A 106,780-nucleotide genomic window follows, 5' to 3' on the forward strand; every position below is an offset into this window, starting at 1 on the left:
CTTTGACGTTATAGACAAGGAAACAGGAACTCTGGGGGCTCAAGGAATCTGTCTGCTCAGAATGCTAAGAAGGGCAAAACCAGGATCTGGGGAATTCCCTGGTGGTCCAGTAGCTGGGGCTCCACGCTTTCACTGCAGTGGCCTGAGTTCAATCCCTGGTCAGGGAACTAAGATCCCACAAGCTGGGCAGAGTGGCCAAAAAAAAAAGAAACAAAAAACAAAAAACAGAAACTGAAGCAAGACCCCTAGCTCCAGGCAGGGACACCAACCCAATGCCATGTGACCCCTGACACAGATGGAGGGAAACCTGGGAGCCTCTGAGCAGGTGACAGATGGGCTGGTCCAGAGGGGCACATGCCTGCACAGCTGATGCCCCTGGGCTTAGAGTCTGGCTCTCAGGTGGGCAGGCCGCTAGGGAGTTCAGAGGCCCCTAACGATGGGTGGGTGGAAGGATAGAGGGACCCAGAGATGCTGCCAAAGCAGAAGCTGAACATGCCTGGGGGGCAGGGGCACTAGGACAGACACCAATGCGGGGAGTGCTCAGGGGTCAGGAAGATGAGGTGGTACTAGAGTTTCAGCCGGGAAAGCAGAAAGAAGTCAGAACTTTCCAGCAGGGAAGCCTGGCTACTGAAATGGGCACTCTTTCCTCTACCAGGGTGTGCAGCTTGGAAGGAGTCTCACAGAATCCACAGTGGCTGGACCACCCTAAGGTGACAGGTGTGGCCAGACTCCCCTCAAGTCAAAGTACTTATGTGGAAGAGCTCCAGGGGGCCAGCCGAGGGGAGATATCAAGCTAGTCCTTTAAAATGCAGGGTTGGTGTACCCCAGAGGCTGGGTGTAAGTTTGAAGGATTCTCCTAAATAGAGATGGGGTTCCCCTCACTTTTGCCTCTTCACCTGAGGAAAGGAATCAAGCAGAGAAGGCCCAAGGATGGAACCCTAGGGAATATCTAGTTTTAGGGGGCCATGAGCAGGGGAGGCGGTGCAGACCTCAGAGGGCTTCAGGGGAGCAGGAGTACAGCCTGTCAGAGAAGCAGCTGCGAGGAGGTCTCCGTGGGAAGGGCTGTCGAAGGGACAGCTCAGCAGTGAGCGGGTGAGCGGGGTGGCCTGCTCTTTTGGGAAACTTGGCCAGGGAGGATGGAGGCTGGGCTATCACTCGAGACTCCATCATTTATTTTAAACAGGGGAGAAGCTCAGCTGATGACAGTGCCCCAACGGAGAGTGGAATGCATTTAAATTCAGTTGTGGAAAACATTTACACACACCAGGCTCCAGATCTGCTAGAGGGGGTTTCTCACCACTGCCTGGCTGGGGGGGTCCAGGACAGTGGTTTTCCAGGTTTAGTCAGAGGACCGTATGCATCATAACCACTCGGGAGCTTGTTAAAAAATGCAGATCCCTGGGCCCCACCCTGGACTTAGCAGTTCAGTAAGTCGCTCAGTTTGAGAACCCACTAGGGCTATAAGGCTCAGAACATCGCCAGCTCAGCAGGTGACAACACACAGATGACAACACTCAGCTGGGGACTAGCTCTCACCCCTTTCCGGCATTCTATCCACAGGAGTCTCAGGACTCGCATGTGCCGCCTCAGACCTCTCGCCCTCCACCGGGACTCTCCCACCCTCTCGGCCCATCTGGTTAGCGGCCAGAACCCCAGCTGCCCCCTTTGTTCAAGGACAGGATGTGCAGAAGGTCCCCAGCGCCCAGGTAGAGTCAGAGTCATGCAGCCAACCCCCAAACTTCACAAGGAGAAGGCCCCCTGCCAGGCACCCCTCAAGATGCTTCTGGCCCCACCTGCACCAAGTCCCTCCCTGAGAAGGGACTGACCTATTTGACTCAGACACAAAGGCCTGGCAACAGGGCCTGAGGACTCTGTGGCTAAGAAGAAAGAAGAGCAGAAAGTGTCTCCATCCCCTTTGGTCATTGTCCCCTCTGCCACCCCTACAACCTCACAAAGTATGTGTGTGGGGGGTCTCCAAGCCAAACATGAAGTATATCCCCTCTACAAGGCTGAATCAGCTCCCAGAGGAACAGGGCTTGGGCTCTGGAGTCAAATGGTTTGGACTAGGATCCCATCTCTGTTCCTTTATAGCTGTGCACTCTCAGGCAAATCACTTAACCTCTCTGAGCATCTACCAAATGGGCCTGACAGTAAATTCTGCTGTGGTCCTGTACCACCAGGACCTCTGACTGACTGGTGACCTGAGGCTCCAACACAGACAGCTGGGTCACACCCCTAAATCTTCCAGGGCTACATTTCACACCACAGCCCAAAGACCAAGAAGGCTAGAGGCTGTGCCAGGCTGGAGAAAGGGCAAATTGCAGGACCTACACCATCCGTGCCCCATGAAAAAACCACAGGCCTTCTCAGCATCAGAGGCACAAACAGGTCTTCACAGGAGCATGAAAACATTTCCCCCCCTTCCCACAGCAGAAGAGCGGTCAGCACTGCCAGCAGAGCCCAGATCAGCAGCCCTAAGGCTCTTTTCCTCTGGTCTGGGCAGTGGTCAGAGAACGCACTGCAGGTGCAGACATGGGTGGGTTTCGTGTTTTGTGTGTGTGCGCGCGCGTGCGCGTGAACCTCTCCAGGCTCACAGGGATGTCTGGGAGATTCTGCCTGTTCTGTACCTGCTGGCCAGCACGCACAGCCTGCCTGGCTGACTCCGCCTTTGTTACTAATCTGCAGCTCTCAGCCTAACCTGCTCCCCCCCCACCAACCCCCAAAAGAGGCCTCTTCCAGGCTCTGGGCCTTCTGCCATCTCCTCCCAAAGCCACTTGTACCTGCTCCAGAGCCTAGAGGGGTGACAAGTGCTTCCCAGGCAACAAAAGCCTCTCCCGGGAGAACAGACATCCTCGAAGGCTCCTGATACACCCTTCTTCTGTGCACAGGGTTTCAGCCTGCCCCACCACCGCCTCGTGCTGGGTATGAATTACAGCCGGCGGCTTTTGGGCAGATGGTCAGCAAAAGGGCCCTGCCCACCCATCCTTCACTTCAGGAGATCAGTTACACCCTCTCCCTCTAGCACTCTGGGAGGAAACTGAGGCGACGCACAGAGGACCTGACTTGGTCAAGGTCACCCTACCCTGGGTCTCCTGGGTGTTTCAGGCAATGACGCCAGCCTCCTTGGGTTCCAATACTGTGTGACCCTGGGCAAGTTATTTAGCCTGCCTGAGCCTGATTTCCTCTCAGATAATGGTAGCGCCCAGGTCCGGGCTGTCCTGAGGCTTAAAGGAAATAATATGCATATGATACCTAGCACTCTGCCAGGCACTTGCTCAACACTGAGCCATTATTATCATGATTCCAGCCTTTCTTTCTGCCCCTCTCTCCACTCCAGCCACACCGGCCTCAACGCCCGGCTGCCCCCAACATCCCAGGCACTGGCTTGTTTCCTCGCTTCCACCGGGTCTTCGCTCAAGTCAACTTCTCAAGGACCCCCCTAGCCGCCTGGTGGATGTCCGTCCAACGCTTTTGTCTTCACCTTTACACTCATCCGACAAACTGGACATTCTACTGATTCACCCGCCGACCTCTCTCGCCCTGGAGCACAAGCCCTGTGGGAGCAGCGCTTCTGCACCCCTTTCCACCCCGGGGTGCCGGCGCTGGCGTGAACGAAGGGTTTCTAGCGCGTCTCCCCGGCTGAGGGTGCGCCTGGGAGCCTGGCTCAGGGGCCAGATTTCGCCCCGGGGGCCGCCAGGACGGGTAGAAGCAAGTGGAGCAGCGTGCGCGGGGGCCGCGGACTGGGATGGGTGGTGGGAACCTGGGCTCCGGGGGAGCGGCGCCGGGGACAAAGGACGGCCCTACCTGCGCAAGGGGTGCGGGCACCTCCCCCAGGGCGGCTCCGGCGCGCGCCCGCGAGATCACGTCCGGGGCGCGCCGGCCGGAAGGAGGCCCCGAACAGGGCGGGAGGGGCGGGGCGAGCGACAAGGCCACGCCCCTCCGGTCGCGTGCCCGCTGCGGGGGCGGAGCCAGTCGGGTCGGGGCGCCCCGCACTTCCGCTCTCCCCCTCCCTCAGGCTTATTCATATTCATGAGGCCGTGAGGGGCGGGGCCAGGGTCCCCCGCGGCGCCCTGCCCCCAGGCTGCGGATCCCGCCTCGGCGGAGGCTTCGGCCCCAGTGGGGCGCCCCCGGCTTCCGCCTCGGGGAGGGAGTTTCCACTTGGTCACAACTCAAAAATGTGTCGCTCCTGCTCCTCCGCCCCCTCGTCCCGGCCCTGCGGGGGGGTCTCCTCCCTCGGAAGGCAGCGGGGCGGGGTCAGGGGAGGGGCGGCTCCTCCTTCCTGGGGCAGGTCCATAGGGATGGGGCTGACCCTTGCCTCCCTTCTTCCCTCCAAGTTAGCTCCTGTAATAATTCTCATTCTATAAACATAATAATAATTCTAATTTATTGAGCGGTTACTCTGTGCCAGGCATCCTGTATGTTTTATGAACTACCTATTTTAACCTTCCCAACAGTCCAACTCAGCTAAGTACAATATTGTCAGAACCAGAAGCTCAGAAAATTGAATGACACCCCCCACCACCCAGCCGGCCTTGGGCTTTTCCCGGAAAGATTGGTACCCTTAGGTTGGAGGGGCAGGTGCTTGGCACCCTCGTCTTGCAGGAATTGGGCTTACCTAAGGCACTCCTGGCTGGCTCGGCGTGTCTGAGGCGTTGGATCTGAAAGCCTCATTCAAGGGAGAAGCTACCGACTGAGGGAAACCAAAGCATGAGGGCAGGACAGGCTGCACAATTTGCCGGACCCAGTGCAAAATGCAAATGCACTAGGTCAGTTTTTTTACAGTGTGTTCAGAAATGATTAAGAATCTCAAGATGAAAAATAAATTAATTAATTAATTAATTAAAAAAAAAAGAATCTCAAGATGGTGAGGGCAGAACATTCAGCGAAGCATGAGCCCTGCTAAGTGTCAGGCTTCTGCAATGGCACAGGTGAACGTCCTTGAAGCTGGCCCTGATTAAGGAGCCAGGGGCTCTTCTAGGGGCTAAGAAGCCAGCATGGCCGCCCCCACCTCTGATATCTCCACCCGCTGCCTGGGCCCCCCAGCCCAGGAGCCTCACTGCAGGGTGGCATCCAGAGCTCAGTCTTCAGAACTCCAAAAGCTGAGCACATCAGGCCCTCTAGGGGTCAGGTGAGTCCCCACCGGGAGATTGTGTCTTAAACTCAAATGACCCTGCTGGCCCTTGGGGCTGTGCCTCCTGGGCATTCTCAGCCAGGGGCCCTGCTGGCAGGTGGGCTGTGTCATACATGCTGGGCCCAGCATGGCCCTCAGTTCTGACTCAAAGCCCTTCTTTCTCGTTGGAGCAGGGAGTGAGGAACAGTCAGGGCTGTTTACCAGAATAAACACCCCACCCATAGTTAGCCCCAGCCCTGCAGCCATGGCAAGCTAGCGCCAACAAGGAGAGAGCTCCCCAGGCTGCCTGCTCAAGGTTAATAAGTCACCCTGATCTCACTCCTGCCATCACTCCATCCTTGTGCCTGGGCCCCCACTTACAGTGGGTTACAGGCTTCGTTAATAACAATAATAGCTACCATTCGCTGTACTCTTTCTCCCCTCCAGGCACTGGTGGGAGCCCTTTGTGTGCCCTATCAGTGGGACCTCACATAGACCCATAACAGGCATGAGGATCACCATTACACAGACAGGGAAACTGAGTGATCCAATGACTTGGCTCAGGTCAAGGGCTAGAGTTTGAGGTTTGCTGCCATTCATCTATCCTGGTTCCTTTCACCTCTCCTGCATCTGTAACATAGGTCTTCAGGCTCACTTTTCTATGTTGTCTTGTATTATTCACTTCCAGCCCCTCGAATAAATTAAAGGCTCTGGAAAGACAGGAACCGTACTTATACAGCTGAGTTTCTGCTGGACCTTGCATCATGTGTTAATTGAAGAACTGTTTACTAAGCACCCATGTTGTGCAGGACACCCTGCTTGCAGTGGGCAGGTACGTTTGTGTGAATGAGTGAGCCATGTCCCTTCTGAATACTGACAGGTAAGGAGTCCCCACCAGACTGAGAGATCTCCTTGAAGACCTGGATGGGTTTTCGAGCCCAGCACACAATAGGTCCTCAATAAATGTTGCTGAATGAACACATGGTAACATTCAACAGCATCTGTTGAATGAATGGGAACCTAGGAGATGTTCAATAAATGTTTATTGGGAATTCCCTGGCGGTCCAGTGGTTAGGACTTGGTGCTTTCACTGCTGGGGCCCAGATTTGATCCCCGTTTGGGGAACTAAGTTCCCACAAGCCACATAGAGTGGCCAAAAAAACCACAAATGTTTATTGATGAAAGATTAGGGGACCAGATTCAGCCCCCAAATATATTAGCAATTATCTTAGCTCAGGCTGCTATAACAAAATACCACAGGCTGGGTGGCTTAAACAACACATTAGGGACTTCCCTGATGGCACAGTGGTTGGGAATCTGCCTGCTAATACAGGGGACATGAGTTCGGTCCCTGGTCCAGGGGGATACCACATGCTGCGGAGTGACTAAACCCATGTGCCACAACTGCTGAGCCTGCGCTCTAGAGCCTGCGAGCCACAACTACTTAGCCTGTGTGCTGCAATTACTGAAGTCTGCGTGCCTACAGGCGGTGCTCTGCAACAAGAGAAGCCACTGCAACAAGAAGCCCGTGTACCACAACCAAGAGTAGCCCGGCTCGCCGCAACTAGAGAAAGCCCCACGCACAACAATGAAGACCCAACACAGACAAAAAAAATTAAATAAGTAAATAAAATTATCTTTAAAAAACAAACAACAACAACAACAACAACAAAACCCACGTTATTCCTCACAGTTCTGAAGGCTGAAAGTCCAAGATCAAAGTGCTGACAGATTCAGTTCCTGGTGAGGACTGTCTTCCTTGCTTGCAGACAGCCACCTTCTTGCTGTGTCCTCACATGGAAGAGAGAGGGAGAGGAAGAGGGACGGAGGAAGGGAGGGAGGGAGAGAAAGAGAGACACACACACACACACATCATGGGGACCCTACCCTCATGACCTTATTCAAACCTACTTATGGGACTTCCCTGGTGGCACAGTGGCTAAGAATCCACCTGCCAATGCAGGGGACACGGGTTCAAGACCTGGGCCAGGAAGATCCCACAGGCCGTGGAGCAACTAAGCCCATGCACCACAACTACTGAGCCTGTGCTCTAGAGCCCACGAGCCACAGCTATTGAGCCTGTGTGCCACAACTACAAAGCCTACGAGCCTAGAGCCTGTGCTCTGCAATAAGAGAAGCCACAGCACTGAGAAGCCCACGTACCACAGCAAAGGGTGCCCCTGTTCTCCGCAACTAGAGAAAGCCCACGTGCAGCAATGGAAACCCAATGCAGCCAATAAATAAATAAATTTATATTAAAAAAAACCTAATTACCTCCCAAAGGCCCCATGTGCAAATATTATCACACTGCGGGGTGGGGGTGGGGTTGTAGAACTTCAACATATGAATTTGGAGAAGGACACAAACATTCAGTCTATAACAGCAATATTTATGAAGCATTTACTATATGCCAGGCCCTGGACAGGATCCTGTTGGGGGAGTGACAAAGCAGATAATGCCTTCCTATTCTTCGCGGAACTTATGCTTTAATAGAGGAGATGGTCCATAACATGTGGAAAGGGAGCAGGTAGCAAAGGATGGGTACTCAGTATAAGGACTCTTGGAGGGAGGAAACCTAGTGTCATACTGGGGGAAGAGGACATCCCTCTTCCCCCACCTTTCACTGAGAAGGAGGAAGCCATGCCTGGCCTGACTACTACAGCAGGTGCTGCCTCCCAGAAAAGCACACCGTGAAAAACTCTCTCAGAGGCTGACTCTCTGAATGCCCTGTACCCCTATCTGGCCACTTATTTGATCCCAGAGAGGTAATGGGTTATAACACAAGCTTGACTGAGACTGCAATTTGGTCTATGCCTCCTACTAGCTTCTAAGACCTTGGCCAAGTTACTTATTCTCTGCCTCAGTTTCTTTCTCTGCAAAATGGGAATAATAATATTAGGACCCACACTCAGGGTTGTTGTGAATATAATGAAAGTAAAGCATCTCATACAGAGAAAGAACTGGTCTGACTGAGAATCGGGAGGTTTCTGGTTGGGTCAACTGCACCAAGACAATATATATGGGGTTCCTCATTCTTGTTGGATTTGCAGGTGCCAAATTTAGGGGTTTATTTGCAGCTAAGGGGGCCCCAGCTGGGTCCTGGAATTGAAAAGTGGTGGGTCAGGCTTGATACCTGGTAGTGACCACTAATGTGTATTGAGAATGTATCTCATTTAATATTCACAACAACCTCAGTAAAGAGACACTATTATTCATTATCCAAACATGGGAACCTAAAGTCAGAGTTCTCACTGGGAGCAACATGCTTGTTCATGAAAAGAAACGGGAGCAGAAAAGCAAATAACAAAGGCCCTTGCGGGTTATGGCTTCTTATGGTCAGGTCCCCTCCTGGTGCGCAGACATTTGTATTTCACTTGAATCATTTGGGGCTGAACTGTGAGACCCAGGAGGGCAAGGATGGAGGGGGTTGTTCACTCTGTCTCCACAGTGCCTGGCATCCTGTAAGCATTCCATAAGCATTTTTTTAAATTTAATTTTATTTATTTGTTTTCGGCTGCGTTGGCTCTCCTTTGCTGTGCGCCGGCTTTCTCTAGTTGTGGCAAGCGGGGGCTACTCTCCATTGTGGTGGGCGGGCTTCTCATTGTGGTGGCCTCTCTTGTTGCAGAGCACAGGCTCTAGGTACGCGGGCTCAGTAGTTGTGGCGCACAGGCTTAGTCGCTCCGTGGCATGTGGGATCTTCCTGGACTCGTGTCCCCTGCATTGGCAGGCGGATTCTTAGACACTGCGCCACCAGGGAGGTCCTCATAAGCATTTTTAACACATATAAAACTAGACCCTTGCGTACCTTTTCCCCATACACCTGCATTCTCTTGGGGCTGGAGCCCAGCGCGGCTAACGGGACGAAGTGAGGCCCAGGCCGCAGGGCCGCGCTGAGGGCTGAATCGAGGCGATCCGGGACGCCGGGAGGGGGCGCTCTGCGGCCCTCGGTCTCCGCCCCTCACCACGCATTGGCTGGTCGGCTGACCCAGAGAGTCGGCCCTTAACAGCCCCCTCCTAGAAGGCGCTAGGTCCCGAAGCTGGCCTTCCCCCAGGTCCATCTGCCAGCTAATGTTTAACCCGGCCTCACTCCACATTATCCACAGGAGAGAAACTGGGGTGGCGTGGGAGCTGGGGAGGTCACCTCCAAATCGCCGCCTTCCCGGCCTACAAGCCTTTCATGTATCACCCAATAGTCCATGAGCACATATTCTGTCTATTCATGCAACAGTAATGAATACCTATTACGTGTCCAATCATGCAACCTACTAAGTATTCATTTGCCCGAAATATAATGAGCATCTACTTTGTGTCCACATAACAGCTCACAGCACCTATTATGTGTCCATTCATGCAACAGTCATGAGCACTATTATATGTACATTCACTTAAGATGGAATGAGCACCTACTCTGTGTCCATCCGAGAAGCATGTCCTGAGCACCTACTATGTGCCAAGCACTGTGCCAGGCACTGAGGATGCTGCGTGATGAAGACCCACTTGTCTCAGGCTCTGGTGGGGCACCGCAGCATCAACTACACGAGTGAAGGCAAAATTACACCCGTTGTCAGATGCCTCGCCTACGGAGGATGCTTTTCTTCTCCTGGACTCCTCAAGGCCAACTGGCAGGGTTGGCCAACAGCAGGAGGATTGTTTATGAACCAAGATCTGCCACCAGACAGCAAGAAGATAATAGGGTGGGGACTTTAGGTTGGCCCAAACAAAACACACAAGAATGCGAGTCTGGGGTTCAACCTCAGGAGGTAGAAATCCACTTAGCCAGGTGCGGGTACCGGGCTTTCTCACTCGCGTATACCCACTCCTTCCACTTCCTAACCGCCCGCACCAAGCTGGGCGCTGAGGGTCAGGCTCCCGAGGCCAGGCGCAATCAAGGACCCCCGCCGCTCTAGGGCTGAAGATGCAGATAGTCCCAAATGCTGGGACCAAGGCTGCGGTGAGTTCTCCTCCTTACTCCTGCGTGAGGGAAACTGAGGCCGAGGGCAAGGCAAGGACCAGCTCGACTTCGGACGGGAAGGAGGGGCTGAGGCCCGCCTCGGACCCTGACTTGCGCCGCCCCGAATCCGCAGCCGGGGCCTCTGCCTGCCGGGCGCTGCCCGCGCGTTCCTGGAACTGGGCTGGGCGGAGAAACCAGGGCCTGCGGAGAGGCATTCCTGCCGCCCTCCCCGCCGCCCGGGCCGCGGGGGGCCTGGCCAAGGTGACCCCGTGGGAGGGAGGCAAGGGGCCCCCGCCCCCTCGGCCGCCGCGACCTCCTCTATCTTCCCGGTCTTCGGGGCTTTTCCTCTGGGCCCGCACGCCCTCCCTCCGGTCCTTCTCCGCGCGCCGCCCCCTCTCCGGGCTTCCCCGAGGGCGGGACGTCCCTCCCCGCCGCCACCCCCAGGCCATCTCCTAGGCCGTGTCCTAGCGCTGCCCTCGGACCGGGGGCGGGGCCGCGGGGGGGGGGTACCCGAGGATGGGGCCGAGGAGGACGCGAGCGGCTCGGCCGCAGCCCGGCGCCCCCTCCCTCCCGGTGCCCGCTCCCCCGGCCGCGCCGCCCTCCCTTCCTCCCCTCCCCCGGCCCAGCGCCGGCTCCCGGCCGCCCCCTCCCCCAGACGCGCACGCCCCGCCTGGCAGCTGGCGCCCCGGGCCTGGGGCCGCGGCAGCGAGAGGGGTTTGCTGGGAGGGCGGGAGGGAGGGAAGCAGCGGGGGAGGGAGGCGGGAGGGAGGCCGCCCCCCGCGCCCCTCCTCCTCCCCCTCCTCCGTCGCCCGTCGGTCCCTCCTCCCGCCGCCTCCCTCCTCCCTCCCTCTCTAAGACATCCCCGCACGGCCCGGCCGCCGCGGCCACCTTCCCTGCCGGAGCTGCAGATGTGGCGGAGCGGCCGGGCGCCGGGCGGCCGTGCCAGGGGAGCCCGCGCCCCGTGAGCCTCGCGCCCCGGCCCCCGCCCGCCCGGCCCCCTCCCCCGCTCGCTCCCCCGCCGCCCCCCGACCGCCGGAGCCCGCAGCTGGGAGCCCCACCGCCCCCGCCGCCGAGGTAGGAAGCCCCCGGGCATCGCGCCGTGGGGACAGGGACAGGCGGGGGGTCTGGCCTGTCGCGCGGGGGCTGCGGGACCCGAGGGTCGCCTCCCCCTCCCTTGTCCGCGCCTCGCCCCGGGCCATTGTGAGCCCTCGCCGGGGCCCCTGCGCTCGCTCCCTTGCTTGCTGGCTTGCGCGCTCCCTCCCTCGCAGGCTCCCCGGCCCCGTCCCTCCGTCTCTCTGTCTTTCTCCTCCCTCCTTACCTCCCTCTGTCCAGAGGCCGGGCCGAGTCGCGGCCGAGCCCGAGGCGGGAGTAAACTTCGGCGGGGAAGTTGGGCGGTCACAGTGGGGGCGCGCTGCGGGGTGAGAGGGGCCTCCCCCCGGAGCCCCGGCACGAAGTTGTCTGGGGTTGCCGGGCAGCCACCCCTTGACACGGCGGGGCTGTTTCTAGGACGGGGGCTGAAAGGTGTCTCCTCCCTGGTCCAGGAAAGTCTCCCCCTGCTGCCCCTGGCTGGCCCAGACCTTCCTTGGGCCAGGGGAGGGAGGAGTCCCCGGGGAGTCAGGACTGGGAGCTGACGTCCTGTCCAGCACTTGTTCCTCCCCTGCTTCTGGGTGCAAGCAGAAGGGTCTGGCAGAGTGGGGAGGGAAAGGGTTTCAAACCCGCCTGAGGGAGGGTCTGCAGGGGGTGGGAGCAGGGGGCAAGGCAGGTGCATCCCCAAGGAGGGAGATGCCTGTGCCCTGCTTCCCCGCAGGCCCCCTGGGATAGGGCTGGAATCCAGGCTGGCACCTGGAGGCCTTGGCACACTGCCCTGCCCAGCCGGGTACTCAGGCCACAGCAGGGCAGCATGCCGCCTGTCTGCCTGTCCAGGAGGGCTGCCTGGTCGGCCACCCGGCGCATTGATGGTTGCAGGGAGCTGCCCAGCCCTGCCCTGGGGCCTGGGAAGCGGGAAGGGATCCTGGGAGGAGCCCTGGGCCCCCAGCCATCACAGCCCAGGATCTTGGCTCTGAAGGAAACGCTTGACACTGAGGGGGCAGCCAGGCCAGCTGGGGACCTGGCCAAGGCCTGGGCTCCCATGGTTCTTGGTCTGGGCCAGGGACAGGGCCTGAGCTGTGGTCCTTGGAGGCAGCCATCTGAAGGTCCTACATGCCTGGTCCTGGCATCCTGGAGGGAAGGTGGGGATTAACCAGCAGCTACGGAAGACAGGCCTAGGGAAGGGGAAACTGGCCCCTTCAGTGTGCCCACCTGCCCAGCCCTCCCCAATCCCCGCACCAGTGCCACAGTGCCACAGCTGTTCCAGCCCAGCTCACATCCCTCTCCACTACCTCAGTGCCTCCCCTCTGCTCCTCCTTCTCCCCTCTGGGCCCAGGCTGGGCCTCCCAGCTGGCCCTGGCCTGCACTGGGGGAGGGGCTGCACCTGGGGGCCCTTCCCAGGACACCCCTTTATGAGCTCCAGCCCAGCTCATTTCATAGCCCAGCCCAGCTTGGCTTGTCCCTGTCTGCAGTCAGCCAAGCAGGAGGCAATGCCAGGGGCTTGGGCACCGTTTATGGGGGTTGAAGACCCCTTGGAAGCGGCCCTGTTTTCCTTAGCCCCTTCCCCTCCTCCTCCTTTCTGGAGCTGCCATTAGCGCTGACCCTCTGACCCCTATGCCTGCCCGCCCTTCCCTGTCTGTGACCTTTGACCTTTGATGTTAAATCCCTCCAGCTGGGGCTCTTCGGCCCCTGAGTGACCCTGGTGCAGGACCCCTGGGGGACCTCTCCCTGCTCCTGGCTCTCTACACAGGGACACCTGCCAGTCTCTCCCTCACTGATGGGGAGGTGCCCCAGGAAGCCAGACAGTGAGTCACCCCATTTCCAGGCACCACTGCTTTTGGGGTCAGTGGCTTTGGGGGATTCGCTGGCGCTGGGTCACAGCCTGGAGGGTGAGTGGGAAAAGCCCCTGGCCTGGGAGTCTGATGTCCTGGATTCGACTTGGCGGCGCCACCAACTCCCAAGGGTCTTTGGGCCAGGCTCTTCCCCCTTCTGGGTCTCAGTTTCCTCATCTGTAAAACCAAGAGGTCAGACAAGGTGAGCTTCCTGAACTGCAGAGTCCATGAGAAGACCTGTGGGTGGGGGTACTGAGAAGGGGCTAAGGCCAACAAAAGCCAACTCTCAATTATCCGTGGGTGGAGCCAGTATGAATAACCAAATGCCACAGACATCCAGAAACCTCATTTTAAACAATCGTGTGAACTGAGTCCCCCCCAAAGCTTTTGTTGTTTCTGAAAAGCCCAGCTGCAAATGGGTAGCCACAATGATGTCTTCTCCTGCCTGGGCTCCGCTCCTTGCTGGGAGTGCCTGCCCGCGGAGGGCGACAGGCTGAACTGGCCTGGGGAGGACAGAGTCCTGCCAGGGCCCCTCCCTGGGGCTTGTTGCAGGGCCTGAACCCCTCTCAGCCCCCACCATGTGGACCTCTCTCCCTTCTCCCCTCCTTTCCTGGACTGGCCTTGGCCCAGGTGGTGGGAGTGTCATCTGCCACCTACTCCTCCCAGGGTCTGAGCTGCGGTATAGAAGGAAGAATGTGTTTTCCTGACAACATTTTCCCATGTGCATTTCCATTTACCCCAACTCGCCTGGAATCTGAATTTCCCACTTGGGTGAGGGTGCGGGGATGGGTGACAGGCAGAGGTTGGGGCAATCCCAGGATGAGAGAGGGTGGCGACAGCTGTGGCTGGGGGACCAGATGTGGGGCCAAGGCGTGCAGTTGAGCACTCTGGGAGGCATTTGGGGTGGGGCCCCTGGTGCTGAGAAGCCTGGGGTGGGGGGGGTGGGGGTGAGGGCTGCTCCTGGCTCTCTCCAGTACAGGATGCCTCCCCAGGTTCTCGTGTCCCAGGCGGAGCTGAAGAGGCCCCTCACCCAAGTGGGAAATTTGGATTGCAGTGGGGAGGCCCTGAGCTGGGTGGAATGGGGCAGTGGGGGGTAGGTCTGCCTTTTTTCTAGGCTTTGAAAAGCCTTCTCTTATTAGAGTTTATTGTCATTTTATATTTCACACAGATGACTGAGGCCAGAGGGGTGACCCCTGGAAGGTACTGGGTGGTCCTCCCTTCACCTCGATAAGCACCCTTCTCAGAGGTGGGGGACATCCCTGGCTGGTGAGGTGGTCTCTGGGGCCAGCCAAAAGAGGTGAATCTACCCCCAACCCAAACTGCCTCCCCTCCCAGGGCTTGTGAAAGGGTCCTAGAGGTGGGCCGCAGCCCAGACATGAGTCTGGGGGTTCACTTCTCTGAGAATGCCAGGGCCTGGCAGGGGTGGGATACCCAGCCTTGCCATAGCCTGCCGCCAGCCCTGGGTGGGAGAGACCACAGCTTTTGCAAGGCCCTTGGGACACATCTGCCCCAGTGGTTTCCGAGGTGGCTGCCTCAGCCCCACCCTGGGGGCGGGGACTCTGCACTCTCACCCAGGACCTCTAGTGTTTTGCTGATCAGCCAGGGTTGGGGTGCCCCTGACACCTGGACATGAAGGATTTGCTGAGTGGGTAGGGGGTGTCTTATGCAGGGGCATGGTCTGGAGTAGACCCAGGTGTCTCTCCAGGCTCCAACTTAGCCCTATAAACCCTGCTGTCTCTCCAACTAATAAAAATGCCAGCTTTGCTCCCGGGTGTGGGGCTTGGGGTAGGGAGTGAAGTGGGATTGAGCAGCAGGGGAGGACTGCCTCTAATAGCTCCCTGAGAAAATCAACAGGATGCCTTCCAGTGGCCATCACAGGCATTGACATCTGTCACCTGAAATCGCTACAGTAGCCTCGAGAGAGAGACCCATTGATCCCTATTTGACAAACGAGGAAACTGAGGCACAGGATAGAAGAGGGCCGGTTGGCTTCTGGGCCTCAGTTCCTGGATCTGCTATGGCTCAGGAGGATGGGAGTGGGGTCTGGTGGCCAGTTTCCCAGCCTGGCGTGAGAGGGGAGCCCACTCTTGAGGGAAGCCCGAGCTAGCCCTAGCAGCTGTGTGCTCTGGGCCCTGAGCCTCCATCCTTTCCCTGGCACTGATCCTACTGGCCTCAGCTCCAGACTTCTCCACAGGGGAGGCAAGGCCTGGCCCAGGTCTGCAGGGGTCCCTGGTCCTCTTTCCCATTCCAGCTCTGGGGCTGTGGGACCCTCCCAGGGAGCTCCGGGAGCCTCCACACAGCCAGCCCCCAGGGAGCCCCAGAGGTCTGACTTGCCTCCTTCCTGGGACATGTCTCTTCAAGTTCCCTCAGGCCAGGCAGGGTAGAGGCCCTGGCTCTGGGCATCTTGGGGGGCAGGGAGCTCTGGCTCTCCACCCCCTCCCCCTCTCAGGTGGGATGGAGGGTCTAGTTAATTGGTAGGCAGGTTAGGAGGGGCCTGGGGGGCACAGAGGTGGGAGGTGATTCCAGTGGGGGAGAACTTCCCACCTGCTTCAGATGTCCCTGGTGGAGGATGGACAGTGGGGGCTGAGAATCTTCCAGGGCCATAACAGGGTCGGGGGGTGGCTGGTGCTTCCTCAGGTCCTTTGTCATCATTGCCAGAGAGGCCAAGTAGTACCCTCCACAGGGAGGGCCTGACATGCGCATGTGTGACATGCACGTGTACACATACCCCCGTTATGGCAGATGGCTGACTGCGGAAGGACTCAGACCCAGCCCCTGGCCCCCTCCTTTAGTCATGGCCGAGGGTGGGTGGGAACCTGCTGAGGCCCCAGGAGAGTGCTGAGCTGCTTGAGTCAGCCCTGGGAGCCTCCAGGAAGACACTCCTGCCTGGCTGACCGAGGGTCTTGTTTGCCTAATGCACTCAGAGGCTAGCATCCCTGGGAATAAGGAGGCGTTGGGGGGGTGGGGGGGGGGGAACAGGGGTCAGAGATTTGAGGGCTTGGCCACTTTGATTTGAGGTCACTTGGGGTCAGGGAGGGTCAGAGGGGAACCAGAGCCTAGGATTGTGTGGCCCTGGCCCCTGAAATGTCAGTTCAGCCTGGGAATCCCCCCAGCTTCTCTGCTGCCCCCCATTCTCTGCATGGCATGATGTGTGGGCAGCTGTGTCCGGAGGAAGTCTCCCTCCCTCCCTACCCTTCATCGTCCACCTGGGTCTGCCTGGCAAGTCCCAGCCTGCCTGAGCCATTTCTCCTCAGGGCCACTCCTTTCTGCATCCAGACCCCACCCTCCCAACCCCCATCACCAACTTGTCCAGGCTGACGGACCCAGAGTTGTGATGTTCCCCTTTCCCCAAGGCTATGGGGCCCCTCCATCGTGCCCCAAAGTACTCCCCACTCCCGTACTGCTGGCTGCCTGCCTGCCTGCCAGCCCCCACCCTCCAGGCCAGGCCCCCAACACCCCCTTCAGGACACCTAGTGGAAACCCTGAATGGTCTTGTGGGCCCTGGGCCCCAAGGGCCTGAAACAGGCCAGGCCTGGCACAGCCCCACCCAGTGGGTGTTTCCTTTGGGTTTAGAGACTGCCCCTGGCTTCTGGACTTGCTTTGCTGTTTAGAGTGGGAGCAGGGGAGGGGCAGGGGTGGCTGGGAAGAGGGTGTGGGGGTGGAGTCCAGAGTTTGTGCTGGAGCCCCTGCTGGTCCTGGTCTAGCCCAGCTGTTCTGGGGTGGCTCTGTGCCAGGGCTGGGTGGGAGTGGCAAGAGATGGAGCTGGGGGAACTGAACCCTGCTGGTCATCCCAACCTATCAGGGTGATGCTATCTGCCTTACCCTCACTGCCCAGGTCTGCTCCTGCGTCCCTTGCCCCAGACAGCAGGAGGAGGCATCTGTGTCAGGGTCCTGCCTCATGGGCAAGCCACTTCCTTCTTTGGGCCTTAAGCCCCTCCACACCTCACCTGGCTGGTAGGTACCACCAATGGATGCATTCCCTCAATCACTCAACAAACATTCACTGAGCACCAAGTGAGAAAAGTAAAGGGCAGGTATGATGGTGCTATTAGAGGAGTGGTTTGGATGTTCAAGCTCCGGTCCTACTCTAGGCCAGCCGCCTCCTTTCAATGCTGGGGAAACTGAGGCCGAGAGCCTTGCCCACGTCAAATCGGAGTAGGCCTGGCTGTCTGGCTGTGAGGCTCCTGCACTTCCCATTGCTGCCCAATTCACTCTGGTGGAAGGAGTGGTGTTAGTGTTGGGCTAGGGAGGACTTGAACCCAGAACAAGTGTGGCAGGCAGCACAGGGCCACTGCAGGGCTAGGGATGTTGCCCTCAGCAGCGTGGGAACAGAGGCAGATCCTCTGCTCAGCTCTCAGGCACCTGGAAGAAAAGCCCACGTATGGCTGCAAGAGGCAAAGACCAGAGAGGGTGAATCAGGGGAGACTTGCTGGAGGAGGAGATCGGAGGGGAGTGGCAGCTGGAGGAGAATATGGAAGCGTGGAAGGTTGTGAGGCAGGAGTTAGCACCCAAGAGGTGAGCATGAGATGGGCAGGAGGCAGGGAGTCCTGAGAAAGGAGGTGCTGCAGGGGAGAGCCTGGGGGCAGGAGATTGGGCTGGAAAGGAAGATGGCAGTCTTCTGTGTAGAGCACTCCATGACTCCCCAGTGCCCTCCAGGTCCTGGCTCAGCCTCTCTCTTGGGCTTCCTCCTCTGCCGAATGACAGGCAGGTTCATTGTGGGTCAGCTGGGGCCGTACCCCCAGGCCTCTGCAGTGTCGGGCGCAGAAAGAATGTGGGCTTTGTATCCTGGAGGTGAATCCCAGCCATGCTATTTATAAGCTCTGTGACTTTGGCAGGTAACTGAACCACTCTGAGCCTTGGTTTCCCTATCTGGAAAGTGGGGAGAATAGCATCTAATTCACAGGGTCCTGAGGGTGAATGGAGATGGTACATGGGAGGCATGCTGGCCATTCCTGGCCCACAGCACTCCCTGTGAGGACCTCAGCCCTTCACCCCATGTCCACGTGGCTGATTTGGATCTGTCCCTCCCGCCCACAGGAGCAGCCCACGCCTAACATTGTTCACCTCTGTGAAGTCTGGGCGCCCTTCGTTCTCATTCATCTGTGGGCCCCCAGGACCAAGCGGAGGGCCTGGTGTTGGAATGCATAACTGAGTGGTTGGTAAATGAGGCGGAGGGAAGGGCCAAAGTCCAGAGCCCGCCTGGCCGCCTCCTGCCCTCTGAGCTGGCGGGTGCTGTTTGCAGTGGGCCTGGTCCCTGTCCCGGGGTGGTGGAAGGTGTGGGCTGTGAGCAGAGGCCCCCGGGACTTGGGAGGCGCTCCTGGGCTTGTTCTGCAGCCAGGCTCAGAGTGGGAAGTGCAGTGTTTCCTTCTCTGTGGGGAATGGGCCTCACCTCTACTCCCACCCTTAAGCCCAGACTCTTGGGTCCAGGACCCTGACGCTGGTTACCTGCCATGTCCTGTGTGTGCACAGGTGTGACACCTATGCATGTGCCTATATGTCTGGGAGTGCCATGGGTGCCCATCCATGTCCTGTGGGACACTGGCCGATGCTTCTGCAGGCCCTAGAGAGCCCTGGCAGAGCGCCCAGCCCCGCCCGCCCACTGCGAGTGGCAATGCTTGCCTGGCAGGACCCGGGCTGCTGTACCTAAGCCTTGCTGGGTGTGTGTCCCTGTCTGGCTCCCCTGGTGCTGGCCCCTCCCAGGGATTCAGGCGGCCTGGGCCCAGCCCTTCCCTCTCCACCCGCCACCGGGCGTGGGGGCTGCTTGGCGGGCTCGCCTCTGGCTGAGGCCCAGGTGCAGGCAGTGTTCACAGCCCCACGCACCACCTCCCCCCCCAAGCTGGGCAGACAGGAAAATACCAGACATAGTTGTGCAAAGGTGGCTGCAGGCGGGCAGGGGGTGGGGGCTGCCTTGATGGGCCTGGAGCCACCAGTCCAGGGGAGGCCTCTGTGCCAGTCTGGGCCCTGCAGCTGGACGGGTGTGTGTGTCTGTGTGAGGATGCATGTGCGGGCGACCTCTGTGTGAGCGGCTCCGCCCGCCCCGCCCCCCCTCCTGGTGTCACCCTGCTGGCACTGGGGAAGGAAATGCAGCTCCTAGGAAGCTGGAGCTGTGGAGGGGCGTGGGGGAGCCAGCTGCTGGCCTTCCAGTGTCAGTGCTGCCTGAACCATCTGGGTGAACTTGGAGGCTGAGTTACTGTGTGGGGCACCCCCAGCCCAGGGTCAGGAACAAGAATCCAGTTGCTGGCGCCTCCTGTGTGCCAGGTGCCAGGCAAGCTCGCCCTGTGGGGTGCCCCGTGAGCTGGCACCTTATCCATGGTGCCTGTGTTCCTGATGAGGAAACCAAGTCTCTCAGAGGGGTGACAGGGGACTGGGAACTGGTAGCCTGACTCTGGGTAGCACTTTCTAAACGTGTGCAAATGGGGGTTCCTGGCACACACCCCTGCTCAGGTGCCGCCCAGCTGGGAGCTTTCCCGAGGCCCCCATGGCTGAGCAGAGAGCTCAGCACTGCCTGCGGCACCTGGGAGCCCTTGCGCTCCCATGTGGGCACGGTCTGCCCCCCAAGGGACCTGGGGGAGGCCCCCCCATGCTGGCTGAGCACCCATTTTGGGGTGGGGGCAGGGTCTGAGGGAAGGCGAGCCCCACACTCTTCCAGGAAGTGCTGCTGGCACTGGCCTCTCTCCTGGGACCTGCTTGGGCCGAGGCCTCAGGATAAGCCCCTCCCCTGGGTCCTGGGAGGAGGCCTGCTCCTTCCAGGGCTGCTCAGAGCCTCTCCAGGACCTCCTAGTGCTCTTTCCTTGATACAGTCAGGCTCTGCAAGGTGGCTGGGTCAGCTGTGGCCACTCCACAGGATAACAGAACCTGCGGCCCTCTGAGGGGCACAAGCTTATTTAGTAACAATGTCAACTGAAGCACAGGTGCTCCCAGTTAAGGGTGAGACTCTATGTCTGTAGGTACAGTGGGAGGGCCGGTCGCCACTCAGCTGTCCTCACAGCCCCAAACTGGCTAAAGTCAGTGCTGGTGACAATTCATTCACAGGTTTAAGCACCTACTATGCGCCCAGCACTGTTCTAGGTGCTGAACATTACATACTAACGGGAAACACTAAATAATCATTGGATGTGCACCATTTTATTGATTTCCCCCCAAAATCCAGTGAGGCGTGTATCTTATACTATTGTTATCATCCTATTTTAGATGTGATGACAGTGAGGCTCAGACTGGGAGATGACTTGCCCTAAGTCACATGGGAAGGAAGTGACAGAGCCAAGTTGGAGACCCAGGTAGTCTGATCTATATTGGAGCCCTGCTGCTGCCTGGTCAGGAAGGGGGGCCCTGAGAAGACAAGGCCTGCCCCTGCCCCTGGCCCAGTGGTCCCTGCTGCTGGGTGGCTGAGGAGGGTGGAGCTCTTGGCCAGAGCAGGGCGCCGCAGAGGTTCCCAGGAATGTGGGGCTGTGGGGCCGTTTGCTTTGGCAGCATATCTGCCCTCAGCTCTCCAAGCCTCCCTGTGGGCCCCCCCAACAGTTGGCCCCTCCAGCGCCTGCTGCCTCTCCTGGGCTCTGCACCTAGTTCCCACAAGCCCCTGGGCAGGGAGGAGCTGGGAAGCCAGAGGCCCTTTGCCTGCCCCTTCCCACATCCATGGGCCCAGCAAGGGCTAATGGTGAACACGGCTTCTGGGCTCACCTGGGCTTGAAACCCAGCTCTGCCACAGACAAGCTGTGTGACCAACAGATCACTTAATCTCCCTGAGTTTGGGATTTTGCATCTGTAAAATGGGGATGGAACAGCCCCTGTCTTAAACAGGTGCTAGTGCGTTGCCCGAGTATCAACAACTGGCTGATGGTGGTGGGATTCATCCCTGGCTTCCAGTCCTGGGCTTGCCACCCACTCATGCAACCTGGGCCAGCGGTCTCCCCTCCCAGCCCTCAGCTTACCCCTCTGTAAGGCCCTCATGCTGACAATGATGGTCCCTGTACTAGAGGCAGGGGCACCCTCTGAGCAGGTGGGAGCTAATGGGCCAGGCGAAGCCAGGGACGTTCTTCTGCTTTCCATTCCATAGCAAGAAAGCCACGTGGGCTTTTGAGAGGTGCCTCCTGGATCCTGGTCGCCAAGTCTTAAGCTGGACAGGTCACAGCTGACCAAAGGGCAGTTTCAGGACAACTCCTGGGGATAAGAGGCGTGCCTCTTGTTGCCCTGGCAATACTGCTACAGTGGTACTCACTCATCTGTCCCCACTCTGCTGTGGGGTGGGCATGAATGGCCCCCATCTCACAGCGGGCCCCATCCTTTCTCTGTTTCTGCCGAGACACTGAATGTTTCTCAGGGGGCTGTGGCGAGCTTGCCACCTCCCTCCACACAGGCACCTCTCCAGGCTTAGGGCCAGCTAGCGGCCCTCTCCCAAGCAGGGACAAGAAGCTTTCTCAGAGCAGATTCCTGCCGGCGGCTCCCATTAGCCTGGTGACCTTGAACCTCAGTTTCCCCATCTGTGCCACAGGGAAACTAAAGGCGTGCACTCACGATAGCACCTTTTAGAGGGTTCAGAGAATTCGTGCACAGATGGCTCCTGACACATGGCAGGTGCTTAATGGATGCAGATGACCGCCCCACCCCCGCTTCGGGTGTGCGTTCCTTCGGGTGTGCGTTCCGCCCCACGCCGCAGGACCCTGGCGGAGGCAGTGCCTTGTTCCGGCCTCAGTTTCCCAGAGGGGCCGACCTCGCCCCGCTCTCGCCCCGCCCCCCGCCGGGGGTGGGCCGGGCCGCCAGGTAGGGCCGGGCGGGCGCTGCGGGCGCTGCAGCTGGGGGCCGTCTGCGCGCGGCCGGCGGGCGCACAATAGCGGCCATTGTCTCCGCTCGGCCGGCGGGCGAGGGCGGGGGCGGGGCCCCCGAGGGCCAGCGCGGCCCACCCTCGGGGTGACCCCGCCCCGTCCCCGCCGCCCTGTCCCCGCCGCCCCGGTGGTCCCCGCGCCGCTTCCTCCAGCTCCCTCCGCCCTAATTAGTTCCTTTCGCAGCTGGAGCGGCGGCGCCCGGCAGCGCGGCCACCTCGGCGCCGCCTCCCCGCCCGCCCCCTGCTCCAGCGAGGCGCTCGTCGCGTCACCTCGCGACCAGCGGGAAACTGAGGCAGGGATTCCGCAACCGGGCCCGTGGCAGCCACTGGGCACCTGCCCACTGCGGGCTCTGCGCTGCCTAAGAAACTTGCCTCTACTCGCAGCGAGGCGGGTCACCCTTCGGAGCGTCCCTGTCCTCCGGAAAACAGACACCGAGTGTCCACCTCCCCACCCCAAACTCAATCCGGTGAGGGCTGCCGGCCTCCGGAGGTGATCACAGCGCCAGTCCTCGGGTTCCAGGCCCGGCTGCATACCCCCTCTGTGCCTCTAAGGCCCAGGAGAATGTGATCCTGGCTCTTGCCTGCCCCCCTTCATCCAGCCCGGGAACAAAGAGCAGAGCAGAGCCGAGCCAGAGCTCAGAACTGGCCACTGCTCGCTGGGGGTGGGAGGTGGAAGGGGACTCTGTCAGGTTGGCCAAGGTCAGAGCAGGAGTGGGGGTCCCAGGCATCTCCCCTTGGGTGGGGACAGCCTGGGGTGGGAGCTGTGGGCTTTTGGGGGCAGCTCCTTCCTCCTTTCCCAGGAGTGCGGAGGTTGGGCCTCCTGGCTGGGCTCTGGCTTCCATCAGAATGAACCCCTGTTCCCAGGGCAGGACCCAGTGGCAGGAAGTGGGAGGGGTCTCTGGGGACTGGGCCTGCTGATTAAGGGGGGTGCTGGAGTCCCAGCCTCACCCTGGGAGACAAGCTTCTTTTGGGGTCCTCCCTAGTTCTGGGCTGAGGCAGTGTCTCCTGCAAGTCTTCAAAACAAGGTGACCTATGGCTCCTCCCTGGCTCCCCTCTGGCCTGGGGGAGGGCAGCGGGCAGGTGCTAGAGGACATTAGTTGGGTGATATTGCCAATGAAAGTCAGTGTCAGTCTGAATTCCCACTTTCCAAACCATCCTGCCCTCGTTTTCCCCTTCTCCAGAAGGTCGGGTGGGGGTGGGGGACAAGGCTGTGGGGAGGTCTGTGGCCCTAGGCCAGCTGAAGGACCAGGCCACCAGCCCTTCCTGGCTCCTGAATTCTTAATCAGCATAAATATTTACTTCCTTCCTCCCCTTCCAGGCTCCCAGCACAGAGGAGCTTCAGGGAGGTTGGACTGGGCCTGTGTCTAAAAATAAACAGGTGGAGGGACAGGCAGACACACAGACAGACAGACATAACTAGGGGGTGGGTCAGGCAGAGGGCAGCTCCCCACCCAGCCAGAGGAAGAGTGGAGGGGGCCCAGGTCCATCCATCACTGTCACCCACCCACCTGCCCTCCTGGGTCTGGAGCTACTAAGGGGACAGTCTGGTCCCCCATGCATGGCCTGTGGGTAAATCCAAATAAATCTGCCAGCTCCCACCTGATGGAGTTTAACAGGGACAAGTAAAGTCACAGACCTTGGTCCCATGGCCAAGTGCAGCTACCCATGCTCTGATAATGCAGCCCGCTCCCCAGGCTCAGAGATTCCAATGCTAGCCATGTGCTGGGGTCTTGGCATGTGTCCTCAGAAGCAGAGAGTCCTCAGTGAGGGAAGGGACCACTGTTACCTGTGTGTATGGAGGGTCTTGGCAGAACTGGAGCTTGTCCGGGAGATGGATGAGCCAGGGCTTGGAGCTGGGGCAAGGCTGGTATAGAGTCGGCCTGGAGAAGATGAGTGGGATCCCCATCCCGTTCCGTGGAGGGAGCTTGAGGCAGCTCTGCAAGCACACACGCTGGTGAAATGTTTGAAGTCTTTTACCATGTGGTGGTTTCGAGGATGTTCCATATTAAGTTATGAAGAGCTGGATTTGGTGAACGACTGGGAGTATCTTGTTTGGCAGGTAGATTTTCAGGGTGTGATCATCCCAACAAACACAAGGAAACACCATTTCCCAGCATGTGAAAAGATCGCTGCTGTAAAAAATGAGTTGACTTTGCTCTTGGCTCACTTATAGGTGAAGAAAATTATACCATTGAGATATTCTAAATGGTGAAAATTCACCACTCAAAATAAAAGAATATCATCACCACTAAAAATTATGTATATATGTGTTTTACTAACCACTGATCACTTCCCTCTACCCTGCCGCTGGCTGGCCTGGTTGGCCACAGTCCCCAGCTGCCCCCTGGTGGTGGCCCAGAGCCCTCAGGCTCCCCGCACCTGTGGGGCCCCTCTCCTTGCCTCCCTAGGGGTCAAGGCCATCTGTCTGTCTGTCCAACCCTTGGGGCCAGGCCAGGCTTTGCACGGCTTGCATGGGACCAGCTCTCAGCCTCAGGTGGTCACAACTGCCTAAGGGGCTGGCCCAGTGGTCAGTAGCTAGCGCCTCTGAGGGCCACCTGGGACAACATTCATTGCCCTCCTGGCCTGGTTCTGGGTCTTCCAGCTCAAATCAGGCATATGTCCCAGGCATGACTTTCCACTCGGTCAGAAATGACCTTTGGGACTTGCCTGGCCAGTTCCAGGGAGAAGACTGTGGCCTTGAATCTGATGGCTCTGCCACTTCCTAGCTCTGCAACCTGAGGCAGTGTTGCTAAAACTCCATTCACGGCAGAATGGACCCTGTGAGCTTTGATTCCCAGAAAAGTCTCGTGGGAAGTGGAGTTAGATCTGGATTGGTGGTTGGCTCTCCTTGATACCTGCTGTCCAGGGCCACTCAGAGACTCTCTCTACCTGGGGAGACAGCCTTCACACTGCCTCACACCCACTGCCTCTCTGTAGACTTTAATGGGTGTAGCCTGAGGAGGAGTCTGGGGTCACAGTGTCACAGCACAGCTCCTGTCTCCTTCCAGGTTCCTGCCTGAATATCAGCTTGGGAACCCCTCACTGTCTGCTGCCACCCCAACCCCCAGCCCCCATCACCATGCACTCCTTGGACGAGCCACTCGACCTGAAGCTGAGCATCACTAAGCTCCGAGCGGCGAGAGAGAAGCGGGAGAGGACGCTGAGTGCAGTCCGGCACCGAGCTCTGCACAGGGAGCTTGGCCTGGTGGATGACAGCCCCACCCCGGGCTCCCCAGGCTCCCCACCCTCAGGTACTGCGCCCCCGGGCAGGGCAGTGATCTCTGAGCCCTGATGGAGCCCTGGCAATAGAAAAACATCCAGGTGTGTCCACCAGGACATAGTCACAGCCCCTCACAGCCTCACTTAGAGCACCCTCCACACTGTCCATCCATCCTCCCAGCAGTTTGTCTTTGGAGGTGACACTGTCCCTGGGAGGAGGGAACTGACTTGCCCAGCTCCCAAAGCTGGCACAACAGAGCCAGGATTCAGACTGAGGCCTCTGGGAGGATTTGGAAGAGCTGGTAAGGGGCAGAGGGGGATTCACGGGTAGTAACAAAAGGCCCCATGGCCCGTGTCTGGGCTCTGAGGCAGAGTGGTCAGTCAGCCAGATCAGTTGAGATTGGGGACCAAGCCCAACAAGTGCTTGTTGGTGTGCTTGGGGCTCAGGTCTTCTGCTTTGTCTCTGGTGGACCCTAAAAATCAGATCTACCATGTCTGAGCTGGAAGACTCCGGAAGCAACCCAGCCCAAACCTTTCATGTTACAGAAGGGAGCACTGAGACAGAAAGGGACTGGGGAAAAGTGAGAAAGGTCCCTAAGTGACATTGTGATGGGGCGCCAGGGGCCCTGGGTACACGTTCCCATTCAGTTACTTGCCCCGTTGCCCTGTGTGCAAGCCCATTCCCATCTGTAGGATGGGTACTTCCCATCTTAACTGATGGTCAAGCTCTCACTCTGGCAAAGGTCACATCTGTCAGCTATACAGGTTGCTGCTCAGATTCCTGGGTTCCAGGGTGGCAGTGGTCAGGGAGGCAGGGCACCGCATGGCTGGCCTCTGTTTCCAGAGTCATAGTGGAGGAGTTGTGGGCAGGGGCCTAGCCCACCAGGACACCTGACTTCAGTATCCCTGAATCATGCCTTTCCCCTAGGCTTCCTGCTGAACCCCAAGTTCCCCGAGAAGGTAGAGGGACGCTTTTCGGCGGCCCCCCTGGTGGACCTCAGCTTGTCGCCGCCGTCTGGGCTGGACTCCCCCAATGGCAGCAGCTCGCTGTCTCCTGAGCGCCAGGGCAATGGGGACCTGCCTGCAGTGCCCACTGGCCCGGTAAGGAGGGGATGTGTGTTCTAGAGAAGGTATATTCGTCTCTTGGGGCCACTGTAACAAAGGACCACAACCTGGGTGGCTTAAAACAACAGAAATATATTATTCTGGAAGCTAAAGTCCAAAATCAAGGTGCTGACAGGGCCATGCTCCCTCCAAAGCCTCTAGCGGGGGGATCCTTCCTGCCTCTCCCGGCTTCTGGTAGCTCCTGGCACTCCTTGCCTTGTAGCCGCGTCGCTCCACTCTCTGCCTCCGTCCTCACACGGCCGCTCCCCTCTTGTGTCTGTGTCCACATCTCCCTCTTTTTCTTATGGAGACACCAGTCATTGGGTTTAGGCCCCCCGTTCAGTCTGACCTCTTCTTAACTCACATCTGCAAAGACCCTAGTTCCACACAAGGTCATACGCACAGGTACCAGGGATTGGAGCTGGGAAATGTCCTCTTGTGGAACACAGTTCAACCCGCCTGGCAGGGGGAGACCGGGGGAGGGTGGGTGGGTGGTCTGGGCCCACTGGCCCATGGACAGGTGCTGACTAGCTCTCCCCCAGGACCTACAGCCACTGCGCTACCTGGACAGCGTCCCCAGCTCCTTCCAGTTCTTCCTGCCCCTGGGCTCCGGGGGAGCCCTGCACCTGCCGGCTTCCTCCTTCCTCACCCCCACCAAGGACAAGTGCCTCTCGCCAGAGCTGCCCCTGCCCAAGCAGCTGGTGTGTCGCTGGGCCAAGGTGAGTGGGGGCTGGGAAGACTGGGGCAGGGTCTGGGGGGTTGAGCCCCTGGGGCTTAGCACCCTCTCGGCCCTGCAGTGTAACCAGCCCTTCGAGCTCCTACAAGACCTGGTGGACCACGTCAACGACTACCATGTCAAGCCCGAGAAGGACGCGGGCTACTGCTGCCACTGGGAGGGCTGTGCCCGCCACGGCCGTGGCTTCAATGCCAGGTGAGGGAGGGCGAGGGGGGCGGGAAGGGGGGCCCAGGCGTCCAGTGGCTGAGCCGTGCTGCCCCTGTGCCCTCCCTGGAGCAGGTACAAGATGCTCATCCACATCCGCACGCACACCAATGAGAAGCCGCACCGCTGCCCCACCTGCAGCAAGAGCTTCTCCCGCCTGGAGAACCTGAAGATCCACAACCGGTCGCACACAGGTGAGGGGGGGCCGGGGGGCCGGGGGGCAGGTGCCAGGCCATCCCTGCAGCCAAGTGACAGGTGAGCACCTCACTGTCTGGTGGTCCTCTTCCGAGTGCCACTTGCTAGGGAAGCCTCTCCCGTGACTCAGAGCCTTGCCACGCGCTCTCAGGGAACAGACGCTGCCTGTGTCACATTTGGCATTGTGTTCATGTGACCGTTGACTCATGCCGCCTGTGACTGCGGTGCGTCCACTCGCTCCTCACGGACCTGAGCACACAGTAGGGCCAGCACTGGCCGGCAGAGCCACACACATAATTTTAAATTTGCTAATTGCCCACACTGAAAAAAGTACAAAGAAATACTTGGTGACATGAATTACAATGATACATTTTCTTGAACCCAATATATTCAAGATGTTATCATTTCAATATTAGACCATCAACAAGACAGTGAAATTCTTCATTTCCTACAAAGTGTGTGGACTCCGGTGTATATTTTACATGTCTCAAAGGCTCACTGCCTCACGGGGCTCCAGAGGCCCTGGTTGGGGAGCAGCCCTTTAGTAAATCTGGAGCCACTGTGCTGAGTCAGGGCCAAGGGCATGCATGCAGCACTCCCTGGGAGCCAGACCCTAGCAGGGTCTTTCTGTAATTACCTGTGGAGACGGTTGCTGTCATCAGCCTGAGGCAGAGGCCTGAGGTCAAGGACACACAGAGCCAGGCCACAGGCTGGCTTCTCAGCAGCCACACCCTGCTGTCCCCACTGGAGGCTGAGCTTGTGCTGGTGCTGGGGACACCACCCCCAAATCAGACAGCCCATGCTCTCAGGGAGGTCTCGGTCTGGGGTGAGGGGACTGAGGACTGTTGAGTGGGTGGGGGGGCGAGGGGGAAACTAGGCTGGGCTGGCCTGGGTGGTGGGAGCCCCTCACACTAGCACCGGCACCGCCCCACAGGCGAGAAGCCCTACGTGTGCCCCTACGAGGGCTGCAACAAGCGCTACTCCAACTCCAGCGATCGCTTCAAGCACACACGCACCCACTACGTGGACAAGCCCTACTACTGCAAGATGCCCGGCTGCCACAAGCGCTACACGGACCCCAGCTCACTGCGCAAGCACATCAAGGCCCACGGTCACTTCGTGTCGCACGAGCAGCAAGAGCTCCTGCAACTTCGCCCGGCCCCCAAACCACCGCTGCCCTCCCCCGACGGCAGTCCCTACGTCAGCGGGGCCCAGATCATCATCCCCAACCCGGCTGCCCTTTTCGGAGGCCCTGGCCTGCCCGGCCTGCCTCTGCCCCTGGGCCCTGGCCCCCTTGACCTCAGCGCCCTGGCCTGTGGCAACGGCGGGGGCGGCGGGGGTGCAGGGGGCATGGGCCCTGGGCTGCCTGGCCCCGTCCTGCCCCTCAATCTGGCCAAGAACCCGCTGCTGCCCTCGCCCTTCGGGGCTGGCGGACTGGGCCTGCCCGTGGTCTCCCTCCTCGCTGGCTCCGCTGGCGGCAAGGCCGAGGGGGAGAAAGGGCGTGGGGTGGTGCCGGCCAGGGCCCTGGGCACGGAGGGCCGCAAGACCCCGCTGGAGAGGACTGAGAGCAGCCGCTCCCGGCCAAGTCCCGATGGCCTCCCCCTGCTGCCGGGCACTGTGCTGGACCTGTCCACAGGCGTCAACTCGGCGGCCAGCAGCCCAGAGGCGCTCGCTCCCGGCTGGGTGGTCATCCCGCCAGGCTCTGTGCTGCTCAAACCGGCTGTGGTGAACTGAACCCGCTCAGTGGACGCCAACCACCTGCAGCCCAGCTGGCGGCTCCCAGCCCTGCCCTCACCCTGACGAACGGAAACTCTTCTGCGAAATAGCAATAATGTCCTCCTGCCCCTGGGGCTCGGTTGGCTGTGTCCCCTGGGCAGACCCAGCCAAATAAGCTGGGCAGCAAGGATGGTGCTAGAAGGGCGTTGCTGGCACCTCAGGCTCCCAAGGGAGGAAGCGGGTCTGCCGGCCAGGGAGAGCTATGCTCCTGGGTGCTGAGGCCTGCTCACTTCCGGCCCTCTGCCGCCCCATCCTCATCCTAGCCCTTAGTTCCCTTGGCCCTGCACTCTGGTGCCTCCCTCATCCAGTGGCCAATTGGGCAGGTCACCCTCGCTCCCTTGTCCACCCGCCAGCCCTGTTCCAGCAGTAGGGGTGGTGGGGTGGCATCTGCCCTCCTGACTAGTGCCAGGCTCCCTCCCTACCCCCTTCGATGGTGAGCTATGAGGAGTCCCCTGGGATTGGGGTCCCACCCTGTCCTGCGTAGCCTCACTGGGCCCCTGCTTGGGGGCTCCTGACCCCTTTCCCTCTGGTCCACCCTCCAGAGGGAAAGCAAGACAGACGCAGGCCCCAGCAAAGCCACAGGAAGAAGCCACCTTACCCTATGACAAGGCGCCTCCCGGCTTGGAGAGGGAGGCCCGCTCTGCCAGCTGCCCCTCATCACCCGCCACGTGCATGCAGCAGCCAGCACGCTGCCCGAGGGTCGGTCCCTCCTCTGGGTTGGCTGACACTCCAGCTTGAGGGGCTGGCTGACTACTTATCTGCCCCTTCACCACTGGGCCTCCCTCAGCTTTCAGGGAGCCCTGAGCAGGGAGAGGTGCCAGGACCTGGGGCCAGCCCAGCTCAGGGAACAGGTGGGGCTGGGCCTGGCCTGGCCTGGGGCACTGCCGCCCTGCACAAGGGGCTGTGGAGGCCTGCAGGGTGTTAGGAGGGAAAGCTGGCTAGGGACAACCCCAGGCTGGGATACGGCTCCTGTTCTGGGGGCACCAACTCACAGCCAGCACAGGTGAGGGAGGCTCCAGGCCAGTGCTGGGCACCGGGGCTTTCAGAGGCCATGGATAGAAGGACCTGGGCTTGAGGGGGAAGGGGAAGCCAGAGGAAAGCGCCTGGACTTACGACCCGGCTGCTTCCTTTGGCTTTTCTGAGCTGAGCCCCTGCCCTCAGTGTCCCCAATCTGCTCCCCCATGGTGGGAGCCAGAATAAGCTAAGGATGCTGGGGCTCCACGTGCCCCAGAGCCCACACTGCTGCCCGAGCCCAGGGAGCTGGGTTCTCTCACAGGCCCTGGTGGTGCAGCATGTGTCTCGTTCTCCACCCTGAGCCCTCATTGTAGGGGGCCTGGTTTGGTCTGGGAGGCGCTGGCCCAGCAGTCAGGAGCTCTGGCTTCTAGGCCTGCCCTACCCTTGGCCGTAGTGACCAAGCCCCCCACGTCCCCAGCTGCAGAACAAGGGAGCTGCGGGACTTCAGAGGGCTCCTTAGCAGCCCTGCAGTTCCAGGTCCCCCTGCCATTCCTCTGAGCAGCTCTGCCGACCCCACCCTTTCCTAGACTGCCCTTCTGTCCCAGAGGGGTCACTGACCCTGCCCGCTGACAGGGCCTGGCAGCACTGGCTCTGCCCCTTGAAGGGGCTGGGAGCAAAGCAGGAGGGAGCTGGTCTCCTTCCCTCACGCCCCACCAAGACCCAGGACCCCACCCCCACTAAAGGCCCCAGGCCTTAAGTCCCTGTTGGGGTGAGGGGTTTGGGACTCAAGCCCCGGGAGCAGAGGAACAGGGCACTGGAAGGTGATGTTAGCTCAGCATGTGACCCGGTGATAGACCAGGCCCAAAGGGGCCGGTATACGTGTCGTTGTTGTCAGTTTGTTGTTGCACATTCCAGGATATCAGTATTCTAACAGGTTCTAAGTGCCTTTCTATCGTAGCTTATGTTTTTCCTCCTCTTGGCTCCATTGCTGTTAGCATAGAGTTTTAAAAAAAAAAAAAAGAGATAAGCTAATGACTATAACAATATATCCCTCCATGTGAGAGGAAGTTTATAAAGAAACAATAAAAGTGAGTTACAAACATGGTTTGTCTTGGATGTGCCCAGAGTGGGCCATGCACAGGAGACCACCTCCAACTGCCCTTGCCTGGTTCTGGGGTCCCTCACCCAGACTGCAGTGCTGAGGCCCTGTTCTGGGGCTTTCTCCCAAGCCTGTGGGCGCCACAAGCTCTTAAATCTGCTGCTGGGAGCTGGAAGGGAAGGGTGGGAGGGGCCAGTGCTGAGATGGAAGGTTCTGGACAACACACTGCGGGTTCGGGTCCTCATCTGCCACTGCCTGCCGTGACTCTGGTGAGCTCCTTAGCTCTGCGACAGGCCTGGCCCTTGGCCTCGGTGCAGTGAGAGGCTGGCAAAGGCTCCTCTTCCCCAGCTGCACCCTGGAGCTTTCCCCCCAGATTACTGAGGTGCTGGAGCCCAACCCAGCTCAGGGAAAGGTGGCCGGTGACAGAGCCCGGGGCCCTGAGCTCTAACCACAAGCGGGGCGGGAGGGGCAGACCCGAGGGCCATGATGCCAAAGGAGGGCCTGGCACTGGTATCGTGAGAGCAGCAGTGGCTGCGTCCAGTCCGGTACCTGACAGAATGCGACCAGCTCCCTTGGATGAGTCGGACAAGCAGGGCTAGGCTGTCTGGCTTCTCGCCAACCTCCCCCACCCTGGCCCCGCTCGGTGTCAAAGTCCCCGTATCGGGCAGGCAGACGCCACTGCCTCCCCTTCCCTGCACACACAGCCCCACAGCTGGCAGGAAGAGCAGCCTGCCTTCTGGAATGTGGACGTGTGCACTCAAGAAATGCGGAAAAGACATTTATTACTGAGCTATAAATTAGAGGCTGGCGGGTGGCGAGGGAGGAGCCAAGTGGTCACGTTTTGGACGGCTGCTCTCCCTCTCTGTCCTCCTGGGCCTGGATTCTGAGTTCCTCCTCAAGGCGCTCCTTTGCTCGGACCACCTGGGGAGCGAGTCACAAACAGTTAGGCAGGACGGCCCCTTCCCTCCAGGGTCCAGCTCCAGCTTCCTGGAGAGCAGTGGGCAGGTCAGAGGTAATGGCCTAAGTGGAATATAAACAGAGGGGCCTGGGGACTCCCCCGCAGGGAGACAGCACTCCGGCCAAACATTGACTGAGTCTGGGAGCTGAGAGCTGGTCCCAGGACTCCACCAGCTAGCAGTCCTGGCCCTTGAAAGCCACGACTGCTGGGGGGGCCACTGTCCAGGGTTACACAGGGCCCAGGCCAATACAGCCCCACTGGCTGGGCCACATGGAGCTGGTAGCCCCGAGGCACTGGCAGTTCAGGGGGTTCCTGCTCCCTGGACACCTTTCTCTTGGCAAGCTCTGAACTGCCTGGAAACGAGGGAGGCCCAGTGAGAAGCAGCCCTGCAGCCTGCCCTCCTCCCAGCACTCACCTTTGATTGCAGGTAGAAGGAGCCACCCACGGATTTATCATTCACCTTGAATAGGTGTTCGTAGTTCTGCAGAGGAGGGGAGACGGTGAGGGTCTCTGGGTTACAGAGGCAGGGGAAGCTAGGAAATGACACAGGAAAGCGAAAGGGCTCGCCCCCTCCGCTGTGCTACAACACCGGGAGCTGCCCGCTGAGGGAGGGCCCACGCCTCTGCCACCACTGCCTGTGGTCTAAACACCGACAAGAGTGGCTTCTTCGAGTCCCAGCTGGCCACAGCCAGAACCCCCACTCCTGCCCCTTTCTGCCGCCTCCTTCCCCCCTCCCCGTGCTGGCAGCCTGCTGCCCCATCCCCACTTCTGGTCTGCTTGTCTCGGAGCCGGCCTGATGGCCTCACCTTCTGGATCTCCTCGGGACTCAGCCTGGAGACGTTAAGAATCTGCTGTGCCTCCTGGAGACTGAGGCCAGAGAGGTTGGAGGCGGCCGCAGACTGGTGTCCAGCGCGTCCCCGGGCGTCAGCTGCTGCCCGGCTGGCTGTGTGGACACACGGGTGAGCGCTCGGCCCTCAGCAGCCTGGAGCTCCTCTGGGCCTTCCATGGGGGCAGCTCACCGCTGCCAGGTGGCGTGGGAGAGGAGACAATCAGGGCCAGAGGGCATCTCTTCTCCGCGGGTGGATTTTTGGGGGGATGGGGGTAGTAAAGTGAGGGTAGGGGCTGGTCAAACCTGGAGTCAGGTCTCCAACCTAGACCATGAGGTGACCCTGTCCCTCTTCTCTCCCCTGGCCTCTCCTCCCAGGCACACAGCAAGTTGGGGAGCTTAGGCTCCATGGGGAGCAGAGTGAAGCTGCGGGCAGGGGGAGGCAGCACAGCTCTGTTGAGACCCAGCTGCCCTATGGTTACCTAGGCCACCAAAGAAGGCTGCCTCGGGTGACTTCTTCCCTTTCAATGCCTCTAGATTCAGGAGCCAGTACACTTTTTCTTAAAGGGTCAGAGAATAAATATTTTAGGTTCTGCACACCAATCAGTCTGTGTTGCAATTATTGGACTCTGCCCTGAAAGCAGCCAGAGGTATGGTTGTTCTGATAAAACTTTATTACAAAAACAAGCGGCCAGGCAGGCTGCCGATGTGCCCGCTCCTGGCCGGAAGCTCACGTCTATCAGGTCTCCCTTTTATGGGAATGCCCCAAGTTCTAGCACTGCCCATCATGGGAAGTGCCCCATCCCACAGAGGGTTCCTGCATTCACAGTCGGCCTAGTGCAAGGGAGGGGCCCATAGCTACGAGGAAAATCTGTCTCAGGCAGGATCTCCCAGCCCAAGGAGACAGGAGCCCGAGCTTACCTGCAAACTCCTGCCGCAGAGCCCGGGCAAAGGCCCTGCCCACCACCTGTGCGCCCATCACAATGATCTGGGCCAGGTACTTGGCCTGTAGGCAAAGGAGGCACCTATTAGCAGGCTGCACTCTCAGGGCCCCCAGAGATGGACCCTGGAAGTGGTGGCTGAGTGGCAAGGCTTCTGGAGAGCTGCGGTAAGGAAGCTCAGAGCAGCAGCCATAGGCCACTTCCCCCAAAGCCCGCTGATAAAAAGCTTCTGCTTTGGGTGGCTTCAGGTGCTCATGGGACAGCAGGCCCGAGGGCAGGGGGAAACCCAACAGAGTCCCCAGAGACAGACAGGATTCTCCCTTGGCCTTTGGAAGAGGTGCACAGGAGCCAAGGGAAAGCGGCTTGGGAGCCAGAACTCAGGGCCAGTCCCAGACACACCATTCACTCTGCCATCGCTGGCCTGTTCCCGCGCGTCTGAGCTTGGCTGGTCCAGTCTTCACTCTACTGGTGGGGAAACTCAGTGCCATCCTAATTCTCCCCAGGTTATTCAAGTCTGTTCCAATCAACACAACAAAAGAGCAAAACACCCTCTGCCTTCAAGGAGCAAAGCCCACTAGGCGGCATTTAGACAAACACAGCAGGGACCAAGTGGTGAGGGAGAGCAGGCCTACCCCTGTCCCTCCACCGGCTCACTCCTTCACTCAAACCCTGAGAGCCTGAGAGTCAGCACCAGGACCACAAAGATACACAGGACCTGGCCCTGCAGGAAACCCTCCACTGCAGCGCAGTGCAGGGGTCTTTTACCCTGAGACCACATGGTCCAGTACACCACGGAAGCGAGTGGGGCACCTCATAAAGCATGACCAGAGGTGCGTAAATGCACCGGAAGGACACCTCAGGAAGGACAGGGAGACTCTGGGAGGCGATGGCACTTCTCCCGGGCAGTTGGAACCATGATGGGAAAATGGGGGCTTTCTAGGCAGAGGGACCAGGGTGAGCCCAACAGGGAGAGTGTAGGGGATGCCTGGGAGCAGCCAAGAGCCCAGGGGTCTCATAAAATAGTAGCAGGTGAGACGAGGCAGGCGGCTGAGATGGGAAACATACAGATCTTACAGTGACCAGGGATTACAGACAGCAAGTGTGTGTGTGAAACGGTACAAATGTGGGCATATGGAGGACACTGGGAGAGTGCTCGAGACAGGTCACCACTGCTCACGTGCCACATCCAAGTGGTTTCCAACAAGAACTGACTTAGCCAGGGTGCCGAGCACTGTGACAAACACGTTCCATTTATTGTGCCATCTAATCCCAACAACTCAAGACCCTGAAACACAGAGGGGTTCAGTGACCAACCCGAGGACACACAGCTAGTACCTGGGGGAAGATGGGCAGAAAACTCATAGCTAGTGCTACCAGCCATGGCATCCCCAGGCTACCCACCTCACACAGGATCCTGGGGTCTGCAGGAAGGACGAGTGAACAACATGACAAAGTTCAAGACCCAACCCAGAGGCTGAAGAGGGGCTTGTTAGATTCTAGTTGAACCCAGACTCCAGAACTGGCCTTGCTGGCCTACCTAATGCACAGGGCGGGATGTGGTTCTGGGCTATTAGTGGAGATCAATTAATGGGAAGTGGGTTTGGATTTCACAAGTGGGTGGAAATTTCATAAGCCCCGTATTTCACACCATAGTGATCAGAGGGAGGGGCAGGGCTGCAGATGCTTCGCTGTGGTGAAGACAAACAAGGATGTGCTTCAGGTGGGAAAGTCTCACCTGGCCTCTCCCCCAACCTCCGCTTGCCTAAATCCTCTCCCAAGTGGGGCAGGAGGCTCTGAGATGGACAGCTGGTCCTGTCTGAGGGACAGAGAGGCTGACAGGCCAGAAAGTGATTCCGAGGGTCCCTTGGCTAGGAACCCCTCCTAGGCCTCTGACCACACCTCCTTCTGCTGCCATACCTGAGAGCAACCCCATCATTGCACTGCTTGCACTGCCTTCTACTCAGGCGTTTACTTCTCTGCCCAGGCAGGGATTGTTGCTAAATAAGGAGCATTAAGAGCTGAGGCTGTAACTGGGCAGCGCCCCCCCAACCTCCTGCCTGTGGTTCCTGCTGCCAGAGCTCCACAGCTGTGGGGCAGGCTGGGCTCTGCAAGGTTTCAGAGGCTACCCCAGCCATCCAAGGGAGCTGCCTGGTCCGCCCACTGCAGCCACCAAGGTTCCCGCTGGAGGCATCTCCCAGGGGAGGCAGTGATGCAGAGGTTACACAGGGAAGCTTTGGGATCACCTGTGTGCAAATCCCAGCTGTGTGTCCTGGATAAGCTCCTAGTCTCCCAAGCCTCAGCTTTCTCTCCTATTATGGCCAATAATAGGGCTGTCACAGGGATTAAATGAGATAATGTTTTTGAAGTGCCTGGCTCAGAGTCTGATGATACAGTAGGTACTCTATCAATGTTGGTCTTCAATTATTACCACTCTGTTTCCCAAAACCTGACACTGGCTAGGCACTGGGGAGTAACAAAGCTGCTCCCAACACAGCAGCTCATCTGATAGATCCTCTGATTCCTCAGGGGAGAAGGCTCCAAAATTCCAGGCTATATTCCCAGAGAGCTGGAAGCAGCATCGAAGAGAAGTGAGAAGTCAGGCTGACATAACCTGGGTCCCCATTTTGCTTCTTGCCAGCTGTGTGACCCTGGGCAAAGTGCTCAACCTCAGTTTTCTTATCTGCAAAATGGGGAGAATTATACCTTCCTTATAGGAGGGCTAAGGCCCTCAGGAGGCAAGCACATAAAACCAAGTGGACACCCAACAGTGGCAGGTCCACAGTAGCTCAACAGTTGCCTCTGCTTCCAGACCATAGTCCACTGACTGACACTCGGGCCTGAAGACCCTGGGCAAGAGCAACTGGCCAACACAGGATCCAACTCAGGCCAAGCTGAAGGTCAAGAAGCAGAGGTCAGAGCCATGGGACTCCATGCCCGTGACTACAGACAGCACATGTGATTTCCTGTCTGGGGAGCAACGTGGCCCAACTCAGGACCAAAGCCCTGCAGCTGGAGAAAAGGACCACAGGCAGCGAGAGGGCTTGGGGAGTGCTCGGAGTGTGACTTGTCCCCAGGTCAAGTGCATCAAGAAGGAAACCTGGCTTTGGACAGACCAATGTGCAAAGTTCCTTTCAAGGCACAGTTCCTTGGGCTGGTGGGAAAAGACAGCCACTGACCCTCAAGGAGGCATGGAGATAGAAAAGGGGCTCTCTTCACCCAGGGCTCCTGCAAACAGCTACTGGCATCACAACTAGGCAGGAGGGAGGTCAGGACCACAACTGTCACAACTGTCACATCTGCCACGATACGTTTAGGGCCTGGGCTGTGGCTAGCACAGCAGGTACCCAATACATATTTGAATGAATTTGACACTTGAAGGAACTTCCAAATGCTTCCCACTCCATCTGCTGAAGGAGGTCTCTGTCCATTCCCCCAAAACACACACACAATTCCCCACCTCTGCTGCCGCTGCCAGCCAATTCAGTCCACCCCCCAGCTCGGCACCCCCAGCTCAGCACCCCCAGCTGCATCGGGCTACAAACGACTTTTCTAGTTTTCTCTCCCTTCACAGTTCTCCACATCTTATACTGCAACCACACCCTTTACTCCAGAATCACTGAGCTCACCTACTCCTTCACCCCAAAGTCTCTGTAGCTCTGAATTCATATACCACACAGGTCACTCTTCTTAAGCGCACAATTCAGCACTTTTTAGGATATTCACAGAGCTGTGTAATTTTCATTATCCCCACCCCCAAAACTCCATACCCATTAATCCAGTGAATATCCTCCCTCCTACTCCAATACTGTCAAACTCCCCAACATCCTCAAGACTTAGCTCATGTCACCCCCATTCCCCAGTGAAACCTTCCCAGGCTCCTCCCACTTCCACCCTCCCATAACATTGTCTTTCTTTGCTAATAATATATTGTCCCATTTTACAGACTTGCCTGCTTTCTCGGGTCCTCCAGAGCCACATGTGGAAATGCGTGTGAAGGACCCAGTTGGGGGCAGGGGGAGGGGGGAATCCTCAGAAAACAGCTGTGATTATTGCAAGGCAGGAACAATATGGTTCTAAGTGTGTAGTCTCAGGCTCAAAACTGGGATGACTGACCCTGGAGGAGTCAGACGCTCTGAGCTTCAGGTTGTTTTCCTAAAAAATGCGGACAATGAGAGCACCGACTTCTTTAGAATTAAATGGGAATCTACATAAGCCTCAGCTCAGGGTCTGGCACTTGTGAGCTCATACCTTATCCGTATCACTATCGATTAATAAGTGGCTCCCCCAACCCACTGCCTCAATCACTGGGGGAACAATCCTCTATCCGGGGATAGAGCTCAAGACCCTGCACTTTTAAAGGCCCCCACGTGACCTGACGCAACCAGTGTGGCCCAGATCTGTAGGCTGGCTCCGGATGCCAATGGTACCACAGAAACGCTCAGTTTTCGGTGTCGCAGGGCCTGGTTCAAATCCCAGTTCTGCCACTTCCTCGTCAGAGTCCCGCAGCCCGTTTCACCAGTTTTCAAGGGGAGACGATAATAGGGTGACACCATCAACCAGCTCGGGGACGGAGCAGGGGCTCGCCGGGTGGACTAGCCTCCGCCTTGGGCTGTCGGCACGTGGTTGGCGCACACGGCGACCGCATCTGCTCGCTATTTCCCGGCCCGCCAGGCCCGCCCTGCCTTCCAGCCAGACGGCTCTCCCCGGCCCCGAGGTCGCCAGCGCCCGCCTCAGTAGCCCCGGCTGCGATATCCCAGTCCACGCTTCCCGCCGGGCTCCAGGGGGTGCGCGGCACCCGCAACCCGGCCGGAGCTCCTCGCCTCTGCCCCCTCCCCGAAATGCCCTCCCTTCCCCTCCCCTCCCCGGGCCTCACCATGGCGGCCGCTCTGCTTCGGGGACCCAGGCTCCGGACTCTGGCGTCCTGGCCCCGCGGCCCCTGCTCAAGGGCGGCCGGTGGGTCAAAGGTCAAGGGAGGCTGCGAAGAGCGCATGCGCCGGGCATGCGCGTCGCTTCTATCAGGAAAGGTGGGGCGTGGGGCGGAGACCTACGGTTCGTGGGCGGAGTCTGGGCGGGGCCTCTCCGGGGGCGGGGCCTGCCTCAGCCTCCAGAGTTCGGGAGACCACTGGAAGCTATTAATGGGTGGCCTCAGGACCTTCTGGCCCTCCTGCTTATCCTGAGGCGCTGGGAGCGACAGAACAACATCGGACACATTGGGGTGGGGCTATTTCTTCCCTTCATTTTGCCAGAATATTTCGGACTAAAAAACATGCAATAAACACACAACACCTCACAAACGTAATAAGGAGTAAGATGCCCAATTCTCCCAAATATTTAAGAAAACAGGAAGCTTCAAAATAGGTTTCAGTCCAGATCTTCTGTCTGGGAAGGAGGGCTCTTCTCCCTCCTCCTTCATGTCTTTGTTCCAATGTCACCTTCTCAGTGAGGCCACCCTGACCCACTACTATTGCTGCAACTTGTACTCCATTCCTTTGCTTTTTTTTTTCTTTAACTTTATTTTTTTATTTTTTACAATAAACTGCATATATTTAGAGTGTACAATTTGGTATCCCAATCTCCCAATTCATTCCGCCCCCAACCCTCCCCGCTTTCCCCACTTGGTGTCCATATGTTTGTTCTCTACATCTGGGTCTCTATTTCTGCCTTGCAAACCGGTTGATCTGTACCATTTTTCTATAGTCCACATATATGTGTTAATATACAATATTTGTTTTTCTCTTTCTGCCTCACTTCACTCTGTATGACAGTCTCTAGGTCCATCCATGTCTCTAAAAATGTCCCAGTTTCACTGCTTTTTACAGCTGAGTAATATTCCATTGTTTGTATGTACCACATCTTCTTTATCCATTCATCTGTTGATGGACATCCTTTGCTTTTCTGATACCTGCTTTATTGAGAGAGAATTCACAAACCACACAATTTGCTCTTTTGAAATGCACAATTCAGTGCTTTTTGGTATATTCACAGAGTTGTGCAACCGTCACCACTAATTCCAGAATAGTTTCATCCCCCTCTTAAAAACTCCATACTCAGGACTTCCTTGGTGCAGTGGTTAAGAATCCGCCTGCCAATGCAAGGGACACGGGTTCGATCCTTGCAACTAAGCCCATGCACCACAACTACTGAGCCTGCGCTCTAGAGCCCATGAGCCACAACTATTGAGGCCACGTGCCACAACTACTGAAGCCCTCGCGCCTACAGCCTGTGCTCCACAAGAAAGCCACCACACTGAGAAGTCCACGAATCGCCATGAAGAGCAGCCCCTGCTTGCTGCAACTAGAGAAAGCCCATGTGCAGTAACAAAGACCCAACACAGCCAATAAATAAGTAAATTAATTAAAACAAACAAAACCCCCCAAAAACAAACAAAAAACTCCATACCCATGAGTGGTCACTGCCCATTTCCTCCTGCCTTAGCCCCTGGTGACCACTCATCTGCCTCCTCTTCTATGGATGTCTCTTCTGGATATTTCATAGAAATGGAATCGTACTGTATGTGGCCTTTTGTGTCTGGTTTAAACCTTTTTGTTTTTCCTTGCTGCATGGCATGTGAGATCTTAGTTCCCTGACCAGGGAGGAATCTGAGCCCCCTGCAGTGGAAGCAAGGAGTCTTAATCACTGGACTGCCAAGGAATTCCCATAAACCTCCATCCTTTTTTCTTTTAATTAATTAATACATTTGTGTGTGTGTGTGGCTGTGTTGGGTCTTAGTTGTGGCACACAGGTTCTTCACTGCAGTGTGCGGGTTTTCTCTCTAGTTGTGGCATGTTTTTTTTTCCTCTAGTTGTGTGTGAGCGTGCGCGCATGTGCGCGGGCTCAGACTCGTGCTCCAGAGCACGTGGGCTCTGTAGTTTGCGGCACACGGACTCTCTAGTTGTAGGGCGTGGGCTCAGTAGTTGTGGCACACAGGCTTAGCTGCCCTGCAACATGTGGGATCTTAGTTCCCCGACGAGGGATCAAACTGGCATCCCCTTCATTGCAAGGTGGATTCTTTACCACTAGACCACCAGGGAAGTCCCTAAACCTCCATTCTTGATCCCTCCTATTTTTTTCTGAAGCTCTTATCACATTCTATGAAACTATACCATTCATTCATTTTTACGTTTATTATCTGTCCCCTCCCACTAGAATGTGGATTCCTGGCGGGCACGACCTTGATCTCTTTTCTCCACTCTAGGGCATTGGCACCTGGAAGAGTGTCTGGCACATGGAAGGCACTCGACAAATGTGTGTTGAATGAAGAGTTGGGCTGCCTCCTACAGTGTTCTGCACCACTGTCCTTTCCTTTTCTCCGACTCTCCAAATTCTTTCTTCCCTCAGCAGTCGGGCTGCCTTTCCTTTTATCTGAAACATTCTTCCCAGAGCTTTCTCCATGGCTTTGTGGCCCTCACGTCTTAGCTCTCAGCCTAAAGGTCGCTTCTCAGACCCTGGCCACGGTCTCCCTCTGCATCCCAGTGACTCCCTTTCATGTAGTTTATCTACTTCACTGCTCTCTCCACACTATTTGTGAAGTTGCACACGGTCTGGCTGCCCCCTGCCTGCTAAGTGCCTTGAGAAACCTGTCTCTCCTGTTCATTATGGAGCTGCCATCCAGAGCCTGCAGATACCAGCGTGTTGGATGAATGAATGAACTCCCAGCAGGAGCAGAGCGAGGCCTGGGACAAGGGGGAGCCCAGGGCCAAACTGCCCTCACCCATACTCCTGTCCCCTTCCCCTTCCAGCCAGCCCAGAGAGCACAGTGGCACAGAGGTAGCCAGCTTAGAAAAGTTTAATTGCTGAAAACATCCAGAGCACGTGCAGGCCAGTCCCTGCAGGGCGCACACCCCCTTCACTGGGCTATCAGCTCCACGATGCCCATTCTTCCCGGCTTCAAGCTTGGGGAGCAGGGCTACTGGTCGCAGGCCCCTGAGGCTGGTGCTGCTCCAAATGGCTGTTGGGGGGGGGGTGGCCAGCCCCCTAGGCCCTTGACCGGAACTGGAGCAGCAGGCAAGATGGGATGGCATGTGATAACAGAAGGTTCCGGGCGAAGCCAGCCCACGCTGGGACCAGCCCAGGGTAGAGGTGAGGGGACAGGGAGCCAGCGCCTACCCAGGAACATGCCACTGAGCCCTCCCCCCCCCCGCCACGCCCCTGAATCCACATGCTAGCAGGCAGCTGAGGAAAAGCGGCTGGTCCCAGAAAAAGCAGAGGTGTGGACAATCCATTGGAGCTGCAGCAGGACCCAGAGGCCATGGAAGCACCCCAGACCCAGAGGAAGCCAGGGCTTCTGGGATGAGGTGTGTCAGGCCCAAGAGGTGGCTTCCAGTTTGAGGGTGAGACGTGAGGGGCGCAGAGGCACCAGGTGGTTCTAGGAGGCGGCAGTGGCACGGCAGTGGCAGGTGAGACTAGAGGTGGCGGGTGGGCAGGCTAGTCCTGGGGAGGTAAACCGAGAAGTGGGAGAGAGTTGAGTGGGCCTGCGGCAGGCGGAGGTAGGGTGGCACATGCTGCAGGTGTGAGTGGGGGAGGGGTGGGATGGGACGCCAGGGCCCACTTGTTTACTCACCCACTCATCCTCATCCACACCTTCAAAAGAGTCCTGTGGGAGCGGATCCTCCCGGTTCCCCAGCTTTGCCACCATGGCACTCAGCAACTGGGAGAGTGGACAGGAGAAGAGGTGGGAAAGGAATAGGACTTTTGACCCCAAGAATGTCAGATCCCAGTTTGAACCCCAAGGTTCATGGTTGTGGGAGAGTCGTTTTCATTACAGCCCTGACAAAGTTGACAGTTTTCATTGAAAAAGGTACCTCGACAGAGACAGGGGAGCCAGAGAGAGACAGACTGTAAGACAAAGCATCAGAGTCACAGGGCAGCTGCCTCTGCATATTGCCTCAGACACTCAAATATGCACCAGGGTCCCAATTGCACTTGGGTCTGATTGGGTTGGGCCAGGCCAGGCCAGGGTGGGGCCTCTCTCTGCCCTTCCCTGGCTTCCTGAGCCCTGTGCCCTGGCGGTGGCAGCGGTCAGCTTCAGGGCTTTGGTAGGTCTCCCCATCAAGCTGTCCAACTGAGAGGTGGGTGACACTGTCTCTTGGCCCAACCTGGGTCAGACTAGAGAACTGAAGGGCAGTCACCAGGTGCAGCCAGGACCCCATGTCCCCCTGCAGCCAGCCTTCTCCCACACCTACCTCTTCCTTCTTCTGCTGGTCCGACTTCTCTTCCAGGTAGAGTGCTGAGGATGGGGCCCGCCGGACGGGTGCTTCACGGGGGGCCTGGCTCACTGGGGTGGGACGGGGACAAGCATCAGGCAGCAGAGAGTCCCCTTGGCGGGGCCTCCTGGCTCAACCCTTTGGTACCAGCCACTAGGGGATTCCGTGGCAGAGAGTCCAGAGGTGGTGCCTCTGTTCACCAGGCCTGCCCCTGGCACCAGGCTGGGTGCATGTGTGCATGTGTGTTGGGGGTGGGGGCTTGTGATGGAAACACAGACCCTGGGTCCTGCCCTTCAGGGGCTCAGAAACCAAGTCTGAAGGACAACCACCCCATCCCTGGGGGCGCTAGAGGTTTCTGAGTGCCAGCAGGGATGGAGGACTGGACTTGAGCCTTCTGCCTCTTTCTCCAACCCCCACCCGCTCCCCTGCTTCCTATCCCACCCACCCCCAGCCCAGTCCCTCATCCTACCTGGGGTCATGCCAGGGGGCTGCAGGCTGAGAAGTCGGGGCTGCCCGTTAGCGCATCCCAGCCAAGCCTTAGCACTGAGCACTGGCTCCCAGCTCACGGCCGTGTCTGGGAACACGTCATCCTGGAAGAATTCTTTCTGCAGGGAGGGAGGAAGGGGCTGCCCCGAGGCACTGACCAGAGGCTCAGGGCACACAGGCATCCATTAGGAGGGGGGAATGGCAAGATCCAGGACCCCAATCTGAGGTTTCTGTGAGTTTCAGAATGTCAGCAGAGTAAAGGGAACAGGTGCCCCAAAAAGCAGTGAGTGGAACAGTTTGGTCACAAGACCAGTCAGGCCCCAAAACCACTGACAGGGGCCAGGGAGAGGGCACTGGGCGTTGGTGTGCTGGGCCCCCAACCTCACCCTGACTCGGGGCAGCCGGAAGGCGACCGGCTCCAGGGAGGTCTGGCGAAGTCGCAGGCATCGGGCAAACTCCACCTCCCGCACGTCACATTCCGTCTTGGGCAGGAGGACGAAGCCCTGAGGCAGTAGGGGAGTCTGAGCTGGGGCTGGAGTCCAGAGCCCACACTGGGCACCTGGGCCCCCAGGGTACCAGCACCTCTCACTTAGGACCACCAGGACCAAGGTCTATCCCTGGACCGTGGTGTGATGTTTAACAACTAGCTCTCTGGAGGAAAACCGCCCTGGTTTGTAGCGTCTGCCAGTTTCCATGGTGTGAAAATTCCCACCATGGCCAATTTCACACTACCGGTGTGGTCGGGCGAATGCAGACGTGGCAAGAGGTGCAGCAGCAGCCCACGATATAGTATTTCTGCCAGACGAGGCCCACAGATGTAAATAACCTCAACAGCACAGATAACAGTAAAGTCAAATAAAATGATTAGGAAGCAATAAATTAAGTATCTATTGCCTTGGTCTCTAATGTAACTTATTTGTGGGTTCAAAAAACTTAACTTTTTTTTTTTTAATTTTTTTAATTTATTTTTTATTTATTTTTTTGGGGGTACCAAAAAACTTAACTTTACAAAGTTTAATTTTTAATAATGGTTCAGTTTAACAACCAGTTCCCGAGGCTGCTGGGCACACACTGCCTGGCCCAGTGACTCGAGGGCCCCACAGGCACTCTGCAGTCCCCCACATGGCCACGAGAGGGCGGGGAGCCTGTGGTCCCACCTAGTCAGAAGGAGGACCAGGGAGTGTGTTCACGGGCTCACCTTGTGTGGTTCCGGCGATGTGAAGCTGTTGCACTCCAGGAAGAAGGGGGCTTCGGGGAGCAGCTCGTACAGGAACACGCGGGTGTCGCCCTGGGGAGATGGCAACAGTGAGGTGGCCAGTTTTAGCTGTCTTCCCCCACCTCCTCTCACATGCCCAAAGCCCCGGCCTGTGCACCCCAGCCCACCTTGCCCGTGAGCAGCACCAGGCCGGTGTCCGGGTCATAGTTGGGCAGCAGGGTCGAAGGAGCCACATCCAGTCCCAGAACTGCCAAGGGGCCACTAGCCAGGGCCTCAGCCGAGTATAGGAGTAGCTGGCGCTCACTTCGGCTGCAGGAGGGCAGAAGCAGGTCCTTAGAGCTGCAGGGGCCTGGGGTACAGCAAGGACTCCAGCAAGGCCCCTGATCTGGTGGAGCTGGGGACCTGAGGGCCTCTGGGTGGGAGGAGAGGCCTCTGCCCATCCTCCTTCCTGACTCAGCCTCAGAACCATTGGCCTGGCCTAATGCAATAACGTTCTAACCTGCTGCCCTGCCTCCTCCTGGACCTCTGCCCCCTCTGACCCTCCTCAGGACACTCCTGGCCCTGTCACCTGTCCAGTGGCCACCGTGGCTATTAAGTCTGGACTTTTCTCCCCACATTCTGCTTCTCCCCACATTCTGCTCCAGGCCCCTTGCTCCAACTGGGCTGATCACCCTCTGGGCCATTCCACCCAGAGTTGAATGCCCCCTCTTCCGCGTCTGTGGTTATCAGCCCCTTTAACCCAATTCAGATGACAACTCTCTTAGGAGGCCCTCCCTGATCCTTCCTCCGGAGAACCAAATGCCCATCCCATGGACCTCTCCAGGAGGCTTGGTTCTGTGTTTTGTGTGCTTCGTCTGGTCCCCATCAGGCATGAGCTCGGCAGCAGACACAGCTCTCAGACCTCTGGACCCCCAGTTGATTCATTCCTCCCTATCTTTCTCCCTCCCATCCATCCACCCATCTACCCATCCATTCATCCATCCATCCAATAAGTGGGTGGGGACAGCTTCTGCATGCCTGACAGGTATATGTGTATCTGGGGCAGGGGGCACAGGTGGCTGCTGAAGTCTGGGGATGGGAAAGGTGGTTGTGGAATCCTCACCTGTCAAAGCCGGACACCAGGAGACAGTGACCATCACATACCCAGACAACACGGGCTCCACGGGCCCCTGCGGGCCCTGGGCCTTCCTGTTGGGATAGAGCACATGAGGCCCAGCCAGGATCCCCACCAGGTCTGAGGGCCACCCCCAGCCCATCCTGCTTACCTGCAGGGGCTCAGAGCCACCCCGGGGCTCGTAGATCCGCAAGTGTCCATCCTTGCAGACAGTGGCCAGCTGCTGCCCATTGGGACTCCAGGCCAGGCCAAAGATCTGGGGGCAGGTGGGGACGTGAGAAAGCAGCCTCTCGCCCGGTGGCGGGGCACCTGCCCCCAAAGGTGTCCTACCTGGTCCCGATGGCCCTGCAGTCTCAGTCGCTCAGCTCCAGCCTGAAGGTCCCAGATCCGAACAGTAAGGTCGTAGGAAGAGGAGGCCAGCACGTCAGCTGCCAGCGGGTGGAAGCGCAGAGAATAGATCTTTTCCGTGTGGCCTGAGGGCAAGGCATGGAGTGACACTGAGCCCCTCAGGAGCCACTGCCCGCTCCCTGGCCCCCACCCGGGCCCCACTGACCTGTGAGCACGGCCTCAGGCGTAGTTAGCACCTCCTCCAGGCCCTCTGGGGGCACCCGCCACAACCGGATTCTGGCGTCCTCCCCAGCTGAGGAGAGCACAGGCTCATCACTTCTGGCCCAAGGCCTCCAGGTGTCCCCTGCCCCCATTCAGGATCCCAGGACCTCCCTCAAGCCCAGTGCCCAGCCTCCTTACCCACGGCGAGGCGGTGGGGGTCAAAGGGGTCCCAGGCCAGATCGGTCACGGCTGCCCCATTCTGCAGTGTGGGCAGTGCTGTGTCGGGCAGACGGCCAGGCTTCCGCAGCTGTGGGAGGTGCCCCCGCCCCGAGGCCCATCAGTCATGGGCAGGAGAGCCCGATCGCCTGGGCTGCAGGGCAAGCAGCATGCCTGGGCCCACACCCTCTGCAGCCAATGACCCATCGCTGGGTGGCCCAAGCTCTCTGTCTCAGCTACCTCGTGCTCTGAGCCCCAAATGCCAACCGTGAGGCCCCTGGAAAGTGAGGAGGGCAGCACAGAGTGGTGGAAAGAGCTTAGGCTTGGGGCTCAGGTGGCCTGGGCTCGATTCCCAGCTCTACCACTTACATAGCGTGTGACATCGCAGGTCACTAAGCCTCTCTGTGCCTCATCACTTTCATCTGTAAAATGGGGGATAAGAGTGGCACCCCCTGCATGGGATACTGGGCAGGTGCCTGGCACATAGTTTGTGCTTAGAAATGTGAGCTGATTGGGCACCTGATGCCCTTAGCACTCTGTAGCGACATGGGGACAGAGCGACAGGGTGAGGCCCCTCACCTCGAGCACGGCCACCTGCCCACCACTGCTGAGCAGGGGCATGGCCACACGCAGCCGGTTGGCACAGAAGCCGTCGCTCTCGCCAGGCGTGGTGAGGTTGAGCCCCTTGAGGTTGGTGATATGGCTGTCCCGGTGCAGGACGGTGCCCTGAGCATGCCGGAACTTGGAACTGGGGCCTGGTGGGAAGCAGGAACATGGAGCCATGTGAGGTGAGGGTGCCCTGCCTGCCTACCCTGCACTGTCCTGCAGGAGGACCCGGGCCAGCCCTGAGTCTGGGCTGCCTGCTCCCCTCAGCAAAGGACCGTGCAGGCTGTGTGCCCAGGCCTCTGCTAGTCCAGCCAACACAACTCACCTAGAACAAGACTCGAGGGATCTCAGAACGTCTAGGCCACCCTCTCACAGGTGAGACTCACTTCATCCCACAAAGAAGTGACTCCTCCAAGAGGGGAGGCGGGACCATGGTGGGGAGTCAGGACTAGGGTGCAGAGGAGGGTGGCTGGGGGGAGGATGGACAGGGCTCCCACGGCAGCGGGTTAGCCCCGGGCTGACGCACATACCCAGCAGGCTCTGCAGGGACCTCTGGCTGGGGCTGGGGCTGGGGCCGATGCCGCTGGTGCTGGAGAGCGAGGGCCCCAGGCTGGAGGGCGTGGAGGGCGAGGTCAGCGAGCTGGGAGGGGAGGAGAAGCCCTCCTGGGGGAGAAGCACCGGTCAGCCAGCAGCCCCAATGGGTAGATGATCAGCCACAGAGAGAGCGGATGCCGGAGTCATCACTTTGGGACCGGGGGTAGGCAGGAAGCCCTGCCACGGGACACGGGGTGGGGAGGCAATCGCTGACGGGCAAGAGGCAACATGGGGGTGAGCTGAGCGTTAGCACGTGGGACAACAGGTGGCAGCTTCTGCTTCTGGTTTTGTGGGAAGTGGGGCCCAGAGTGGTCAAGATCTTTCAAGAGAAGCTAGAAATCTAGATCTTATGTGAAAGTCTCACTTTCTAAGCGTGTGCTCAACTTTGAGACCACTGAGGTTCTTCGCCTATGCTTCTTGCATTTCTGAGACCATCGGGCAAGCCACACACTCCCGCCCTGACCTGGCCCCGCCCTGAGGCGCTGCAACAGGGAGGCTGGGCGGGCCGCATGGACACTCACGCTGGGGTCCGTGTCACCCACAGGCGTCTCCGCAGGCTGGGCCTCTTTAGGGGTGGGCTCTGCAGGGGGCACCAGGCGGGAAGTGAAGCTGGGGTGGGGCCGGCAGGCTGGGTGGAGGCTGACCCTCTGCACCTGTGGGGAGAGGCCAGCAGGTGAGGCAGTAGGGGTGGGGGTGGCGATGGGGGCACAGGGCAGCTGAGTTAGCGCACAGCTGGACTGCATGCCTTGGACGCGGCTGCCACGGGTGGTGCAGACCAGGAGCGGCCAGCCAGGCCTCGGCCCTACCTGCTGGTTGCTCCCGGCCCACCAGGCGTGGGGGTCGGAGGCAGGCACGCAGCCTGCGGTGTCTGGGAACAGGTCCTCGTGGAACTCCACAGCCTGGTGGCAGACAGGCACACGGCCGGTGAGGTCGGGTCCGCCAGGCCCCCCCAGGCCCTCCCAGCCCCTTGTGCAGGACCCCTCACCTTGCGGGGCACGTGGAAGCTGATGGGCACAATGGCCACGTCACTCAGCTGCAGGACACGGAGCACCTCACAGCCCATGACGGCCAGTGCCCGCCGGGGCACAAGGGCCGCTCCCCGCAGCACGCTCTCCAGGAGGCACTGGGTCACTGGCGGGGACACCGTGGAGGACAGTCAGAGAGGGTCGGGGAGGGGAAGGGGGATGGGATGGGGAGCAGGGCTCACCTGGGCTCAGTGCCGGCTGCTGGGGGGCCACCTCGTAGCAGTACAGCTGACTCTCGCCCTGAAACGAGCCCACCCAAGTGCTGCTCGCTGACCACACGGGTGGCCTGGGCTGCCCAGCTCTAGCTCCAGCCCCCCGTCCCTCCCCAAGGACAGAGTCACAGAGCCGTGGCCAATGTCTGCTGGGCACTGATGTGCGCTGGGCACGGAGCTGAGCCCTTGGTAGACTCTGCCTCGCCTGTTCATCAGCACTGAGCGCGGCGTGAGCACCAGGGATATGTGCTCAGTACGACAAAGAGCCTGCTGCATGCTGACTCTGCTCGAGTCTTGGCCTTCACCTCACGAAGCTGACGTCTTAGGAGTGACCCCGACTGCTCGGGTGGAGACTTGCAGCCCCGTGTGCCCAGAGCCCCTGGCAGGGGTGGAGCCTGGGCAGCACTGTTCCAGCTTCTCCTTTCTGGGGGTAGACAGCATTCTGCTCTCCCACTCTCCCAGCTGGCTGGCCAGGTCAAAGGTCAGGGCCAGGCCTAGCAAACGAGGGCACCGGCCAACATGGATGGGGGCTCAAGCTTCTCACCTTTCCTGCCAGAACCAGGAGCCCGGAGTCTGGGTCCAGAAGGGGCATCAGAGACCTGGGGGAGAGATAGCCTGTCGTAGGGATACAGCCAGTCATTGTGGCCAAGGGGCCGTGGAAGGGCTGAGAGCATCATGACCCTAGACTGGGGCTCAGGCCAAGCACAACAGTGTCCAGGAGCGATGCAGCCCCTCCAGCTGCATCCAGCCTGGTTCCCAGGGACCTTCTGCCTCCTCTCCCTGCGCTACCGACACGCTGCGCACAGCCCCATGTCCCAGTCTTTCTTTCCTGGGTCCTCCATCTGCCCAGCTGCTTCACCCCAGGACTGTGCCAGGCCCTGGGCACAGGGGAGCTGCCACCTCTTTCTGCATCTCAGCCCTGATCTCTTCCTATGCTCAGCAGCTCCAGGAAGCCCCACCACATATGTGCTGTCCCTGTCTTACCTCCACCAGCCTAGACACCAGGCCCGGGAAGGCAAGAGGGGTGCTGGAACTGGGGACCCTCTCCATCCCCACCCGGCACAGTTGGCCTGGGTGCTCCAGGGCTGCACTAAGGTTTAGGGGCCCTCTCCTCAGTCACCCCTGTCCTTGGCCTTGATGGCGTCCTAGAGATTCAGAACTTTCCTCAGCGCCGTCTCTGAACCCTGGTGCCCGAGCCTGGGCCAGGGGCCGGGAGCAGGGACTCCTTTCTGCCACGCTTCCCTGGCCTCCCTGTTCCCCAGATGGGGCCCTGGAGCGGGGCAGAGACTGGGAACAGAGAGGCCAGGCTGGAAGCCCCCAGGGCCCCTCCTGCTCTGTGTCACTTGTCTCAGCCAACGACCTGTTGCTGCCCAGGGATCTACCACTCCCCTTCCTCTTCCGGGCCCTGTGGGGTCCCTTTGCAACTCCCACCTTCAGGCCCAGACTCAAGTGGGAGGTGGCGGGCACCCAGAAGAACTCAGACAGATGCCTTCATCCGTTTCTGTTTCTTGCTCCTGTTCTTCTGGTCCTAGTCTCACATCCCTGGGGACCTGTGGGCCTGGACACCCACCTCGACGCTGACACTGATCCTCAGATGGAACCCCATCCTCCTCACTGTGGTCCCAGCGGTCAGAGGTCACCCAGCTGTGGCAGCTGCCTCCATCCCTCACCCAGGCAACAAAGGGTCCAGCTCATCCCTGCCCCTGCCCGACCAGCTGCCCACCACCCCTCCCCACCCTGCTGTAAGGGAGCCACAGAGTGGACTAGGACTGGGTGGGGCCCTGGGTGTCTCCACAGCTTCCTGGAGTGCCCTGGGTCGGTCACCTGTGAGTAACATAGCCTCTAATTACTTTGGGCCCGGCAGGGTGAGCTGGGTTCAGAACTGCCCTCCTTCACCTGGTCTGACCACTGCCTGCTGTGGGGGAGGGGTGCAGGGGGACAAAGTGCTTGTGTGACCTCGGGTGTCCCCCACACTGACAATGTATACAGTGGGAACAGACACACGTCCCTTCAGCAGTTCTAACAGGACTTTCACTCACTTGTTCATCTACCATCATTCATTCCCTTGGTAAGCCCATCTGTGCCTGGCCCTTAGCTGAGCTGGCAGGTGTGACCAAAGGTGAGTGCAACAGACCCCACCTATGGCCTCAAAAGCTCACAGCCTGGGTAAGAGGCAGACACAATTCCACAGACAGACACGTGAAGGAAAAGTTCTCTGAGGACACATAGCAGGAGACAGAGGGCCTGACTTTGGCTGGACACAGGGGAAGGAGCATTCCCTATGACCCAAAGGTTAAGGAAGAATCAACCATGTAAAGGGAACAGAGTTTCAGACAGAAAGGCCCTGTGGCAAGCGGGTGCACGACCTGTTTAAGGAACAGCGAATAGGACGACATGGGGCAGTAAGGGTGAGGGGCTGAAGCTCAGGATGGGGTGGGTGGAGGTCATACAGAGCAGGGCCTGGTACCTCAGGAGGGGAGTTCTGCCTCCTTCCATCAGATGAGCAATGAAGAAGCAAATGACACATCTTAAGCAAAGAGGGACAGGATCAGATTTGTGCTGAGCAGAGGTCACCGTGTGGAGACAGGCAGGAGGAATGAAAACAAGAGTCTGAGAGCAACTGGGCTGGGCAGGGACTCTTCTTCATCACCTTGCTGCTGCCTTGGCAAGAAATGGGGAATTGGTCTGCAGGTTCCACCCTGACACTGATGGCCCACCTATGCTCTAAACCAACCTCTTTAAGAGGCTCGACCTGGCACCCCTGTGCCCCTGCCCCATCAGGCTGGCCCACTGACTCAGGTACTAGGGGTGATGGGGCAGGAAGTCACAGAGGGCAGGGCCGGCTTTTCTGACAAGTCAGGCCAGTCCTCCTCGCCTCAGGCAAAGCTACCTGAGCAGCTCCGCCAGGCAGGGGCATCCTGCCCACCATGGCACAGGCCAGGAAATGGGGTCATGGCACCTAGCCCCAAGGGTTGCCCAACAGCTGGCACGGGTCTGACCCCAGGTCTTGTAAAGAGAGCCAAGCCACATCTGCGTCTGGAGTGCAGAACCAAGCCCTAGCCTAGCATGGTGCCAGAGGGGGTGAGAGCTGGCATAGGCACCTCTCCTGCTGCCATAGCACCGGGGGAGGGCTAGCATCTGGGCCTGCCACTGGGGAAGGGCTTTGACTCCAGACTCAAAGTCACAGAAGGTCTAGAGCCCAGATCTGCCCCCTACCCCTGAGGTCAGGTCAATGGTGGTATCAAGTGGATCACGTGGGAGAGGGGTTAGCCCCTGATACTACCATCGGCTTTCCCAATATTGCTGCAAATAGCACAGGAAGTACCGTGGTGAGCCTGCCAGGAAAAGCAACTTCAAGAACTCTCCTCTGGTTCTCCCTGCCAGCCCATCTCTCCCACTCAGACCCATCACGTAGACATCCTGGCGTTGCCACTGGTCCAAGCAGTCCAAGTCCCCTGGATCTGTTCTTGTCACCCAGCCTGGGCAGTGGAGACCTCCTTGAACCAAGCCCTGCTGCCCACTCCCTTAGAACCAAGTTCTAAGGCAGGATGGTTCCTTGAAGCCAAATGAGGACAGGATGGACAAACTGGGGAGGGGGTCTCCTGGAAGCTGCCCTTGAACCTCCAGGTGGATGGGAGCACGGCCTGTGTGAGTCCAGTCTCAGGAGTGGCACAGGGGATGGACCCTTTAGGCAGGTGGGATCTTGCTATCAGCAAGAACCAGCCACAGAGGTGAGAGGTTTCGGGACCTGCCAGGAAGTCCTATTCCTGGAGGAGAGTTGGGCTGGACTCCCCTGAGGGCCTCAGGGGACACAGGGTCCAAGGGCACAGACACAGGGACAGTCTGAGCAGAGCCACACAGTACTGACTGCAAACCCAGAGGCTCCAGGAAGCTGAAGGAGTGCAGCAGCCTGGTGTGAGACAACTGGGTGTGGTGGGGACTGGGGCGACCCGTGAGTCTGGGCCTTGCTCACAGAGGGTAGCTGCCACTCAGCCTCGGCTGAGTTCCCACTCAAGGCAAGCTGGGAAGTCCCGTTTTAATATGAAATCACTGGATTTTTCAATGTCGGCAAGGGTTTCAAAGTTTTTAGCAAGTTCCACAGGAGCCAAATGAAACTCACCTGAGAACCTACAATGGCCTAGGAACAGATGTTCAGAGGTTTGCAAGGCACACCCAACATCCACATATAACAACAAAAGCATGGGGTGCAGGCCCCTGCCCATCTTGGAAGGGGGCCCGTGGGGGAGAGGCCCTGAGGAGGCGAAGGGCTGAGAAAATCTGGGAGGAGTCTGGGACCCTGCTTAGCCCTGCTAGAGATTGACACGGAGGCCATCCTGCCTTCTGGAGGTGATCCGGTCCTTCAAACACCACACAGTCCCCCTGCCCCCAGCTGGTGTGGCCCAGCCTGCTGGAATAAGCCTTCAGGCTCCCCAGGATTTGAGCCGGCCCAGCCAAAGGCCCTGACTGCAGGCTGGGGTGGAAGGGGTGGCAGTGTCCTGGAGCTGGCTGAAAGTCAGGAGCCGAGCTGAGTCCCCAAAGGCTCTGAGGCACAGCCCTGACCACAAGCGTGGGGGGGGTGGGGAGGGCAGAGCATTTTCCTGGAATCTCCAAGGCAGGGGATTTTTCTCGACTAGTCCAGCCCCTGGCACCCGCCCTTTCTGCCCCATTAAGGGCCACTGTCAGAGGAACCAGGGCCCCACCTACTGATGGTGAGGCCCAACCACGCACTTCAGAGCAGCTACCCCCAGCACATTCTGGCCTTGAAGCTGCCGGTAACTGTGGGTAGTCTATCACGTCCCTTTCCAGTGCCTTGGTCCCTTCATCTAAGACATGTGGAAAGTGGTCTAGAGGTGCTCAGGCAAATGGACCCCAGGACTCAGATCTGGCATCAGAGGTTGTACTTATGAGGCTCTTGGAAGGGCTCTGTGTGTGTGGCCTAACCAAGAATTTTTGAAATTGGGATTAGCTACCAACAACACACTGAGAGATTTCACCTAAAAATCCAGATTTCCAGTTTCTCCTGAAAAATCTGAAGTTCTGGCAGACTGGGACAGGTCATAGGGGCTGAGTCTTACACCAGCTTCACCTCCCCGGTCTCCACAGGCTCTGAGATCCGTTCCTCGAGTCTGTATCACCTGCCTAGTGGGTCACAGGCATCCAGGTTTGGGACGCTTGGTCTCACTCAATATTTGCTAGCTTTTTCACGGAACAGGGATCTGCCAGGGTCATACTGCAAACCAGTGGCAGACCAGACTGGTCCGCGGGACTCCTGACTCCCGACGGGGCCAAGCAAGGTCTCTCCCACCCTCCTAGTCGGGAGAGGCCAAGCAAGGTCTCTCCGGCCCTCCTGGTCGGGAGGTAGCAGGACGAGGACTAGGCTGTCTGGCCAAATGACACTTTCAGCAGAGAGGGGGAGGCGGATCTCCGTCGGCCCCGCCCCGGCCAATGGGGAAACAACCCCGCCCCCCGCCCGTGGCGGTCCCGCCCCCCGGCACTTAAGGCGGGACCCGCCTCCCACGAGCAGACTCCGCAGCCCGAGCCCGGGGCGCGGAAACGCGGACGCGGCTGCCTTGGGACCTCGGGACCCCGGGACCCAGGACACCTCCGGACGCCGGGCCGGGAGGCACTGAGGCCGCGGCTTGTCCCGCCCGTCTCCCGCCGCCGCTGCCGCCGCCCGGTGAGTGTCTGCCGGGCTGGGGGGCTGCGGGGGGGTCGAACGGGGGACGCCACAGGGCGGGCTGTGCACACGCGCCGATCACGCGCACAGAAACCCCCCCCCCACCCCCCGCAATGCGCACACGCATTCAGGGCGGGCACGCGGCCCCCAGTCCTGCACGATCACTTGGGCCAACTCGGGGGCGCACAGCGGGCGGGCCCCGTACACTCCTCGCCCGCCCTCTTGTCCTCGGGCGCCGACAGCTCTAAGGCAGGGGTGCGCGCGCGCGCGCGCGCGTACGCGGCTCACCGGCCCGCGGGGCTGCGAGCAGACAAAATAAACACCCCCTCCCTCGCTTCCTCCTCCCATGGCTGGGCCCTCCGGCATGACCAGTTTTATGAATCAAACCCCTTTGAGGGGATGGCCAAGCCATAGTCTTGGGTTACTTTTACCTCCTGGAATGGCACAGTCTGGTTCTGGGCATGGATACCGCCAACCCCCATCCCCACCCCTGTCCTCCCGTGCAGATCGACGGCCCGGGGTTCGTCCTAAGGGCCCTGTCACTCAGGGCAGAGCTGCGGGGCCACAGGCATGCAGCCCTTGGAGGGGGTACGGACCTTGGCTGTCTGGGTTGTACTCCAGGTATCAGGGTGCTCCATCTCTGCCTCTGCCAGGGAAGGGATCTGGTCAGGCTGTGAACCCAATGGCTGGGAGCCAGCCTAGTCTTTTGTGTCCCTGGGCTGGCAGCATTGGGGCCTGAGGGCTGCTGAGGTCTCCTGTGGTCACTGGCAGGCCAGCCGATTAGTAACAACCATTCTGCCTCACCCCTACTTGTTAACGATTACCACACCACACCAGGGTCGCTGACTGCCTCTCCCCCTGGGGCTGAGAGGTGGAGTGTGAAAGGTGGGAAGGAGGAAGTGGCCCTGAGGGTCCCTCTGCTTGCCTTTTACACCAAGGGCAGGTGAGACTCTGGAGAGTTTCACCAGGCCAAGAGCTTCTAGGGCTGGGGGACTGAACTAAATCCCAAGATCCCTTCCCACTAGGCTGGACTTTGGGCGTCAGGGGCATAGAGGGGCGGCTGGGTGGGTGACCTCCAAGGGGGGTCAGCAGGCCCAGCGGGCCATGATGTCCAGTATGGGCCCAGTTGTTGGCAAGGCCCAACAGGGCTAAGGCAGGTGGGTGCGGGGGATGGGAGAGCAGTCCCCTGAGTTTGCTGTCTTCTCCCAGGGGAATCAGCCCCCAGAGCTTCTGTAAACAGAGTGTCAGAGGCAGGAAGAGGGCTCTGGTAATGAGCAGCCCAGCTGGATTCCCTCCAGACCATTATCTGGCCTCTACCGGGCCCAGGGAGGGAGGATGAGCACACGCGTGCCAGGCTGGAGGCCTGGGCACTGCCTGTCCCTACCTCCCCTGGCCTTATGTGACTGCAGACTAAAACTACCCTGGGACCTTTGAGTTCCAGAGGGTCAGCTTGGGCAGGTGGGGGCTGGTGTCCTAGGGCATTTGCTGGAATGGCACCACTCTCTCCTGGACGTGGACGAGGAGGGGTTCAACATGAGAAGCCCCACAGACAGTGCCCAGACCTGTGGTCTCCCCAGGCAGCCCCCTCTGGCAGATGCCCCTAGGGAGATGCCCTGGGCAGGAGATGGGTCCAGGTCCTGGTTCCCATTCCTGACACCTCCACGACAGTCCTGGGGGAGCTAGGACAAGTCCCAGGTAAAGAGAGTTAAGCCCTTGTGGGGGCTTTTAAGTGGAACCCACCCCTGGGCTGGGCAGCTCCTGGGATCAGGACAGCAGGGTCTCAGCTGGGCCCTGGAGGCAGCTCCCACCTCCGCAGGCCAGCCAGCCAGTTCCCCTGGTGACCAGAGAGAAGGCTGGCTGAGCCTCTGCCCACAGAAGCATCCCTGACCATTGGCAGGCCCTGAGCTCATGGGCAGGACAGCAGTGCCACTTAACAGGGTCAGTGATCCCTCCCGAAACCCCCCCTCAGAGTCCCCTCCCTGGGCCAGGGAGCCCAAGGCTCCACACTGCCAAGAAAACCAGCTCCCCTCACTGCTGTGGAATTTGAGAGTTCTTGGAGAAGGGGGAGGGCGTGTGTGTGTGTGTGTGTGTGTGTGTGTGTGTGTGTATGCACGCGCGCGCATGTACAGCCCAGTGGGCGTGTGTCTGGCGTGGGCATGTGTCTGCGCGCGCGTGACCAGACCAGGGCTGTGTTTGGGGGCGGGCAGGGGTGCGCTGAGGGTGGGCGGGGGCTCAGCCTTCTTCCTTTTATCGGTTTCCACATTCCAGAGTCAGCCGGATTGCTTTCCCTCAGCTGGCTGGGCCGCCTGGCTGGCCAGGCCCACAGGCCTCCCCCGCTTTTCCTCATTCCAGCCTCCCTGGGTATGAGGAGGCTGGAACAGACTCCCTTGGGCCACCTTAGGTTTGGGGGGTGGGGACAGGCGAGGGACCAGTTCTTCTCCGAGGTGGGGGACAGCCCCCACCAGTCTCCTCCCGGGGAATGCAATAAGGCTCTGACATTCCTCAGAGGCTGCCTGAGAGATTTAATTAAGGAGGAAGGAGAGAGCTGGCCTGCACTGAGAAGAGGCTGGGGTGGCCACTGGGGTCCCACTGGCCCTGGGCCTGGGTGGGCAGCAGGGAGAGGTGAGAGGCAGGGTTGTGGCTCCCCCAGTCAACCCCACGTGCCCACCAATTAGCTTACAGACCCCAGGAAGGGCCTCCTCTGCTGCAGGGTGACCGAGGACCCTGGGCATGATGGAATGAGAAGGGCAAGCCCCCCTCTGGGGCTACCTCCTTCTCAGACCCTGTTTAGGCCCCAGACGGCCTGGGCCCAGCAGGCTTGGGCGGGTGGCCTCCCTTGGTGACTAAGGTCTTCCTCTGGCAAGTTCAGGGTTAATTGCAGGGTTGGGGCCTTACTTGATGGGTGCTTGGCCCTGGGTGGGGACAGGGCAGTGAGGAGGTGCCATGTCTGAGCCTAGCCCCAGTGGCATCACACCTGCGCGTGCCGACAGTGGCATCTGGACCAACCCATTTCAAGTTGGGCCACAGCCACCACATAGCTCCCGGGGCAGCAGGTGTCCTCTCCCAGCAGAGACTGAGAAGGCACATCCTGCCGCCCTGAGGGCTCCTTGAGCTGTTGACTGGCCTTAGTCACTGGTCTTCCTGCCCTGGACTGACAGGTCTGGCAGCTGCCAAGTCACCTACGGTGCCACAGAAGGCACCTACCTGGGGCCAGGCAGCTCCTGCCATGGAGTGGAGGAGGGGGAGGAGGTCCAGCTCCTGCTCTTCCAGTGCTGCCAGCTGGCCATACCTGCTCACGGATCCAGACTCTTCCCTGGACAGGGAGACAGGCTGACGTACAGACTGACGTACAGACGGTCCCCCTTTGCAACCCTCTGCCCCGGGATCTGAGGCCAGGTTATACTGGAGACCCAACCAAGGAGCTTCTCTAAAACACAACTCTGCCTGGGTCTCACCCCAGAAATTCTTATTAAATTGGCTGGGGGGAGGGTGGGGCCTGAGCATTAGGAACTTTCTAAAGCTTCCTGGTGATCCTGATGTGCAGCTGGGGTTGAGAAGCCCTGTCAATGGGATATGGAAGGGAAGCCCGAATGAGGGAGTAGAGTGGAGTGGAATGGAGCGGAGCAGCAGAGCAGAGTGGAGTGGAGTGGCGGGCCTTATCCGCATGAGTAGAACCGGATGGGGGTGGTGATGGAGGAAGTAAGGCAGAGACGCCAAGACTGGTGGGGACCCCCCCTGCTTAATCATAGGGCAGGGCTAGGACACCCCCTCCCCCCAAGAGGGCTATCTCTGAGAAACCTGAGGCTCAGCCCCCTTGGCCCCTTCCACGGGGGCCCAGGATAAAGACCCCAACCGGCTGGGCCAGGGACTGCTGTTCCCCAGGGATGGGGAGACTAGTGGACCCAGCCTGGGCCCAGAGCCTCCTCAGACACGTCAGCGAAACCGGAGCCAGCTGTCCTGGCTGCCGGCATGGTCCCGCCTGCCTGGGGGGTTGGCAGACTCCTGGGCTGGGCCACTGCCAGGCCTGGCCAGCGGTTCTTAGCCCTGGCGGGCCAGTGCTGGGCGCCAGAGGCCCAGAGCCACGGGGTCAGATCTGCAGCCCCAGAACCCTGTACCCACTCTGCAGCGTCGGGTACAGGAAGGGGCTTGTGCCTGCTTTTATCTGCCCATACCTATCCCTCACCGGCCAGGCATTGGGAGATGTTCCAGCCTGAGGTCTGATGTGGTCACCCAAAGACCCGGGTTCCACCCACTCACCAGTCCCTGCCTGACCCAGGGCCTGTGTGTGAGTGGGTGCCTCCAGGTGTGTCCCACACTTGGGGGTGGGTGGGGACACTCTGGGTCCCCCTGAGAGCTGAGATGACGATGTCCTTACTCATAGAGCCCCTCCTTCTGCTCCCCCCCACCAGGTCACATGCTGAAGTGCCGGCCAAAGGACAGCTCACTTCCCCCCACCCCCTTCTAGAACTAAAGACACCTCCCCACCGCCAGGCTGCTCTCTCTAGCTTTTCCCATTCTTCCACGCCCAAGGATGGAGGGCAGCCTCTGTGTAGAGGCCTCACCCTGGGCCCAGGGGGCCTCCTGTCTGTGCCCAAATCTGCGTGCAGCCCCTCTCACACCATGGCATCCTTACCCCGCATGCGGAGGGCAAGACTCGGGTTTTATGGGTGACACCCTCCATAGGTAATGTTTACTGACCGCTTAGAATGTTCTCCAAACACAAACAAAACAGTCCTGAGACTCAGGTGCTGTACCCAGCCCCCTCCACTTCACAGATGGGAACTGAGACAAAGGGTTGAGGCCAGGCTGTCATGCAGCAGACTGAATGCAGGCAGTCGGACCCCAAAGCCCCATCCCAGCACTGTCCCCTGGAGGGCCTCGTGGTGGGGCCAGGCCAAGGTGAGTCCACGTGGAGGAGGAGGCCCTGGACACTTTGCCCTCCTGTCTCCACCAACCCCCAGATCCCAGGGCTGCCTCCAGAACTCTCCCCACACCCTTTGCAGAGGGAAAGGGCCCACTTCCCTGCCTCCAGTCAGCAGATCAGATATCAAAGCCCAGACCCTGGTCCTTCAGAGCTGCTGAAATTGCAAGGGCCAGGGCAACCGTGACCCCAACGAGGCACTCCCACCCCCAATGCACACACACACCAGCACGTGCCCAGACAGGCGGAGTTGCTCCCAGAACTTAAGAACTTCCCCATTTAAAACAAACAGAACAACATAGAACCACAACCCTGGGTGCTCAGAACAACTCCAGAGGGTGAAGCAGGGCTGGTGAGAAAAAGCCCCCAGTTGAAACGCGATCTGGGAAGCTCTTTAAGGGCAGAGCTTGTCTCCTGCTGCCCTGCCACTTGCCCCCTCCATGGTCCGTCTTTGCCCTCTGGGTCCCCTCTGATCTGTTCTTGGTGGTGGAGCCCCCCCGGAGCTGACAGCCCCCAGCTTGCCATTCTCCCAAACCCCAGTACCAACTCCTTGCTGGATGGGTGGAGTGGGGCTCAGGTGAAGGCACTCATCTCTGCATCCTGCTGGGGTCTCCCCAGCCCAGAATGCCCGTTGCTCTTGTTTTGACCCAGCCCCCACTCTCTACCAGCTCGGCGGATTGCCTCTGCGGCCAGACAGACCCCCAGTGTCCCTGCCTACCTCCCCCACAATGACTTTACTGATTAAAGGGCCAGCAGACTACAGCGTGAAGCTCAGAGCCCATGCTGGTCCCCTCCTCAATGCAGAATGGGAAACACCCCCCAGTATGCATCCCAGGCCCCCAAGGACATGCCTGGCTCCTCAGTGCTAAGTGCTCCCAGTACTGGGAGGTGTCCATTCTGAAACACCCTGGTGGACAGATGAAGAAACTGAGGCACTGAGAGAAAGCTGCTGTATGTGCCCTCACATTTCGGGTACCCCGGCCCAGGGCTGCCTGATGTGAGCTTTTAACGGTGGCCTTGTGTATGAGGCCCGTGGGGAGCTGAGACTGTAGGGGCGGCCAGGCTGGCCACATGTAGGGTCCCCTCGCACCCCAGAGCCTGGCTGCTCCCTTCCTGACCCTGCCTGCCCGCACCCCTGCCCCCGCCAGGAGGGCTGATTCAGGGGGCGGCGGCTCACCCCCCACGTGGGTCAGGGGGTGGGGGGCGCGCAGAGCCCACATCTGGAGGCCAGGCCGCTCCCGCCGCCGCCTCTGAGTCAGTGAGGGTGGAGCAGGTCCACGTGGGGGAGGAGGCCGGGTGCGGCGCACAGAACCCCCTGGGAACGGCACCGACAGGGCCGGGGGTGCATGAGGCCTCCCGGGTTCTGGCTGAGCTCTGTCTAAGGCTGAGTGCCAGATGCTCCCCCGCCGTTCACTCAACAAAGACGGGCTCGGGGATACACGGGAGCAAAAACAGACAGGGACTCCCCTTAGGGAGGGGATAGTAGAATCTAGAGAGAGAGGAGATGGCACCGGCTACGGGTCAGGGAAGACCTCCGTGGATGGCCTCTGAAGGGCAGTTATCCGTGTTAACTAGTGAGGGGCAGCGGGGACCCTGCAGGTGGGCAGGGCCTAGGAGGGCCCAACCTGGTGATGGGCTTTTACTCAGAGCTGCCCAACACCACAGTGGCCTCCTGGGGACCACCTGCCCCTCCACCTCACATTCCAGGAACCCACACCCTGGGGAGGGGCAGCCTGATGGACGGCAGTGGGCAGAACGTGGGCTGGGTTGGGGGGCCATGTTACCTGTGTGGCTGGATGGCTGGCCAGTGGGGGGAAGGGGAGGCTGAGCCCTAGCACAAAAGGCCCTTGTGTGAGCAGGAGGCACCTGGAGGGGAGGCATGCTGGCCTCTCAGGGACTCTAGGGGCCCAGAGTGTGGGGACTGCTGCCAGGGTGGCCCCTGGGCTCCCTGCAGGAGCCTGAGTGAAGGCCGGGGCCGGGGGGGGGGGGGCGGTGGAGCTTGCTGTGGCCCTGTCCTGTCTCGGGCACTTCCAGCTATGAGTGGGAGCCTGGAGCGACTGGGGAAGCCACCTCCGCCCGGGCAGGACTGGGCCCCACATTAGGAGGGCAGGCCCAGCTGCACCTGGACGTGGTTAAGGACCTGGGCTCTGGCTCAGATTTCCCAGCAGTGCAAAGGCAGCAAGTCACTGCACCTCCAGGAGCCCCTTCTCCTGCCATCTGGGAGTCAGGCAGACCGCGTCCACCTGGAGTGGCCGCTGGGGGTAGTGAATGAGGTGCCCAGACACTCAGTGCTGCCGGCGCATGGGAAAGGCTGTGGCTCCTCTTGCTCAGTGCCTGGCCTAGAGTGGATCTCAAGAAATGGCAGAGGATCCAATCTGTGGAGCGTTTCCAGGCTTGGCACTGCCTCTGAGGCTACCATGCAACCAACGTCCCCCAACCTGAGCCCTGGGTCAGCCCAGGGAGGCCAGGGCCCCCTCACCTCTAGTTCTGTCATCACAGCTCAGAGATGGGGGATCTGAAGACCAGGATTCCCTGCCTCCCCCGGGAACTCTCCTGCTGGTCACGTACTGGGCAGGTCTGACTTCACATGTGGAAAAACACCGATCCCATAGTTTCCATGTGAAGTCTTCCCACTGCGGTCTCTCCTCACTTGGAGGACTCAGAGTGTGGCGGCAGCGGCCGGCGGCCCAGGGCAGCAGCTTCTCTACTTACGCGCTCGGCTGCCTGCCCGCTCTTTCTCTCCCAGATGCTGCGGGAGGGGCTGCCGTTCCAGAACACAGCATACTGTCTCCTTCCCTGTCCACCTCAGCAGAGATTCTGGGGGGGGTTTAGGGGGAGGGCACAGAGTCTGATGCTTTTGGACCACATGTTCTCTCTGATCCACAGAGAGGCCAGAGGGCTGGAGCTGAGGAGAACGGGGTTATTCATGGTCACTGCGTGTTTGGGGGCCGGGCCCCCCTCTGTGTGCATCAGCCCACCGAACCCTGATGTCCGCGCAGGAAGTAGCAACTGATACCATAATGAGGTCATGTGACTGCTCAAAGTCACACAGCGCGGGAGCGATGGGTTTGGGACAGGAACCCAGCTGGGGCACTGGGGACCTGACTCATAACTACTGTGTGCTGTTGGGTTTGGGGGCAGGGAGTGGAGAAGGGGGCTGGGAATTCCCTTCCCAGTCCTTCCTGAAGTGGCTGTCCCCTGGGGCCCCTGCCTCACGGTCTCCCGCCTTCCTCTCTGCTCCCAGGGACCAGAAGATGCGCTCCAGGTCCCCCCCGCCCCTGCTGCTGCCGCTGCTGCTGCTGCTGCCCGCCCTGGAGTCCAGGGTGCAGGGCTGCCCGTCTGGCTGCCAGTGCAACCAGCCACAGACGGTCTTCTGCACTGCCCGCCAGGGGACCACCGTGCCTCTTGACGTGCCGCCTGACACAGTGGGCCTGTACATCTTTGAGAACGGCATCACCACGCTCGATGTGGGCAGCTTTGCTGGCCTGCTGGGCCTGCAGCTCCTCGACCTGTCACAGAACCAGATTGCCAGCCTGCCTGGTGGGGTCTTCCAGCCACTGGTCAACCTCAGCAACCTGGACCTGACTGCCAACAGGCTTCGGGAAATCACCAACGAGACCTTCCGTGGCCTGCGGCGCCTGGAGCGCCTCTACCTGGGCAAGAACCGCATCCGTCACATCCAGCCCGGTGCCTTCGACGCACTTGACCACCTCCTGGAGCTCAAGCTGCAGGACAACGAGCTGCGGGCGCTGCCCCCGCTGCACCTCCCGCGCCTGCTGCTGCTCGACCTCAGCCACAATAGCCTCCCAGCCCTGGAGCCCGGCATCCTGGACACCGCCAACGTGGAGGCACTGAGGCTGGCTGGCCTGGGGCTGCAGCGGCTGGACGAGGGGCTCTTTGGCCGCCTGCGCAACCTCCACGACCTGGATGTGGCCGACAACCAGCTGGAGCGTGTGCCACTTGCCATCCGAGGCCTGCGAGGCCTGACGCGCCTGCGGCTGGCTGGCAACACCCGCATTGCCCAGCTGCGGCCCGAGGACCTGGCCGGCCTGGCGGCCCTGCAGGAGCTGGACCTGAGCAACCTGAGCCTGCAGGCCCTGCCGCACGAGCTCTCGGTCCTCTTCCCCCGCCTGCGGCTCCTGGCGGCTGCCCGCAACCCCTTCAACTGCGTGTGCCTCCTGAGCTGGTTGGGCCCCTGGGTGCGGGAGACCCGCGTGGTGCTGGCCAGCCCCGAGGAGACGCGCTGCCACTTCCCGCCCAAGAATGCCGGCCGGCTGCTTCTGGACCTTGACTATGCCGACTTCGGCTGCCCAGCCACCACCACCACAGCCACGGTGCCCACCACGAGGCCCGTGGTGTGGGAGCCCACACTCCCGCCTTCCAGCCCGGCTCCCACCTGGCTCAGCCCCACGGAGCCGGACACGGAGGCCCCGAGTCGGCCATCCCCTGCCCCGCCCACAGTGGGGCCTGCCCCCCAGCCCCAGGACTGCCCGGCGTCCATTTGCCTCAATGGGGGCACCTGTCACCTGGGAGCACGGAGCCACCTGGAGTGCCTGTGTCCTGAGGGCTTCACGGGCCTGTACTGTGAGAGTCGGCCAAGGCCCAGCCCTGCCCCAGCCACACGGCGGCCACCCCAGCCCCTGCCGCTTGGCATTGAACCTGCCAGCCCCACCTCCCTGCGGGTGGGACTGCAGCGCTACCTGCAGGGCAGCACGGTGCAGCTCAGGAGCCTCCGCCTCACCTACCGCAACCTGTCAGGTCCCGACAAGCGGCCTGTGACACTGCGGCTGCCTGCCTCACTCACGGAGTACACGGTCACCCAGCTGCAGCCCAATGCCACCTACTCCATCTGCGTCCGGCCGCTGGGGGCTGGGAGGGTGCCTGAGGGTGAGGAGGCCTGTGGGGAGGCCCGCACGCCCCCGGCAGTCCGCTCCAACCACGCCCCAGTCACCCAGGCCCGCGAGGGCAACCTGCCGCTCCTGATCGCGCCTGCCCTGGCTGCTGTGCTCCTGGCGGTGCTGGCCGCCGTAGGGGCGGCCTTCTGTGTGCGGCGGGGGCGGGCCGCGGCGGCTGTGGCTCAGGGCAAAGGGCAGGTGGGGCCGGGGGCTGGGCCCCTGGAGCTGGAGGGGGTGAAGGCCCCCTTGGAGCCAGGCCCCAAGGCAACTGAGGGTGGTGGGGAGGCCCCGCCTGGCGGGCCTGAGTGTGAGGTGCCGCTCATGGGCTACTCGGGGCCCGGCCCCCAGGGGCCCCTCCCAGCTAAGCCGTACATCTAAGCCTGAGTGATGGACTGCCGAGGCCAGGCTCTCAGCCCCACTGGGACTGGCCAGGGCCCTCTTGCTGCCAGATCAAGGAAGTTCTCAGATCTGTATGATGAGGACACGTCAGGACCGGGGCTGTGTGACCACAGCAAGTCCCTGACCCTCTCTGGACCTTGGTCTCCTCATCTGTAAGACGCTGGGACCCAGGTGATGACCTCTGAGGTCCCCCCTGCCCGAGCGCCTAGAGGATGGCGTCAGGCCCATGGTCTGCAACATGCAGCCTCTGGGGTCAGGTGGGCCCTGCCGTGTGCTGGTAACACAGGTCCGGGACTGCGAAGCCCCCCACCCCAAGGAGACTCTGGGGGCCAGTGAAGGAAGCCCCCAGAAAAGAGAGCAGAGGGAGAGTGGGATTGGGGATGGGACAGGTGACCCTGCCTCAGGCCCAAAGAGTGAAGGAACAAAAGAAACTGGAAAGAAAGATGCTTTAGGAACAAGTTTTGATTTTGTTTTTTAAAATATATTTATAAAAGATCCTTTCCCATTTATTCTGGGAAAATGTTTTTCAAACTCAGAGACAAGGACTTTGGTTTTTGTAAGACAAATGATATGAAAGCCTTTTGTAAGAAAAATAAAAGATGAAAAGAAACAAGCAAGTGCATTTCTCAGGCACAGGCCCCAGGGTACCTGGGCTGGGCTGAGGGAGGGTGGGGGCTCACAGGCTTAAAGGGACAGCCCTCTCTGTGGGGAAGCTGGGGGCAGGGACCCCTCTCCCCAGTGGGCACCAGACCCTAGTCAGCATGCCCCAGGCTGTCCTGCCCTGGGTTGTGTCTGCTCAGTCCACTCAACGGAGATGCCCGGTCCAGCCTCCCCGTGAGACTGGGAGCCAGGTGGGAGCAAGGATGGGAAAGGGACCACTTCAGCCTCGGGGCAGGGGAACAGTTAGAGCAGCTTTACCCTACCCAGGCCCAGTCTTCTGCCAGCAGGAGCTGCAGGGCTCCTGGGAGAGGCTGGGGAGATGCTCAAGGCAGATGCAGGCCAAGAGGACCCCCAAGGGTCCCTCCTCAGGGATGGGTCTGACAACCAGTTCACTACCTGCCTTCCTCTGTGGAGGGGGTCCCTTGTGCCAAGTCCTGCCAGGTCCTCGTGGGCGGTCCTGGACCAGATGGCACGCGTGGCCCAGCCCTCCCTGCAGTCCTGTTGCCCCTCTGCATGGACTCAGGCTGGGAGACCTTGCTCCCAGCCTTCTGCTTTAGCTACAGAGAAGGGGCCTTGGTAAAGGGGCAGCACAGATCCCAAATGGCAGGGACTCTTTGCTGGGGGAGGAGGGAGGGGCCAAGCCAAGGCTATTAAGGGCAGGTGGCCCAGGGACAGGACCAAAGGTCAGAGTCCAGCTTGTGGAGGCCTGGTGGCCCTGTGATGCCCCTTTACTCTCTGCACTTGGGATGTACCCAGGCCTTCCAGAAACCCTGGAAGTGGGAGTGTTTTCCAGAAAGCCACAGGCCAAGGTGGGCAGGGCCAGGGATACTGTGCACAGGTCCTGGGAGCTTGGGGACAGTGACAGACACACGCATGGCACCTTTTCCTGTTACCCTCCGGCAGGAAGGGAGGTGGCCCTGGGGTCATAGAGAGGCCCTGAAAAGGCTAGAGTGAGCCTCCCTGAGGCCCTGTGCCTATCTCCCTGCATGGGTCATGGCCTCTGGCCCCTGGCCTCACCCTGGCGGGAAGGAGGCAGCCTAGCCAGGTCTGGGGACAGGCCCTGCGGCTCTGGGCATTGATGTCAGCGCAGAGTCAGGCCGGCCACGCGAGGCTCTGGATTCAATTATCAGCTGCTGTGGGTTCTGGCATGAGAAGGAAGGAGGCGTGGGTCATGGTGGGCAGAGGGTGGTGGCAGTGGGCCTGGGTGGGGCCCCTCCTTCCTGAGGCGGCGGCGGCAGCAGCCCAGGTGGATTTCCTGTGGGCCTGGGTCCCATTAGGGGAATGGATCTGGCGAGGCCTGCCCTCCCCTTCGGCGGCCCCGTCAAAGGAGCCATTGTGGGCCTGTGGGCTGCTGCTAAACACAGTGGCTCCTGCATGAATGTTTTTGCTTCAAAGCTAAACCTGACTAGTGGGGCAGCAGGGGTCGGGTGAGTAGCAGGGCCCACAGGAAAGGGCCTGGGCGCTCACGCCAGCCCTCCTAGGAAGGGTCTTCGGGCATCCCATCAGATGAGGGGCTGGGGGACAAAGGGAGGGCCAGGGACTGAGTGGGGGACCAAGCCAAGGTGCAGCCATTACTCAGGGTGATCCTGATGTGGGGAAATGCCAGCCCCCAACTGCCGGGTCTTTGCTGCCAGAGGCCCTGTGCCACACAGGCTACACGTGCTTCCATTTCACGCCCAACAATCCCTCTACAGGAGAGAATCACAGGCTGGGAATGGTGAGACAGCAGCTTGCTCGTGGCAGGCAGGGACGGATCCCAACACCTGCTCCCTGGCCCAGGAGGGGGGATGCCAGCCTTTGGGGGAGGGCTTGGCCCTCCAGGAGAGAGGAGGGACTGCTGAAAGCAGCAGAAGCTACCAGGCAGGGAGGCGGCTCCCAACCTCCAGGGAACACACTGGGATGCAGGGCCGATGCCTCTGGCCAGAGGCAGACACCTCAGTGTGAAGAAGCAGACTCCCAGCCTCCACCCTGCGAGGCTTGCTGCTGGGGTGACCTCAACAGAGCATCCATTTCTCTGGCTTCAGCTTTTACTCTTTGGTAACATGTGGAGAAAAATCTCCATCTGACTTCAACCCAGGGCCGATACTGTTGACCATTCACCCAGCCCAGGAGCAGGGCACCCGAGACAAGTGGTGTTTCTGCGTCTCCCAGACTGGAGCGTGAGCTGCTCCGTCAGCCCAGGCCCTGCTGGTAACCTCCCCCCCCCCCCCCCCCCCCCGCCTCCACCCTGCACAGGAAGTGTGGCGCAGCCATCTGTGGACCTGCCGCCCAAGCCCAGCTTTACAGATAGGACCTGGACTCTTCCCCTGAGGAGATGCACTCCACAAACAACATGGATGAGCAGAAGGGCATAGGCGGAAGCAGAGATAGAGGCCCCTGGGAGAGGATGGGGAGGGGCATGCGCCTGACCCCTGGCCCCCTGTAGCTCTTATAAGAGCTCATACTATTCTGCCCAAATGGAGATGGAAAGTCTGTAAAATAGAAAAGAAACTGAGCGGGTGCGGTGGAGACCCACGCCATGCCTGCAGCTGACACCCTGCACACTTTCCACCTTCAGTCCAGTTCACTCAGCAGCCCTCAACATCCCAGGGGGCTCCTGAGGGGTTCTGGCTTCCGGGGATCTTGGGGGTAGGGGACCCACCACCTCTCAGGCCAGCCTGGAGGCTGGCATGCATCCCTGGCGTCCACCAGCTTTGTAGAGGGCTGGAGAGTCCCAGCTCCTCTGCCAAGGGCGTGGGCCCAGTGGGGCAGCGGCCAGGACTGGGGGATGAAGGGGGCGGGACACTGGCCTGGCCGTCCATCTGGGAGTGATTTGAGAAATTCCAGGCCTCGCTGGCCCTGCGAGGCTATTCTTAACTGCTATAATTACAGGGTCAGCCTTGGCCAGTGGCACCATGGGGTCTGGGCATCGTTAACTCCCCCAGGGGCCACACTGGGGCTTAGAGGGGGGGGGACCGGCACAGACCAGGGGAGGAGCCTGGAGAGCAGGAAGTGGTGGGGAGAGAAGATCTTGATGGCGAGTGCTGGCTCCCTTTTCTAGGCTGGGCCAGTTCCCTCCCTCTGCTGGGGGGCCCCATAGGGAAAGGGCTGTCTGGCCTGGGGAGGCATGGAGGACGAGATACCAGTGCAGCATCAGGGCTGGGGGAGGGGTTGCTGGACATGAAGCCAGGAGGCCTGGGAGCTCTGATTCCTCCAGCACAAGGGGCTCCTGGTAACATCCCCCTGAATCCCCAGGGCAGAGGCCTCACACCTACTGATACAGGATCTCACTCAGCCTCGCCTCCCTCATCTGCAAAATGGGCCTTTCCAGCTCCCCAAACTCTCCCTGGGTTGTGAGACAGGATGCAAATGCCATCCTGACCATTTCCCCTTCTCTGGGGGCTCTCAGAGCAGTCGCCCTGGCAGGAGCTCTTACGGCACTCAGCCTTGCCTGCCCCAGACACAGCACTCACTGCTCCCGGAGCTTGGGTAGGTCACCGTGCCCTCTGTGACTCAGTTTCTCTAGTTGTAAAATGGAAGAGGAAGGGGCTGGATGGATATCCAAGGACCTGACCTCCCAGGTCCCTGCCTGGGTTGTGGGTTCAACAAGCCAGCAGAGAGTCACAGCTAAACAGGGACCAGGTCCCGCCGCCTCCTGCCCCAGCTGGGCTGGTCCCCCAGCCTCCTATACCTCATCTCCTCAGTGGGCCTCCTGGTGCCTGGGTTGTCCCTGCACAGAACTGGCTCGGTCAGAACCCCGTGGACACCACCATAAACCCTCCTGCACACACTTCCAGGAGGGTGTAAGGACAAAGTGAACTTGTACCTCCAGGCTGCCTGCACCCCTAACCTGCCCAGGACCATCAGCGACAAGCACGTAGCCAGGGCTGAGGTCTCACAGAGCCTGCGGGTCCAAGGCCTGCCTCCGTCTGCCACTGAAGCCTCCAGACCTGCCAGCCCACCTGACCCCAAGTCACCCCGTGGCCACCTCACGATCATCACCTCAGTTTCCCTGGTCCAGAACACTCACGACAAAATCAAGTGCATCTCCGCACCCCTTGCCCTGCACTGCCAAGATACAGCCCCCTCCCCAAATGCCAAAACATACCAGTAAGAGCCCCTGGGCAGAAGCCTGCCCCACGACCAGCGGCAGCATGCATTTGCAGACATCACTGGGCCCTCAATACCGCCCCCCCAAGCTGTCTCATCACACCAGCTGCTCCTACCTGGGAGAGGTGTCCAGGGTGAGAGAGGTGAGGGCGCTAGAGAAGAGCCGGGTGTCCCAGAGCTTCACTTCACGCTCACGCATCTGCAGGAAAATAGCAGACAGGGGCTCAGAAGGACCCATCCAGGAACCCAGGGACTAAGGACACAGCCTGACAGGGGCACACTTGCCCCAGAGCAGAGCTGAGAGGGCAGTCGCGGGATGGGGGTGGGGCGTGAGTCATGCCAGGGAGGGAAAATTTGGGTTTTCATGTCCTGCCCCTTTAAGAACCCTTAGGTGACAAGGGACAAGGGGCGGTTCCCTCTGTGGACTCTGGTCCCTGGGGGGGCCCACCACAGTTCCCAGGGTCAGGCTTAGCTACTGCAAATGGAATCTGCCAGTTTTCAGCAGCCATCGGTCCCCTGGGGCTCTGAGACCCGGCTGCACGCAGGGCCGTATATGGACAGGCCTGGAGCTGGCCGCGGCCCCTGCCTCCCAGTGGGCCTCGTTCCTGCCCTCTTGGTGTGGATGCCCTGCTCATCCAGGAGGATCCCTACCTGGTTGAAGCCGGTGGACACAAGGTGCTCCTGGGTGCCCGTCCACACCAGCCGGCCATCCCTGCTGTTCTCATGGGCCCATGTGCTCTGGAGAAGGAAAAAGATGGCATTGAGCCCCGGGGGCCTCCTTGGGAGAGCCACCTACCTCAGAGCCCCGCAGAGGGCAGGAGGGGCCAGGTGGGGACAGCTCTGCACCCAGAGGGCTGACTTGGCCACCAAGCTTGGGCTCAGTCTCCCTCCTCATAAGGGGTCTGTTGGGCTGCCTTGCTTATGGCCAGGCCCCTCTTGCCACAGTGCCAGGGCTCAGGACAGTGGCATGTCCTTGCCCTTGCAGGTGTGCTGGAAGAGGCACTCAGATGCCGGTCACCATCCTCGGGTTCTGGGGACCTCAGCACCCTCTCGGAACTTCATTTTCCTTGCTTCTGGCCCGGGCTGCCTGCTTCCCAGGGCTGTCGCGAGGATCAACTGAGACCACATGTGATAGGAACAGGCCAGCCACAAAGCGCCGTGCAAATTGAGGGATTACAAGTATTACTGCTGCCTCCTGATGCTGCCAGGGGGCTGGGGAGAGGGCCTGGTGCCAAGCTTGGGGAACAGTCCCCAGAGAGGGCAGAAGGGTGCCCCTCTTGGCCCTCCCATGGTGCTGGAGCTGCCAGTAGGAAGGCTTCCTGGGCCCCGGGGAGGAGAGGCGAGTTCACACCACGGGCGGCCCTGTCCCCTGGGCCCAGCAGGGGGGAGCCAAGGGGGCCAGAGGAAATGCAAACAGCTCCCTCCCAGTCACCCTGGCCCCTGGAGCCTGAGACGAAAGACCCTGTTACCAAAAATAGCTCACCCCAAACTCTGGCCGGCTTCCTCCAAGCTTCCCACGATCTCCTTGGGAATGAATGAGGGAGGGAGGTAGCTGTGAGGAGCTGGCCCCGCGCCCCCTCCCCAGCCCGCAGAGGCCGACCCCAGCGTGGGAGACCATCGGAAATGGCTCCGTGTCGTTCAAGGGGCTTTTCTCACTGCTTCCTTCCCACCCGGCTGTAGTCGGCACAGGAAGTCAGCGTTAGAGCCTGAGAACCAGGTCCCAACATCCCTCTCTTCATGCAAGAGGGCCTGTGGGGTCAGGGCGAGGGTCAGCTCTGCCACCAACGCCCCAGGGTCAATCAGAAATGTCACACGGGCTCTCACCCTCTCATCGGTGTACACACATCCCGTGTAAGGAGCCCCAGACAGCTCACACTGCACACCAGTCATTCATTCAACAGCCGTGCAGGCCTCCCCCTGGCCATCCACTGTGCTGGAAGCTGACAGTGGCGCCGGACATATCTCAGGTGGACAGTCACATCCTGGGCGAAGCAGGGCTCCTCATTCATTTGTTCCTTCATAATATGAATATTTAAGCTGTACGTGAAAGTAAGCACTGGGGACATGGTCAATGAAACAGAAAGGGTCCCCAGCTCATAAAATGTGCAGGTTGAAAGGCAGATGTGAACCAAACAGAAATAATGAAATAGTGATGTCAGCAGGTTGCTGTAAGTGGAGGTTAGGGGAGTAAGCTTTGGGGTCAGACTGGCTGGGTGAAAGCCAAGCCACCAACAGCCTTGTCCCAGGATGTGCCTCAGCGTCCTGACCTGCACAAAGAGCACCATAATGGACCTACTGTGGAGGGCAAAGCACTCAGGGTTGTGTCCAGCACACGTCAATGTGTGTTTTCTAGAAACACAGTAATGGGGTACAACAGAGTATAATTGAGGGCAGTGGATTTAAGATAACACTTGAGTTAAGATGTGAAGGATCGGCAGGTGTGAGCCAGTGAGGGGACCAGCACCTGTGAAGAGTTGGGGCCTTGGACAGCGAAGAGGCTGGCAGAGCTGGCAGCGGGGCTGAGGGGGAGAGGAGGAGGCGGCACAGGGTCTGCAGGGCCTGGGGGCAGTGAGGGAGCATTTTTCATCCAGAGGCAGAGGTTTGGACGAAACATTCTTTGGCCTGTGTCTCCCACCTTCCTATTTCACACATGGGGAAACCCGAAGCCCAGAGAGAGGAAGCCATCTGCCCCAAGTCACCCTTCAGGACAGCCACCCACCAACCAATACTGTTCTCTAACTGCACAAGAAGAGCTAACTGACAGGCGAAGAGACAGGCACAGCCAGAAGGCATCAGAGCCCAGACCAGGAGGAGCCCAGGATGCCGGCTGCCCCCAGGCACCTCGGGTCTCCAGCAATCCTCCCTGGACAAGCTCACACTAGGGAAACCAGGTGGTGCTTAGCAGAGCTGTGTGAGCTGGCAAGTCCTGCTCACCCCACAGCTCTCCACACTTGTCTTGGGTCTCAGAGGACACGGCACCCAGGAAGTGGAGACAAGGTCAGAGCTTAGGCTGAGCCCAGTGCACCCGCCATGGGCACACCCAGCTCAGTCTGTCCCTGGGGCCAGAGGAAGCCCCAGCAACTAGGAGGGGAGGCCAAGGACCCTCTCTCCCATCCTCTATCCCCAGATCACTGGAGTGACTTTCGTTTTCAAAAATGGCAAGTTCTGGGATTTCCCTGGTGGTCCAGTGGTTAAGAATCTGCCTTCTAATGCAGGGAATCTAAGTTTGATCCCTGGTGGGGGAACTAAGATCCCACATGCTGTAGGGCAACTAAGCCCGCGTGCCATAACTACTGAGCCCACGCGCCACAACGAAGAATCCGTGCATTGTAATGAAAGATCCCACGTGCTGCAACTAAGGCCTGATGCAGCCAAATAAACAAATAAATATATTTTTTTTTAAGTTGAAAATTAAAAAAAAAAAAAAAAAAAAGGTGAGTTCTTTGCTGACCTCAGTGGGACTCGGAGAGGAGGAGCCCTCCCTCCAAAGCCCCAGATTCTCATTCTCCTGGGGCAGAGGGGAGGCTGCAGCTGGGACCCAGGCACCCTGGCACCCGAACCCCAGCTCTGTCACAGGAAGCCGCTAGTGGTGATCCTGAGCCTGCAGGTCAGGCCTTGGGGTTTCCCTCTCACAGGCAGCTAGGTGTCCTGCTCATGGAGAAGCCCCTCAGTCCCCCATGTCTCCCCACACCTGGCCCCAAGGAGAGAACAGGAGAGGCTGAGGTCAGGCAGCGCCTGCCCAGCACAGGGGCGCCAGGAGCAGGCGCATACCCAGCATTCCAGCTGCGGTGCAGCCAAATCCCCCCTTTCTGTCGCCATGGCAACGCTTCCTGTGTGGGGCAGAGTGGCTGGAAGAACGGGCTGGGGCTTCTTCCTAGGGTGAGAGGACATTCTCCGGTGGTAAGACTCCCATCATCCACCCAGGCCCCTCCTCAACCAGGCTTGGTCCCGGGCTGCAGATGTTGGCTCCCCAGGCCTGCCTGATGCATGGGGTGGTCAGAAGACACAATCCCGCCTGTCCACGCTAGAGGTCCTCTGGCCCCCCTCCTGCCCTGGACCAGCCTGCCGAAGCTGACTGTCCCCGGGTACCCCCTCAGCTGCGGCTGCTACTTTCCTGGCATAGCCATGGCTTCAGGGCCTCGGCCACCCTCACTGGGGCTCTGGCACAATGAAGGGGCAGGAGAGACCCAGGGCTCCAAAGTCAGATGGACCGAACCTGCCTCTGCCACTCAGCTGTGATCCTGGGGCAAAAATGACCAAAGGGCTGACTTTATAGGGCAGTCAGGAGAGTGGAAGGAGGTCGTGCATGCCAAGGGCCTGGGACATAATAACCTGTCACTAACGCAACCTAAAAACAAAGCAGGGGGTGTGAACAGGAGGAAGTCGCCCAAGAATCCCCTGCTCCAAGCTCCAGTCGCCAAAGGCAGGGCCCAAAAAAGACAGTGGAGGGAGGACTGTCCAAGCCTCCCTGCCCAGCCTTCAGGCCATGGGGACAGCCAGTGGGGCAGGGAGGGCAGAGGCTGGCAGGAGGGCAGTGCCTCCTTCCCTAACTCTCACCAGTGCCCCCTCCAGTGGGGAAGGAGGATCTCGGGAGAAGGCACTCCCAGAAGGCCTCTCCCCTGAGCTGGCCCCTCGGCTCACACCGACCCTGGCCGCCAGCAGCAGTTTTCCTAATAGAAGCCAGGTGTGGGCCAGATGCCCTGGCGGAAGTGGGGGGCAGGGCCAGGCGGAGGGCAGCATTCCAGGCCCCGCTGCCCCCGCACCAGCAGCCAAGCACAGGCACGGTCCCAGGAGCTAGGAAGGGGTGGGAGCCACCCACGCTCTTCCCAGGTCTCCTCAGCCCAGAAACCCCCTTCAGGGGGGCTTCCTCCCTCTTCTCTGAACTTGGAGCCCTTGGATGGCAGCCACCACATCTCTACCTCAGCACCAACAGGGCTGGAGGAGGAAGAGGAGGAGGAGGGGAGAAAGGAGGAACGCGTTCAGCTAGGGGAGCTGGCCGGAGGCACTGCCCAGCTGAAGCAGGAATAGAGGTGCCAGTCGCTGTGGCCTGGACCCTGAGGGGGACGAGGTGAGCTGAGAAAGCTGGGGAGAGGGCCTCAGTCTCCCTCCTCGAACGGAGCCTGGGACCCCTTTCCAGGCAAAGACTGGACGTTAGCCTCGGAAAGCTACAGTGAGGCCCACTGCTCACGCTGCCCTGAGGTTCAAACAGCTCCACCACCAGCCACAGGGCGACGGGACCAAGGGACCTAGAGCCAGGTGGGGCTAAAGCCGTTTCTGCGGAGCTTGGTTCACCTGCCAGGATGGGGCCTCCTCTTGGTCTTCAGCCAGTCAGAGGTGGAGCTGACCGCACTGTCCTGGGCAAAGAGCTGCAGTTGGCTGTGTGAGGGGGTCCTGTGTGTGTGTCTGTGTGTGTCCATGGGGGAAATGCGGCCCCCTGGCGACTGCTGCTTAGGTTTAGCCTGGCAGATTACCCTGGACCCCAGGTGGGGAACAAGCCCTAGAAATGGAGATGAGGCATCTGTGCTGGGCCTGGGGCCCTGCTGGGGAGCTCCTCCCACAAGCTGGCAGCAGGGCTCTGAACTGTACCTTCCTCAGGAAAGAAGGCGCCTCAGCTTCTAGAAACACTTTTAAAATGTGAATTCGCTCTTCTCACTGTTGGCCTATAACCCTAATGGCTCCCGCAGCACAGGTGACAGGCTGCTCATTCAGGTCTCAGGACGAGCTCGGCCTGCCCCAGGCTGTCCGCAGCAGCACCCAGGCCTCAGCCCCGAGCCAGCCGCTCAGGGAAGCACTAAACCACTCCAGCAAGTGGAGCCCCCCAGCAAATGCCCCATGTCTGTCTCATTCATGGCAGAACATTCCGTGCCTGGCACCAAGCTGCTCTCAAATGAACGAGTCCCCACTGGCTCAACGCCTGAACCCACGGCCTAGCCTCCCGGCTCGGAACTCAAAGGGCCACACGCACCTGTGTACAGCCAGATGCAACCAAACACACTCAGTGCCCGGGGCCTACGGGTCAGGCAGGCCCCCCAGCACTGGCTGTGAGACTGGAGAGGGACAGGGGACTGGGTCTTCTTGGCTCCTCGATGGCTGGCCTCTGCTGACCATACCAGGAAAGATGGGTGGGGACAAGGGTCTCAAAAAAGGAGTAGAAGCTGGAATCTCAAATTAGCTTCCTGAAGCCACAGAATGCCTCCACCGAGGGCCTGTGGGGCAGCCTGGCTGCACCCCACCCTGTGATCAAAGCTGGACCCTCCCAAGACCCAGAACATGTTTCCCAGAAAGAGCTTCTAGCAGCAGGAGCCACCTCTCAGGTGACCCCCACGTACCCACCAGGCCTTGGCCAGGGGCACGGGTGTGGCAGAATCTGTGTGCCAGAGGCCGAGCTGCCCCCGCCCTCACCTGCTAGAGCCCTTGGGGCCTCAATCCAGCCCCCCTGCCCACACAGCTCACCTGGGAGGCCTTGGGCTTGGTTCTGGGGTCGAAGATCCGCAGCTGCTTGTCCTGGAAAAGCAGAGACGAGAAAATAGCACAATTATGGTGGGGAGGGCCTCTGGGGGCTGGTCTGTTTCCCCCACCCTTAAGCTCTGATGGTCCCACCCCGCCAGTACACATCACGTACCAGGCAACCCCTCCTCAGCCCGGTTCCTCCTTCTCACAGCAGAGGGCAGGCCCCCTTTCCAGCACTGGTCACCCACAACAGAGAACTCAGTGACAAGAGTTCACATTTCTGAGCACCTGCTATGTACTGGCAGGTGACACGCCTGATCTCGCCCCATCTTTCCAACCACCTTATGAAACCATGCTATCATCATGACCCCTTCACAGATGGAGAAACTGAGGCCCAGAACCAAACTCTAGGTTACCAGCTGCTATATGGGTGTCTGGCCCCGTGCTCAGCCCAGCCTAGAGGGGCTCACAGGGCCACATCATTTCTACACTTAATTTGGTGCCTAACCAGGAGGCAAGCTTACACATCCATCCATCACCCAGTGCACAGTTACTGGTTCAGAACACCCAAGGGTAGGGATAGGAACAGACAAAAAAAGAAAAATAAATAAATAAATAAAACGCTCATACTTTATATAAACAGCTTTATTTCAGTGGAATAATCTCTCTGCGGGTGTGAGTGTGGGAGAGTCTACAAAAATACATTCATAAAGAACTGGGGGGAGGGGGCAGAATTTGCATCCATTGACTATTTACTGGCTTGGTCACGATAAACTGTTAAGTGTAAAAAGGAAGATGCAGAGTAACGAGGTGTGGTGTGATTCTATTCCAGTAAAAATAAACAAAAATCTCCATTTGTCTGACCACATTCCTGTATGTTTTGCAAGTCTGCTGAGTAAGGAGAAAGGTCTTGACAGACACAGGCCACGTGTTAACACTGGAACCAGGGGTGAGGCAGGTGAGGGGTGATCAGCTTTTCCTTTGTATATCTCAGCATGGCTCCACTTTGTATTAGTCAGCACGGATTCATAATTTCTTTTCTTTTTTTTAAATTAATTAATTAATTAATTTAGGCTATGTTTGGTCTTTGTTGCTGTGCGAGGGCTTTCTCTAGCTGTGGTTAGCAGAGGCTACTCTGTTGTGGTACGCAGGCTTCTCATTGCGGTGGCTTCTCTTGCTGTGGAGCACAGGCTCTAGGCATGTGGGCTCTGTAGTTGAGGCAAGCAGGCTAAGTAGTTGTGGTAAGCAGGCTCAGAAGTTGTGGCTCTCAGGCTCTAGAGCACAGGCTCAGCAGTTGTGGCGCACGGGCTTAGTTGCTCCGTGGCATGTGGGATCTTCCCGGCCCAGGGCTCGAACCTGTGTCCCCTGTATTGGCAGGCAGATTCTTAACCACTGCACCACCAGGGAAGTCCCGATTCATATTTTCTTATTTCAAAAACAATCAACCAGCAATGAACAAATGGATTTTTTTTTTGCTGCACTGTGCGGCATGCGGGATCCTAGTTCCCTGACTAGGGATCTAACCCAGGCCCCCTGAAATCCAAGCGCAGAGTCTTAACCACTGGACTGCCAGGGAAGTCCCAACAATCAGAATTTGAAATTAAAAACATAATACCATTTACATCAGCACTCCCAAAAACTGAAATATTATACTTAGCTATACGCCTAACAAAATATGTATAGATCAAAATGAGGAGTACTACAAAACTCTGACGAAAGAAATCACAGAACGAAACAAGTGGAGAGATAGTCCACGTTCACTGTTAAGAATACTAGATATTGTCAAAATACCAGTTCTTTCCAACTTGACCTATAGATTCAATACAGTCCCAGTGAAAATCCCAAGTTATTTTGTGAATATCGACAAACTGATTATGAAGTTTATGTGGAGAGGAAAAGACTCAAATTGGTCACCCCAATAGTAAAGGAGAAGAACAAAAGTGGAGGACTGATGCTTCCCGGCTAATCCTCTAAAGCTACAGTAATTAGGATGGTGTGGATCCACATAAGGGTAGACAAATACATCAATGGAGCAGAACAGAGGGCTCAGAGAGAGACCCCCTTAACTACAGCCAGCTGATCTTCGACAAAGGAGCAAAGGCAATACAGTGGAGCAAAGACAGTCTTTTCAACAAATGGTGCTGGAACAACAGGGCATCCACATGCAGAGAAATGAATCTAGACACAGACTTTACATCCTTCACAGAAATCAATTAAAAATGGATCACAGGGACATCCCTGGTGGTCTAGCAGTTAAGACTCCAAGCTCTGCTCCCAATACAGGGGGCCCAACTTCAAGCCCTGGTCAGGGAACTAGATCTTGCAAGCCGTGCAGTGCAGCCAAAAAGAAAAGGGGCGGGGGGGGGGGGGGGACAAAAGACCAGAATGAACACCTCACCAAAAAAGATATGCAGACAGAACGTGAAAACATGAAAAGATGTTTAACATCATATCTCATTAAGGAATCAAATTAAAACAACAATGCGCTACCACTACACACCTACTAGAATGGCTAAATTAAAAAAAACTGACAACATCAAGTGCTGGTAAGGATGTGGAGCAACAGGAACTCTCATTCATTTCTGGGAGGAATGCAAAATGATTAAGGCCACTCTGGAAGACAGTTTGGCAGTTTCTTACAAAACTGAAAAAAAACACCCCAAAACTCTTACTATATGACCCAGCAACTGTGCTCCTAAGTAGTCACCCAAATAAGTTAAAATTTTATATCCACATAAATGTTTATAGTTGCAAAAAAAAAAAAAAAGGAAGCAGCCAATAAGTTCCTCAACAGGTGAATGAATAAACAAACTGTGGTACATTCAATGGAGTATTGTTCAGTGATAAAAATAAATAGCTCAGACCCCAAACCATAAAACTCCAAGAAGAAAACATAGGAGAAAAACTTCATGACATTGAATTTGGTATTGATTTCTTAAATATGACACCAAAGCACAGAGAAACACAAAAATAGACAAATGAGACTATGTAAAAACTTTTTTTTTAATCAAAGGACACAATCAACAGAGTAAAAAGACAACCTACAGGAGAAAATATTTTCACACCACCTATCTTATAAGGAATAAATATCCAGAGTATATAAAGAACACATACAACTCAAAAACAAAAAAATCAAATAACCCAATTAAAAATGGGCAAAGGTTGGGACTTCCCTTGTGGCGCAGTGGTTAAGAATCCGCCTGCCAACAAAGGGAACACTGGTTCAATCCCTGGTCTGGGAAGATCCCACATGCCATGGAGCAACTGAGCCCATGCACCACAACTACTGAAGCCCACGCACCAAGAGCCCGTGCTCCGCAGCAAGGGAAGCCACCACAATAAGAAGCCCAAACACCGCAACGAAAAGTAGCCCCCACTCACCGCAACTAGAGAAAGCCCACACGCAGCAACAAAGACCCACTACAGCCAATAAATAAATAAATAAATGTATTTTTTAAAAAAAGTATATTCTTTAAAAAAAATAAATTGGGACTTCCCTTGTGGCACAGTGAGAATCTGCCTGCCAATGCAGGGGACACAGTTTCAATCCTTGGTCTGGGAAAATCCCACATGCCGTGGAGCAACTAAGCCCATACGCCACAACTACTGAGCCTGTGCTCTAGAGCCCAAGAGCCACAGCTACTGAGCCCGCATGCTGCAACTACTTAAGTCCACGAGCCTAGAGCCCGTGCTCCACAACAAGAGAAGCCACTGCACTGAGAAGCCCATGCACCACGACAGAGTAGTCCCTACTCTCCACAACTAGAGAATCCCTGTGCGCAGCAACAAAGACCCAATGCAGCCAAAATAACAAACAAACCAACAAATGAATAAATATTTAATAAATAAGTAAAAGTAAAAAATAAAAAAATTAAAATGGGCAAAGGACTTGACTAGACATTTCTCTAAAGATACACAAATGGCCAACAAGCATGTGAAAAGATGTTTAACATCACTAATCCTCAGAGAAATGCAAATCAGAATCATAGTAAGATATCACCTCATACCCAATAGAATGGGCACTATCAAAACCCCAGAATACAACAAGTGTTGGTAAGGATATGGAAAGTTGGAACCCCTGTGCACTGTTGGTGGGAATATAAAATAGTACAGATGCGATGGGAAACAGCTGAGCAGTTCCTCAAAAAGTTAAAAATAGAATTACCATATGATCCAGCAATTCCACTTCTGGACATAAACCCAAAAGAACTGAAAACCAGGATCGCAAAGAGATATCTGCACACTCATGTTCACAGCAGCATTATTCACAACAGCCAAGATGCAGAGGCAAACCAAGCGTCCACTGACAGATGAATGGATAAACAAAACACAGTATACCCATTCAGTGAAACATTACTCAGTCTGAAAAAGGAAATTATGGCACATGCTATAACAGGGATGAACCTTAAGGACATTATGCTAAATGAAATAAGCCAGTTACAGAAGGACAAATAGTATACGATTTCACTTACGAGGTATTTAAAGTAGTCAGATTCATAGATACAGAAAGTAGAATGACTACAAGGTGCTGAAGGAGGGGGCAAAGGGAAGCTGTTCAATGGGTGTAGGGTTTCCATTCCAGAGATCTGTTTCACAACAATGGAAGTATATTTAATGCTAAAACTGTATTATGAACTTAAAATGGTTAATATGGTAAATTTTATGTGTTCTTTATAAAAAAATATATGAAAAGCTCTCAGTCCACAAAAAGATAGGGAAGACTCAGAAATGCATCTTACTAAGTGAAAGAAGCCAATCTGGAAAGGCTACATATTCTATGACTCCAACTATATGACACTCAACATCCAGGAAAAGGCAAATCTTATAGAGGCAACAAAAAGATCAGTGGTTGCCAGGGATTTGGGGAGAGGGAGGCAGGAATGAATGGGTGAAGCACAGGGTACTTTTCTAGGACAGTGAAACTACCCTGTGTGATGCTGCAATGATGGATACATGTTGTCACCCAGTTGTGGGAACCCACAGAAAGCACATCAAGAGTGAATTCTAAAAAAAAAAAAAAAAAGGAAAAACAAAACAAAACAAAAAAACCAAAAAAAAAAAAAAAAGAGTGAACCTTAATGTAAACTGTGGGCTTTAGTTACTGTAGCAACATTGGTTTAACTGTAACAAACGAACCTCACCAATGCAAGATGGAGTGGGGAGGGGGATCAGGGACTCCTAGCCCTGTCTGCCTGGCTCTGCCTGTGTGCTTGGGATGCAGACAGTTCCCGCTGAGTGCTGCAACCCAGAGGTGGTCACGGGTAACTCTGGGGAGGAACCTGGACCTGACTTGAGCCCAGAGGACAAGCGGAGCTGGTGCTAGCACGGAAAGGCATTTGAGGGAGGAGGAGGAGCACAAGCAAAGATGTGGAGACAAGAGCACGAGACGTGGAGGGAAGACAAGATCACGTGGGGAGAGTGAGTGGTGGGAGTGGGCGGGGGTGTCGGGCAAGCGCACAGCTGGACAAGGGAGGGGTCAGCCTGGAGAGGCCTTGAAAGCCAGGCCTCCCTTAACGGGCCAGTCCCAGGCCTTTCTGACACCTGGCAGGGTCCCAGGGTTCTCAGGTCACTCCTGGCAAAGCCTTCCAGCTGCAGTTTACTGAGCACTTACTACATGCCAGGTGGGCACCAGGCACCATCCAGGGGTTGGTTCTGAAGCACCGTCCACTCCACAGCCTCAGGTTCAGGAGGAGGCTGCTTAGAGACAGACAGTGATCAGACAGATGAGGACAGTGAGGGACACACAACAGAGACAGGCAGAAACAATGAGAGAAAGAGGATGGGGAAAAACAGAGGGTCAGAGAGAGACAGAGACAGAGAGAAAGAGAGACAGACAGAGGACAGAGACTATTATAGACACAGAAAAGAGAGCAAGGGACAGTGAAAGAACTAGAGATTGAGAACAGAGACAAAGCAGCACGAGACAGACAGAGGATGGATCAAGCAGTGAGAGACACTGGATCTCGACAGATGACGGGCAAGAGAGAAGGTCTCCTGGCAGCAAGGGCCACTCCCACCCATCACTGTGAAACCAGAAGGCCAAGGATTAGGAGACCAGGATTAGGACACCAAGTCCACCACTAATGAGCTCCGTGACCTGGGCAAACCCCTTAGCCCAGGGTGGGGTGAGGGTGAGGCACAGTCTTGGTACCTGGGCCAATGAGCACAAAATTCCAACGTCAGGTCCAGACCAAGGTTCAGATTGGGCACTGGGAGCTGGCTGGACATTGGTGGGGCCCGCAGGGCCAGGCAGCGGGGGTGGCACTCAGCTGCCTTGGCGCTGCGCTCACAGGCACAACCCACTGCAATGAGTGGGAGCCCAGCAGGCCAAGCCCAGCCATCTGCGGGGCTGGCGCGCCCCCTAGTGGCCACCTGCCGCAGGATCGGGAGGGGAGCAGGAAAGGGCTTCAGTGGCCTGGGCCAGCCCCTTGCCCTGCAGGGGCATCAGGAGTCCTGGAGGCAGAACTGCTCCAAGGCAGGACAGGAGTCATAACCAGGGGGCCAGGGAGGTTTTCCCCGTGGGGCTGGGGGGCACGCTGTGGAGACCGAGACGGCTCTGATGGGAAGCAGAATGTTGCTGACCAGTGGCCAAGAGGAGCTCAGGCTCCCTCCTCTGACGGTGGGCCCCTCATGGGCTCCCCGTACACACTCAGGACAATCCCATGGGCACCTCCACCTGGCCTGCAGTCATGGGGGCGGTCCCTCTCCTGCACCAGGCCCCAAGTGCTTTTGGCTTTTGACGCACCCACTCAGGATCCTGAGGCTCCCTTTACAGCAAAAGAGGAGACAGTGGATGCAGGACCGCGGTGAAGCCCAGAACTCACTGACAGCATCCTCCCCCAGGATGCCGCACCCACATCAACAGCATCACAAGGTGCTGTGTCCCCACAGGTAGAGCAACCAGGTCCAGGAAATGGGGTGGGGCTGGGGGGGCCTCCACTGGGCACCACTCCAGTGACCCTCTAGGGAAACCTGTGCTTCTTGTCCCTGCATCTTTGGGCTCTGCGTGGAGTGGGCCAGAGTTCCACTGGACTCGGAGCTAGCCTGCTCCATTAATTCCTCCCCACAAGATACCAACAGGCAAGAAGCTGAGATGCCGCCCTGGGATGTGATGGAGATGGGATACTCTGCGACTGGGTAGCTCTTCCTTCTCCACCCACCCTGCTCTGGGCCCAATGTTGATAGTAAATGGGGCTCAGACCCGTGGGGAGAAGGGGGCCAGCAGGGGGCCAGTCCAGAGTTCAGGAGCCCAGCATGGGTGGTGGCGAGGGAGAGGGTGAGACCAGTGGCCCAGGCTTCCTCTCTCAAGGTGGCGGCCAGATCCTAGGAAAGTTGTCCCCAGGGGTGGCAACTCGGGGACTGCCGTGGCTGCTGGGTTTGTGGTGAGGCCCTCCGTCCCTGGGTGCTAAGGGCTCACAGCTGTCACCCCTCCCAGCGCTGCCGCCCACAACCGTGCGCACATCCAGTGACCGGTCAGGGTGGGGGACAGGGCCCAGCCCCCTTGCCTCAACAGGGACAGCTCCCGCACCGCTCCGCAGTCCTCTGCACACAGCCCCGGACCCGACGCCCTCGTCCCTCTTCTAGGTCCCCCCGCCCCCATGCCCTGCCAGGCCCTCCCCTGGGAGTCACTTCTCCCTGCACTGCCCCTTCTCTTGGAGACTGACGCACTCCTCGCCATCACCCCACCCCACGCCATGGCCCCCGCCACAGCGCCCACTGCTCTCAGAACAAAACCCTCACATGGCCTCCGGCTCAGGCTCGGCCCATCCCACCCTCCCCTTGCCCACAGCCCTCACCTGGCTGCCTCTGAACAGGGCAGGACCCCTGGGAGACACGCCTGCCTCCTTATCAATCCCTCCGCAGCCTCGTCAAAACCAGAGGTGACCCCAATGGGGGCTCCAACCACACTTGGGGGGGGTGCGGGTCAAGCCAGGCCCAGCTGAGCCGCAAGCTCTGGAGAGGGGTGGTGCCTCTGGCTACTCCACAAGAAACGACCCACGTCCAGCCCCCAGACACCTGCCCCCCCAGACACCTTGCCTGGGGCTGCGGTTGGGGCCTAGAGCCAAGACGACCTGGGGCAGAGGCCACAGGCTGGACTGGCCGTGACAGCTGCAGCTCTCGAGTGAAGGGCCGTCCAGGCCACAGTACCTGTGGGCAGGATGGGGCGCTGGCGGGCAGCCTGGGCAAGCTCTACCAGGAGCTCCCTTCCTCCCACCCAGGGCTCTGGCCCAGGCAGGCTGATGTGTGTGGCCCCTGCTGAGGCCAGTCCCCGCTCAGAACATTCACGGGGTGTAGACACCGCCCCAGTCTGCCCAGGGCTGCTCTGTCACTGGGGAAACCAAGGCCCCTTCCTGCCGCCCTCCTGTCAAGCCGCCCGTGGCCACACACTGCAGCTCTGACCCCTTCAGGCACCCACTGGAGCTGTGAGGTGGGAGGAAGAGCAGGGCCCTCCCTCAGGGAAAGAGGCTTTCTGCACACTTCCTTGTGGACTTACCTGTGGGACGGGCAGCCCTGCTCCGTCCATTCTCCAGGCTCAGAGGGCCAACTACTCTCCCCTCAAAGCCCAAGGCATCCACAGAATAGCCCCAGGGCCGCCTCCTCTGGAAAGCCGATGGCTAAAATGTATCAATCACTTTAAAAATCTTCACAGCCTGCAGCCAGCAACATCCATTGTAGGAATCTAGGCGGGGGTAGGCAGGCTATAAGGTCCATGGGCCACATCCAGCCAGAGGCTTGGTTCTACAAATGCAGTTTTACTGGAACACAGCCACGCCCCTCGTTTACGTACTGTTCACAGCTGCTGCTTTGTTACCAAGTGGCCCTGACAGACAGCCTGGCCTGCAAATCCCAAAGCATCTACTATCTGGCCCTTCACAGAAAAACTCTGCCCCTGTTCTAAGCTAAGAAAGTCACAGAGGGCTTCCTAGGTGGCACAGTGGTTAAGAATCCACCTGCCAATGCAGGGGACACGGGTTCGAGCTCTGCTCCAGGAAGATCCCACATGCCGCGGAGCAACTAAGCCCGTGCGCCACAACTATTGAGCCTGTGCTCTAGAGCCCATAGCCACAACTATTGAGCCCATGTGCTGCAACTACTGAAGCCCACGTGCCTAGAGCCCGTGCTCTGCAACAAGAGAAGCCACGGCAATGAGCCCGCGCACCACAATGAAGAGCAGCCCCCACTCACCACAACTAAAAGCCCAACACAGCAAAAAATACCCAACACAGCCAATAAAATAAATAAATTAAAAAAAGTCACAGAAACAGCAGAGAAAAAACATTATGTACAAACATGTTCAAATGTTATAGCGTATAACACAGCAACATAAAGTGGAAGTAATCACACTTCTGAGAGTAGGAGCTCCACTGAGAAAGCTGTGAATCTATGTGATTAAATATTTCCTGTGACATTTGTTAAATTTTTGATGAACTGGAGAAAATGCTTATTATGCAGAACAAAACAATGTGCACGGTAGACTAATGTGGAGAGTATGATTTCAACACATACAGAAAAAGCATGGAGAGAAAGATGTCGAAAAGGTGACAGGCCCTGTCCCTGGGTGGCAGGGTTACAGGTGACTTTTTTTGTTTGTTTGTTTGTTTCTTTACTTTTTCACTGCTCTCCAAAATTCGTAAAACAAGCATAAACTACTATACTTGGGTGATCAAAAGAAAACACCTCCCATGACAATCTCCTTCCAGCTTCAGAGAGAGGAGGTTTCTCAGTGGAGAGGGAGGTCACAGCCCAAACGCAGGACTCTGTCCAGGCCGGTCGCTCTGCCTGGGACCCCTGTCCCTTTCTCAGCAAGGGTAGCCCCAACCTCACTATCCCTGGGAAGCTGTGTCACCATCATTTTGCTCAAGCAAATGAACCACACCATGTGACCTCCTCACCCGCAGGCAGTGGCTCCTTAGGAACCTAAGGAGACAGTAGCCCCATCTTATTTACCTCTCGACCCCCAGAGCTCAGGCCAATGTCTGGAACCTACTGTTTAATAAATCAAACAGGGGGAAAAAGTGGATAAAGACTGGGAAATGGGGCTTCTAAGAAGGCAGAGAGAAGAGAAAGTGGGAAATAGGATCCTCCTACGTATGTAGACCCTGCATTTTCTCTTCAGAGGAGTCCTCAAGGCCCCAGCCCGGCAGCTCCGGTCCCCACCTGCTCTGCGGCCACACTTCCCAAAAGAGCCCTTGCAGGCTCCTTCCTTGCCTGCCACCTTCGTTCATGTGTGGCTTCAGGCAGCAGGCACCCCACAAGCTCCTTAAGGTCGCCCACAACCCAAATCCACAGCTACATGTCACCTCTTTGCAGACCGGTGTTCCCCGCACTTTCCTGGACACCCTCTCACCTGGGTCTCAGGGCTTCCTTCCTCCCACCAGGCACTCCCCCTGCTCCTCACGGCTTCTTTCCTCGACTCCCTCTGCTGCTCCTCTCATCCCTTCCTTCCCATTCAGGGCGCTCCTGTCCCTCTGTAGGTGCCACATAAACAGAGACGCCGCACAGGCCTCCACCTTCAGCTCAAACCAGAGTCCACTCCACGGACTCAACTGACACCTCCACCCGGAGGTCCCTGGGGCCGCCAACCAGGGAGTGCCCAGTCTCGGCGGCGGGCCCTCCTCCAGCCTGTAACCCAGAAGCTGGACCCCACCCCCCCCCACATACAGCCCACCGCCATCCCCGCAGCTCTCTCCTCCCCAGCTGCCTCTTCCCCCACTGCAATGCTCTATGCACACTGCAGCTGGGGAGCCTCAGCAAGCAGATCTCGCCCCACGCCTCCGCCACCCCCTCTGCTTTAAACACTCCAGCGCTTTCCCGCTGCTTTTACAGTTACAAGCGCGGCCCTGTGCATGCCGCTCTGCTCTCTGCCCCCAGCAAGCTCCCCCTACCCCGCACCATGAACCCTCCCCTCAGAGCCCCTGCCAGAGGTCAAGCCTCCCCCAACCACTCACAGCACCTCATGTCCCTCTTTCACAGCCTGGGTCACCATCACAGGTCACAGTTATCCTTTCATCTGTATCACCCCTGCTGGTGGACGCTGCCTGACACAGCCCTCGTGGATAGGCAGGCAGTTTGGACAAAGCAGCCAGGTGCGGCCGGCTGAGGGTGGCGCTGGGAGCCCCAGAGGGCCAGTGTGAGGCCTTCTTTAGTGGGGTGGGGGCTTCAAGAGACAGGTATGAGCCAGAGGTGTGAGGGCAGCAGGGGTGAACACCCACCCTGGCCTTGGTTTTCTGCTGCCCCACAAGTACTGCTGAGCCTGACAGGTACAGCCCAGGACACGGGCTCTGTGACGTGACAGCCCTGGCAGAGCTGGGCACACTTCAGGCCCCCGCGGGCAGGTACTCGAGTCTCACTGCCCACCCTTACCTTGCATGTTGTGCCCACCAGGGCTCCATCGCGGCTCCAGACGGCACCTTGCACCAGGTCCCCGTGGGCCGCCAGCTCTGCAGAGAAGCAGCCGTGGTCAGGAGGGGTCCAAGGTCCCCCCACCCTGTCCCTGGCAATGAGGGCATCAGGGAAGCAGGTGCAGGCGGGCCTGGCTTGGGGGTGATTCTGGGGAAGGGGCAGCAGCGCCTGCCAGATTGGGGGGGGGATGCTTCCTTCAGCCTTGCCCTCCTCAGACCACACCCCTACTCCTTCCCCAGGCTCCCTGCTCCTGAGCGACCTCACTCTGCTCAGCCACCAACTTCCCTCCCCACCCCACACCCCTCGCAGCCCACAGACATGTCACACACACACCCGCCCCGGGCCCCTACTCGGGCCATCCCACTCCCTCCCCCCACAATGCGACAGCTTTAAAATGTGTCCACAAATTCTTTGACGCTCCTCCTGTCACAGGCCAAATTGTGTCCCCCCAAAAGAGGCTGAAGTACTCGAAACCCTCAGCACCTGTGCATGTGACTTTCTTCGGAAATAGGGTCTTTGCAGGTGATCAAGTTAAGCTGATATTGCTAGAGTGGATGCTAATGCAGTATGAATGATGTCCTTGTGAAAAGGGAAATCAGATCGAGAGACAAACATGCAGAGAGAGAAGATGATGCGAACAGAGGGAAGACGGCCGTCGACAAGACAAGGAGCACTCAAAGCCACAGAAGCTGGGGGTGAGGCCCGGAACAAACTCTCCCTCGCAGCTCAAAAGGAACCAGCCCTGCCGACACGTCAATTTTGGACTTCTGGTCTCCGGAACTGTGAGATAATAAATCTGTTCTTTTAAGCCGCTCTGTCTGTGGTACGCTGTCATGGCAGCTCCAGGAAACTATCACCACCTCTCAAAACGTGGGGCCCAATTCCCTTCCTCTTGAGTGTGAGCAGGACTCAGTGACTCGCTTCCCGCGGAGAGCACGTGCCTTCCACAGCGGGGTCATGAACGGCACCGTGGCCTCCTCCGTGCTCCCTCTCTTGGCCTGTCCACCAGGCGAGGCAGCCGCCGTGTAGCGAGGGCACTCAAGCAGCCCACGGAGAGGCCCACGGGGAAGAACCGAGGCCTCCACGGCCGGCACCACGCGAGTGAACCACTTAGGAAGCAGATCCCTCCACCCCAGTCCAGCCTTCAGATGACAGCAGCCCCAGCGGACGCTTGACCCCAATCTCACGAGAAACCCTGAGCCAGAACCACCCAACGAAGCTGCTCCCAAATCCCTGACATTTAGAAATTGTGAGATGATAAACGTTTTCAGTTGTTTTAAGCCTCTAGGCTTCGGGGTAACTCTTTCTGCAGCAGTAGGTAACTACTCTACCGAGGTCTACTACCCTGACATTAATCCCAGCCCTGTCAGCTGCTTGCATTGCGGCCTTGGTCAAGTTACTTCACCTCACCTGTAACATGGGAACGGCAACACCCATCACTGTGACGCCCTCAGCACAGGGCCGGGCACACAAGAAGGGCTTGAGAGATGGAAGTTACAGCTGGGTGACTCCCTGATGACACACTGTCTGGCGGCCTGCACCAGCTTAGGCTGGTCTCCTTGACTGCACCAGGAACACGTTGGGGGCACGGCCTGAACCTTGAATTTCACCTCCCTTGTAGCACACGACGCCTCCACGGTGGGTACTGGCTGACGTCTCGGTAACTGATGCTGCCAGGAGGAAGTCCCTCAGACGCCTCCCTGTGCTGCTGGCCCTTGGTCCCAGCAGAGGTGGGGGCATCACCATGCTGAGCCTGGCCCACCCTGGACACTCTGCACACCCCTGCGGGGCAAGCCCTCCCTTCAATGCTCTGAGCCTCACGTCTTCCTTTACCTTGAACATGTCAAGGAGGACGCTGCAGAGAGGATTTGGTGATGCTGCCTCAGAAAACACCCTGGGCTCCGTTGTTCCTCACACCACAGGGTCATAACCACTCAAACCCTGAGGAACCTGACCCAAAGCTGTCACCATCTATGCGTGGTCTGAGTGTGTGCCCCCCAAAGTCACATGTTGAAACCTAACTCCCACTGGGGTAGAATCCAGAGACAGGGCCTCTGGGAAGTGATAGGTCATGAGGGTGGAGTCTCATGAAAGGAATCAGTGCTCTCATAAAAGAGGTCCCAGAGAGCTCTCTCACCCCGACTGCCGTGTGAGGACACAGAGAGGAGACGGCCCTCTGTGAACCAGGAAGCAGGTCTTCACCAGACACTGAATCTGTTGGTGCCTTGATCTTAGACGTCCAGCCTCCAGAACTGTGAGGAATCAACGCCTGTTGTCTGCAACCCACCCAGTCTGTGGGATTTTGTTACAGCAGCCCAAATGGACCAGGACAATCGATACAGGGAAAATGACAGACGCAGCATTTGGGGGGAGGGGACGTAGAAACAGCAAAATTCTCATCCTCTAGAGGAGAAATCGGTAGCTTGTTTTCAAAACGGAAATGTCACACAATTCAAAAAATAACAGTATAAGGAAGTTATTTAGACAGATGGAGGAAAAAGCAGAAAAAACTGTTAAGTGAGATGAAAACAAATGCCTATGGGAAGTCAGGAGGGATGAGGTGTTTGCAACAAGCCTTGTAAAATTATATAATATATACACACCCGTACACAACCACACACACACACACACACACATATATACATAAATACATATATATGCCACGTACATGTGAAACTTTACCAAAATCATAAACAAAGAAACAAAGCGCTGCCAGGCGGGGCTGCCCAGGGAGGGAGGGCCAGTGTGGCCCGTACCTGTGAGGGGCTGCTGCTGGGCAGCGTCCCAGACCTTCACGGCCCTGCCCGCCGCACTCACCAGGACGCCATCCGCGGTGGGGTGGAACTGCAGCACCTCCACCTGGGCGTCCTCAGGGCCCAGCACCAGCCCAGGCCCCGAGGGCAGCGCCTGGCCAGGGGCCTGCAGCCGCCAGAGTTTCACCTGCCGGAAAGACCGAGCCCGTGAGCCCAGGGCCGGGAGGGGCCGCGACGCCCCCGGCCAGCCTCCAGCCAGCCCTGCCCTGGCTGCCCCCGACCTCAGGGGAAGGGAGGGGGACGGGCTCAGGATCACGGGGCGTGGTTAAGGGCTGAGGGGAAGACACGGGAGCGGGGGGAGCCAGGCCTGCTGTCCACAGGCAGCAGAGCAGCGGAACGCAGGTCACCGCGTGGCTCAGGGCGCGTGCATAGGAGCGGGCGTGGACTGAGGCACTTCGCAGGAGGGGCTGGACCAGGAACCAGCAGGGCCCAGAGGGCTCAGAAGGCCCGTAAGAGCTCTTCCTGCCACTCCACTCACCGTCCTGTCGGCTGAGGCTGTGGCCAAGAGGAAGTCATCAAAGGGAGAGAAGTCCAAGTCTGTGACCAGGTCTGCGGGAGAGAAACAGCTGACACAGCCCAGACAAGGGCCCGCCAGAACGTCCTGTTCCAGCCCACCGTGCCCTCTCTCAAGGCCGGAACCAAGGCCCAGGGCCTCTGCGCGGACCCCTCGGCGGCAGGCTGAGAGTCCTCCGGGGGAGGGCACCTCTGGAGAACAGGGGCCAACGCCACAGGCCCTCGCCTACAACACGCATACCCTAGAGCCCTGCAGCCCAGGGTGGCCAAGGGCCCGGCAACAGGAGGTTGGCAGGACGATGGGCAGGAAGCGCCTCGGATTACCAGGTACCTGCATTCGCCCAGCATCCAGAACCCAGCTCAGGTGAATGGACACGAGCACTGGCCCCCACAGGATTTACAAACAGGACAAAAGAGAGGCTACGCAGCCCTGATGGACCCTCGTCACATCCGCAGGGAGACACACACTTCTCTGCAAATGCAGTAAAAGGCGGGCCGTGTACGCAGTGGGGACCAGGAGAGGCTTCCTGGAGGGGGCACAGCGGGCCCTGGAGGATATGGAGGGTGGCGCAGTTTACGACATCAGGTAGGCAGGGGGCTGGGGTGACGTGCCTGACCTAGGAATCCTCTGCCCCTTGACAAGCCAGGGCTGGACCACCTGCAGGGGGTGCACCTGACTCCAGCCCGGGTAGCCAGCTTCTCTCTGAAGGGAATAAAACCAGGAATGGGAGGCCTAGCGACACGGCACCTCAGGGACTGGCCTGGGTGGAGGGCAGCCAGCTGGGAGGGAGCCGTCAGCTCCCAAGCCAGGACCCTCCTAAAGTCTGTGTGTCCAGCTGCTCCTTCAGTTCTGGAAGCTCCCCAGGAGTCTCCCAATAAATCCCTTTTTGGCTTAAGCAAGCTGGAGCTGGTCTCAGTTCTTCACAACCTAAGAACCTGAACTGCTCACCTCTGGTGGGCTGAGAGGGGAGGTGGGGCACAAGGAGGGAGCCAGAGCCCAGAGGGGAAATGAGACTGGGGGCTTCAAGGGGGCAGAGACAAGGCCAGGCCTCGGGTGTGGGGGCAGCAGAGATGTGAGCAGGACGGCCAGGTCTGAGTCACCAGAGCAAGGAGCACAGAGACCATGCCTACTGCCAGTCTCCCCAAGGGGGCCAAGCAAGTGCACTTTCTGCCCAGGCCAGAACTGGACCCTGGGCATCTGGCCAGAGGAGACAAGAGAAGGGGCAGACGGGGACATGCACTCCTTGGGACAGTCCCAATCTAGACTCCTGGTCAGGGAACCCCTGCCACCCCACCCTGTGGGATCCTCGGGGGACAGGGCAGAGCCCAGGCTGGGTGCAGACCCTGGCATGCCCAATGGAATGAGCAGCAGTGATGTGGCCGATCTGAGTGCTCAGCTGTGCCGGCAGGCCTGTGGCCTTCACGTGTTTATCTCACCAAATCTTCACAATGACCCAGCAGGATGGCACTGTGGCATCATCCCCAACCGGAGGACGAGGACACAAGGACAGAGATGTTAAGTAACTTGCCCAGAGCTGCACAGCTAAGAAGGGGCAAGGCTGAGGGTCAGGCAGGCAGTCCAGCTTCAGAACCTACAATCTCAGCACAGCAACACATGGTCTTTCCCAAATCAGAGCAGGTCCCCAGCCACCACCCCACAGCCCAGACGTGCAGAAATGCTCTCTAGATGCTTCCCAGCCTCCTGCTCCCCTGGACCAAAGGACCACTTGGCCCTGAGCTGAGAGGCAGAAGGCGGCCCTGAAATCAGGGCAGCAGCCAAAACCCAGGCCACCACATTTCCCCACCACCAGCACCTAAGAGGGCAGACTGGTGCCTGGTGCCTGGAGGGCAGGTTCTGAGGAGCTGGAGCTCAGCCATCCTCAGAGCAGCTTCCCGGCAAGGCTGGTCCTGCAGGCAGAGGCTCTGGATCACTGGAGCCACAGTGAGGCTACGATCCTCCAGCAGAACCCTGGTCCCCCAGTAACAGGGGCTCACCACCTTGCAGACAACACCAGCTTGGGGCCATTTCACCATGAGGAAAAAGCATCAAGAAGCAAACAGCATTGTGCCTAAAAACACCTTTAAAATCAGGTTCTGATCCTGGTTCTGCCAGCAGCAATGCCAACATTACTAAGTTCCTAATCTCTTTGAGCCTCAGTTTTCTTAACTGAAAAATCAGTTATTTAAAAACCTAGGACTTCCCTGGTGGTACAATGGTTAAGAATCCACCTGCCAATGCAGGGGACACGGATTCGATCCTTGGTCTGGGAAGATCCCACAGGCCGCAAAGCAACTAAGCCCATAAGCCACAACTACTGAAGCCTGCGCGCCACAACCATGGAAGCCCGAGTGCCTGCCTAAAGCCTGTGCTCCATCATAGGAGAAGCCCCTGCACTGAGAAGCCCACACACTGCAACGAAGAGTAGCCCCCGCTCGCCGTAACTAGAGAAAGCCTGCCTGTAGCAACAAAGACCCAACACAGCCAATAAACAAACAAATAAATAAATATAAAAAAATAAAAATAAATAAAAATAAAACCCTACTTCATGGGCATTCCCTGGCAGTCCAGTGGTTAGGGACTTAGCACTTTCACTGCCCGGGTCCGGGTTCAATCCCTAGTCAGGGAACTAAGATACTGCCAGCCATATGGCACAGTCAAATAAAAAATAAAAAAATAAAAATAAAAACCTGCCTCAAAAAGGCATGAGAATGGATGAAAAAGCAGACTTCATCTACGTGATACAAGGTTAGATGGATTGCAAAAACACCACGCCAAATGTAACAGACCAGATTTTGAAGAACTATGTATAGTGTGAATCTGTTTACGTGAAATGTCCAGAAAAGGCAGTCTGTAGAGCAGAAACCAGCAAATGTTTTCTGTGAAGGTTGGGATAGGAAATGTTTTACGTTTCGAGGGACATACGGTCTCTGTCTCCTTAACTCTGCCGTTGTTGGAAAAACCAGCCACCGGACGGTAAGTCAATGAAGAGGCGTGGCTGTGTTCCAATAAAACTATTTACAAAGACAGGCAGCAGGCCAGATCTGGCCACACAGTAGCTTGCAGCCCCTGCTGCAGAGGCAGAAAGATCAACGTCTGCCTGAGGCTGCAGTGCCTGAGGTAGAAACGCATTAACTGCCAAGGGGCACAAGGGGTCTTCCCAGGATAATGGAAATGTTCTAAAACTGGATGGTGAGATACACAACCCTATAACTTTGATAAAAGTCATCAAATCCTTCCCTGAAAACAAATAATGTTTATAGTATGTAAATGACACCTCAATAAAGTTGTTTTAAGTTTAAAAAAAGGATTAGGTGAGAAAACGGATAACACACTTAGCGCCCAGGGAGCTCTCCATCAGTCTTCACTACTGTCATTTTATTAACTGCCACTGTCTTCATCAGGACTGCTGCACTGAGCTGCACACCCAGACCAGGGACGAAGGATCAGCCCCCTTCCCTCACCCAAGGCTGCCCAATAGGCAGCCAGGAACATAATCCAGAGGGTCTGGGCCTGTGGCCACCGCAGCTGGAGAGGGAAAGAGGAGGCAGCCGGGCCAGCGCTGCTGTAGCCCAAGGAGAGCAAACTGTTCCCTCAAAGCAGGCGGGCTGCCAGGCGGACTGCTGGGCGCCCCCAGAATCAGCTGCAGTTGTGGACAAAAGCTCTCTTTGTGACAGCCCATCTCCAGCCCTGCAGCCCAACCAGCCCCCTCCTTGGAGGGCCCTGAGCAGCCTGGCTGGGGAAGATGCCTGGTGGTGAGAGGTGATCTGCTTGGCTCCAGGAGAGCACACAGGGCTAAGAACCACATAGGGTTGAGTCCTCTGCAATGACAGGGAGCCAGCAGCAGCCTGGAGCCTGGCACTGGCTGGTGCATATCCCCCTCCTTCCGGCCTGACCACCTGGAACACTCAGCTTCCCTCCTCTCTGCCTAGGCCAGAACTCTCAACCAGGAACCAGCCTTCCAATCCGGACCCTGTCTGTCAGAAGGCACAGTGAGGAGAATAGGAGGGACCCAGCTAGCCACAGGGCTGCGGGACCAGTTGGGTATGAATCCCTGGCCCCAGGGAGGGAGGGGCCAGTTCCAGGCTTCCTGGGTCCAGTCCCCACTCACCTGAATGGCAGCCCAGGTGGGTCACGTGTCTCTTGTCCTCTTCCTGGCCTTCCAGAGGCACGATGCCCAGCACACCTGTCAAACAAACATGGGGGCTATGACTTCAAGCCTAATGGGGATCTACTACCCAGGACTCCCAGAGGACATGAGACCCAAAATCTCAGCCTTGGACCTTCCCAGGGCCTCCACCAACTGTAAGGCCACACCCTTCTGGACAGGATGACTGGCCGAGGGTTCGGTTCCTGCCCCACACAAGAGCTTTCCGTGACGTTGACTGTACAAAGACACTAGTGAAAAGTGTCTCTTTATGGCACTGTGGATCATAAGCAGTCAGCGGCCAGCGGCCACCTTCCCAGCTTTACCTGAGAAAGAAGCCATCACCCAAGGGCAGCAGAGATGAGGGACAGGGAGAGAGGTCAGGATACAGCTGAGATACAGCTCTGCCTGAAACCCCTAGAATTCTTAGTAACCCCTAAAATTCTCAGTTCTACAAACCAAAAAAGTATCCATTTCTTGCTTAAGTCAATTTGAGGTCTAAGTTATCACTGACAACCAAAAGAGCCCCAGCTTACACAGGGAGCTTTTGTGTCTGTATTGACCCCAGCTGCCCCCAGACGAGGAGTGGGCTGCATATGGGGACAGCCGGAAACCAAGGCGACAGCCCCCTCCCCACCCTCCAGGCCAAGCTCTTGAAAACCAAGCCAACGTGTGTTGGCAAATGCCTGAAGTGAAGTCGATCTGTCTACTGCACGTTGACTGGTTTGTAGGGGTCTAAGGCCCTTCATGGTGCTGACCACTGAGCCCTCGAGGCCCCTCCAAGCCTCTGGCCCCGCCCTACCTAAGGTGACAATGTCTGAATCCCCACATCCACGTTCACCTCCCTACCTGGACGGTCAGAGTTGAATGCAATTAAGCTGCAACTGGCTTTGATATGGTTCCCACATGAGGGGGCAGTTCCTGCTCGAATGTCACTGATCCAGGCCTGAAAATAAAGAACAAAAAAACTATTGGCCAGGGCTCTGCCTAAAGCAGGGGGTAGGGCACAGGGCATAATCCAGGGGACTCTACCTTAAAGCTGCACCATTAGAGATGTATTCTTTTGGATCAAACCCTTAGAAAATATAAAATGTCCTTGAAAGGATCACCTTCCATAAAGGAGTCAACTTTGCTTATTAAATAAGTTCTCTAATAAGGCAGAGGAAGCTGTCAGAAGAAAACTCCTAAACAAGGTCAAGAGGCTAATTGGGCAGTGTGTGTGTTGGTGGGGGGTTTGATTCTGTCAAAAGGGAGGGAAAGAAGCAGAGAAAGGAGAAGTGAGCACCTAAGGTAGAAGACAGATTCGACTTCCTCAACTGCATTGCTGAAGGCCTCCACCAAGTACAGGGTGTTCTCCAAGCCCCAGGAGAAAACACCCAAGCTCAGAGAGGGGAAAATCATGGCCTTTCCATGAAGTTCTATAGTCAGGTGAACACTGCACCCCCATAAAAAGGCAATAAAGTTATGGACTTCCTAGGCGGCGCAGTGGTAAAGAATCCACCTGCCAATGCAGAGGACATGGGTTCGAGCCCTGCCCTGGGAAGATTCCACATGCCATGGAGCAACTAAGCCCGTGTGCCACAACTTAAAAAAAAAAAAAAAAGGCAATAATGTTAACATGCCCAGGCGTGGAGTAGCAGAGGAACACTTTTTCTAAAACTGAGGTCAGGAAGGTCCCAATGCTTCCTGTTGGTATCAGCACCTCGCAGCATCTCTGCTGCCCAGCCATTGAGCACCTACACTTCCAAGCCCACCCACTCACAGTGTCCCGGAAACCGCCCCCATCACCCAAGTTTCTATTTCAGTGTTCACCTGGCATGAGTAGAACATTATCATCTTGCATTAGTCTTCCCTCCTGATTTATGTTTACTGTATAAATACAATGACAGGAAACATCTTTGAAAAGAACAGATCACCTGCTCTCCCACCTCCCTAACATATAAACCGTTTTAAGCTCTCCCTGTAATTCTTAGTTCCATGCCTGTCTGTTTACCTTGCTGGACTGAGGTGCACCCAGGAACAAGCCCCAGAGCCCCTTAAGTACACTCCAGACCCTTCCCAGCAGTACTTACTGCCCTCAGAGAGAAGGTCTTAATTCAAACGTGAGAACCTCTCCACCACCACCTCCCACTGCAACCTTTCAATGGTTCAACCTCCCCATTGCACTCACAGTAAAACCCAACTTCTTCCTGTGGCCCCTGGGCTCTGCAGGCCCACTCTGGACTCACCTGACACCATGCTTCACTGTCACTGCCCTTCACCCACCCTGGCCTACTTTCCTTCCTCCACCAGGCTCTTTCTCACCCCATTCTTCCCATGGCTGGCTGCTTCTCACCCTTCCTGTCTTCCTGTCACCTCCTCCCAGCAGCCTTCCTAGACCACCCTATTGATGTTAACCCCATCTCTAGGTCCATCTCCATCTTCATCCCAGCCCCTTGTGTGTGTTCTTCAGAGCATTCATTAAAACCTGCATTGCCCTTGCATGCCTGTCTGCTTGCTGGCTGTCTTCCTCATGAGACTAGAAGCACCAGGGAGAAAGGAAAATGCTGCCGTGTTCACTGCTGTGACCCCAGCAGCTGGACACAGCACATGGTACATGCCCAGGAATATCGTCCAGAGGATAAAAACCGGGCCTCTGCTCTAGGCTGCCCTGATGTGAGATGGCCCCCCTGATGGGGTCACCAAGATCAGTTCCTAAGCTTCATTAGGAAGATACTCCCAGACCTTCTAAATAACGTTTCGCTGCAGACAAGGGCTGGCATCATCTCTGAAGCTCACCCCTCATCAAGCCTGCTGCTCTTCCGGGGGACCGAGGTTCCCCCCACCATCTGGTTCAGCTCCTTCGCTGGGCTCCACCTGCTAGGGCTTCCCAGGCCCCACCCAGCCTTTGGCAGCATCACCCCGAGTAGAGGAAGAGCTCACGCCAGCCGCGAGAGGAAGCGCCGGCGGAAATCCGAGGGAGGGGCGCGCCTGTGGCCAAGGAGCTCCCCCTTTCCAGCTGACACACTCGGACTCGCCAAGGCCAAGGCAGAGAGGGGCATCTCTCTCACACCCAAACCCCGGGCAGGGGCGATCCGGGCGGCAGGAAGGAGGAGCCGTGGCTCCCGGGAGAGGCCGACCGGAAGCCGGGAATGCAGACAGCCTCGCAGGCCTCAGGCCTTGGCCCCACTGGGAGGGCTGCGCCGCCTCGGTGGTCCCGGTGCAAGGCGGCCAGGCCAGCGGACCGCGGACCTCTCATCGAGAGGCCAGAGAGTGTCCCGGGAGTTTCAGGTTCTGACCGCGGCGCGGCGACGGGACAGCCCGGACTCCTGACCCAGGCCTGAAGGGGGCGCCCCTGGGCAAGCGGGCTCCGGGGGTCCCCGCGCTGGACCAGAGGAGGGGGAGGGGTGGCCGCGGCGCAAGGGGCGACAGCAGCCGGGCTCACCTCGCGGCGGGGCGGCCGAGCCTCCGTGTGCCGGAACTTGGACACCTTGAAGCGGTTCATGGCGGCAGGGACCCCGGCAGGCGCAGCTTCGAGGACTCGGGCGTCGGCTCTCAGGTGCACTGCAAGCTGCAGCGACTCCCGCCGCCTCCCGCCCCACCCGCGGCCCGTCGCCCGTGGCCACGCCCCTAGGCGCCTCAGGCCAATCGCAGCCTGCTCCGGCCCTTCGGGCCACACCCCCAGCCCCTCTCTCCCCGCGCGCACGCCGTAGGCCCCGCCCCCCCAGCCAATCGCCTCTCTGCCGTCCCTCGAGGCCACGCCCTGATGCCGAAGGGCTGGCGGCTCGCGCCCGGAGGTCACGTGCGGCGCGCTGTAGCCCTGTCCCGAGGGGCGTGTGGAACTGGGGGCAGCAGCTGCGATTTTGTCTGCAGGCATTTGCCCCAGGAGGCTTTCCAGTGTACGGGGCACGCCCTTTCCAGGGAGGAGAGAAAGCAGAAATGAACTAGCTCCATTTCGGAGACAGGGAACAGTCTCAGGGAGAGAGGGGCTGCTGGCACGGGTCACACACATAGTGGCAGTGGAGGGGAGGCCAGGTCTGATGCCAGTCCCTGTCCGCGGGACCTACTCTAAAGGCTCCGCATCCCACCCACCCTGCTTAGGTCAGGTGGGCTCGGTAGAGTGGGGGATGGGGCCTTCAGCGTCCCCTTATAAGGGCAAATCTTGGCAGCAGGCCTTGGGCGCCGTGTGGCAAAGCTCCGTGAAGGAAATAAATCAATTACAGATAAGCTTAAAGGGCAGTAGATAAGGGCCATGGAGAATCCCTTAAATAGCAAATTTGTCCAACCGGCGCTGCTTGCTTAGTGCCCGGATAAACCTGGGGCCATTCATTCCTTTCTCTCTGCTTTTCTATTCTCTTTGAAGCCTTTCTCTTCTCTTGGAAAGAAAATTGACTCCGTGATTCCAGAAAATGCTTTCTGCTTGAGAATGGACAGAACACCTGCTCAGGCGTGTCTGGAAAAGGGACTTTGATCTAAGGAATGCGAATGATTGGTCGCGACGGCCAGCTGCCGTGAAAATTCAGACAACAGCCTCAATGGAGGCAGGCTACCCAGAGGCTAATTCTGAAAGCTTAGCTGGGCACTGGGCACGAATGGACCCCAAAATGCAAGTTCAGTTCTCACAGGTAAACTGTGACCACTTAGAGGTCCTTACTGAGTTAAGAGGGACTTTGACCTCCATGAACTAGACTGTTAGCAGGGTTAACTGAGGCATGGGATTTGGAATTTCAAGCTGTCTGGCAGTCACTGGAGTGCAGGTATCCCACGGCACATACTCTTCAGACTCTGGAATTCCAGCAGCTTTGGAAAAGGCACCATCAGTATGGTTTCAAGTTGGTCATGGTGTTCAAATACTGCAGCTATTGCTTATGGTTTTTGCTTTTTTTTTTTTTTTTTGGCAAAAAACATAAAATTTAACATTTTTACCAGTAGAGTTCAAGAGTGTTAAAGAGATTCACAGTGTTGTGCAACAGATACAGCTTCCTTATCCCCAACCCCCTAGTAACCATTATTCTGCTTCCTGTTTCTGTGAATTTGACTACTTTAGATATTAAATATAAGTGGAATCATACACCATTTGTCGTTTTGTGGCTTTCTTATTTCATCTGGTGTAATGTCCTCAAGGCTCACCCCTGCTGTAGCATGTGACAGAATTTCCATCCTTCTTAAGACTGGATAATATTTTGTTGTATGTATATATCACATTTCGTTTATGCATTTGTCCATCAGTGGTTACTTGGGTTCTCCCGCCTCTTGGCTATTGTGAATAATGCTGTTAAGAACATGGCTGTGCAAATATCTGTGTTGCTCCTTTCAGTACTTTTCAATATATACCCAGAAGTGGGATTGTTGGAGCATATAGTAGTTCTATTTTAAATTTTCTGAGGGACCTCCATACCAGATATTGCTTTTAGTATTACAGTTACTAAAAGTTTATTACCGTCCCTTAGTTACTGTTGGTTGTTTGGTTAATTCTTCAGTATGCAGTAACCCGTATTTGCATCAATAGTATTTGACATAACTTTCCAGTAAGGGGACATTCAGACATTATGTATTGTGGTTCAAATACAAATCAACTATAGACCTAAAACTATAAAATTCTTAGAAGAAAACATAAGGCAAAAACTGCTGGGAAAACTGGACAGCTACATGTAAAAGAATGAGATTAGAATACTCCCTAACACCATACACAAAAATAAACTCCAAATGGATTAAAGACCTAAATGTAAGGCCAGGCACTATAAAACTGCTAGAGGAAAACATAGGAAGAACACTCTTTGACGTAAATAACAGCAAGATCTTTTTTGATCCACCCCCTAGAGTAATGGAAATAAAAACAAAAATAAAGAAGTGGGACCTAATGAAACTTCAAAGCTCCTGCACAGCAAAGGAAACTATAAGCAAGACGAAAAGACAACCCTCAGAACGGGAGAAAATATTTGCAAACAAATCAACAGACAAAGGACTAATCTCCAAAACATATAAACAGTTCATCCAGCTCAATATCAAAAAAACAAACAACCCAATCAAAATATGGGCAGAAGACCTAAATAGGCATTTCTCCAAATATGACATACAGATGGCCAAGAGGCACATGAAAAGCTGCTCAACATCACTAATTCTTAGAGAAATGCAAATCAAAACGACAATGAGGTATCAACTCACACCAGTCAGAATGGGCATCATCAGAAAATCTACAAACAGTAAATGCTGGAGAGGGTGTGGAGAAAAGGGAACGCTCTTGCACTGGTGGTGGGAATGTAAATTGATACAGCCACTATGGAGAACAGTATGGAGGTTCCTTGAAAAACTAAAACTAGAGTTACCATATGACCCAGCAATCCTACTGCTGGGCATATATCCAGAGAACACCATAATTCAAAAAGACACATGCACTCCAATGTTCATTGCAGCACTATTTACAATAGCCAGGACATGGAAGCAACCTAAATGTCCATCAACAGATGAATGGATATAAAAATGTGGTACATATATACAATGGAATATTACTCAGCTATAAAAAGCAAGGAAACTGGGACATTTCTAGAGACATGGATGGACGTGGAGACTGTCATACAGAGTGAAGTGAGGCAGAAAGAGAAAAACAAATATCGTATATTAACACATATATGCAGACTATAGAAAAATGGTACAAATCCACCGGTTTGCAAGGTGGAAATAGAGACCCAGATGTAGAGAACAAACATGGACACCAAGTGGGGAAAGCGGGGAGGGTTGGGGGGGAATGAACTGGGAGATTGGGATACCAAATTGTACACTCTAAATATATGCAGTTTATTGTATGTTAACTGTATCTCAATAAAAGTTCTAAAAAAAAAAACTTCACAACATTGGATTTGGCAATGATTTTTTGGATAATGACACCAAAGGTACAGGCAAAAAAGAAAATATAGACAAATTGGACTTTGTGAAAATTTTTAAAATTTGTGCATCAAAAGACACCATCAACAGAGTGAAAGGCAACCCACAGGATGGCAGAAAATATCTGCAAATCATAGATCTGATAAGGGATTAACATCCAGAATATATAAAGAACTCCTAAAGCTTAACGACAACAAACCTGCCTAATTTTATTTTATTTTATTTTTTTTGGCACACGGGCTTAGTTGCTCTGCGGCATGTGGGATCTTCCTGGAGCTGGGATCGAACCCGTGACCTCTGCATTGGCACGCGGATTCTTAACCACTGCGCCACCTAGGAAGCCCCAAACTGTGGCATCTCTTTTTTTTTTTTTTTTTTTTTTTTGGCGCATGGGCTTAGTTGCTCCACGGCATGTGGGATCTTCCTGGAGCAGGGATCAAACCCGTGTCCTCTGCATTGGCAGGCGGATTCTTAACCACTGCACCACCTAGGAAGCCCAAACCTGCCTAATTTTAAAATGAGCAAAGGACTTTATAGATATCGCTCCAAAGAAGATATACACATGGCCAATTAGCACATGAAAAGATGCTCAACATCACTACTCATCAGAGAAATGCAAATCAAGACGACAATAAGTTACTTACTGAGCCTGCGCTCTAGAGCTTGCGCGCCACAACTGCTGAAGCCCACACACTCTAGGGCCCACATCCCACAACTACTGAGCCCACACTGAAAGGAAGAGTAGCCCCCGCTCACTGCAACTAGAGAAAACCTGCGCGCAGAAAGAAAAAAAAAAAAGACTACAATAAGTTACCACTTCAGCCTCAGTAGGATGGCTACTATCAAAAACAAAACAAGGACTTCCTAGGTGCTGCCCCTAGGTGGTGCAGTGGTAAAGAATCCGCCTGCCAATGCAGGGGACACGGGTTCCAGCCCTCCTCTAGGAAGATTCCGCATGCCATGGAGCAACTAAACTTGTGCGCCACAACTATTGAGCCTGAGCTTTAGAGCCCATGAGCCACACTATTGAGCCCACGTGCCGCAACTATTGACGCCCACGCGCCTAGGGCCTGCGCTCCACAAGAGAAGCCACTATAATGAGGAGCCTGTGCACCACAATGAAGAGTAGCCCCCGCTCTCAGCAACTAGAGAAAGCCCGTGTGCAGCAACGAAGACCCAACGCAATAAATAATAAGTTTTTAAAACAAGCAAACAAAAAAACAAAACAAAAAGCAAAAGCCAGAAAAAAGAAAATAAGTGTTGACAAGCATTTAGAGTAATTGGAGCTCTTGTACATAGTTGGTGGGAATGTAAAATGATACAGCCATTGTCAAAAACTGTATGACAGTTCCCTAAAAAATTAAAGTTGCCACATGATTCAACAATTTCACTTTTGGGTATATACCCAAAAGAATTGAAAACAGAGTCACAAAAAAATATTAGTACGCCCATGTTCATAGCAGCATTATGCACAACAGCTAAAACATGGAAGAACCCAAATGTACATTGATCGATGAATGGACAAGCAAAATGTGGTATATATATTCATTGGAATATTGTTTAAAGTAATTAGCTTTCAAAAAGAAAGGAAATTGGGAACTTCCTACCTGGCGCAGTGGTTAAGAATCCACCTGCCAATGTAGGGTTCACGGGTTCAAGCCCTGGTCCAGGAAGATCCCACCTGCCGCAGAGCAACTAAGCCCGTGCACCACAACTATTGAGCCTGCGCTCCAGAGCCTGTGAGTGACAACTATTGAACCCATGTGCTGCAACTACTGAAGTCAGCACACCTAGAGTCCGTGCTCCACAACAAGAGAAGCCACCTCAATGAGGAGCCCACACAAACACAATGAAGAGTAGTCCCTACTCTCCACAACTGCAGAAAGCCCGTGTATAGCAGTGAAGACCCAATGCAGCCAATAAATAAAGGAAGAAAGGAAGAAAGAAAAAGAAAATTGGGAATTCTCTGGTGGTCCAGTGACTGGGACTTCTCACTTTCCCTGCCAAAGGCCTGGGTTTGATCCCTGGTTGGGGAACTAAGATCCCACAAGCTGTACAGCACAGCCAAAAAAGAAAAAAAAGAAAAGAAAATCTGCAAGATGCTACAACATAAATGAAACGAGAACAAAAAGATAAATACTGTACAATTCCATTTATGAGGTACTTAGAGTACTCAAAATCATAGACGGAAAGTAGAATGGTGGTTGCCAGGGGCTGGGGGAGGAGGGAGGGAGCTTAATGGGTACACAGTTTCATTTTTACAGGATGAAAAGAGTTTGGAGATGGATGGTGGTGATGGTTGCACAAAATTATAAATATATTTAACACTATTGAACTGTGCACTTAAAATGGTTAAGATGGTAAATTTTATGTGCATTTTCCCACAATAAAAAAAAATATAAATCAACTATACACCTATTGCAAAGGTTCATTGTAAACCACCCAAATTTGCTTGATGTCACTTCATTGTTATCCCTGCATTACTTGTGTTTTTTTTCAGTGTACCATTATGTCAGATGGGCCTAAATGGGCCCAGTCAGAAAGTGACTTTGTCCATTTAGGCCCTAGAGGTAAGAAATGGATATGCCATGGGCTAAATCTGGTCTACAGATATATTTTAGTGGTTCACATGGTATTTTAAAAATTGGGAAGCTTCAAAAAAAATTTGGATTTCAGCATCTCTTGAAAAACTGAAAGATTCGGCAACACTAAGTTCACATCCCTACGTGGCTAAAATGTGCACTTGCCACTTTTAAAACATGTTTTCCCTACTCACTACAGTCCCACTGGCCCCTGTGTTCTTTTTTTTTTTAATACTGTTTTTTTTAAAATAATATTTATTTATTATTTGGCTGTGTTGGGTCTTAGTTGAGGCACACAGGACCTTTGTTGCTGCGGGCAAGATTTTTGCTGTGGTATGCAGGATCTTTAGTTGATCCATGAGGAATCTTTAGTTGCAGCATCTGGGATTTTTAGTTGTGGCATGTGGGACCTAGTTTCCTGACCAGGAATTGAACCCAGGCCCCCTGCATTGAGAGCAGTCTTGGCCACTGGACCACCAGGGAAGTCCTGGCCCCCGTGGTCTCATGCGCAGCCACTCCACTCTTGTGCTTTACTCACCTGGCCCTGGCACCTGGGTTTGTGACCCCTGACCTTCTCTTCTGGAAGAGAAGGAGGCCTGGTTGTGCTGGATTATGTGACTATTGCCACAACCTGGGGGCTGGTAAAAGCAGAAGAATCTCAACTTTTCCACTGCCATAGTGATGAACCTGAGCACCACAGCAGGGGAGAGGGAAGGGCCAGAGGGACATCATCAAGGACCAGAGAATGACTATCTCACATGTTCCCAAGTCCATTCTGGCTGAGTGACCGCTAGAGAGTGCTTCTAGCAGAGTTGAGAGCTCTAAGGCTGCTGCAGACTTGAGCAGAATAAGGTATTTCATGGATGCAAGGCTGTTTTTTTGTTTTTGTTTTTTTGTTTTGGCACATGGGCTTAGTTGCTCTGCAGCATGTGGGATCTTCCTGGAGCAGGGATCAAACCCGTGTCCTCTGTATTGGCAGGCAGATTCTTAACCACTGTGCCACCTGGGAAGCCCTGCAAGGCTGAAATAGCCTCCAAGATTCCTTCCAGCTCCTTGAGCCTATGAATTGCCAGCTTTGTCTCTTTGCACTCCTAGAAACCCCACTTCACTGTCTGTCTATAAGGACACTGGAAGACACCTCTCTACCCTAAAAGGCAGTCTATCAAAAAGTGAATCAAATTTCAATAGGGAGGATGTCTGGTTAGCTTGGTGCCTGGCAGGATGATTTTGACTTCACAGGTCCTATTTCCAAGAGGAATTAATAATGAACAAGAATTTGGGGAGTCCACTGTAGTGAAGTCGTCATTCTAGAAAACTCAAAACACTTAGTGTAACCAAAGGAAGAGACAGCAGCAGAAAGAAAAGGGATGAGCAAGAAGAAAGCAAAACAAACAAACCACAAAACCACAAAAGCATTAAAGAGCCTTAGGATGCATCTTTATTTTCAACTGTGATGCCAAAGAGAGGCAGTTTCTGACATGGTATTCCCTTAATCTTCTGTGAAGTCAGTGGTTTCCATAGATTAGAATTTTTGCAAGAGAGGGAGGCATGAAGCCAGCTTCAGTGCCAACAACAAATTATTTAGATCTAGTTATCTGCCCTTGAAATAGTTATTTATTAAAATACACATTAAAAACATTTTTATGCGGAAGTCCTGCCTTGTTCATTTCAGGAGCTAGCACAGAGAGGCACGTGTAGTTATTTCAGCATGGGAAATGAACAACTAAGCAGCAAAATACATTTCAAAAATGGAGAAAAACATGACAGTGCACCTTGTGTTATTATTTTGTTGTTTATGGAGGTGTACTCATGTAGTCTTGGGGCTCTGAAGTTTTACATCTAGTGATTTGTTCTGATTTTGTTACAACTTACAAAATACTTACCTATCTATATATTCTTGGCCACACCGCGCAGCATGCAGGATCTTAGTTCTCCGCCCAGGGATCTAACCTATGCCCCCTACAGTGGAAGCATGGAGTCTTAACCACTAGACTGCCAGGGAAGTCCCCAAAATATTTTAACAGAAAGACAAAATTTAACTTTTGTGGTAATAATTCACCACTAAAGGACATTTCCATAGAAAAGACTGTCTGTCACTTACGAGGGTGATATTTTTCACTTTGGAATCTACTGATCACCAGGAGATCCTGGGCTTTATTCTCAGCATCTGTGATTCTTTTTTTTCCTTTAAGAGTTCCTTTTATTTCTCAGGTGTGTGAAACGTTCCTTAAGTTTAAGACTAGTTTGGGCAGAAGAGTATTTAGTTGGGAGCTGGAGCCACTTGTGGTTTCTTTAAAGGGCCTATTAGGAAATCATTAGCACATAAGTCCCACTGGGAATAC

At 57.1% G+C, this 106,780-nt stretch overlaps 4 protein-coding genes across 10 annotated transcripts; 2 read left to right on the top strand and 2 right to left on the bottom strand.

Annotated features, from left to right (window-relative positions):
• Positions 1 to 10,929: 10,929 nt before the first annotated feature.
• On the top strand, positions 10,930 to 31,085 carry GLIS2 (GLIS family zinc finger 2). The gene is made up of 7 exons (XM_057747799.1): positions 10,930 to 11,135; positions 24,806 to 25,048; positions 25,945 to 26,117; positions 26,663 to 26,839; positions 26,918 to 27,051; positions 27,136 to 27,254; positions 28,190 to 31,085. The coding sequence occupies exons 2-7, from the start codon at positions 24,877 to 24,879 to the stop codon at positions 28,987 to 28,989; spliced, it is 1,575 nt and encodes a 524-aa protein (XP_057603782.1). The 5' UTR covers positions 10,930 to 11,135; positions 24,806 to 24,876; the 3' UTR covers positions 28,990 to 31,085.
• A 764-nt stretch (positions 31,086 to 31,849) lies between these two features.
• On the bottom strand, positions 31,850 to 38,807 carry PAM16 (presequence translocase associated motor 16). Its single transcript, XM_057747800.1, has 5 exons — positions 38,683 to 38,807; positions 33,790 to 33,874; positions 32,849 to 32,985; positions 32,458 to 32,523; positions 31,850 to 32,005 (listed from the first exon to the last, which is right to left on the bottom strand). Exons 1-5 carry the CDS (start codon positions 38,797 to 38,799, stop codon positions 31,919 to 31,921), a joined length of 492 nt encoding a protein of 163 aa, XP_057603783.1. The 5' UTR covers positions 38,800 to 38,807; the 3' UTR covers positions 31,850 to 31,918.
• Positions 38,808 to 39,429: 622 nt separating this feature from the next.
• On the bottom strand, positions 39,430 to 98,569 carry CORO7 (coronin 7). 7 transcript variants are annotated; one of them, XM_057747797.1, is made up of 28 exons: positions 98,420 to 98,569; positions 95,845 to 95,941; positions 94,960 to 95,034; positions 90,816 to 90,832; positions 90,281 to 90,464; positions 87,486 to 87,562; positions 76,125 to 76,175; positions 70,323 to 70,409; positions 69,788 to 69,870; positions 49,575 to 49,629; positions 49,001 to 49,058; positions 48,779 to 48,924; positions 48,600 to 48,692; positions 48,315 to 48,446; positions 47,730 to 47,862; positions 47,173 to 47,348; positions 46,576 to 46,684; positions 46,382 to 46,468; positions 46,159 to 46,301; positions 45,980 to 46,084; positions 45,817 to 45,902; positions 44,882 to 45,023; positions 44,697 to 44,786; positions 43,885 to 44,001; positions 43,482 to 43,617; positions 42,992 to 43,083; positions 42,370 to 42,456; positions 39,430 to 42,239 (listed from the first exon to the last, which is right to left on the bottom strand). In XM_057747797.1, exons 1-28 carry the CDS (start codon positions 98,477 to 98,479, stop codon positions 42,234 to 42,236), a joined length of 2,724 nt encoding a protein of 907 aa, XP_057603780.1. In that variant the 5' UTR covers positions 98,480 to 98,569; the 3' UTR covers positions 39,430 to 42,233. The 7 variants fall into 7 exon arrangements, with proteins under 7 accessions (XP_057603780.1, XP_057603778.1, XP_057603779.1 ...); XM_057747795.1 differs by having other exon boundaries at positions 42,390 to 42,456; positions 90,816 to 90,886; XM_057747796.1 differs by having other exon boundaries at positions 90,816 to 90,886.
• VASN (vasorin) lies at positions 54,562 to 65,528 on the top strand. Its single transcript, XM_057747798.1, has 2 exons — positions 54,562 to 54,707; positions 62,873 to 65,528. The coding sequence occupies exon 2, from the start codon at positions 62,883 to 62,885 to the stop codon at positions 64,899 to 64,901; it is 2,019 nt and encodes a 672-aa protein (XP_057603781.1). The 5' UTR covers positions 54,562 to 54,707; positions 62,873 to 62,882; the 3' UTR covers positions 64,902 to 65,528.
• Positions 98,570 to 106,780: the final 8,211 nt, after the last annotated feature.

This window comes from Hippopotamus amphibius, chromosome 9 (assembly GCF_030028045.1).
Source record: "Hippopotamus amphibius kiboko isolate mHipAmp2 chromosome 9, mHipAmp2.hap2, whole genome shotgun sequence".
NCBI classification, from domain to species: Eukaryota; Metazoa; Chordata; class Mammalia; order Artiodactyla; family Hippopotamidae; genus Hippopotamus; species Hippopotamus amphibius.

Bases quoted from the DNA above. Each gene is read 5' to 3' on its own strand.
- GLIS2 (XM_057747799.1), top strand. From the start codon at position 24,877: ATGCACTCCTTGGACGAGCCACTCGACCTGAAGCTGAGCATCACTAAG. The intron at 26,118-26,662 runs GTAAGGAGGGGA...GCTCTCCCCCAG, and splicing joins CTGCAGTGCCCACTGGCCCG to GACCTACAGCCACTGCGCTA. The intron at 26,840-26,917 runs GTGAGTGGGGGC...TCGGCCCTGCAG, and splicing joins TGGTGTGTCGCTGGGCCAAG to TGTAACCAGCCCTTCGAGCT.
- CORO7 (XM_057747791.1), bottom strand. From the start codon at position 98,479: ATGAACCGCTTCAAGGTGTCCAAGTTCCGGCACACGGAGGCTCGGCCG. The intron at 49,630-69,787 runs GTAGGAGCAGCT...TCTCTCCCCCAG, and splicing joins ACCCTGGACACCTCTCCCAG to GTCTCTGATGCCCCTTCTGG. The intron at 43,084-43,481 runs GTAGGATGAGGG...GTCCCACCCCAG, and splicing joins GCCCCCTGGCATGACCCCAG to TGAGCCAGGCCCCCCGTGAA.
- VASN (XM_057747798.1), top strand. From the start codon at position 62,883: ATGCGCTCCAGGTCCCCCCCGCCCCTGCTGCTGCCGCTGCTGCTGCTG.
- PAM16 (XM_057747800.1), bottom strand. From the start codon at position 38,799: ATGCGCTCTTCGCAGCCTCCCTTGACCTTTGACCCACCGGCCGCCCTT. The intron at 32,986-33,789 runs GTAAGCTCGGGC...GTGTCCACACAG, and splicing joins TCTGCGGCAGGAGTTTGCAG to CCAGCCGGGCAGCAGCTGAC. The intron at 32,006-32,457 runs GTGAGTGCTGGG...CTCGCTCCCCAG, and splicing joins CCTTCTACCTGCAATCAAAG to GTGGTCCGAGCAAAGGAGCG.